This window comes from Bos taurus, chromosome X (genome assembly GCF_002263795.3).
Source record: "Bos taurus isolate L1 Dominette 01449 registration number 42190680 breed Hereford chromosome X, ARS-UCD2.0, whole genome shotgun sequence".
Classification (NCBI taxonomy): domain Eukaryota; kingdom Metazoa; phylum Chordata; class Mammalia; order Artiodactyla; family Bovidae; genus Bos; species Bos taurus.
In genome coordinates, this window is record NC_037357.1 from 75723933 (window position 1) to 75868111 (window position 144179).

General features: G+C 38.1%; 1 protein-coding gene across 4 annotated transcripts; it reads left to right on the forward strand.

Annotated features, from left to right (window-relative positions):
* Nucleotides 1–22376: 22376 nt before the first annotated feature.
* Nucleotides 22377–117827, forward strand: ZDHHC15 (zinc finger DHHC-type palmitoyltransferase 15). Of its 4 annotated transcripts, XR_003033440.2 has the most exons (13): nucleotides 22377–22528; nucleotides 44656–44682; nucleotides 64029–64123; nucleotides 70376–70496; nucleotides 75675–75744; nucleotides 77470–77502; nucleotides 78213–78333; nucleotides 83094–83226; nucleotides 85047–85173; nucleotides 87343–87446; nucleotides 94529–94607; nucleotides 99423–99473; nucleotides 113457–117827. XR_003033440.2 is itself a non-coding variant. In XM_015461638.3 (12 exons), exons 3-12 carry the CDS (start codon nucleotides 47287–47289, stop codon nucleotides 113507–113509), a joined length of 867 nt encoding a protein of 288 aa, XP_015317124.1. In that variant the 5' UTR covers nucleotides 22377–22528; nucleotides 44656–44682; nucleotides 47207–47286; the 3' UTR covers nucleotides 113510–117827. The 4 variants fall into 4 exon arrangements, 3 of the variants coding, with proteins under 3 accessions (XP_015317124.1, XP_003588200.1, XP_015317123.1); XM_015461638.3 differs by lacking the exons at nucleotides 94529–94607; nucleotides 99423–99473 and adding an exon at nucleotides 47207–47296; XM_003588152.6 differs by lacking the exon at nucleotides 99423–99473.
* Nucleotides 117828–144179: the final 26352 nt, after the last annotated feature.

Below are 144179 nucleotides of genomic sequence, written 5' to 3' on the forward strand. Positions count from 1 at the left end.
ACAGAAAGACAACTCACATAGTGGGGTTTTCATGTGTTTATTTCATGCCTTCTGTATGTCTTCTTTGGAGAAATGTATGTTTATATCTTCTTCCCATTTTCTGATTGAGCTGTGTTTTTCTGATATTCAGCTGCATGAGCTGCTTGTATATTTTGGAAAATAATCCTTTGTCAGTTGCTTCATATACAATTATATTCTCCCCATTCTGAGGGTTGTCTTTTCAATTTGTTTATAGTTTCCTTTGCTGTGCAAAAGTTTTTAAGTTTCATTAGGTCTCATTTGTTTCTTTTTGTTTTTATTTCCATTACTCTACTAGGTGGGTCGTAGAAGATCTTGCCCTGATTTATGTCAAGGTGTATACTGCCTGATTTATTTGGCCTTACATTTAAGTCTTTAATCCATTTAGAGTTTATCTTTGCATATGGTGTTAGGAAGTGTTCTAGTTTCATTCTCTTACATGTAGCTGTCCAGTTTTTCCAGCACCACTTGTTGAAGAGGCCGTCTAGGGTTGTTGTTTTTTCATATTGGTTGTGTGAGCTGTTTATTTATTTTGGATATTAACCACTTATCAGAAATATCATTTGAAAACATTTTCCCCCACTCAGTAAGGTGTCTTTTTGATTTGCTGATGGATATCCTTGCTATGCAAAAGCTTTTAAGTTTAGTTAGGTCACATTTGTTTACCTTTGCCTTTATTTCCCTTGCTTTAGGAGACAAATACAAAAATATTGCTATAATTTATGTCAAAGAGTATTCCATCTATGTTTTTTATTTAACATTTTTTTAATTATGAAAGTATGATAACAGATTTACAGGAGAATTGGAAAATACAGAACAAGGTTACATATAGTTCTACTATATGTTACAATTACTTTTTAAGTAGATAAATTAAGTTTAGTTGGAGTTTCAATATCAAACTCTCAAAAATTAACAGAATGAATATACAGAGAAGTAGAAGGAAGTAGAAGTAGCTTTTCAGTACACCTGAAAAGTTCTGTGAACCAATTCAACATAATGAAGATTTATACAATTTTCCCACAACAGCAGGATACAAATTCTATTCAAGTTTTCATAGACTATAAACTAGGAGACACAGGAACATATCCAGGGACATAAAACCAAAGTGCAAGAATATCATGGTCTAAATGTATTGAGATCATAGTCTGTTCTCTTATCACTGTGGAATTATGTCAGAAATCAATATCAAAAGATATTTGAAAATAACCTACATATTTTCAAGTGCAATATGCATTTACCAAGAGAGATCCTCAACTTAGGCATTTAAAGCCTCAATAATGTTAGTCTGAAAACAACACAGAGGGTGATTGCAAAGAAGAAAGCATTTACATGAGAAATTAGTATCAAAATGAGAATTTAATGTTAAATATACTTTAAACAAAACCCCATTTATTTGGAAAATAAATGTTCACTTAAAATTGATGAGTGTATCTAAGAAGCCATTACATTGAAAATTAGAAAATATTTGTAATGGAATAAAAATGAAAAGAGAATTTACTGGAATCTGTTGCATGCAGCAGAAACTCCTCAATGCAGTTGAATACAATATAGAAGCTTGAATAAGGTATGAAAACAAATAATGGACTCTAGCATAAAATTTTGTGAAATTAAAACAAAATCTGTAGTTAATAATACTGGATCACTTGTTAATTTCCTGTTGTTGTTTGTTTTTTTTCACAATATAGTATTTCTGAGATCCTGGATCACCTTCACTATCATTATTCTGAATTCTTTTCCTGGAAGGTTGCCTAACTTAGTCATTTTTGTGGGGTTTTATCTTGTCCCTTCACCTAGGGCATAACCCTCTGCTTTTTCATCCTGATTAACTTTCTATAATGTGGTTTTCCTGACTAACTTTCTATAATGTGGTTTTCATTCTAGCCACTGTGGGAGTCTGGTTCTTCTCGCTTCTTCTGTCTGAACACTGGTGGATGAGACTAAGAGGCTTGTGTAAGCTTCCTAATGGGAAGGACTGGTGGTTGGAAAAACTGGGTCTTGCTCTTGTGGACAGGGCCTTGGTCAGTAAAGATATAATACAATTATCTGCTGATGGGTGGGGTTTCCTGTTAGTTGTTTGGCCTGAGGCCACCCAGTCCTGGGGTCTATGGTAGGGTTAATGGAGACTCCAATAGGACTTATGCCAATGGGCCCCTTCCAGAACTGCTGCTGCCAGTGACCTATTCCCTGTGGTGAGGCACTGCTGACTTACGCCTCCACAGAATACCTTCCAACACTAGCAGGTAGGTCTGGTTCAGTCTCCTGTGGGGTTACTGCTCCTTTCTCCTGAGTATTGGTGCATGCAAGATTTTGTTTGTGCCCTCCAAAGGTGGAGTCTCTGTTATCCCCAGTCCTGTGAAAGTCCTGTAATCAAATCCCACTGGCCTTCAAAGTGGGAGTGGCCAAAATCCCCAAAGTGGCCCTTGGGATTCTCAGTCCCTTTGCCAGATTCCTAGGCTGGGAAGCCTGACATGAGGCTCAGAACTTTCACAACAGTGAGAGAACTTCTTTGGTATTATTATTCTCCAGTTTGTGGGTCACTTACCCAGTGGGTATGGAATTTGATTTCATCATGTTTGTGCCTCTTCTACCATCTTGTTGCATCTTCTCCTTTGTCTTTGTGGGCTATCTTTTTTGGTAGATACCACCATCCTCTCATGATGGTTGTTCAACAGCTAGTTGCAATTTTGGTGCTCTTGTAGACGATGAGTGCATGTCCTTGTACTCCACCATCTTGAACCAGAACTCCACCTAAACTAAATCCACAAAACCGAACTCCACCTAAACCTTGTGTGGTATGCTCATTTTAACAATATTAATCCTTCCAATTCAAGAACACAGTATTCTTTCCATCTCTTTTTGTCATCTTTAATTTTTTCATCAGTGTCTTATAATTTTCTGAGTATGGACCTTTTACCTCCTTAGGTTGGTTTATTCCTAGGTATCTTATTATTTTTTATGTGACTGTAAAAGTAGAACTACCATATAACCTGGAGATTCCACTACTTGGTACATATCTGAAAAAAAAACCAAAAACACTAATCTTGGATATGTCCATAGCAGCATTATTTATAATTACCAAGATATGTAAGCAACTTAAGTGTTCATCCACAGATGAACTGATAAAGAAGATGTGGTATATATACACAATGGAATATTATTCAGGCACAAAAAGACCAGAATAATGCCATTTGCAGAAACACGGATGGATATGGAGATTGTTATACTGAGTGAAGTTAAGTCAGATGTTGTTGTTTAGTCATTCAGTCATGTCCAACTCTTTGCAACCCCATGGACTGAAGCACACCAGGCTTCCCTGTCCTTCATCATCTCCCAGAGCTTGTTCAAACTCATGTCCATTGAGTCAGTGATGCCATTCAACCATTTCATCCTCTGTCATCCCCTTCTCCTCCTGCCTTTAATCTTTCCCAGCATCAGGGTCTTTTCCAATGAGTAAGCTCTTCGCATCAGATGGCCAAAGTATTGGAGCTTCAGCTTCATCATCTGTCCTTTCAATGAATATTCAGGACTGATTTACTTTAGGATTGACTGGTTTGATCTCCTTGCAGTCCAAGGGACTCTCAAGAGTCTTCTCCAGCATCACAGTTTGAAGGCATCAATTCTTTGTTGCTCAGCCTTTTATTTTATTGTCCAGCTCTAACATCCATACATGACTACTGGAAAAACCAGAGCTTTGACTATACGGACCTTTGTGGGCAAAGTGGTGGCTCAGATAGTAAAGACTCTGGCTGCAATGCACTAAACCTGGGTTCAATCCCTGAGGCAGGAAGATCACCTGAAGAAGGAGATGGCAGCCCACTCTAGTCTTCTTTCTGGGAGAATTCCAGGAACAGAGGCACTTCACAGGCTACAGTCCATGGGGTCACAAAGAGTCAGACATGACTGCACCACTAAATCAGAGAAAAACAAATATATGATATTGCTTATATGTGGAATATAAAAAGGGTAGAAATGAACTCATCTACAAATCAGATATAGATTTATAGATACAGAAAACAAACATATGGTTATCAGGGTATCAGTGGGGGAGGAATAAATTAGGAGATTGGAACTGACATACACACATTACTATTAATATATATAAAATAGATAACTAATGAGGATCTGCTCTACAGCACAGGGAACTCTACTCAGTACTCGGTATTGTCCTATATGGGAAAATATCTAAAAACAAGTAGATATATGTATATGTATAACTGATTCACTTTGCTGTATCCCTGAAACACAACATTATAAATCAACTGTACTCCAATAAAAATTTTTAAAAGAGAAATTGTGGTATGTGTGTGCACACAATGGAATTCTACTCAGCCATAAAAAGAACGAAATTTTGCCATTTGCAACAATATGGATAGACTTGGAGGGCAGAATGCTAAATGAATAAGTCCGACAGAGGCAAATACTATATGTTGTAACTTACATGTATAACCTTAAAAATAAGTGAATAAATATAACCAAAGAGAAACAGATTTACAGGTATAGAGAACAAACTAGTGGTTACCAGAGGGCAATGGAAGAAGTGTGGCGAGATATAGGTAGGGGGTTAAGAGGTACAAACTACTATGTATATGATAAATAAACTACAAGAATATATTGTATGGCACAGGGAATATAGTCGATATTTTATTTAAAAAAACAAATGAACCAAGCAGAAATCCTGAAGCTGAGTAATACAATGACAAAATCTGGAAAATTCAATACACAGCTTTAACAACAAACTCAGTTATGCAGAAGTAATAACCAGGGAGGGATTTCCAGGTGGCTCAGTGGTAATGGAACTGCCTGTATATATGTAATTTGGAAAGATAGTAACAATGATCCTATATGCAAAGCAGCAAAAGAGACACAGATGTAAAGAACAGACTATTGGACTATGTAGGAGAAGGCAAGGGTGGGATGATTTGAGAGAATAGCATTGAAACATGTATATTACCATATGTAAAATAGAAGACCAGGGTAAGTTCGATGCATGAAGCAGGGCACTCAAAGTCAGTGCTCTGAGACAACCCAGAGGGATGGGGTGGGGAAGGAAGTGGGAGGGGGTTCAGGATGGGGGACATATGTGCACCCATGGCTGATTCATGTCAATGTATGGCTAAAACCATCACAATATTATAAAGTAATTATCCTCCAATTAAAATAAACTAATTAACTAAAAATGTTACTGCCAATTTATATGCCATTTATGATTACATTATAGTCAGCATTAATACATATATTAAAAATGAGAAAGGTAGGCCTCATTTCTGCCCCAGTCTAGTGTCTGAAATGTAAGGCTACTTTCTAATTCTCAAATTTATACTATACTGTTGTGCAGAAAAGGAAATGTTCATCAATTATTTATGTAAAGGCCAGATGTGGAGCTTTCCTGCATGCTTTAGACACAACAGAAAACTCCTTTTAGAAAATAACTGAGAGTCAGTCTTGCTTGGCTTGAAAATCCTTGTTTTTAATGGTAAATCATAAATGGCATATAAACAAGCAGTGGTATTTTATTTTAAGCTAAATACAAAAGGCGATTTGACAGTCATTTAATACAAGACTTATTTGCTACTGTCTTTTTTTACTAAATTGCCATCTACACTACTTTTTCAATGCATTGTGTACAATTTTTAGTTTCAATTTTCTTTGTGAGCCATAGGAATGTAAAGCACTAGATATTACATCTTCAGCCACCCACATTCTGACTTTGGCCATAGCTCCATGGTTAATAGGAAAATGTTGTTGTTGTCTTTGTCATTCTTTATGAAACTACTTGCCTCATTCATCAGCTCCCAATTGAACACATTTTCTTTTTCATAAAAGCAATAAAAGTGAGCACTCAACGTGACACCTTATGGGATTCAAAGAAGAAGGAGAGAATGAGAAAGGGACAGATAACTCAGTCAAAGAAATAATGGCTGAATATTTCCAAAATCTTGGGATGGATATGTATATCCAGACTCATGTGATCAAATATTCCCAAGCAACATCCAACTAAAGATTTCCCAAAGGCACATGATAATCATAAAAATCTAAGACAAAGAGTATTTTGAAGCAGCAAGAGAAATACAGTGTGTGACATACAGAGCAACCCCATAAAACTATCAGTGGATTTCTCTGCAAAATTCTTGCAGGATAGGAAGAAGTCAAATGGTATTTTCAAAATACTAAAAGGAAAATATGCTAACTAGGAATACTATTCCATGAAAAGCTTTCATTTAAAAATGAAGTAAAGATAACTGCACTCCCATAAAAACTAAAGCTGAGGGAGACCATTACTATTAGATTTCACTCATGAGAAATGATAAAGGGAGTTCTTTAACTTGAAAGGAACCTAAGAAACAATATGCAAACATATGAAAATGCCAAACAGTAGTAAAGGTAAATATATAGTCAGTTCAGAACACTCTAATATAGTAATGGTGGTATATAAATCACTGAACTCTAGAGTAAAATTTAACAGGCAAAAGTAATAAAGATAACTGCAGCTATAATAATTTGTTAATGGATACATAATATAAGAAGAAGTGAAAGGTCATATCAGTAGCATAAAATATGGGAGAAGTATAAATATATCATATTTTTTCAAATGACTGACATTAAGTTCTTATTAGTTTAAAGCAGAAACTTCAACTATGTCTTTTGTAAGCTTCACAGTAAAAAAATAAAAACCTCTACTGCATGCACAAATGATAAAGAAACCAATGTATACATGGGAATAATTAATGAATAAAAATGGAAGATAATAAGTGAGGAAAAAAGAACAAACTAAAAAAAATTCATAAAATAATGAACAAATTGGCAATAATAAATACTTAATCTGTCAATAATTACTTTAAATGTAATGTATTAAGTTCTTCAATCAGAAGTCATAGAACGGCTGAATGGATTTTAAAAAACAAACAAACAAACAAACAAGATCTAACAACATCTGTTGGATCATTGAAAAAGCAAAAGAGTTCCAAAAAGACATCTACTTCTGCTTTATTGAGTACACCTAAGCCTTTGACTGTGTAGATCACAACAAACTGTGGAAAATTCTTCAAGAGATGGGAATACCAGACCACCTTACCTGCCTCCCTGGCAAACCGAATGCAGGTCAAGAAGCAACAGCTAGAACTGGACATGGAACAATAGACTGATTCCAAATCAGGAAAGGAGTACATCAAGGCTGTATATTCTCACCCTGCTTATTTAACTTACATGCAGAGTACATCCTGCAAAATGCCAGGCTGGATAAAGCACAAACTGGAGTCAAGATTCCCAGGAGAAATACCAATAACATCAGATAGGCAGATGATATCACCCTTATGGCAGAAAGTGAAGAGGAACTAAAGAGCCTCTTGATGAAAGTGAAAGAGGAGAGTGAAAAAGTTGGTTTAAAACTCAACATTCGGAAAACAAAGATCATGGATAGCCTCTGGTCCCATCACTTCATGGCAAATAGATGGGGAAATAATGGAAACAGTGACAGACTTTATTTTTGGGGGCTCCAAAATCACTGCTGCCATGATTTTGCTGCCATAATTTCATGGTGACTGCAGCCATGAAATTAAAAGACACTTTCTCCTTGGAAGAAAACCAATTAACAACCCAGACAACATATTAAAAAGCAGAAACATTACTTTGCCAACAAAGGTCCATCTAGTCAAAGCTATGGTTTTTCCAGTAGTCATGTATGGATGTGAGAGTTGGACTATAAAGAAAGCTGAGTACCAAAGAATTGATGCTTTTGAATTGTGGTGTTGGAGAAGACTCTTGAGAGTCCCTTGGACTACAAGGATATCAAACCAGTCAATCCTAAAGGAAATCAGTCCTGAATATTCATTGGAAGGACTGATGATGAAGCTGAAGCTCCAATACTTTGGCCACTTGATGTGAAGAACTGATTTACTGGAAAAGACCCTGATGCTGGGAAGATTGAAGGCAGGAGGAGAAGGAGATGACAGAAGATACGATGGTTGGATGGCATCACTGACTCGATGGACATGAGTTTGAGCAAGCTCTGGGAGTTGGTGATGGACAGGGAAGCCTGGCGTGCTGCAGTCCATCGAATCACAAAGAATTGAACACAATAGAGCGACTGAACTGAACTGAACTGAACTGAACAATATAGAGCCTATAAGAAATTCACATAAGATTTAAGGGCACCCACTGACTGCAAATGAAGGGATAGAAAAAGATATTATGTGTAAATAGTAACCAAAAGGAAGTAGTAGTGGGTATCCTTAAAAGAGAGAAAATAGACTTTCATTCAACATCTGTCACAATAGACAAAGAAGGTCACTATATAATGATAATGTAGTCCATTCATCAAGAGGATATAGCAATTATAAATATAAATACAGTCAACATTGGAGCACTTAATATATATAGGAATTATTAAGCAAACTGGATGAGAAATAGAAAACAATATAATAATGGCAAGGACTTCAATAATCCACCTCAGGAAATTTGAACAAACTAAGACCACAGTTAGCAAAAGGAAGAAATTAATGAAAATTAGAACAGAGGCATCCCTGATGGCTCAGTGGTAAAGAAATCTGCCTGCAATGCAGGAGACACAGAGGACGTGGGTTTGATCCCTGGGTGAGGAAGATCCCCTAGAGGAGGAAATGGCAATCCACTTCAGTATTCTTCCCTGAAAAACCCCACAAACAGAGGAGCCTGGTGGCCTACAGTCTAAAGAATTGCAAAGAGTTGGGCGTGACTGAGCTAGCCTGTAATGCCAATGCAGAACAGAAATAGAGACCTAGAACACAAAAATCACAATTAGCTGTTGAACAACCATGAGCAGAGGATGCTGGAACCTATCAAAAAAAAAAAAAAAAGGATAACCTATGTCCAAAGACAAAGAAGATGCTGCAATGAGATGGGAGGAGGGCCATTAACAATAAAATCAATAAAATCAAATTCCATACCCACTGGGTGGGCAACCCACAAATTGGAGAACAATAATATCAGAGGAGTTCTCCCACTATTGTGAAGGTTTTGAGCCCCATGTCAGGCTTCCCAGCCTGGGGATCTGCCAAAGGGACTGGGAATCCCCAGGGAATCTGACTTTGAAGGTCAGTGGGATTTAATAACATGACTTCCACAGGACTGGGGAAACAGAGACTACACCTTTGGAGGGCACAAACAAAATCTTATGTGTTCCAAGCCCAGGGGAAAGGAGCAGTGACCCCATAGAAGACTGAATGAGACCTACCTGCTAGTGTTGGAGGGTCTCCCATGGAGGTGTCGGTCAGTAGAGGCTTGTCATGGGGAAGGGGGCACTGGCAGTAGCAGTCCTGGAAGGGGCTCCTTGGCATAAGTCCTGTTAGAGTCACCATTAACCCTACCATAGAGCCCGTAGACCCCAGGACTGGGTAGCCTCAGGTCAAACAACTAACAGAGAGGGAGTGCAACCCCAACCATCAGCATATAATTAAATTATATCTTTACTTACCAAGACCCTGTCCATAAGAGCAAGACCCAGTTTTTCCCACCACCAGTACTTCCTATCAGGAAGCTTATACAAGCCTCTTAGTCTCATCCACCAGTGTGCAGACAGAAGCAGCAAGAAAAACCAGAATTCCACATTGGCTAAAAGAAAACCACATAAAAAGTTAATCAGGATGAAAAAGAGAGGATTATGTCCTAGATGAAGGGACAAGATAAAACTCCAGGAAAACAACTAAATGAAGTGGAGATATGCACCCTTCCAGAAAAAGAATTCAGAATAATTAGTGAAGATGATCCAGGATCTGGGAAACAGAATGAAGATGCAAGAGATGTTTACCAAAGATGTAGAAGAATTAAAGAATAAGCAGAGATGAACAGTACACTAGAAAGATTCAATAGCAGAATAACCGAGGAAGAACAGATAAGTGACCTGGAGGACAGAACAGTGGGAATCACTGCTGCAGAATAGAATATAGAAAGAAGAATGAAAAAAATGAAGACAGCCTAAGAGACTTCTGGGAAAACACACCAACATTCACATTACAGGGGTCCCAGAAGAAGAGAAAGAGAAAGGACCCAAGAAAATATTAGAAGAGATAATAGCTGAAACTTCCCTAGCATAGGAAAGGAAATAGTTAACCAGTTCAGGAAGTGCAGAGAATTCCTAGCAGGATAAACCCGAGGAACACACCGAGACACATAGTAATCAAAATGATGAAAATTAAAAACAAAGATTAAATATTAAAAGCAACAAGAAAAAAATGACAAATAACATACAAGGGAACTCCCATCAGGTTATCAACTGATTTCTCAAACAGAAGCTCTACAAGTCAGAAGGGAATTGAACCATATATTTAAAGTGATGAAAGGGAAGAAACTACAACCAGGAATACTCTACCCAGCAAGATTCTCTTTCAGATTTGATGGAGAAATCAAAAGCTTTCTAAACAAGCAAAAGTTAAGAGAATTCATCATCACCAAACCAGTTTTACAACAAATGCTAACGGAACTTCTCTAGGCAGGAAACAGAAGACAAGGAAAAGACCTACACAAAATAAACCCAAAACAATTAGAAAATGGTATTGCAGGCAGACGCTTTACCGTCTGAGCCACCAGGGAAGCCCAATAGGATCATACATATTGCTAAGTACCTTAAATGTAAATGAATTAAAAGCATCAACCAAAAGACATAGACTGGCTGGGCAGATGAAAACTTGTGCATGTATGCACTTCCAGTTACCATGTCACTCTATTTAACCCCCCAGAATGTATGCAATTCTTTTATATTGTTAGATTAATCATGCTTCCATTTACTTGTCTGGTTATTGATTGTGAAAACTGATAAACATATTTTATTACTGTGATTATGTAACTATTTCTCACTTAATACCATAGCATCATGATGGGTCAACAGAAAAATAATAGAATTCTGTACTGCCAAAACATTTAAGAGAAAAACCTATAATCATTTTTTATTTATTTTTTTGTATATGAGCTCATTTTATTTTTTTTACACCTCCTCCTCTTTTATTTTTTTTAATTTAATTTAATTTTATTTTTTAACTTTACAATATTGTATTGGTTTTGCCATATATCAAAATGAATCCGCCACAGGTACACATGTGTTCCCCACCCTGAACCCTCCTCCCACCTCCCTCCCCCTACCATCCCTCTGGGTCATCCCAGTGCACCAGCCCCAAGCATCCAGTATTGTGCATCGAACCTAGACTGGTGACTCGTTTCATATATGATATTATACATGTTTCAATGCCATTCTCCCAAATCATCCCACCCTCTCCCTCTCCCACAGAGTCCAAAAGACTGTTCTATATATCAGTGTCTCTTTTGCTGTCTCGTATACAGGGTTATTGTTACTATCTTTCTAAATTCCATATATATGCGTTAGTATACTATATTGGTGTTTTTCTTTCTGGCTTACTTCACTCTGTATAGTAGGCTCCAGTTTCATCCACCTCATTAGAACTGACTCAAATGCATTCTTTTTAATGGCTGAGTAATGCTCCATTGTATATATGTACCACAGCTTTCTTATCCATTCATCTGCTGATGGACATCTAGGTTGCTTCCATGTCCTGGCTATTATAAACAGTGCTGCAATGAACATTGGGGTACACGTGTCTCTTTCAATTCTGGTTTCCTCAGTGTGTATGCCCAGCAGTGGGATTGACAAATGGGACCTAATTAAACTTAAAAGCTCTGCACAACAAAGGAAACTATAAGCAAGGTGAAAAGACAGCTTTCAGAATGGGAGAAAATAATAGCAAATGAAGCAACTGACAAACAGCTAATCTCAAAAATATACAAGCAACTCCTGCAGCTCAATTCCAGAAAAAATAAATGACCCAATCAAAAAATGGGCCAAAGAACTAAATAGACATTTCTCCAAAGAAGACATACAGAGGGCTAACAAACACATGAAAAGATGCTCAACATCACTCATTATCAGAGAAATGCACGTCAAAACCACTATGAGGTACCATTTCACGCCAGTCAGAATGGCTGCAATCCAAAAGTCTACAAGCAATAAATGCTGGAGAGGGTGTAGAGAAAAGGGAACCCTCTTACACTGTTGGTGGGAATGCAAACTAGTACAGCCACTATGGAGAACAGTGTGGAGATTCCTTAAAAAACTGGGAATAGAACTGCCTTATGATCCAGTAATCATTTTTTATATCCAGATGCATATCAGAATTATCATTGAATATTTTGAAAAATATAAACACCTACGTATTGCTTTTTTTCCTCCAAAGCTCCAGATGTATTTATAATGAACAGTGATGTATAAAAACAACTGGACTATATGATGATCATTTATTTATATCTAGTTTATCTCACATTTACTGTTTCATATTCAGTTCTCCCATTTCATTTAATGTTTTCCAAGTTCTCTCTTTTTCTTCTGATATTCTTTCTCAAACTTTGATCAAGTGTCAGTCAGTTCAGTTCAGTCTCTCAGTTGTGTCCGACTCTTTGTGACGCCACAGACTGCAGCAGGTCAGGCCTCCCTGTCCATCACCAACTCCTGGAGTCCACCCAAACTCATGTCCATTGAGTCGGTGATGCCATCCAACCATCTCACCCTCTGTCGTCCCCTTCTCCTCCTGCCCTCAATCTTTCCCAGCATCAGGGTCTTTTCAAATGAGTGAGCTCTTTGCATCAGGTGGCCAAAGTATTAGAATTTCAGCTTCAACATCAGTCCTTCCAATGAACACCCAGGACTGATCTCCTTTAGGATGGACTGGTTGAATCTCCTTGCAGTCCAAGGGACTCTCAAGAGTCTTCTCCAACACCACAGTTCAAAAGCATCAATTCTTCGGTGCTCAGCTTTCTTTATAGTCCAACTCTCACATCCATACATGACTACTGGAAAAACTATAGCCTTGACTAGACGGACCTCTGCTGGCAAAGTAATGTCTCTGTTTTTTAATGTGCTGTCTAGGTTGGTCATAACTTTCCTTCCAAAGTGTAAGCATCTTTTAATTTCATGGCTGCAATCACCATCCACAGTGATTTTGGAGCCCAGAAAAATAAAGTCTGACACTGTTTCCACTGTTTCCCCATCTATTTGCCATGAAGTGATGGGACTGGAGGCCATGATCTTTGTTTTCTGAATGTTGAGCTTTAAGCCAACTTTTTCACTCTCCTCTTTCATCAAGAGGCTCTTTAGTTCGTCTGCACTTTCTGCCATAAGGGTGGCGTCATCTGCATATCTGAGGTTATTGATATTTCTCCCGGCAATCTTGATTGCAGTTTGTGCTTCCTCCAGCCCAGCATTTCTCATGATGTACTCTGCATATAAGTTAAATAAGCAGGGTGACAATATACAGTTTTGACTTACTCCTTTTCCTATTTGGAACCAGTCTGTTGTTCCATGTCCAGTTCTAACTGTTGCTTCCTGATCTGCATATAGGTTTCTCAAGAGGCAGGTCAGGTGGTCTGGTATTCCCATCTCTTTCAGAAGTTTCCACAGTGAAAACTTTTGTATATGTATATACAGTATGTATAAAATAACATACATTTTAGAAAACTTATGACTTCTTGCCCAGCTAAAAAGTATGACATTTTGAATCCATTTGTTTGACTTAGTATGAATAGAATGCTAGATTTCTAATTTATATTCACTCAAAATTTTGATACAGTTCCATGTATTTTGGCATCTAGTATTACTGTTGAGAGTCTAGAAAGTTTATTAAATTAGTGCTTTAAAAATTTTTGAATGAGACTTAAAAACTTCTAATCCAATTCTGAGACTTAAAAACCTCTAATCCAATTCTAATCCTATAAATACTATGCTTTAAAAAAAAACAGGAAATTAACATGTGATACAATATTATTAAAAATGACAGAATGATTTCAGTTGGTTTCCAAGGCAAGCCACACAACATCACAGTAATCCAAGTCTATGCCGCAACCAATGATGCCAAAGAAGCTAAAAATGACTGCTTCTTTGAAGACCTATAAGACGTTCTAGAACTAACACCAAAAACGTGTTTTTTATCAAAGAGGATTGGGATGCAAAAGTAGGAAGTCAAGAGATATTTGAAGTAACAAGTTTGGCCTTGGAGAAAAAAATGAAGCAGAGTAAAAGCTAACAGTTTTGTCAAGAGAACACACTGGTCATAGCAAACACCCTCTTCCAACAACCCAAGAGACAACTCTACATATGGATATCACCAGATTGTCAATACCAAAATCAGATTGATTATATTCTTTGCAGCCGCATATGGAGAAGCTCTACACAGTCAGCAAAAACAAGATATGGAGCTGACTGTGGCTCACATCATGAGCTCCTTATTTCAAAATTCTGACTTAAATGGAAGAAAGAAGGGAAAACAACTAAGTATGACCTAAATCAAATCCCTTATGATTATACAGTGGAGGTGATGAATGTTAAAAAATTCAAGGGATAGATCTGGTAGACAGAGAGCATGGAGAACTATGGGCGAAAGTTCATAACATTGTATAGGAGGCAGTGAACAAAATCATCCCAAAGAAAAAGAAATGCAAGAAGGCAATGTAGTTTTCTGAGGAGATTTTACAAACAGCTGAGGAAAGAAGAGAAGTGAAAAGCAAGGGAGAAAGGGAAAGATATATCCAACTGAATGCAGAGTTCCAGAGAATAGCAAGGAGAGATAAGAAGGCCTTGTTAAATGAACAATGCAAATAAACAGAGGAAAATAAAAAATGGGAAAGACAAGAGATCTCTTCAAGAAAACTGGAGATATCAAGGGAACATGTCATGCAAAGATGGGCATGATAAAGTACAAAAATAGTAAGGACCTAACAAAAGCAGAAAAGGTTAAGAAGAGGTGGCAAGAATACACAGAAGAACTACACAAAAAGGTCTTAATGACCTGAACAACCATGATGGTGTGATCACTCACCTAGAGCCAGACATCCTGGAGTGTGAAGTCAAGTGGGCCTTAGGAAGCATTACTATGAACAAAGCTAGTGAAAGTGATAGAATGCCAGCTGAGCTATTTCAAATCCTAAAAGATGCTGCTGCTAAAGTGCTGCACTCAGTATGTCAGAAAATTTGGAAAACTCAGCACTGGTCACAGGACTGGAAAAGGTCAGTTTTCATTCCAATCTCAAAGAAGGGCAATGCCAAAGAATGTTCAAACTACTATTAAATTGCACTCATTTCACATGCTATTTATAGTAAGGTTATGCTCTAAATTCTTCAAGCTAGGCTTCAGACAGTATATGAGGCTGTATACTGTCACCCTGTTTATTTAACTTATATGCAGAGTATATCATGTAAAATGCCAGACTGGATGAAGCACAAGCAGAATCAAAATTTCTAGAAGAAAAATCAACAACCTCAGATATGCAGATGATACCACTCTAATGGCACAAAGTGAAGAGGAATGAAAGAGCCTCTTGACGAAGGCAAAGAGGAAAGTGAAAAGGCTGATTTGAAACTCAACCTTCAAAAAACTAAGATCATGGCATCTGGTCCCATCAATTCATGGCAAACAGAATGAGAGAAAAGTAGAAGTGACAGATTTTATTTTCTTAGGCTCCAAAATCACTGCAGATGGTGACTGCAGTCCTGAAATTAAATGACACTTGCTCCTTGGAAGGAAAGCAATGACAAACCTAGACAGCATACTAAAAACCAGAGATATCACTTTACTGACAAAAGTCCGTATAGTCAAATCTATGGTTTTTCCAGTAGTCGTGTTCAGATGTGACAGTTGAACTATAAGGAAAGTTGAGCATTGAAGAATTGATGCTTTCAAATTGTGGTGCTGGAGAAGACTCTTGAGAGTCCCTTGGACTGCAAGGAGATCATACCAGTCATTCCTAAAGAAAATCAACCCCAAATATTCATTGGAAGGACTGATGCTGAAGCTGAAGCTCCAATACTTTGGCCACATGATGGGAAGAACCAACTCATTGGAAAAGACCCTGATGCTGGGGAAGATTGAAGGCAGGAGGAGAAGGGGATGACAGAGAATGAGATGGTTGGATGGCATCACCGACTCAATGGACATGAATTTGAAAACTCTGGGGGATGGTGAAGGACAGAGAAGCCTAGCATGCTGCAGTCCATGGGGTTGCAAAGAATTGGACATGACTTAGCAGCTGAACAACAACAGTATTATTAACTAAAATAGAGGTTTCATTCAAATTTCATAACATTTTATGATAGTGTCCACTATTTGTTTTCATACCTTATTCAAGACTCCACATTGTATTTAATTTAATTGCACTGAGCAGCTTTGGCTACATGCAAGAAATTCTGGTAAATTCTCTTTTCATTTTTCTTCTGTTACAAATATCTTCTAATGTTCCTTGTTGTGGCTTCTTTGATAAACCCATCATTTAAAAGTGGACATTTAATTTCCACATACATAGGATTTTTAAAGTAAAAAGAAAAGTCACAGCCCAAACCAGTGTTTTAAAGAAAAGAAATAGAGACTGGAAAGACGATAGAAAAGATCAAGGAAACTAAGTGTTGTGTTTTTGAAATGACAAAGAAAATTGAAAACTTTTGCTATGCTGACTATGAAAGAAAGACAAATAAAATTTTAAATAGAAGACATTTCAACTGATTTGTTGTTGTTCAGTCACTAAGTTGTGTCTGACTCTTTGCAATACCAAGAAATAAAAAGTTCATAAAAGACTTTAATAAACAATGAAATGCCAACAAATTGAATTATCTAGAAAAATAGATAAATTCCTAGAAATATATAACCTACTCAGACTAAACCATGAAGAAATAGACAATCTGACCTGACCAATAATGAGTTAGAATTTTGATTCAGTAATCAAAAATCTCCCAAAAATAAAAGTCCAGGGCCAGGTGGTTTCACTGGTGAATTCCAACAGACATTTTAAAAAGAATTATTTCTACTCCTTCTCAAACTCTTTCAAAAAATTGAACAGAAGGAAACACCTCCAAACCATTTTACAAAACCAACATTACCCTGAAACCATAGCCAAACAAGGACACTTAAATAAGGAAAACAATAGGACTACATCCCTGATGAACAAAAGTCCTTAACAGATTACTAGCAAACCAAATTCAATAGCACATGAAAAGGATCTTATACCATGATCAAATGAAATTTATCCCTGGGATGCAAGAATGGTTCAACATATGCAATTAATAAATGTGACACATCATATTAACAGAATGAAGAATAAAAATCGTATGGCCATCTCAATAGAAACAGAAAAAGTATTTGACAAAATTCACCATACTTTCATTATTAAAAACTCAACAAATTAGGTATAGAAAAATGTCCCTCAACTTAATAAAGGTCATTATATATGACAAGCCCACACCTAACATCATACTCAATGGTGAAAATCTGAAAGCATTTTCTTTAAGATAAGAAACAAGACAATCATGCCCACTCTCACCACTTCTACTCAACATAGACTGAAGTCCTATCTAGAGAGAGTAAAATAAATAAAGAATAAATGAATAAATAAAAGCATCCAAGCCAGAAAGTAAGAAGTAAAATTGTCTGTTGGCAGATGACGAGTTGATCTTATATTTAGAAAACCCTAAAGACTCCACCAAAAACCTGCAAGATCTAATAAATGATTTTGGTGAAACTTCAGGATGCAAACTTATAAAAAATCAGTTCTATCTTTATATTCTTACAGCAAACTACCTGAAAGAGAAACTAAGAAAACAATTCCTTTCACAGCAGCCTGAAAAAAAAAACCTAGGAATTAATTTAACTGAAGAGATGAAAAAAAGTTTGCATACAAAACTTTAGGACATTGGTGAAAGAAACTAAAGAAGATACAATTAAATAGAAAGATATCCTATGGTCATGGATTAGAAAAATTAATATTGTTAAAATGTGCATACTACCCAATGTGATCGGCAGAGTCAATGCAATCTCTGTCAAAATGAGTGATATTTTTCATAAAAATAGAAAAAACTATTGCAAAATATATGCTGGTGGTGGTGGTTTAGTCACATCCAACTCTTAGCAACCCCATGGGCTGTAGTTGCCAGGCTCCTCTGTTCATGCGATTTCCCAGGCAAGAATACTGGAGGGGATTGCCATTTCCTTCTCCAGGGGATCTTGCTGGCCCAGGGATTGAACCTGAGTCTCCTGATTGGTAGGCAGATTTTTAACCACTGAGTCACCTGGGAATCCCTGCAAAATGTATATGGAACCACAAAGGATTGAATAGCCAAAGCAATCCTGAGCAAGAAGAACAAAGCTGGAGGCATCATGTTTCTTGATTTTAAACTCTATTAAAAACTATTGCAGTCAAAACAGTGTGGTACTGGCATAAGAGGAGATATATAGTCCAATGGAACTGATGAGAGTCTAGAAATAAAGCCACATATAAGCCGTCTATTAATTTTTAACAAGAGTGAATATACAATGGGGAAATGATAGTCTCTTTAATCAATAGTTCTGGAAAATTTGGACATCTACATGCAAAAGAAACTGAACAATTATCTTACATCATACACAAAAATCAATTCAAAATGCATTGAAGACTTAAACCCAAAACTGTAAAACTCCTAGAAGAAAACAGAGGGAAAACACTCCTTGACATTAGTCTTTGCAATTATTTTCTGGATATGACACCAAAAGCAAATACAACAAAAGCAAAAACAAATATGTGGAATTATATCAGACTAAAAAGCTTTTGCACAGCACACAATCCACAAAATTAAACAGCAACCCACAGAATGGGGAAAATATTTGCAAATCAAATTTCTGATAAGAAGTTCTCCATAATATATAAGGAACTTATACAGTTAAATAGCATAAAATAAACAATTTGATTTGAAAATGGACAAAGTACTACCTAAATAGTCATTTTTCTGAGGATGACATACAGATGCCAAAAGGTATGTGAAAGGTGCTCAATATAACTAATTATTGGGGAAATGCAAGTCCAAACCACAACGACATATCACCTGTTAAATGATTATCATCAAAGAGACAAGAGGTAACCACTGTTTGTGCACTGTTGGTGGAACTGTAAACTGGCTCAGCCACTATGGAGAACCCTATGGAGGTTACTCAAAAAATTAAACATAGAACAACCACATGTTCCAGCAATCCCACTTCTGGGTATATACCCACAGGAAGTGAAAAAGGTTACTGAGAAAACATATATTTTCCCATGTTTATTTCAGCATTATTCACAATTGCTGCTGCTAAGTCACTTCAGTTGTGTCCGACTCTGTGCGACCCCATAGACGGCAGCCCACCAGGCTCCCCCGTCCCTGAGATTCTCCAGGCAAGAACACTGGAGTGGGTTGCCATTTCCTACTCCAATACATGAAAGTGAAAAAATAAAGTGAAGTCGCTCAGTCATGTCCGACTCCTAGCGACCCCATGGACTGCAGCCCACCTGGCCGCTCCGTCCATGGGATTTTCCAGGCAAGAGTACTGGAGTGGGTTGCCATTGCCTTCTCCATCAAAATTGCTAGTATACATATAAAATACTATTGAGTCATGAGAAAAAAGAAAATTCTGCCATTTTCAAAAATATGGATGCACTTTGAGGACATTATGCTAAATGAGATGTCATAAAGAGAAAGACATATACTGTATATTTCTTACATGTGAAATTAAAAAAAACATACTGTTACCAGGAGCTGTGGGGATTGGGGTGGGAAAATGAGGCAGAAGTTGTTTAAATGTACATATTTGCATTATGTGGTGTGGTACAGATGTTAGCTAAGGGTACAATAGCAATAGTACTGCCAATCAACATGATGTACACCTTAAATTACACAATGTTTATTGTATGTCAAATATACTCAATAAAAAATAACTGTCAAAAATGGTAACTGTGTGAGGTGATGGATGTGTTAATTAGCTTGATTATGGCAATCATTTCACAATGTATATGTATATCAAATCATCATATATATATATGTGTGTGTGTGTGTATGTGTGTGTGTGTGCAGTCAACATATGTGATCTTAGCTCCCCAACCAGGATCAAACCTGTAGTGGAAGCAGCATGTCTTAACCACTGGACCACCAGGGAAGTTCCTATACTTTTATCTGTCAGTTTTATCTCAAAAAGATGGAAAAATATTTGAAAATCTACGTCAGAACCTTAGGGCACAAGTCTTATCAGGCTATTAAAAAATAAATATTTTAATTGAAATGAGCTGCATTTCATTACATCATTTATTTAGTAGTATTAACTATGAATGTAACAATCTGAAAAGAAACAACAAAGTTCTTATCAGTTCAGGAAATTTGCTGCACATGTAACTATGAATAAGAACAGAGAGCAACATGAGTCTTAGCAAAATTATTAATTTCTTCATGTCACAGATCTTCATAAATCTTTGAACCTGCCTGGGTGCTCAGTTGTGTCTAACTCTTTGCGAGCTCATGGACTGCAGTCCACCAGGTTCCTCTGTTCATGGGATTTTTCAGGCAAGAAAACTGGATTGGGTTGCCATTTCTTCCTCTAGGGGATCTTCCCAACCCACGGATGGAACCCGGGTCTCCTACGTCTCCTGCATTGGCAGGTGGGTTCTATACCATTGAATTACTTGGGAATCTTTGAACAGCAGGTATTTATCAAATTTATCTTATCTATAAATGTACAAAAGCTTGCTATACTTCTTATTGTACTTATGTCATTGAACACCTATTGCTGTGATGAGAACATGAGCTTCTTGGAGACAGGCCCCCTTTTGTCATTCTTTTTATCACCCCACTCCAGTACTCTTGCCTGGAAAATCCCATGGATGGAGGAGGCTGGTGGGCTGCAGTCCATGGGGTCGTGAAGAGTCGGACATGACTGAGCGACTTGACTTTCACTTTTCACTTTCATGCATTGGAGAAGGAAATGGCAACCCACTCCAGTGCTCTTGCCTGGAGAATCCAAGGGATGGGGGGAGCCTGGTGGGCTGCCATCTATGGGGTCGCACAGAGTCGGACAGGACTGAAGTGACTTAGCAGTAGCAGCAACCTAACACAAAGCAACCACTCTGCAAACACTTGTTGAAATAATTGATGTGTATTTCCAGGCTGTTCCCCTCTACAAAATTCTGCCGGTTGTTTTACAAAAATACACTTTTGATAATGTCATTTTCATTGTCCCAAAACTTTTAATGATTATTCAATTCATTGTCCCCAAACCTTTAATGGTTGTTCATAACCTGCTTTACAGGATTATGTCCACATACCCTGGCAGGGTGTACTCTACTCACGACTTGTATTCCCAGTCTCATTCCTGACCTCTCCTCTTCACATACTCTCTCCTCAAGCTGTGCTGACTGTTTCTTGAACACGTTTGTATTTTCATTACTCTCCAGTGTCCAGTGTCTAGTGTTAATCGCTCAGTCCTGTTCAACTCTTTGTGACCCCATGGACTGTGGCCTCCCAGGCTCCTCTGTCCATGGAATTCTCCAGGCAAGAATACTTGATTAGGTTGCCATTTTCTTCTCCAGGTGATCTTCCTGACCCAGGGATCGAACACGTGTCTCCCCCACTGCAGGCAGAGGCTTTAAGATCTGAGCTACCAGGGAAGCCCGGGACTCTCTGCCTTTACAAATGCTGTTTCCTCTGTCTGAAAAGTCCTTCCCCTCCCTTTTGTTAGGCAAACTCTTATTTATTACTGAAGCCCAGCTTAAATATCACTACCTTGTAGTTTTCTCTCACCTCTCACAGAATTGACATCTCTCCCATTTTTTTTCTGTACCAATATGTTTATTTATTCTTAAAATAAATGAACTAAGTTGACTCGGGGGGGAGGGAACTAGAGAAAGAAGGAGGGAGCTTCCTGTTAATGGACTTACCCAAGCAGCAACTGCGGCGCTACGTGTTAAGCATATTGTTCAAGCAGCAGTGGGAGTATGGGGCTGGATGATCTTTAAGTCATTAGATGCTACCGTTCGTATATTTCACACTGCGTGTCTTTGTGCTCGAGTGTGTCAGACAATAGTGTGTGTGTGTGTGTGTGTGTGCGTGTGCGTGTGCGTGTGTGTGGCGTTGGGAGGGAGGGGACAAAGAAACAGAAAAAGATCAGAGCGGAGATGAGATGAGGGGAACGCAGTGCAGTAAGAGCAGATGGGCGGACCTAAATTTCTTCTGCTTAAGAGTTTTGCAGAGGTCTAGCCCTGCATCAAGTGCTGTGGCAAGGGGTGGGAGAGGGGGAAAGAGGAGGGACTGCACTCTCCACTCCCTCTGAGCGTGCCCAGCCTCGCCAGCCTGACGGATCATCTTCCGCTCCAACACCGCCTGTTCCTCCTCGCCGTGACTCATGCCTATTGTGTGTGGTGCACTCTGGCCTGCAGCCCCACAGGTGGTATCGACTAGGGGAGATTGTTCCCGCCAGGCTAGGCAGTGGAGCGCCGCACAGCGCGTCTTCCCGCCTCTCAGCCGCTGCCCAGCAATTCCGACCCAGCGCCAGCAGGCCTGCTCGGTCGATCTTCGAGCCTAAGATGCGGCGGGGCTGGAAGATGGCTCTGTCCGGGGGGCTACGGTGCTGCCGCCGTGTACTTTCCTGGGTGCCAGTGCTCGTTATCGTCCTCGTCGTGCTCTGGTCCTACTATGCCTACGTCTTTGAACTCTGCCTGGGTAAGTCGAGCTGGCACCTAAGGTGGGGAAATTATGCTTCAGCATAACCGTCTGCCCTACCCTTCACACTGGTGTCCCCTGTGTTCTTAGCCCTCACACTGCGGTTTTCCTTAAGCTCCCTGGAGATCTCTTGATCTCCAACCTATGGCTTCCCATAGTATTTCTTGCACCCTCCCACGAGTGTCCCACCATGTCGCTATCGTCTCCTAGCCAGGGTTTCTTACATTACTTCCTGGCCATACCCACAAGAATTTCCTCCCCACCCCCCCACTGGGGTCCCCTTTTCTCAAACAGGACAACCACTTGTGCCTTGTGCTCTGGTTCTAGGGGCTGTCATCCTACCGAGTTGAGTAAACAACGTACCCTGTATACTTAAACTGGCCACTTACACTATGAGTCCCTCCAATTCACCCAACTAAGAGCCCCATATTTTCCAATTTCTTCCTATTAGGAACCCCCAAATATTTCCTGTACTCCCTTACTAGCTCTCCCTTATCTAACACTGGGATTCCTCCTTTTCCAGTGATCCTCTCAAGCCAGCTGAAGTGCATTTTCTGCCACTTGGGACCCCACAGTACACCTTGTTCTATCCCACTGTAGTCTCCCCTTTTCACAAAGTAATGTGCCTTCCATTCCTCTTTCCCTGTGGGACTAAACTAAAAGTTCGATTAGTTTCCCTTCCATTCCCCATTTTCTGATCTTCTCTAATGGAATGGGAATCCTACAATACATCCCATCCTTTCTGCTCATACAAGAAGCCCTGATTTTGTCACACTGGAGCTCCCCTTAGTCTCCTGCCTGCCTGCTTTGAGGTACATTCACTCCTTCCCATTCATGGCCCCACATTATTTTCTGACACCTCATACTAGTCACCCTGCTTTTTATCACACTATGGTACTGCTTTGTCCACTCTCTTCTCACACTAGGGTATCCTGTTTACCCTCCTACAAGGGTTTCCCTGGTGGCTCAGACAGTAAAGAATATGCCTGCAATGCAGGAGGGTAGGGTTCGATCCCTGGGTGGGAAAGATCCCCTGGAGAAGGGAATAGCTACCCACTCCAATATATTTGCCTGGAGGATCCCATGTACAGAGAAGCCTGGTGGGCTACAGTCCATGGGGTTGCAAAAAGTCAGACACAACTGAGCGACTAACATTTTCAATTTCAAGGGTTCCCACAATATCCCCTATACACCTTCCAAAGGCCATTAGTTTTCTATATGATGATCTCCTCTTGCTATCTTTTCTGAAATATACCCCCCACCTCCTGCAGTCTTCTTCCACTGTTAGCCCCACATTTTGCCATCCTCTTCCTCTGGGGTTTCTTATTATTTTCACTTACTTTCTTCTAGGATTACACTTGTCCCTTGTCTTCTCAAACTAGGGAAACACCATACTTTCCTTCAGGGGTTTCTAATATTTCCTCTCCTAACAATGGGGGGCTCATTTCTTGTCCCCTCTCATTAGACCATACTTTTATAAATCTAGGGTCTCCTGTTACACCCAGTCCTATAACACCAGGGAACATTTCATCCCCTCCAGTCTATAAAACAGTTCCCACAGTATATCTCACGCTCTCAAACTCAGAATTCCACAGTATTTACAGATGCAAATCCCAAGACTCTATCCCACTTGGATTAACCCCAGTCCCCTATAGTGTTATCAATTCACAATGGAGTCTTCATAGTATATCCTCGCAAAAGAACCTCTGCTTTTCTCATGGTGAGATTTCTCTTTGCCTCTCACATTGAAGAATCCCCATCTCTTCTCAAAGGAAGTTCCACTAATCTTGTCACTTCAGTATAGAATCCCACTTCTAACATTCTTAAAATTGTGTCCTATAATGTTCCCTATTCATTCAATGTGAGGTCCCAGTATATTTCCGTTCCCTCACATTAGGACTCCTATTTGTCTCTTTGGACATCCCCTCACTTTCAAATCCTTCCAAGACTCCTATATTTCTTTATATCAGATTCTTCTCCTCTTAAAAATTATGGTTGAGGTCCTGCTTTTTCTAACCCTAGGACCTGACTCCACTTATAATTTCTGTTTCTTACATATTTGACAAAGCAATAGTCTACTCCAGGTAGACTGGGATTAACTAGGGAGACAGAAGATAGCTATATTTTCTAATATAGAAGTTTCTTATAGATTCTGTGCATCAGAGTTTGAATTTTCCTGGTCCATTTCTTAGATTTACTAAGGAAAATACAGAAAGGTTATTACAAATTCAATTAGTTGCCTTCATAAATACAAATTTAGGCTGTATTTCTTTTTTTAATCACATTCTGATATGCAGGTGTATTAAATGGGCTGTACAATGACTGGGAAGTTTTTCTATTCCCAGAGCTCACCACTTTCTTCTTTTGAATGATTGATTGAAGGGTTAAAAGTTCAGCTCTGTTATTGTTGCTCCTAGGATCAATGCCATATTGTAAATATATCAGACATATTTTGGAGTTTTTCAGTACTGACCTACATGAGCTTTGCCAAGCAATTATTTTAAAAATTAATAATGGCTAACACTTACATAGTGCTTGATCTGTGCCAGGCAATGTTCTAAGTACTGTAGATATATGAACATTTTAATATATTAACTTATTTAATACTAACACTAACCATACAAAGCAGATATCATTACTATCCCCATTGTGCAGATGTGCAAAATGATGTAAAGACCAAATTAATAATTAGCTTTCTACAAGTTCTTATTAAGTTATATAATAGTAAAAGCTGAAAAGAAGCTTATTTATTTTGTTTATTTAACATATTTGCAGGGCATTTACTACATTCTAGGCACTGTTTGCAATGGCACTCCACTCCAGTACTCTTGCCTGGAAAATCCCATGGGTGGAGGAGCCTGGTGGGCTGCAGTCCATGGGGTCGCTAAGAGTTGGACACGACTAAGCGACTTCACTTTCACTTTTCACTTTCATGTATTGGAGAAGGAAATGGCAACTCACTCCCGTGTTCTTGCCTGGAGAATCCCAGGGATGGGGGAGCCTGGTGGGCTGCTGTCTATGGGGTCACACAGAGTCGGACACGACTGAAGTGACTTAGCAGCAGCAGCAGGCACTGTTTTAAGTGACTACACACACACAAACATACACAGACACACAAACTTAATCCTTATAACAACCTTATGAGGCAAGCATTATCATTATATCCGTTTTGAAGATAAGAAAACTGAGGCACAGACACATTGTGAAACTTGTCTAAAGTCATGGACCTAGTAAATGTCCAAGCTTGGATGGCAACCCAGGCAGTATAGCTCCTCAGTCCATGCTTTAACCTCCACAGTATCTTATTTAACTCCATCTACTTTCAACCAATACAGAGGTCTAAACTTGTGACTCACAGGCCATATGTAGCCTACAGATGTGTTTCATTTGGCCTGCACAGTATTTTCTTAACATTTTGCGTCAGATACCATTATTTAAAAACTAGAAAGGTAAGATAGCTTTTATTTCCAATTCTGGCTCCACCAATCCATCCTGTCATTCCCCCCTCCCTTTAATAAGTCTTTTATTTTTTAATTTAATTTTTAATTGGAGGAAAATTGCTTTACAATGTTGTGATGGTTTCTGCTGTACAAAAATGCAAATCAGCCATAATTATACATATATCATCTCCCTCTTGAGTCTCCCTTCCTTACCCCATCCTACCCCTCTAGATCACTACAGAGCACCAGGCTGGGCTCCCTGTGTTATGTAGAAACTTCCCACTAGCTATCTGTTTTACACATTATAGTGTATGTATACCAGTGCTACTTTCTCCGTTCTTCCCACTTTCCTTCCCCCACTGTGTTCACAAGTTCTTTCTCTATGTCTGCGTCTCCATTCCTTCCCTGCAAGTAGGTTCATCAATACCATTTTTCTAGGTTCCATATATATGCTTGAATATATGATACTTATTTTTCTGTTTCAGACTTACACTCTGTATAACAGGCTCTAGATTCATCCACCTTACTAGGACTGACTCAAATTCATTCTTATTTATGGCTGAGTAATATTCCACATCCTCACCAAAACTTATTTTCCTTTTTAAATTATAGCCATCAGAGTGGCTATGAAGTAGTATCTTATGTGATTTTGGTTTGCATATCCCTGATGACTAATGAAATAGATTATCTTTTCATGTATTTGTTGGCCATCTGTACATCTTCTTTAAAGAAATATCTATTTAAGTCCTTTGCACATTTTTAACTGGGTTATTTATCTTTTTGTTTTTGAATTATAAGATTTCCTTATGTATTTTGAATATTCAACCCTTATCAGAAAATGATTTGCAGATACTTTCTCCCATTCAGTGTGTTATCTTTTCACTTTCTTGATAGTATAATTTGATATCTGCTCAGTTGCTCAGTCGTATCTGACTCTGCGACCTCATGGACTGTAGCCCACCAGGTTCCTCTGTCCATGGCATTGTCCCAGCAAGAAACCTGGAGTGGGTTGCCATTTCTTCCTCCAGGGGATCTTCCTGACCCAGGGATCAAACCCACGTCTCCAGCGTCTCCTACATTGGCAGGTGGATTCTTTACCACTGAGCTACCTGGGAAGCCTGTCATTTGATACATAAAATCTTTAATTTTGATAAAGTTCAACTTACCTATATTTTTACTTGTTGCCTGCTTTTTGGTATCATATCTAAGCACCCATTGATAAATGCAAGGCCATAAAGATTTACCAATGTATTTTCTTCTAAAAGATTTTTATAGTTTTTACTTTTTATTAAATATGATTAGATCTTTGGCCAATTTTGAGTTAATTTTTGTACATGGAGTGAGGGAGGAATCCAGATTCATTCTTTTTCATGTGGCTATGAAGGTGTCCCAGCATCATTTATAGAAGAGACTATTCTTACGCCATTGAATAGCCTTGACATGATTGTCAAAAACCAATTGATCATAGAGGTATGGATTTATTTCTGTACTCTTAATTCTGTCCCACTGATTTGTTTGTCGATTCCTCTGTCAGTACCACATTTGCTTGGATGACTGCATCTTTGTTTTAAATTTTGATGTCAAGAGTGTGAGTCCTCCAAATTTCTTTTTTTGGGCATTTTATTTTTTTAAATTTATTTATTTTAATTGGAGGCTAATTACTTTACAGTATTGTGGTGGTTTTGTCATACAATGACATGAATCAGCCATGAGTGTACATGTGTTCCCCATCCTGAACCCTCCTCCTACCTTCATCCCCATCACATCCCTCTGGGTCATCCCAGTGCACCAGCCCTGAGCACCCTGTCTCATGCATCAAACCTGGACTGTTTCATGATATGATATGTTTCACATATGATAATATACATGTTTCAGTGCTATTTTCTCAAATCATCCCACCCTCACCTTCTCTCACAGAGTCCAAAAGACTGTTCTATATACCTGTGTCCCTTTTGCTGGGTCGCATATAGGGTTATCATTACCATCTTTCTAAATTCCATGTATCAGTTCAGTTCAGTCACTCAGTCGTGTCTGACTCTTTGCGACCCCATGAATCACAGCATGCCAGGCCTCCCTGTCCATTACCAACTCCCGGAGTTCACTCAAATTCATGTCCATCGAGTCGGTGATGCCATCCAGCCATCTCATCCTCTGTCGTCTCCTTCTCCTCTGGCCCCCAGTCCTTCCCAGCATCAGGGTCTTTTCCAATGAGTCAATTCTTCCAATGAGGTGGCCAAAGTATTGGAGTTTCAGCATCAGCATCAGTCCTTCCAATGAACACCCGGGACTGATCTCCTTTAGGATGGACTGGTTGGATCTCCTTGCAGTCCTAGGGACTCTCAAGAGTCTTCTCCAACACCACAATTCAAAAGCATCAATTCTTTGGCACTCAGCTTTCTTCACAGTCCAACTCTCATATCCATACATGACCACTGGAAAAATCATAGCCTTGACTAGATGGACCTTTGTTGGCAAAGTAATATCTCTGCTTTTCAATATGCTATCTAGGTTGGTCATAACTTTCCTTCCAAGGAGTAAGCATCTTTTGATTTCATGGCTGCAATCACCATCTGCAGTGATTTTGGAGCCCCCCAAAATAAAGTCTGACACTGTTTCCACTGTTTCCCCATCTATTTCCCATGAAGTGATGGGACCGGAGGCCATGATCTTAGTTTTCTGAATGTTGAGCTGTAAGCCAACTTTTTTACTCTCCTCTTTCACTTTCATCGAGAGGCTTTTTAGTTCCTCTTCACTTTCTGCCATAAGGGTGGTGTCATCTGCATATCTGAGGTTATTGATGTTTCTCCCGGCAATATTGATTCCAGCTGGTGCTTCTTCCAGCCCAGTGTTTCTTATGATGTACTCCACATAGAAGTTAAAGAAGCAGGGTGACAATATACAGCCTTGATGTACTCCTTTTCCTATTTTGAACCAGTCTGTTGTTCCATGTCCAGTTCTAACTGTTGCTTCCTGTCCTGCATATAGGTTTCTCAAGAGGCAGGTCAGGTGGTCTGGTATTCCCATCTCTTTCAGAAATTTCCACAGGTTCTTGTGATCCACACAGTCAAAGGCTTTGGCATAGTCAATAAAACAGAAATAGATGTTTTTCTGGAACTCTCTTGCTTTTTCCATGATCCAGCAGATATTGGCAATTTGATCTCTGGTTCCTTTGCTGTTTTTCTTTCTGGCTTACTTCACTCTGTATAGTAGGCTCCAGTTTCATCCACCTCATTAGAACTGATTCAAATGTATTCTTTTTAATGGCTGAGTAATATTTCACTGTGTATATGTACCACAGCTTTCTTATCCATTCATCTGCTGATAGACATCTAGGTTGCTTCCATGTCCTGGATATTATAAACAGTGCTGCGATGAAGATTGGGGTACATGTGTCTCTTTCAATTCTGGTTTCCTCAGTGTGTATGCCCAGCAGTGGGATTGCTGGGTCATATGGCAGTTCTATTTTAATTCTTTTACACATAGGTGACCGATTTTCCCAAAACCACTAATTGAAGAGACTGTTCTCCATTGTATATTTTTACCTCCTTTGTCAAAGATAAGGTGCCCATAGGTGTGTGAATTTATTTTCAGGCTTTCTATCTTATTCCATTGGTCTATATTTCTTTTTTCTGCCAGTATCATACTGTCTTTTTTTATTTTAACTTTATTTTTTTAATTGAAGGATAATTGTTGTACAGAATTGTGTTGGTTTTTGCCAAACATCAACATGAATCAGCCATAGTTCAAGACCCCTCCGTCTTGAACTTGCCTCATATCTCCCTCCCCATCCCACCCCTAGGCTGTTGCAGAGCCCTGGTTTGAGTTTCCTGAGTCATACAGCAAATTCCCATTTGCTATCTATTTTACATATGTTAATGTAAGTTTCCATGTTACTCTCTCCATACATCCTACCCTCTCCTTCCACCCGCAACTCCCACCATGCCCATAAGTCTGTTGTCTATGTTGGGTTCTCCATTGATGCCCTGCAAATAATTTCATCAGTATTTTCTTTCTAGATTCCGTATATATGCATTACTATATGACATTTGTTTTTCTCTATCTGACATACTTCACTCTATGTAATAGGCTCTAGGTTCATCCACCTCAAGAACTGACTCAAATACTTTCCTTCTTATGGCTGAGTAATATTCCATTGTATATAAGTACCTGAACTTCTTTTCCATTCATCTGTTGATGGACTTCTAGGTTGCTTCCATGTTCAAGCTATTGTAAATAGTGCTGCAAAGGTACATGTGTCTTTTCCCATTTTGATTTCCTCAGGGTATATGCCTAGTAGTGGGACTGCTGGGTCTTATGGTGGTTTTATTCCTAGTTTTTTTTTTTTTAAGGAGTCTCCATACTGTCTTCCATAGTGGCTGTATCAATTTACATTCCCACCAACAGTGCAAGAGGGTTCCCTTTTCTCCACATCCTTTCCAACATTTATTGATTGTAGACTTTTTGATGATGGTCATTCTGAACAATGTGAGGTGATACCTCATTGTATTTTTCATTTGCATTTCTCTAATAATTAACAATGTTGAGTATCTTTTCATGTGTTTGTTAGTCACCTGTACTTCTTCTTTGCAGAAATGTCTATTTAGGTCTTTTCTCCACTTTGATTCGGTGGTTTGTTTTCCTTATATTGACTTGTATAGCTGCTTGTGTATTTTGGAAATTAATGCTTTGTCAGTTGTTTCATTTCCTATTATTTTCTCTGATTGTGAAGGTTGTCTTTTCATGTTTATAGTTTCTTTTCCTGTGCAAAAGCTTTTAAGTTTAATTAGGTCTTACTTGTTTATTTTTATTTTTATTTCTATTACTCTAGGGGGTGAATCATAGAGGATCTTGCTGTGGTTTATGTCTTATTTTGTTCTGTCTATGTTTTCCTCTAGAGTTTTATAGTTTCTGGTCTTACATTTAGGTCTTTAATCCATTTTGAGTTTATCATTGTGTGCGGTGTTAGGAAGTCTTCTAATTTCATTCTTTTACATGTAGCTGTCCAGTTTTGCCAGCACCACTTATTAAAGAGACTCTTTTTGCCCCATTGTATATTCTAACCTCCTTTGACAAAAATAAGGTACCCATAAGTACATGGGTTTATCTCTGGTTTCTCTATCTTGTTCCATTGGTCTATATTTCTGTTTTTTGTATTTGTACCATACTATCTTGATGACTGTAGATTTGTAGTATAGTCTGAAGTCAGGAAGGGTGATTCCTCCATTTCCATTCTTCTTTCTCAAGATTGCTTTCACTATTCAAATTTTTTTGTGTTTCCATGCAAATTTTGAAATTATTTATTTTAGATATGTGAAGAACACCATTGGTAGTTTGATAGGAAATGCATTGAATCTATAGATTGCTTTGAATAGTATAATCATTTTCATAATATTGATTCTTCCAATCAAAGAACATGCTATATCTCTCTATATGTTGGTGTTGTCCTTAATCTCTTTCATCAATATCTTATAGTTTTGTGCATACAGGTCTTTTGTCTATTTCGGTAAAATTATTCCTAAGTATTTTCTTGTTTTTGTTGCAATGGTGAATGGGATTGTTTCTTTAATTTCTCTTTCTGATTTTTCTTTTTTAGTGTATATGAATGCAAAGGATTTCTGTGTATTAATTTTATATCCTGTGACTTTACTATATTCATTGATTAGCACTAGTAATCTTCTGGTGGCATCTTTAGGGGTTTCTATGTAAAGAATCATGTAATCTTCAAATAGAGTTTTATTTCTTCTTTTGCAATATGGATTCCTTTTATTTCCTTTTCTGATTGTTGTGGCTAGGACTTCCAAAACTATGGTCAATAATAGTGGTGAGAGTGGGCTCCCTTATTTTGTTCCTGATTTTTAGAGGAAATGCTTTCTTTTTTTCACCATCGTGAATAATGTTTACTGTGGTTTTATTGTATATGGCCTTTATTATGTTGAGGTATGTTCCTTCTATGCTTACTTTCTGGAGAGTTTTTTTTTTTTTTTTTTTTTTTTATGTCGGAGAGTGTTTGCCTATGTTCTCCTCTAGGAGTTTTATAGTTTCTGGTCTTACGTTTAGATCTTTACAAGGGTGCCCACTTTCACCATCACTATTCAACACAGTTTTGGAAGTTCTGGCAACATGTTATTTTAGAAATTAATTTTGTTTCATGTTCCACATTGGATTGAGTTGGAATATTTACATGTTTACCTTATCATTTTCGACTGTAAAATTTTAACATCACAACAGTTGTTATATCCACATATGATTATTTACAGCTTATTATGTTCCACACAATCATTTAAGTGCTTTACACATGTTAACTCATATAATGTTTATCACATCATAATAATACAAGTTTTATTTTATAGATGAGGAAACTAAGGCACAGAAAGATTAAGCAACTCATGATTATATGGCTAGTAAATAGCAGAGTTGGAGAGTCAAACCTCACAGGCTAGATTGTCTGTGTTCATCATCACTAAGCTATATTGCTTCTTAACCTTGAAATGCAATTTAGCTCATTCAGCCAACCTTCCATAGTTATTCACTGATAGCTTACATGTTATTGACAAAGTATTAAATATTTTAGATGGAAAGATAAATATTGCAGTTTAGTCTTCAGGAAACTTTTATTCCTGATGGGCTAGTAGAAAAGTTAAAAATTAATGAAATGTCTATTATAATGATTATGGAAAATGCTTGATAAATAGAAGTGGCAGGGTCTAAGTTAACTCATTTTTTTTTATCATAAATGGGTGTTGAATTTTGTCAAAAGCTTCCTCTGCATCTATTGAGTTGATCATATCTTTCAATTTGTTAATATGGTATATCACATTGATTATTTGTGTATAATAAAGAATGTTTGCACCACTGGGATAAAGCCCATTTGATCATGATGTATGATCTTTTTAATGTGTTACTAGATTGTATTTGCTAAGATTTTGTTGAGGATTTTTACGTCTGTATTCATCAGTGATTGTTTTTGCTCAGTCATGTCTGACTCGTTGTGACCCCATGGACTGCAGCATGCCAGGCATCCCTGTCCTTCAGCGTCTCCCAGGGCTTGCTCAAACTCATGTCCATTGAGATGGTGATGCCATCCAACCATCACATCCTCTGTCGTCCCCTTCTTCTCCTGCCTTCAATCTCTCCCAGCATCTGGGTCTTTTCCAAGAATCAGATCTTTGCATCAGGTGGCCAGGTCCTGGAGCTTCAGCTTCAGCATCAGTCCTTGCAATGAATATTCAGGACTGATTTCCTTTAGGATTGACTGGTTTGATCTTGTAGTCCAAGGGACTCTCAAGAGTCTTCTCTAACACCACAGTTCAAAAGCATCAGTTCTTCAGCACTCAGCCTTCTTTATGGTCCAAATCTCAGATCCATACATGACTAATGAAAAAACCATATCTTTGAATATGTGGACCTTTGTTGACCAAGTAATGTCTCTTTTTATATATGCTATCTATGTTTGTCATAGCTTTTCCATGGAGCAAGCGTCTTTTAATTTCATGGCTGCTGTCAACATATGCACTGATTTTGGAACCCAAGAAAACAAAGTCTATAACTGTTTCCATTGTTTCCCCTCTATTTTCCATGAAGTAATGGGATCGGATGCCATGATCTTCATTTTTTGCATGTTGAGTTTTAAGCAAGCTTTTTTACTCTCCTCTTTCACTTTCATCAAGAGGCTCTTTAGTTCTTCTTCACTTTCTGCCATAAAGGCAGTGTCCTCCTTATATCTGAGGTTATTGATATTTCTCCTAGCAATCTTGATTCCAACTTGTGCTTCATCCAGCCTGGCATTTCACATGATGTACTCTGCATATAAGTTAAATAAGCAGGGTGACAATATACAGCCTTGATGTACTCATTTTCAAATTTGGAACTAATCCTTTGTTCTATGTTCGGTTCTGTTGCTTCTTGACTTGCATACAGGTTTTTCAGGTAGGTAAGATGCTCTGGTATTCCCATCTCTTTAAGAATTTTCCACAGTTTATTTTGATCTGCATGGTCAGAGTCTTTAGCGTTGTCAATGAAGCAGAAGTAGATGTTTTTCTGGAATTCTCTTGCTTTTTCTGTGATCCAACGAATATTGGCAATGTGATCTCTGGTTCCTCTGCCTTTTCTAAATCCAGCTTGAACATCTGGAAGTTCTTGGTTCCCATACTATTGAAGCCTAACTTTGAGAATTTTGAGCATTACTTTGCTAGCGTGTGAAATGAGTGCAACTGTGTGGTAGTTTGAACATTCTTTGGCATTGCTTTTCTTTGAGATTGGAACGAAACTGATCTTTTCCAGTTCTGGCCCACTGCTGAATTTTCCAATTTTGTTAGTATATTGACTGCAGCACTTTAACAGCATCATCTTTTAGAATTTGAAATAGCTCAGCTGGAATTCTGTCACCTCCACTAGCTTTCATCATAGTGATACTTCCTAAAGCCTACTTGACTTCGCACACTAGGATGTCTGGCTGTTGGTAAGTGATCACATCATCGTTTTTATATGGGTCATTAACATCTTTTTTGTATGGTTCTTTTTATTCTTTGAGGTTCCCTTGTGGGTCAGCCAGTAAAGAATCTGCCTGCAATGCTGGAGACCTGGGTTCGATCCCTGGGTTGGGAAAATACCCTGGAGAAGGGAAAGGCTACCCACTAGAGTTTCTGGCCTGGAGAATTCCATGGACTGTCTAGTCCATGGGATCGCAAAGAGTTCGACATGACTGAGCAACTTTCACTTTTTTCTTTGTATTCTTGCCACGTCTTCTTAATATCTTCTGCTTCTGTTAGGTCCATACCATTTGTGTCCTTTATTGTGCCCATCTTTGCATGAAATGTTCCCTTGGTATCTCTAATTTTCTTCAAGTGATCTCTAGTCTTTCCCATTCTATTGTTTTCCTCTATTTCTTTGCATTTTTTACTTAGGAAGGCCTTCTCATCTCTCCCTGCTGTTCTTTGGAACTCTCCATTCAGATGGGTATATCTTTCCTTATCTCCTTTGCCTTTCACTTCTTTTCTCAGCTATTTGTAAGGCCTCCTCAGACAACCATTTTGCCTTTTTGCATTTCTTTTTCTTGGAAATGGTCTGATCACTGTCTCCTGTACAGTGTTTTGAACCTCCATCCATATTTCTTCAGAAACTGTCTATCAGTTCTAGTCCCTTGAATCTAGCTGTCCCTTTATTGTATGTGTGTGTGTGTGTGTTAGTCACTTATTCGTGTCCTAGTCTTTGCAACGCTATGGACTGTAGGCCTCTAGCCTCCTCTGTCCATGGGATTCTCCAGGCAATAATACTGGAGTGGGTTGCCATTTCCTTCTCCAGGTAATCTTCCTGATCCAGGGATCAAACCTGGATCTCTTGAATTTCAGGCAGATTCTTTACCATCTGAGCTATAGGGAAGTCCCCTTTACTGTATATCATAAGGAATTTGATTTAGGTGATACCTGAATGGCCTAGTGGTTTTCCCTAGTTTTTTCAATTCAAGTCTGAATTTTGCAATAAGAAGTTCATGATCTGAGCCACAGTCAGTTCTCAATCTTGTTTTTGCTGACTGTATCGAACTACTCCATCTCGGGCTGCAAAGAATATAATCAGTCTGATTTTGGTATTGACCATCTGATGATGCCCATGTGTAGAGTCTTCTCTTGTGTTGTTGGAAGAGGGTGTTTGCTATGACCAGTGCATTCTTTTGGCAAAATGCTATTAGCCTTTTCCTTCCTTCATTTTGTACTCAAAGGCCAAAGCTGCCTGTTACTCCAGTTATCTCTTGACTTTGTACTTTTGCATTCCAGTCCCCTATGATGAAAATGACAGTCTTTTTGGGTGTTAATTCTAGAAGGTCTTGTAGGTCTTCATATAACCATTTAACTTCAGCTTCTTTGGCATTAGTGGTTGGGGCATAGACTTGGATTACTGTGATATTGAATGGTTTGCCTTGGAAACTAACTAAGATCATTCTGTTGTTTTTGATATTGCACCCAAGTTATGCATTTTGGACTCCTGTTTACTATGAGAGCTGCTCCATTTCTTCTAAAGCATTCTTTCCCCAAAGTAGTAGGTATAATGGTCATGAATTAAATTTGCTCATTCCAGTCCATTTTAGTTCACTGATTCCTAAAATGTCGATGTTCACTCTTGCCATCTCCTGTTTGACCACTTCCAACTTACTTTGATTCATGGACCTAACATTCCAGATTCCTATGCAGTATTGTTCTTACAGCATCAGATGTTACTTTCACCACCAGACACATCCACACCTGGACATTGTTACCACTTTGGCTCAGCCTCTTCATTCCTTCTGAAGCTATTTCTTCACTCTTCTCTAGTAGCATATTGGGTACCTACTGACCTGGGAGTTCATCTTTCAGTGTCATACTTTTTTGCATTTTCATACTGTTCATAGAGTTCTCAAGGGAAAAACACTGAAGTGGTTTGTCATAAAGATGTTAAGATGGTGGAGTAGAAGGACATGTGTTCAGCTTCTCCTGTGAAAACTCCAAAATTGAAACTAGCTGGTGAACAACCATCGATAGAAGAATGTTGGATCCCAGCTAAAAAGGATACCCCGCATCCAAGGGCAAAGGAGAAGCCACATCATCTATTATATTGACATGTAATTTTCTTTTTTGTGGTATCTTTGTCTGGTTTTTGTATCAGGGTAATGGTGGCCTCATATAATGAATTTGGGTGTTTTTCTTCCTCTGTAGTTTGCTGGAAGAATTTGAGTAAAGTAGATGTTAGCTTTCCTATAAGCTTTTGGTAGAATTCACCTGTGAAGCCATTTGGCACTGGGTTTTTATTTGTTCAGAGATGTTTTATTACAGTTTCACTTCTGTGTTTGTGATTGGTCTGGTTATATTTTCTGTTTCTTCCTGGTTCAGGTTTGGAAGGTTATAGTTTTCTAAGAAATTGTCCATTTATTCCAGGTTGTCCATTTTCAGATCAGATCAGATCTGATCAGTCGCTTAGTCGTATCCAACTCTTTGCAACCCCATGAATCGCAGCACACCAGGCCTCCCTGGCCATCACCAACTCCCGGAGTTCACCGAGACTCACGTCCATCGAGTCAGTGATGCCATCCAGCCATCTCATCCTCTGTCGTCCCCTTCTCCTGCTGCCCCCAGGCCCTCCCAGCATCAGAGTCTTTTCCAACAAGTCAACTCTTCGCATGAGGTGGCCAAAGTACTGGAGTTTCAGCTTTAGCATCATTCCTTCCCAAGAAATCCCAGGGCTGATCTCCTTCAGAATGGACTGGTTGGATCTCCTTGCAGTCCAAGGGACTCTCAAGACTCTTCTCCAACACCACAGTTCAAAAGCATCAATTCTTTGGCGCTCAGCCTTCTTCACAGTCCAACTCTCACATCCATACATGACCACTGGAAAAACCATAGCCTTGACTAGACGAACCTTTGTTGGCAAAGTAATGTCTCTGCTTTTGAATATGCTATCTAGGTTGGTCATAACTTTCCTTCCAAGGAGTAAGTGGCTTTTAATTTCATGGCTGCAGTCACCATCTGCAGTGATTTTGGAACCCAGAAAAATAAAGTCTGACACTGTTTCCCCATCTATTTCCCATGAAATGGTGGGACCGGATGCCATGATCTTCATTTTCTGAATGTTGAGCTTCAAGCCAACTTTTTCACTCTCCACTTTCACTTTCATCAAGAGGCTTTTGAGTTCCTTTTCACTTTCTGCCATAAGGGTGGTGTCATCTGCATATCTGAGGTTACTGATATTTCTCCTGGCAATCTTGATTCCAGTTTATGTTTCTTCCAGTCCAGTGTTTCTCATGATGTACTCTGCATATAAGTTAAATAAACAGGGTGACAATATACAGCCTTGATGTACTCCTTTTCCTATTTGGAACCAGTCTGTTGTTCCATGTCCAGTTCTAACTGTTTCTTCCTGACCTGCATACAAATTTCTCAAGAGGCAGATCAGATGGTCTGGTATTCCCATCTCTTTCAGAATTTTCCACAGTTTCTTGTGATCCACACAGTCAAAGGCTTTGGCATAGTCAAAAAAGCAGAAATAGATGTTTTTCTGGAACTCTCTTGCTTTTTCCATGATCCAGCGGATGTTGGCAGTTTGATCTCTGGTTCCTCTGCCTTTTCTAAAACCAGCTTGAACATCAGGAAGTTCACGGTTCACATATTGCTGAAGCCTTGCTTGGAGAATTTTGAGCATTACTTTACTAGCGTGTGAGATGAGTGCAGTTGTACGGTAGTTTGAGCATTCTTTGGCATTGCCTTTGTTAGGGATTGGAATGAAAACTGACCTTTTCCAGTCCTGTGGCCACTGCTGAGTTTTCCAAATTTGCTGGCATATTGAGTGCAGCACTTTCACAGCATCATCTTTCAGGATTTGCAATAGCTCAACTGGAATTCCATCATTTTATTTACTTATAATTGTTCATAGTGGTGTCTTATAATCCTTTGTGTATCTGTGTTGTCCATTGTAACTTCTCCTTTGGCATTTCTAATTTTATTGGTTTAAGTCTTCTCCCTTTTTTCTTGATGAGTCTTAGCTAATGGTTTGTCAGTTTTGTTTTAGTTTTATTAATCTTTGCTATTATCTCCTTTGATTCTTTTTCATTTATTTTTTTCTAAGATTTTTATAATCTCTTTTCACTTACTAACTTTGGGATGATTTTTTTTTTTTTCTTTTTGTAGTTGCTTTAGGTGTAAAGTTAGGTTGTTTTTTTTTTTTTTTTTTTAATGCCTCTCTTGTTTCTCGAGGTAGGCTTGCATTGCTATAAGCTTCCAACTTAGCATTGATTTACTACATTCCATTGGTCTTGAGTTGTCATTTGTTTCTAGGGATATTTTCTTCAGTGATCTGTTGGTTATTCAGAAGCTTGTTGTTTAGCCTCCATGTGTTTGTGTTTCTGTAGTCATTTTCTCAGTAGTTCATATCTAATCTTACAGTGCTGTGGCCAGAGAAGATACTTGAAGTAATTTCAATTTTTAAAAATTTAAAGTTTGGTTTTTGGCCCAAGATATAATCTATCCTGGAGAATATTCCATATGCACTGTTTTCAGATGAAATACCATGTAGGTATCAATTAGGTCCAACTGGTCCAATGTATCATTTAAAGCCTGTGTTTCCTTATTAATTTTTTGTCTGAATGATCTGTCCATTGGTGTGAGTGAGGTATTAAAGTCCTGCAATATTACTGTGTTACTGTCAGCATCCCCTTTAATAGTTATTAGTATTTGCCTTATGTATTGAGGTGCTCCTATTTTGGGTTTTTAATTCGGTCTCTCAGTTGTGTCCAACTCTTTGTGACACCATGGACTACAGCAAATTTGCCATGAAGTGATAGGACTGGATGCCATGATCTTAGTTGTCTGAATGTTGAGTTTTAAGCCAGCTTTTTTACTCTCCTCTTTCATCTTCATCAAGAGGCTCTTTAGTTCCTCTTCACTTTCTGCCATAAGGGTAGTGTCATTTGCATATCTGAGGTTATTGATATTTCTCCTGGCAATCTTGATTCCAGCTTATGCCTCATCCAGCCTGGCATTTCACATGATGTACCCTGCATATAAGTTAAATAAGCAGGGTGACAATATACAGCCTTGACGTACTCCTTTCCCAATTTGGAGCCAGTCTGTTGTTCCATGTCCAGTTCTGAATGTTGCTTCTTGACCTGCATACAGGTTTCACAGGAGGCAATACAAATATTTATAGTTGTTATATCTTCTTGAGCTGATCCCTTGATCATTATGCAGTGTCCTTCTTTGTGTCTTACAAATATCTTTTTTTAAAAGTCTATTTAATCTAAGATAAGTATTGCTACTCCCACTTTATTTTGATTTCTACTTGTAGCAGTTCCTTTTTCCAGGCTTTCATTTTCGGTCTGCATTTATTCCTAGGTCTGAGGTGGGTTTCTTGGAGACAGTATGTATAGGGGAGGGGTCTTCTTTTTGTATGCATTCATTCAATCTGTATCTTTTGGTTGGAGAATTTATCCCATTTACGTTTAAGGTAAATTTTGGTATATATGATCCTGTTACCATTTACTTTACTGTTTTGGGTTTGTTTTTGTAGGCCTTTCCTTTTTGTGTTTCCTGTCTATAGAAGTTCCTTCAGTATTTGTTGAGGAGCTCAATTTGTTGTGGTGCTGAATTCAGTTCACTTTTGCTTGTCTGTAAAACTTTTGATTTCATCTTCAAATCTGAATGAGATCCCTGCTGGATAGAGTAATCTTGGTTGTAGCTTTTTCCCTTTCATTACTTTAAGTATATCCTACCATTCCCTTCTGGAGAAGGCAATGGCAACCCACTCCAGTACTCTTGGCTGAAAATCCCATGGACAGAGGAGCCTGGTAGGCTGCAGTCCATGGGGTAGCGAAGAGTCGGACACAACTGAGTGACTTCACTTTCACTCTTGACTTTCATGCATTGGAGAAGGAAATGGCAACCCACTCCAGTGTTCTTGCCTGGAGAATCCCAGGGATGGCGGAGCCTGGCGGGCTGCCATCTGTGGGGTCGCACAGAGTCGGACATGACTGAAGCGACTTAGTAGTAGTAGTAATAGTAGTAGTAGTACCATTCCCTTCTGGCCTGTAGGGTTTCTGTTGAAAGATTTGCTATTTGCCTTCTAGGTATCTCCCTGTATGTTATTTGTTGCTTTTCCCTTTCTACTTTTAATATTTGTTCTTTCTGTTTGATTTTTGTTGGTTTGATTAATATCTGTTGTGTTTCTCTGTGTGTTTATCCTTTTTGGGAGGCTCTGGGCTTCCTGGACTTGGGTGGCTATTTCTTTTCCTATTTTAGGGAAATTTTCAACTATAATCTCCTCAAATATTTTCTCATGGACTTTATTTTGTCTTCTTCTAGGAACCCTATGATTTGAATGTTATATTTAATGTTGTCCCATAGGTCTCTGAGACTGTCCTCATTACTTTTTATTCTTTTTTCATCATTCAAATTTTCATATTCATGTTCTGTTTCAGTTATTTCAGTCATTCTCTCTTACAGCTTACTTATCCGTTTTTCTGCCTCAGTTACTCTACTGTTGGTTCCTTCTAGTGCACTTTTAATCTTAGTTATTGCACTGTTCATTGTTGATTGTATGTTCTTTAATTCTTCAGTGTCTTTGATGAACATTTCTTACGTCTTCTCGATCTGTGCCTATAGTCTATTTATCCATACCTCCATGTTGTTTTCAAGATTTTGAATCATCTTTATTATCATTACTCTGAATTCTTTTTCAGGTAGATTGCCTATTTCATCTTCATTTGTTCCATCTTATAAGTTTTTACCATGTTCTTTCTGCTGGATATTTCTCTGTCTTTTCCTTTTTTCTAAATTTACTGGGTTTGGAGTCTCCTTTCTTCAAGCTGGAAGGTTGTAGTTCCTCTTAATTGTGGATTCTGCCTCCCCTGGATGGGGATGGACCAGTGCCTTGTGACAGTTTCCTGGTTGGGGGGATTTGTGCCTGTGTTCTGCTGGATGGAGCCAGACCTTGTCTCTCTGAAGGGCAGTGCCAGGTCCAGTAGTGAGATTTGGGGTGCCTATGTGTTTGGTGATGGACAGGAAGGCCTGGCGTGCTGCAGTCCCTGGGGTTGCAAAGAGTCGGACACAACTGAGCAACTGAACTAAACTGAAGTGTTTGGTATGGCTTTGGTCAGACTATCTACTAATGTGCAGGTTGTGCACCTATGTAGCTGAAGGACTGGAATGTGGCATTTGGCACTGGATCTTGCTGGCTTTTTGGTGGGGCTCGCCCTTAGTGTTGAGATGGAGGCCTTTGAGAGGGCTCTCACCTATTAATCTTCCATGGAGTTAGTAGTTTCTGGTGGTCCACAGTTTTGAAGTTGAGTCTCCCACCTCTGGGATTCGGGCCTGAACAGGCCACACAGCACAGAAGACAAAAAATCCCTAGAATAATGGTGAAATAACTCTCAAAAGCCGAGATTCACACAGTTATATAGAGAAGGAAAGAAAGATAAAGGAGAAAGAAAAGTTAAAAAGAAGAGTCAAAAAAGAGAACAATCAAGCCAATAATCAAACCCCAAATGAAAATAGATATTAAAAATTATTAACAGACTTTCAAAGATACAAAATCAAAAACAAAAGATAAAAAAACTAAAAATCAAAAGCATGGGAAAAATTAGACTCAAAAAATACAATATGAAAAAGAAATATCTAAAACAAAAATTGAAAATTTGGAATTTGTTTTAAAAATAAGATATTTTAATAAAAATAAAAAGTAGGTAATAAGAAATAAAAATTAAAGGAGTAATAAAGAACCACATTAGGACAGTATGAGAGAAGAAAAAAAGAAAAAGGGGAAAAGAGGAGGGGAAATATATAGAGAGTGGTAGTCATGGCAAATAAAATGGGGGAGAGTGGAAACAATGAAAGGTTTTATTTTGTTGGCTCCAAAATCACTGCAGGTGATTATTGCAGCCATGAAATTAAGACTCTTGCTCCTTGGAAGAAAAGCTATACAAACCTGCACAGCATATTTAAAAAAGAAAGACATCACTTTGCCAACAAAGTTGCATCTAGTCAAAGCTATGGTTTTTCCAGTAGTTACGTACAGATGTGAGAGTTGGACCATAAAGAAGGCTGAGTGCCAAAGAATTGTGGTGCTGGAGTGTACTCTTGAGAATCCCTTGGACTATAAGATCAAACCATTCAATGCTAAAGGAAATCAGCCCTGAATATCCATTGGAAGGACTGATGCTGAAGCTGAAGCTCCAATACTTTGGCCACCTGATATGAGGAACCTTTTCAGCGGCAAAGACCCTGATGCTGGAAAAGATTGAAGGCAAAAGGAGAAGAGAGCAGCAGAGGATGAGATGATTAGATAGCATCAGTGACTCAATGGACATGAATTTGATCAAACTCCAGGAGACGATGAAGGACTGGGGAACCTGGTGTGCTGCAGTCCAGGGGGTTGTGGAGAATCAGACACGACTTAGCGACAGAATGACAACAAAAGTGAGAAGAATGTCCAAGTAGTTTCTCCATTTTCCGGCTCCAGGTGATTTGCCTACTCAGAGAGTTCTCCAGTATATCAAGAAAGTATCTCTCTGGACATGTTGTGGGCAGTGCAGGGTCTGCTCATACTCAGGTCTTATCTTGCTCCCATTTGTACTTACTCTCAAAGCAGACAATTGACCCTAAATTCCAGTCTCAGGCTAAATGCTGGAATTTAAACTGCTGCAGCTGTCACTTCTGAAATGCTTTTGGCTTCTTTCCTTTGCTCATGCAGCCCCTGGTGTTCTGCTTTGGTTTTGGTCCCACCTTTGTTTTTAAGTCTCTCTCCCATGTTTGTTCACTGCCCAGGTGTGAGGGTGTGAAAGTAGCCCCTTATTCGGGGTCACTTGCTCAGTTGTGCTGAGGAGAGGGCTGTGTGGGGAGTGCTCATTGTGGCTGGGCAATGTGGAGGGTTGAAATAGTCTAAGGTGGGCTATGCTTTTCCCCAGGGGAGTTAGTCCAGGTTTGTGGAACACTTGGCAGAGCTGAGTCGCTCAGGCTTCCAAGAAGACATGGGTGGCAACCTGCAGCTGCTCATTGCTTGGCAGTAGTTGTGATCTCTGGGACTGAGATTATAGTGGTCCCTTGCCTTCCACCACTGGCACCATGCCTGCCTCTCTGCCTCTGGGGCCACAGACCACAGCTGGATCACACCTCTTCAGAATTCGCTTGGATGGGGTCCCTTGTTCTGTGAGCGTGTGGAATCAGAGGGTGGTGTTAGAGTCTACCTGTGGGAATGATCCTTTTTTCCTCTGGCAGACCCAAAGTTTTTCTGGTCTACCTCTACTGTGTTGCCTCAACCCTCTCAGAGTATCTTCATGGCAGTCAGCTCTGGCCCTCTCTCTGAGGCCTCATCCCCAAAGCCTAGGCCTCTGCACCTAGCCCCGATTCACGGCAAGTGGACACAACTGTGTGAGCCACTTCTCAGTTGGGAAGTGCTGTTGGGCTTAATCTCTGTGGTGAATTTTCTCTGTTTTTGCCTCAGAGCACCTGTCTTCCTGTGATGCACTCTCCTCTGAGTTCTGAAGCTTCCCCTTGACCCCACATGTGAGGCGATTTCTTAGTGTGTGGAAACCTCCCCTCCTTTAGAACTCCCCCGGGGTGCAGGTCCCTGTCCCAAAATCCTCTGTCTCCCTTTTAGTCTCTATCTTTTGCCCTACCTCACTGCAGTGAGATTTGTTTGCCTTTCTGGATGTCTGGGATCCTCTGCCAGCATTCAGAAGGTGTTCTATGGGATTTGTTCTACATGCAAGTGATTTTTTTATATATTTGTGGGAGAGGGGTTCTCCCTGTCCTATTCCTCCACCATCTTGAAGGTCCCCTCTGTGACTGACTTTTTGCGACCCCATGGACTCTAGCCCACCATGCTCCTCTGTCCATGGGATTTTCCAGGCAAGCATACTGGAGTGGATTGCCATTTCCTTCTCCAGGGGATCTTCCTGACCCAAGGATTGAACCCGTGTCTCCTGCATTGGCAGGCAGATTCTTTACCACTGAGTCACCAGGGAAGCCCATAGAAATTCTCACTCAAGGTTTAAGATGAAGGAAGATAGCAAAGGATAGAATTTAATCACCCTTGCCTTCCTTTATGTTAGCAGGCTGATGGTTTCCTAAAGTATCATTGACTAAATTACTAAAATTGATGCTATGGAAAAACAGATAAGAAAAATAATGTTTCTAAATATCACTAATCTTGATCTTCTCTCTCTTTTCACAGTGACTGTTTTGAGCCCAGCAGAAAAAGGTAAGTGGGTATTATAAGTTGTTTTTGTCAGGACTATATCCCTCGTTCTGTCTAAAAGTGAATTACATTAAGCCTATAAATTGAGCAACTTTCCCAGGAATACACTGAAGTTAGTGGAAAGTTTAAGATGATGTCTTTTAGGAAGATTGCCCAGAGATAAAGCAGAACATATTTTCAGTAGCTCCTCTGGAAAAAATATATGGAGTTTGTTTAAATAAGGTTTTTTTTTTTTTTTAGAAAGGTAATAGTATACTATAAAAATAAAAGTTTATAAAGGACTAAATTTTTTTAATTTAAAAATAATAATAATAAAAATATGTCTAGGTATTTCTCTGGAGCTTTTGTGGGCAGTGTTGATGGGGTCAGTTCACTGTCAGATAGTCCTTTGTTCCAGCTTATACTTGCTCTCGAAGTCTACAGTTGCCCCTCAAATGCAGTCTCAGCTTAACTGCAGAGTTTTAATCTGTTGCAACTGTCACTTCTGGGGGAGTTCCCCCTTCTTTCCTTTGCTTCATTTGGTCTCCTCTGTTTGCAAGTCTCTTCAGTGTCTAATTTCCACCCTGACATGAGGAGGCGAAAGTGGCCACTTATTCGAGCTCACTTGCTCAGCTGTGCTTTGGAGAGGGAAAGACACTGAAAAAAAAAAAAAATACTGCTGGCATGTGTGGGGAGTGCTCACAGTGGATAGATCACACTGGGTTGCCACAGCCCAAGGTGGCATGTACTTCCCAGGTCCAAGCTTCTCAGGCTCTCAGGTGTGCCATGAGGACACAGTCCCAGATGAGCCATGCGTCTTGTGCACTTCCCAGATCCAAGCCTCTCAGGCTCCAGGTGCACCACAAGGGCACAGTCTCAGGTATGCCGTGTGTCTTGTGCACCTCCCAAGTCTAAGCTGCTCAGGCTCTCAGTTGTGCTGCGAACACACGGTCCCAGGTGGGCCATTCATCTCATCAGGGGAGCTGGTCCCAAGATCTAACACTCCTAGCCAATATAAACCATCCAGGATTCCAGGAAGATGTGATTAGTGACTGGCAGCCAGCTCACAGCTTGGCAGGAGATGCAGTCTCTGGGGCCCAGATTGCAGTGGCCCATTGCCTTCTACCTCTCTGCCTTCAAGGAGAGAGGGCATAAATGGCAGCCAACTTGCTCACTAGAGTGTGATCCTTTGCTCTGTGAGCATGCCAGGGGTCACAGTGCTGTGTTAGAGCCTTCCCATGGGAAAGGTCCTTTTTTTTTTTTTTTTCCTTTGTTTCTCTGACGTTCCCATGGTTTAGGTTGCTATGTCACATTAGTCTCCTCAGAGTGTCCTCAGGGCATTCACCCCAGTCTTTACCCTAAGGACTGACAATCTAGCTCATGCCTCTGCACCAGCCCCCACTGGCTTTGGCCAAAGGCAAGCATGTGAGCCACTTCTTGGCTAATAATTGCTGTTCATTGTGAAATCTGTGGTGATTTTCAGTTATGCTGCCCTCTGAGATTCCAAAGCTCCCCACTGACCCCACCTCTGAGAGGGTTTTCTATTGTGTGGAAACTTCTCCTCCTTCATGACTCCCTCCCCAGGATGGGTCTCCATCCCTAAATCTTTTGTCTCTCTTTTCATCTTTATCTTTTTTCCTACCTCATTTTGAAGAGATTGTCTTTCTGGGGTATCTGGGTTCAGAAGTTGTTTTGTGGAAGTTGCTCCATAGGCAGATGATCTTTTGATGTATTGGTGGGGGAGAGAGTGTTCTCCCCATCCTATTCCTCCACCATCTTGGGACTACCCGCGAATAGTTCTTAAGGTCAGATATTTTCTATATACATATATGAAATATTTATAAATAAATGTCATTTTCCACAATAGCCTTTCAAGAGAAGTGGGTGGGGGCTTAGTTGATGCTCCACCATAATAGTAATAATGACAGTAATATTGTTATTATAACTGGAAACTACAATTTATTGTGCAGGATACCTTGCTAAGTATTGTATGTGTGTATAGTCTTTCAATATTTACATCAACACAATGATATAGACATTCTTATGACATTTTATTGAGAAGAAAACTGAAGTTTAGAGAAGTTAAGTAACTTATCCCAGGTCATCTAGCTAGTAAGTGGTAAGATTCAAACCCAGAACTGCCTGACATTAAAGTCCATGCTATTAAGCAAATCTATACCTGTTCTTTTACTTCTCAATCTACAACTTTCTGATTTGCTTAGTTGACCTCCTTACTCAGAAACTTGATGCTCAAATGCTCATTTTTCTAGTGTCCAAAGTAGTATACTTTCATTTTTTGTATGTTATCAATGAACTCAGCTACACCCGTGTAGTCATTTGTAAGCCCAACTCAGTTCAAAACCTTTCTGGTATCATCAATCCAGTCGCCAGAATTTGAATTCTTTAGGAAACTGTTACCACAATTTATGATTGTTAATGTCCCTCTTACTCTAGAATTTTGTAATTCTCAAGCACTTCTCCACTGGTAGCTCTTATATTCATCAATACACCAAAGAATAAGATTAGATTTTGCTTCTTTATTCTGCAGTGGGGCATAATGGGACAAAGCACAGGATTTAGAGACAGAGGATCTGGGTTGAAGTTCCAGTTCTGTCATTTACTAGCTCTATGACTTTTGGTAAGTAACTCAACTTCTCTGACCGCAATTTCTTTAAAATAAGTCTAGTTTAATAACATCTTACAGATTTATTATTTTAAGCTAGCAAGAGCAAAAGTATACGGACATAAAATATGCAGTATTAAACTGCTTTGTAAATGTGAAGTATTAACAATTTGAGTTCTAACATTTTTTATATGTCAGGATTCTGAAGACAGTAGAACCCATAAACTAAAATTAGATTCAATTGTAACCAGAAGTTTGAAAATTAGACTTGAAGATAACTTTCTGAACATTAGGGCAGTTTAATAGGAGATGCCATAAAACGTATTCAGAAAGTATTAAACACCAAACTATCTGGCATGAATCAGTGAGCCTTCCCTAGAAGCAGACCAATAGGTCTAATAACTATCTGAGATTATTTCTAACCCTGTAACTCTGTGACTTGTTTAGTGCAAAGAAATGGAAACAATAGAGTGGGAAAGACTAGAGATCTCACCGAGAAAATTAGAGATACCAAGGGAAAATTTCATGGAAAGATGGGCACAATAAAGGACAGATATGGTATGGACCTAACAGAAGCAGAAGATTTTTTTTTTTTTTTCAGGTTTTTGAATGTTGAGTTGTTTTTTGTTTTTTTTTTTTTTTTTTTTAACTTTACAATATTGTATTAGTTTTGCCAGATATCAAAATGAATCCACCACAGGTATACCTGTGTTCCCCATCCTGAACCCTCCTCCCTCCTCCCTCCCCATACCCTCCCTCTGGGTCGTCCCAGTGCACCAGCCCCAAGCATCCAGCATCATGCATCAAACCTGGAATGGCGACTCGTTTCATACATGATATTATACATGTTTCAATGCCATTCTCCCAAATCTCCCCACCCTCTCCCTCTCCCACAGAGTCCAAAAGACTGATCTATACATCAGTGTCTCTTTTGCTGTCTCGTACACAGGGTTATTGTTACCATCTTTCTAAATTCCATATATATGCGTTAGTATACTATATTGGTGTTTTTCTTTCTGGCTTACTTCACTCTGTATAATAGGTTCCAGTTTCATCCATCTCATTAGAACTGATTCAAATGTATTCTTTTTAATGGCTGAGTAATACTCCATTGTGTATATGTACAACAGCTTTCTTATCCATTCATCTGCTGATGGGCATCTAGGTTGCTTCCATGTCCTGGCTATTATAAACAGTGCTGCGATGAACACTGGGGTACACGTGTCTCTTTCCCTTCTGGTTTCCTCAGTGTGTATGCCCAGCAGTGGGATTGCTGGATCATAAGGCAGTTCTATTTCCAGTTTTTTAAGGAATCTCCACACTGTTCTCCATAGTGGCTGTACTAGTTTGCATTCCCACCAACAGTGTAAGAGGGTTCCCTTTTCTCCACACCCTCTCCAGCATTTATTGCTTGTAGACTTTTGGATTGCAGCCATTCTGACTGGCATGAAATGGTACCTCACTGTGGTTTTGATTTGCATTTCTCTGATAATGAGTGATGTTGAGCATCTTTTCATGTGTTTGTTAGCCATCTGTATGTCTTCTTTGGAGAAATGTCTATTTAGTTCTTTGGGCCATTTTTTGATTGGGTCATTTATTTTTCTGGAGTTGAGCTGTAGGAGTTGCTTGTATATTTTTGAGATTAGTTGTTTGTCAGTTGCTTCATTTGCTATTATTTTCTCCCATTCTGAAGGCTGCCTTTTCACCTTGCTAATAGTTTCCTTTGTTGTGCAGAAGCTTTTAAGTTTAATTAGGTCCCATTTGTTTATTTTTGCTTTTATTTCCAATATTCTGGGAGGTGGGTCATAGAGGATCCTGCTGTGATGTATGTCAGAGAGTGTTTTGCCTATGTTCTCCTCTAGGAGTTTTATAGTTTCTGGTCTTACGTTGAGATCTTTAATCCATTTTGAGTTTATTTTTGTGTATGGTGTTAGAAAGTGTTCTTTGAAAGGATAAATAAAATTGACAAACCATTAGCCAGACTCATCAAGAAACAAAGGGAGAAAAATCAAATCAATAAAATTAGAAATGAAAATGGAGAGATCACAACAGACAACACAGAAATACAAAGGATCATAAGAGACTACTATCAACAATTACGACAACACAGAAATACAAAGGATCATAAGAGACTACTATCAACAATTATATGCCAATAAAATGGACAATGTGGAAGAAATGGACAAATTCTTAGAAAAGTAAAACTTTCCAAAACTGGACCAGGAAGAAATAGAAAATCTTAGCAGACCCATCACAAGCACGGAAATTGAAACTGTAATCAAAAATCTTCCAGAAAACAAAAGCCCAGGTCCAGATGGCTTCACAGCTGAATTCTACCAAAAATTTAGAGAAGAGCTGACACCTATCCTGCTCAAACTCTTCCAGAAAATTGCAGAGGAAGGTAAACTTCCAAACTCATTCTATGAGGCCACCATCACCCTAATACCAAAACCTGACAAAGATGCCACAAAAAAAGAAAACTACAGGCCAATATCACTGATGAACATAGATGCAAAAATCCTTAACAAAATTCTAGCAATCAGAATCCAACAACACATTAAAAAGATCATACACCATGACCAAGTGGGCTTTATCCCAGGGATGCAAGGACTCTTCAATATCTGCAAATCAATCAATGTTATACACCACATTAACAAATTGAAAAATAAAAACCATATGATTATCTCAATAGATGCAGAGAAAGCCTTTGACAAAATTCAACATCCATTTATGATAAGAACTCTCCAGAAAGCAGGAATAGAAGGAACATACCTCAACATAATAAAAGCTATATATGACAAACCCACAGCAAACATTATCCTCAATGGTGAAAAATTGAAAGCATTTCCTCTAAAGTCAGGAACAAGACAAGGGTGCCCACTTTCACCATTACTATTCAACATAGTTTTGGAAGTTTTGGCCACAACAATCAGAGAAGAAAAAGAAATAAAAGGAATCCAAATTGGAAAAGAAGAAGTAAAACTCTCGCTATTTGCAGATGACATGATCCTCTACATAGAAAATCCTAAAGACTCCACCAGAAAATTACTAGAACTAATCAATGATTATAGTAAAGTTTCAGGATATAAAATCAACACACAGAAATCCCTTGCATTCCTATACACTAATAATGAGAAAACAGAAAGAGAAATTAAGGAAACAATTCCATTCACCATTGCAACGGAAAGAATAAAATACTTAGGAATATATCTACCTAAAGAAACTAAAGGCCTATGTATAGAAAACTATAAAACACTGGTGAAAGAAATCAAAGAGGACACTAATAGATGGAGAAATATACCATGTTCATGGATTGGAAGAATCAATAGAGTGAAAATGAGTATACTACCCAAAGCAATTTATAGATTCAATGCAATCCCTATCAAGCTACACACGGTATTCTTCACAGAGCTAGAACAAATAATTTCACAATTTGTATGGAAATACAAAAAACCTCGAATAGCCAAAGCTATCTTGAGAAAGAAGAATGGAACTGGAGGAATCAACCTACCTGACTTCAGGCTCTATTACAAAGCCACAGTTATCAAGACAGTATGGTACTGGCACAAAGACAGAAATATTGATCAATGGAACAAAATAGAAAGCCCAGAGATAAATCCACGCACATATGGACACCTTATCTTTGACAAAGGAGGCAAGAATATACAATGGATTAAAGACAATCTCTTCAACAAGTGGTGCTGGGAAAACTGGTCAACCACTTGTAAAAGAATGAAACTAGAACACTTTCTAACACCATACAGAAGCAGAAGATATTAAGAAGAAGTGGGAAGAATACACAGAAGAACTATGCAAAAAAGATCTTCATGACCCAGATAATCACAATGGTGTAATCACTCACCTAGAGCCAGACATCCTGGAATGTGAAGTCAAGTGGGCCTTAGGAAGCATCACCACGAACAAAGCTAATGGAAGTGATGGAATTCCAGTTGAGCTATTTCAAATCCTGAAAGATGATGCTGTGAAAGTGCTGCACTCAATATGCCAGCAAATTTGGAAAACTCAGCATTGGCCACAGGACTGGAAAAGGTCAGTTTTCATTCCAATCCCAAAGAAAGACAATGACAAAGAATGCTCACACTACCACACAATTGCACTCATCTCACACGCTAGTAAAGTAATGCTCAAAATTCTCCAAGCCATGCTTCAGCAATACGTGAACCAGGAATTTCCAGATGTCAAGCTGGACTGAGAAAATAGAGGAACCAGAGATCAAATTGCCAATATCTGCTGGATCATCGAAAAAGCAAGAGAATTCCAGAAAACATCTATTTCTGCTTTATTGACTATGCCAAAGCCTTTGACTGTGTGGATCATAATAAACTGTGGAAAATTCTGAGAGATGGGAATACCAGACCACCTGACCTGCCTCTTGAGAAACCTATATGCAGGTCAGGAAGCAACAGTTAGAACTGGACACGGAACAACAGACTGGTTCCAAATAGGAAAAGGAGTACGTCAAGGCTGTATATTGTCACCCTGCTTATGTAACTTATATGCAGAGTACATCATGAGAAATGCCAGGCTGGAGGAAGCACAGCTGGAATCAAGATTGCTGGGAGAAATATCAATAACCTCAGATATGCAGATGACATCACCCTTGTGGCAGAAAGTGAAGAGGAACTAAAGAGCCTCTTGATGAAAGTGAAAGAGGAGAGTGAAAAAGTTGGCTTAAAGCTCAACATTCAGAAAACTAAGATCATGGCATCCAGTCCTATCGCTTCATGGCATATAGATGGGGAAACAGTAGAAACAATGTGAGACTTTATTTTGGGGGACTCCAAAATCACTGTGGATGGTGATTGTAGCCATGAAATTAAAAGGCACTTACTCCTTGGAAGGAAAGTTATGACCAACCTAAACAGCATGTTAAAAGCAGAGACATTACTTTGCTGACAAAGGTCCATCTGGTCAAGGCTATGGTTTTTCCAGTAGTCCTGTATGAATGTGAGAGTTGGACTATAAAGAAAGCTGAGCTCTGAAGAATTGATGCTTTTAAACTGTAGTGATGGAGGACTCTTGAGAGTCCCTTGGACTGCAAGGAGATCCAACCAGTCCATCTTAAAGGAGATCTGTCCTAGGTGTTCATTGGAAAGACTGATGCTGAAGCTGAAACTCCAATACATTGGCCACGTGATTGAAGAACTGACTCATTTGAAAAGACCCTGATGCTGGGACAGATTGAAGGTGGGAGGAGAAGGGGATGACAGAGGATGAGATGGTTGGATGACATCACCAACTCAATGGACATGAGTTTGAGTAGACTCCAGGAGTTGGTGATGGACAGGGAGGCCTGGCGTGCTGCATTCCATGAGTTCTCAAAGAGTCAGGCACGACTGAGCAACTCAACTGAACTGATTAAATTAGAATACAGAATAACATACAACTGCCAGTAGGAACATTATTTGGCATAAACAAAACATATATAAGCAGCAAAGATATGAAAGCCTCAAATCATGTAACCTTTTATTCATTATTCAGAACTTAAGAAAACCTAGTCAGACATAGTACAAGTTTTTCCATTTCTTATCTGCTTAATGGTGCCCCTACTGGGTGAAGAGTGTCCCTCCAGAATTCATGTCCACCCAAAGTCTGTGGATGTGAATTTATTTTAAAATAGTGTCTTTGCAGGTGAAATGAAGATGAGGTCACAGTGGTTTAGGGTGGACCCTATGGCTGGTGTCCTTATAAGAAGAGAAAATTTTGAATACACAGACACAGAAGGAAGATGACCATGTGAAAACAGAAGCAGAGATTAGAGTTGTGTCACCACAAAGGAACACCAAAGACTGCCAGGAGTGGCCAGAAGCTGGGAAGAGGCAAGGAAGGATCCTCCCCAGGAGCCTTCAGAGGGAACTAGACCTTAATGTCAGACTTCTTGTCTCCGGAACTATAAGAAAATAAATTTCTGTTGTTTCAAGTCACCCAGTTTGTGATAATTTGTTATGATAGCCCTAGGAAACTAATATAGTTTCTGATAAAATTTCAATCTCTAATGTACTATTAAGTAGCAAACTAGCAGACTTTGGTGTCAGATGTACCAGGGATCAAATCTTGACTTTGCCACTTACTATATATATGACCTTGGGGAACTTAACCTAAATTTCACTTTCTTCTTCCATAAAATGAGAATAACAATACCTACCTTTCATGGTTATTTGGAGCACCAAAGGAGATGTTGTATATAAGTCTCTTGGCATAGTGCATGGCATATGTTAAGTACAAAATAAGTAACAGTAGATACTATTGTTATTAACATTGGAAAAAACCTAAAAGATCTTTCTTCTGAGAAAAATAGTATATTTCAGTACTATTATTCCTACTACTGCCCTTATAAATATTTTATCAAATGATTCTAGTGCACAGAAAGGACTAAAGCTCAGATCATCTGAACCACAGTCCAGATACTATACATTATGTCATCCTTGATTATATAGAACTCCAAAATTCTTTTAAGACATGAGTCCATATGTTCTTTCATACACTGTACTAGAAAGAAGAATAATAATGTATTTTGCTTTCATAAGAGTATTTTGCATGGATAATCTCATTCAGCATCATGCTATCTATATTTTGAAAATCTAGAGTAGAAAGTCTTGCTCCTCTACCACTGAAGTGAGGCTATGGGATGAGCCTCAGGTTAAAAATTTGGTAGACTCCAAGGATTAGTGAGGCTAAGGGATGAATTTAGGAATGAGATTAGGCACAATCTATAAGGCAATCCATATGTAATCAAGAGTAATGTGTTGACCACAGTGGTGCATCTCCAAAAAGGGCCATCAATCAGTTTAAGCAAACATTTAACTCATTATGTGAGAATTAATTTGTATTTTGAATGTTTTGCATGCTAAATTCTCTAGTTTCTCATTTAAAGTTAAAAATGATTATAATTATCTACATTTTTAGAAATAGATGCAATTCTAAATAATAGAACTGTTATGGGCTTAATTGTGTTCCTTCAAAATTCATATGCTGAAATCCTAACCCCGAGTAACTTAGAATGTGACTGTATTTCAAGGTAGAATCTTTAAAGAAGTAATTAAGTAAAAATGAGGTAGCTAGGGTGGGCTTTAACCAATATGACTGCTGTCCTTATAAAAACAAAGGAGATTAGGAGAAAGACACACACAGTGGGAAGACCATGTGAAGAGACAGGAAGATCACCATTTACTAACCAGGAGAAGAGGCCTCAGAAGAAACCAACCTTGTTTCCTTTTTTTAAAAAAAATTACATTGTAGTTGGTTCATAATATTATATTAGTGTCAGGTACAATAGTGATTCAAAATTTTTATAGATTATACTCAATCTCTGTCTTGTACAATACATCCTTGTTGCTTATTTATTTCATACATAGTAGTTTGTACCTCTTTATCCCCTACCCCTCCTTGCTCCTCCCCACTTCTCTCTCCCACTGGTAATCACTAGACTGTTCTCTACACCTGTGAGTTTGTTTCTTTTTTTACTATAATCACTAGTTTGTTTTATTTCCTAGATTCTACATATAAGTGATAACATACAGTATTTGTCTTCCTCTGTCTGACTTACTTCACTAAGCATGATACCCTCCAAGCCCATCCCTGTTGTTGCAAAAGGCAAAATTTCATTCTTTTTATGGCTGAGTAGTATACCATTGTATGTATGTATATATATATATATATATATATATATATATATATATATGTGTGTGTGTGTGTGTGTATATATATATGTATATTGTGTGTGTGTGTGTGTGTATTTGTTCTTCTGTTGATGGATACTTAGGTTGTTCCCATATGAACATTGGAGTGCATGTATCTTTTCAAATTAGTGATTTTGTTTTCTGTCGATATATACCCAGGAAGTAAAATTGCTAGGTCATGTGATAGTTCTAGTTTTAGTTTCTTTGAGAAACCTCCATTCTGTTTTCCATAGTAGATGCACCAATTCACATTCCTACAAACAGTGTATGGAGGTTCCCTTTTTCCCACATCCTTGCCAACATTTATTATTTGTGTTCGTTTTGATGATAGCCATTCTGATAGTTGTGAGGTGACATCTCATTGTGGTTTTGATTTTCATTTCTCTAATGATTAGCAATGTTGAACAGCTTTTCATGTACCTGTTGACCACCTGTATGTCTTCTTTGGAAAAAATGAATATTTAAGTCTTCTGCCCATTTTTTTTTACTTGGCTGTTTTTTTTTTTTTAATGTTGAATTGTATTAGCTATTTACATATTTTGGATATTAACCCTTTATCATTTGCAAATATGTTCTCCCATTCGGTAGGTTGTCTTTTCATTTAGTTAGTGATTTCATTTGCTCTGCAGAAGCTTATAATTTAAATTAGTTCCCATTTGTTTGTTTTTGCTTTTGTTTTCTTTGCCTTAGGAGACAGATCCAAAAAATATTACTATGATTTATGTCAGAGTGTTCTGCCTACATTCTCTTCTAGGATTTTTATGGTTTCTAGTCTTACATTTAGGTCTTTAATCCATTTTGAGTTTATTTTTGTATATGATGTGAGAAAATGATCTAATTTCATTCTTTTAGATGTTTTTGCCTCCTTTGTTATAAATTAATTGATTGTAACTGCATGGGTATAACACACTGTTTTATATTTATTATTGTAAAATTACTTTATAAGGAGGATTTGGGGACCAGACAAAAGCTCTCTTTATGCACTAACCCACTTCTAAAAGAATATTATGTTGATTTTAATATTAATGTAATTATGATAATTACATATAATATAATAATATCAATATACTGACTTACATTAATATAATTTTGTTACAAAAATAATGTTTATTGAAAATTCAAGCTATAAAAAATATATAAGAAAAAGGTCTTCCTCACATTGACTCCACCCCATCAATGTCTATTCACAGTTAACTAGTATATTTGATTGGATTTATATCTTCTAGATCTTTCTCTGTGTATTTACATACAAACAAATGATTATGGATTTCTATAATTTATATAGGATTGGTTGATTTTTAATCTGGATGATACTGTGCATATTGTCCTATGATTTAGTTTTTTTCACTTAATAATATATCATAGGTGTCCTTCAATATTAGTATATAAAACATGTTTAATTTTTTAATGACCTCAAGGTATTCCATGGTGTTGATATGCTATAATTTATTTAATAATTTCTCAAGGATGAACTTAACAAAACTATATTTTCTCAATTATAAAAGTAATAGAATCTCATAAAATGAAAACAGTGTAGAAGGGAATAAAGAAGTGGAAGTCCTTTAGTCACTGCAGAGGTTAAGGATGAAACAAAATCTGATAATTTTTTTAAATTAACTTATTTTTTGTTAAAGGATAATTGCTTTATAGAATTCTGTTGTTTTCTGTCAAACATCAACATGAATCAGCCATAGGTATACATATATCCCCTCCCTTTTGAACCTCCCTCCTATCTCCCTCCCCACCCCACCCCTCCAGGCTGACACAGAGCCACTGTTTCAGTTCCTGAGCCATACAGCACATTCTCATTGGCTATCTATTTTACATATGGTAATTTAAGTTTCCACGTTACTCTTTCCATACATTTCACCCTCTCCTCCCCTCTCCCCGTGCCCATAAGTCTATTTTCTATGTCTATTTCTCCATTGTTTCCCTGTAAATAAATTCTTCAGTACCATTTTTATAGATTTCATATGTATGCATTAGAATATGATATTTATCTTTCTCTTTCTGACTCACATCACTCTGTATAATAGGTTCTAGGTTCATCCACCTCATTAGAACTGGCTCAACTGTGTTCCTTTTTATGGCTGAGTAATATTCCATTGTGTATATATGTACCACAACTTTATCCATTCATCTGTCGATGGACATCTAGGTTGCTTCCAGGTTCTAGCTATTGTAAATAGTGCTGCAGTGAACAATGGGATACATGTGTCTTTTTCAATTTTGGTTTCCTCAGGGTAAATGCCTAGGAGTGGGATTGCTGGGTCATATAGTACTTTTCTTCCTAGTTTTTAAAGAAATCTCCATACCATCTTCCATAGTGGCTGTATCAATTTACATTCCCACCAACAGTGCAAGAGTGTTCCCTTTTCTCCACACTCTCTCCAACATTTATTGTTTGTAGATTTTTTGATGATGGCCATTCTGACTGGTGTGAGGTATATCTCATTGTAGCTTTGATTTCCCTTTCTTGAATAATGAGCAATGTTGAGTATCTTTTCATGTGTTTGTTAGCCATATGTTTGTTTTCTTTGGACAAATGTCTGTTTAGGTCTTTTTCCCATGTTTTGATTAGGTTGTCTTTTTCTGGTATTGAGTTGTATGAGCTCCTTGTATATTTTGGAAATTAATCCTTTGTCAGTAGTTTCATTTGCTATTATTTTCTCCCATTCTGAGGGTTGTCTTTTCACCTTGCTTACAGTTTCCTTTGCTGTGCAAAAGCTTTTAAGTTTAATCAGGTCTTACTTGTTTACTTTTGTTTTTATTTCCATTACTCTAGGAGGTGGGTCATAGAGGATCTTGCTTTGATTTATGTCATCGAGTGTTCTGCCTATGTTTTCCTCTAAGAGTTTTATAGTTTCTGGTCTTACATTTAGGTCTTTAATCCATTTTGAGTTTATCTTTATGTAAAGTGTTAGGAAGTCTTCTAATTTCATTCTCTTACATGTAGCTGTCCAGTTTTCCCAGCACCATTTATTGAAGAGGCTGTCTTTGCCCCATTGTATATTCTTGCCTTCTTTGTCAAAACTAAGGTACCCATAGGTGCACAGGTTTATTTCTGGGCTTTCTATCTTGTTCCATTGGTCTATATTTCTGTTGGTGTGCCCATACCATACTGTCTTGATGGCCGTAGCTTTGTAGTATAATCTTAAGTCAGGAAGGTTTGTTCCTCCAGCTCCATTCTTTATCAAGACTGCTTTGGCTATTTGGAGTCTTCTGTGTTTCCATATGAATTGTGAATTTTTTTTCTAGTTCTGTGAAAAATGCCATTGGTAATTTGATAGGGATTGCATTGAATCTGTAGATTGCATTTGGTAGTATAGTCATTTTCACAATATTGATTCTTCCTATCCAGGAACATGGAATATCTCTCCCATCTGTTTATGACATCCTTGATTTCTTTCATTAGTGTCTTGTAATTTTCTGTGTACAGTTCTTCTGTCTCCTTAGGTAGGACCCTTGTCTTTTTCCTCATCTTAGGAGGAATGCTTTCAGTTTTTCACCACAGAGAATAATGTTTGCTGTAGGCTTATCATATATGGCATTTACTATGTTGAGGTAGATTCCTTTCATGCACATTTTCTCAAGAGTTTTCATTGTGAATATGTGCTGAATTTTGTCAAAGGATTTTTTCAGCATCTATTGAGATTATCATATGGTATTTATCTTTCAATTTGTTCATGCAGTGTATCACATTGATTGATTTTCATATATGGAAGAATCCTTGCATCCCTGGAATAAACCCAACTTGATCATGGTTTTATGAGCTTTTTGATGTGTTGCTGGCTTCTGTTTGCTAAAATTTTGTTAAGGATTTTTGCATCTATGTTCATCAGTGATATTGACCTGTAGATTTCTTTTTTTGTTTTGTCTTTGTCTGGTTTTGGTATCAGGGTGATGGTGGCCTCGTAGAATGAGTTTGGAAGTGTTCCTTCCTCTGCAAGTTTTTGAAAGAGTTTTAGAAGGATAGGCATTAGCTCTTCTCTAAATGCTTAATAGAATTCTCCCGTGAAGCCACCTAGTCTTGGGCTTGTTTTTCGGAAGATTTTTTTTTTTTTTATATCACAGCTTCAATTTCAGTGCTTGTAATTGGGTCATTCATAATTTCTATTTCTTCCTGTTTCAGTCTTGGAAGATTGAACTTTGCTAAGAATTTGTCCATTTCTTCCAGGTGAATCTGGAAGAAATTGAACTTTTCTAAGAATCTGTCCATTTTATTGCCATATAGGTGTTCATAATAGTCTCTTATAATCCTTTGTATTTCTGCATTGTATGTTGTAACTTCTCCTTTATCATTTATAATTTTGTTGATTTGATTTTTCTCTCTTTTTCTTGATGAGTCTGGCTAAAGGTTTATCAATTTTGTTTATCTTCTCAAAGAACCAGCTTTTAGTTTTATTAATCTTTACTATTGTTTCTTTCTTTTTCATTTATTTCTGCTTGGATCTTTATGATTTCTTTCATTCTACTAATTTTTCTGGGTTTTTTGGTTCTTCTTTTTCCAGTTGTTTTAGGAGTAAAGTTAGGTTGTCTATTTGATGTTTTTCTTGTTTCTTGAGGTAGGATTGTATTGCTATAAACTTCCCTCTTAGAACTGCTTTCACTGCATCCCATAGGTTTTGAGTTGTTGGGTTTTCATTGTCATTTGTGTCTAGAAATTTTTTGATTTCCATTTTGATTTCTTTAGTAGCCTGTTGGTTATTTAGAAATGTGTTGTATAATCTCCATATGTTTGTGTTTCTTACAGTTTTTTTCTTGCAATTGATATCTAGTCTTATAGCATTGTGGTCGGAGAAGATGCTTAATACGATTTCAATTTTCTTAAATTTACTGAGGTTTGATTTGTGACCCAGGATGTGGTCTATCCTGGAGAATGTTCCATGTGCACTTGAGAAGAAGGTGTATTCTTCTGCATTTGGATGGAATGTCCTGAAGATATCAATGAGATCCATCTCATCTAATGTACCATTTAATACTTGTGTTTCCTTATTAATGTTCTGTTTTGATGATTTGTCCTTTGGTGTGAGTGGGGCGTTAAAGTCTCCTACTATTATTGTGTTACTGTCAGTTTCTTCTTTTATGTCTGTTAGTGTTTGTCTTATGTATTGAGGTGCTCCTATGTTGGGTGCATAGGTATTTACAATTGTTATGTCTTCCTCTTGGATTGATCTGTTGATCGTTATGTAGTAGCCTTCCTTATCTCTTGTAATCTTCTTTATTTTAAGCTCTATTTTGTCTGATATGAGGATTGCTATTCCAGCTTTCTCTTGCTTCCCATTTGCATGGAATATATTTTTCCATCCTCTCACTTTCAGTCTATATGTGTCCTGAGGTCTGAAGTGGGTTTCTTGTAAACAGGATATTTATGGGTCTTATTTTTGTATCCCTTCAGCTAGTCTGTGTCTTTTGGTTGGAGCATTTAATCCATTTCTATTTAAAGTAATTATTGATATATGTGTTCCTATTGTCATTTTCTTAATTGTTTGGGGTTGATTTTGTAGATCTTTTTTCTTCCTTTGTATTTCTGGGCTATATAAGTCCCTTTAACATTTGTTGTAAAGCTGGTTTTGTGGTACTGAATCCTCTTAACTTTTGCTTGTCTGAAAAGCTGTTTATTTCTCCATCAATGTTGAATGAAATCCTTGCCAGGTACAGTAACCTTGGTTGTAGATTTTTCCCTTTCAGTACTTTAAATATACCCTGCCATTCCTCTGTGGCCTGCAGAGTTTCTGCTGAAAGATCAGCTGTTAAACGTATGGGGTTTCCCTTATATGTCACTTGTTTCTCCCTTGCTGCTTTTAATATTCTTTCTTTGTGTTTAGTCTTCATAGTTTGATTAGTATGTGTCTTGGCATTGTTTCTCCTTGGATTTATCCTGTATGGGACTCTTTGTGCCTCTTGGACTTGATTATTTCCTTTTCCATGTTGGGGAAATTATCAACTATAGTATCTTCAAAAATTTTCTCATACCCTTTCTTTTTCTCTTCTTTTTCTGGGACCCCTGTTATTCAAATGTTGATGCATTTGATATTGTCCCAGAGGTCTCTGAGACCGTCCTCAGTTCTTTTCATTCTTTTTACTCTATTCTGCTCTTCAGTAGTTATTTCCACCATTTTATCTTCCAGCTCACTGATTCATTCTTTTGCTTTAGGTATTCTGCTGTTGATTCCTTCTAGAGTATTTTTAATTTCAGTGATTGTGTTGTTTGTTTCTGTATGTTTATTCTTTAATTCTTCTAGGTCTTTGTTAATTGATTCTTGCATTTTCTCCATTTTGTTTTCAGGATTTTTGATCATCTTTACTGTCATTATTTCTGAATTATTTTTCAGGGAGTTTGCCTATTTCCTCTTCATTTATTTGGACTTCTATGTTTCTAGTTTGTTCCTTCATTTGTGTAGTTTCTCTGACTTTAAATTTTTTTTTCTTTTTTTTTTTTTTTTTAGCATAGTGTGTTTGAGGTCTCCTTTTCCCAGGTTTCAAGGTTGAATTCTTTCTTCCTTTTGGTTTCTGCCCTCCTAAGTTTGGTCCAGTGGTTTGTGTAAGCTTCAATTAGGGTGATATTTGTGCTGAGCTTTTGTTTGTTTTTCCTCTCATGGGCAAACTGAGTGAGGTGGTTATCCTGTCTGCTGATGATTACGTTTGTATTTTTGTTTTGTTTGTTGTTTAGATGAGGCGTCCTGCACAGGGTGCTACTGGTGGTTGGGTGATGCCAGATCTTGTATTCAGTGGTTTCCTTTGTGTGAGTTCTCACTATTTGACATTCCTCTGCAATGGCAACCCACTCCAGTACTCTTGCCTGGAAAATCCCATGGACGGAGGAGCCTGGTAGGCTGCAGTCCATGGGGTCGTGAAGAGTCGGATACGACTGAGCGACTTCACTTTCACTTTTCACTTTCATGCATTGGAGAAGGAAATGGCAACCCACTCCAGTGTTCTTGCCTGGAGAATCCCAGGGACGGGGGAGCCTGGTGGGCTGCCATCTATGGGGTCGCACAGAGTCGGACACAACTGAAGCAACTTAGCAGCAGCAGCAGCAGCAGCAGGGTTAGTTCTCTGGTTGTCTAGTGTCTAGGAGTCAGTGCTCCCTCTCCAGAGACTCAGGGCTTGATCTCTCTCCAAAGACCAGCCTAGGTTGAATCTACCAAGAGGAATTTCACCAGAAATGAAAGGGCCTTAACTTGAGTTCCAAATTTCAGTGCACAAGAACACAATGGAGGTCTCTGACTCAGTGGAAACTGTTTCTTGAGGGATTCCCTCCTTTTCTGTATGGAGGCTTTTTTTGCGAAGAGGTGTCTTTCAGGAAAGTTCTGTTAAATCTTAATCCATGTCACTTTTTAAAAGGAAAATAAGGAAGCTCACTCTCTCAAGTTGTACTAAGTGGAATGCTCTCCAACTCATAGCAAGTGAAATAGAAGTAGAATGCAAAACAGTGCTATTTGTTTTAAAAAGCCCATAGTTTTGGTGCCTTTATGTTCATAAAACCTGATAGGATGAAGAATAAAGTCATGACAGTATGACATTTGTTGCTTCCAGGGAGGGAATCTGGATGGCTAAAGGACAAGGATAGAAGGGAGACTTTTCACTGTGTACTATTTTCAACCTTTTGAATGTATTACCTTTCAAAATACAATGAAAAAATTTTATTATAACAAAAATTACATATGTGTATTGTATTTGTACATTGATATATATATAGACATGAAAATAGAGGATCTGGAAAGATACACATCAAACACAAAATAAGTATTTTGCTTTAGGAGGGAGAGGGAGGAGGTTATATATGTGTGTGTGGTGGACATTTGCTTTCTATTGCTTGAATTTGAAATGATATTTCATAATTACACAAAACAAGCCATTAAAAAGATCCTACCACAGGGCTGAGAGCACTGTGCCAGCTTTTTTCCATTCTATTATAAATATGTGAGAGAATCGGCCCTATTAACTTGGTCTCGAGTCACATCATTCCCTTGAGTCTTCCTCATAGATTGAAGTAATAAAACTTTATCATACAAGGATTCACAATGAAACAGTAAAATGACATTTAGTCTCAAAATGGCTCTGGAGAATACTGAATGTTCCTGTATCAGAAAAGCTATCTAGGAGACAAAGAGTATAAAAAGAGATGGGGAGCCACAGATGTCTCAAAACTACATCTCACATTTCAAAAGTGTGTAGTCGCTGGGGCAACTGAAGAGAAAAACTTGTGATTTAGAGTCAGAAGCCCTGTGTTTAAGACCTGGCTACTCTGTATAGTGGAGGCCTCCCAGGTGGCACTCCTGGTAAGAACCCACCTGCCAATGCAAGAGACATAAGAGACGCTGGTTCGATCCTTGGATCTGGAAGATCCCCTGGAGGAGGGCATGGGAACCCACTCCAGTATTATCGCCTGGAGAATCCCATGAACTGAGGAGCCTAGAGGGCTACAGTCCATAGGGTCGCAAAGAGTCAGACATGACTGAAATGACTTAGCACACATGCACATTGTATAGTAGCTGTGTGACTTTGGATAATCGACTACCCTGATAGTTGATCAACTGTCCTTATTGCTTATCTACTTATTACTTATCTCATTGCTTATCTACTTATTACTTATCTCATTGCTTATCTACTTATTACTTATCTCACAAATGTGTTGAAAAAATAAAATTAGATAACATTATGAAAGCACATTGTAAACTCTATAGCACTGTGTGAATACTATCATTATTATCTTTTAGTATGCATAGTGGCAGAGAGAATGACAATCGGCAACAGTAGCTCCCCCTCACATTATCATAAGGGACATTTCCCCTTTATTCCCAGGATCATGTGGCAACTTTTAAAATATGCAACTCCCAGAAAGTCTCTGATTCCAAATTTGGCATTATAAATTGTTTCTGTCACTGTGTGGGGAAAAGGTAAAAATTAACCTTTCATAATAATACTAGAAAATACTTGGTAATAGGAAAACAGAGATTTTTTGTTGAGCTTTACATCTTTCTGAACTCAGAAATGGGTGAAAATATAACATAAATGCTGATTTTTTTTCCCTTAAATTTCAGTTATCTACCTCATATTCTACCATGCTATCTTTGTGTTCTTTACCTGGACCTACTGGAAGTCTATTTTTACACTCCCACAACAGCCAAACCAAAAGGTAAGAATACTGGTTACTTCATAAAAACTGAAGACAAAGGAAAGTAGAAATGCCAATAAGGCAAGAAGAGGGCAAAAAGAGGAGCAAATAACCTTCCATTACAAAAGAAAGATTCAAGGTAATCTTTAAAAAGGACTTGGAGTGATAAATGTAAGTTAAAATTAACATAGTCTATTGAAGGAGGAAACTACTACCTGCATTGTTGAGATAATGAGCGAAACAAGGAATCACTTGGATTCTGAGGACTCATCTAGTTGAATTCTATGAAACTGTAATAATTTAGAACTCAGTGAGACAATGAGAAAAATTACAATAGTTAAATTGATCATTTTCAAACTGTGTTCCCTTGAATGAAAGTGTTTCATGCAATATTTGGGAGGGTACATGAAAAATTACTAATCATATCAGGTACTTATAACATGTGATTACTGTAACATGGATTAATTTCCAAAGTAGGAAATCAAACAACGGAAGAAATTTCAACAGCCTCCTAACATTAGGAAAAGTACTGATTTTAGTTTTCCCACTTAAAATTGTACACATACAAAATAAAATTAAACACAGAGAAAGACAAATATCATATGATATCTCGTATGTGGAATCTTAAGTTTTTTAAATGATACCAAAGAACTTATTTATAAAACAGAAACAAACTTACAGATATCAAAAACAAACTTATGGTTGCCAAAGGGGAAACATTGTGGAGATGGATAAATCAGGAGCTTGGGATGAACATACACACGTGACTACACACAAGATAGATAACCAGCAAGGACCTACTGTATAGCACAGGGAACTATACTCAATATTCTATGATAACCTGTTCGCCTGTATGAGAAAAGAATCCAAAAAAATGTAAATATATATATATATATATGTGTGTGTGTGTGTGTGTGTATATATATATATATATATGCATAACCAAGCCTTCCCTGATGGCTCAGATGGTAAAGCATCTGCCTGCAATGTGGGAGACCTGGGTTCAATCCCTGGGTCGGGAAGATCCCCTGGAGAAGGAAATGGCAACCCAATCCAGTATTCTTGCCTGGAAAATCCCATGGATGGAGAAGCCTGGTAGGCCACAGTCCATGGGGTCGCCAAGAGTCAGACACGACTGAGCAACTTCACATGCATAACCAAATCACGTTGCTGTATGCCAGAAATTAATACAACATTGTAAATGAATTCTGTTCCAATAAATTTTTATAAAACACAAAGTAAGGTAGTAATGCAAGAATTGAGGAACATGAGACATTACACATATAGAAAGTAGAAAATGGCAAAAGTTTTTTATGAGTAATGATTTGAAATATGTTTACTTAAATATAAATATTTCATTAAAAGGCAGATATTTGCATAATAGATAAATATTATTATCTATCTGGATTTCTTTGGAAGGAATGATGCTAAAGGTGAAACTCCAGTACTTTGGCCACCTCATGCGAAGAGTTGACTCATTGGAAAAGACTCTGATGCTGGGAGGGATTGGGGGCAGGAGGAGAAGGGGACGGCAGAGGATGAGATGGCTGGATGGCATCACTGACTCTATGGACGTGAGTCTGGGTGAACTCCAGGAGTTGGTGATGGACAGGGAGGCCTGGCATGCTGCAATTCATGGGGTCGTAAAGAGTTGGACAGGACTGAGCGACTGAACTGAACTGAACTGAACTGATGCTGTCTATAAGTGGCTCACTTTAGAACCAAAGACGTAAATAGGTTGAAAATGAAAGGAAGAAAAAAGAAGAAAAAGATTTGACTGAGTGATGTCAGAAAGATGGCAGAGTAGAAGATACCAGCCTCTATCCACTCCCCACAAAAAAACAACTGACAGCTATACATAAATGAAAATATCCCTTGGAGGGCTCAAGTGTCTAATTTTAGAACCTGAAGCAACACAGTGGAACAAAAAAATGGAGAATAACCACACATAAAAGATTGCTGGGGAAATCAGCATGGATGATGATAATCAGCATGGATTTAGCTAATCACTGCAAATGTCTAACATTTAAGGCCACATGTTCATCATTTTTCGGAGAAGGCAAAAAGAAGACCCCCCCCCCCAATACATAACCCCTGGAGAAGGAAATGGTAACCCACTCAATACTCTTGCCTGGAAAATCCCATGGATGGAGGAGCCTGGTAGGCTGCAGTCCATGGGGTCGCTAAGAGTCGGTTACAACTGAGCGACTTCACTTTCACTTTTCACTTTCATGCACTGGAGAAGGAAATAGCAACCCACTCCAGTGTTCTTGCCTGGAGAATCTCAGGGACAGGGGAGCCTGGTGGGCTGCCGTCTATGGGGTCACACAGAGTCGGACATAACTGAAATGACTTAGCAGTAACAGTTCATCATTTTTAATTGGAAAAAATAAAAAGTGAATATTTTGGCATATGTTTTGCTTAGGTCAGTCAGTTCAGTCGCTCATCGTGTCTGACTCTTTGCGACCCCATGAATTGCAGCACGCCAGGCCTCCCTGTCCATGACCATCTCCTGGAGTTCACTCAAACTCACGTCCATCGAGTCAGTGATGCCATCCAGCCATCTCATCCTCTGTCGTCCCCTTCTCCTCCTGCCCCCAATTCCTCCCAGCATCAGAGTCTTTTCCAATGAGTCAACTCTTCGCATGAGGTAGCCAAAGTACTGGAGTTTCAGCTTTAGCATCATTCCTTCCAAAGAACATCCAGGACTGATCTCCTTTAGAATGGACTGGCTGGATCTCCTTGCAGTCTAAGGGACTCTCAAGAGTCTTCTCCAACACCACAGAGATAATGCCAAAGTTTCCCAAAGTGGTTGCATAATCTACACTCCCATATAAAAAAGGTGAATCATTTGGGCCTATTTGATAGCCATAATATTAATTTCTCTAATACCAAATACAGAGGATGAGATGTCTGGATAGCATCACCAACTCGATGGACATGAGTTTGGGTGAACTCCGGAAGTTGGTGATGGACAGGGAGGCCTGGCGTGCTACAATTCATGGGGTTGCAAAGAGTCGGACGTGACTGAGAGACTGAACTGAACTGAATACCAAATACATCCTGATTTATCACCAGTTGTCCTACTTAAAACACATTTGCTGGCTCATTGCATTCTAATCATTAAAAACATTTGCTTAGTGCCAGAAATAGGACATCCAGGCATGACATCTTATTCTAAACCAAAGCCTACTTGTTGTACAACCACAAGGTTTCATCACATACAAGCTGTAACAATATTGTCTCTGCTTTTCAAGCTGGAACAGTATAAGACGACAAAGTTACAGTCCCAAGAACATCCCTCAAGGTGTTACTTTTAATTATCCACATTAGCAAGAATTGTTTAAAACTTTATACTTTTAAATCAGCTATACTTCAATAAAAAGATAAAAATAAATTAAAAAATAAAACTTTACACTTTCCAATTAATATAATTTTTTCTTATAAGAAAACAAAATTGCCATTTGTTTTTATATTAAATTTGCGTTATTTAGTTAACATTTTATAATATTGATCTACAGACTTCTGGCTGCAAAATGTCTTAATGTGTGTGTCTGTAAGGTTCATCGCAGAATCCTTGGCTACCTGGGCCTCCACCTGTTAAATGCCTGTAGTGCACTATGTTTATTGTGATAGCCAAAAATTCCCCTACGCATTTCCACATACTCACAGGCAGTCAGTCTACTTTAGAATAACATGATACCATAAAAATGTACCACAGGTATGGTTCTTAAAATAGTGTTTGACTTTATACCTTTGTAGTTTTTAAAGTTAGATACATTAAGTTATCTTAAATATTTTATTAATTTATTTGTTTTACTATTTTATTGATGTATAAATACATACTCTTTCCAAGAACTAAGCTGTAAAATGTATGGTTTCATAAATTTTACCTACATTTACACCCATATAATCACTATCCATGTTAAGATTTTGAATGTTTCTAACACCTCAGAAATCTCCTTCATATCCTTTCCAAATCAATTTCCTCTCAGAGATAACCACCATGGATTAATTTTGCCTATTCTTGAACCTCACACAAAAAAAGAATCATAGTATATACTGTTGTGTGTAAGCCTTTCACTCAGGGTAATGTTTTCCAGATTCATTCATACTGATGCATGTTTCAGTTGTTCATTCCCTTTTACTGTTATTAGTTATTCTCTTTTATCACAATTTATTTATCAATTCACCAATTAAGGGACACTTGTTTCCATTTTTTCTGTTATGAATAAAGCTGCTATGAATGATCTTATACCTGTCTTTTGGAATACACACAAACATAAACACGCACACACACTCATTTCTCTTAGGTATATAACTGGGAATGGAATTCCTGAGTCATAGAGCTGGCATATATTTAGCCTACATAGATAATGTTAAACAGTTTTCCAAAGTGGTTGCATAACTCTACATTCCCACCAGGATTTTCTGATCCTCAAAATGCACCATAAAGGAAGTAAAGGGGAAAGCCACAGAATTTTACAAAACGTTCAACAAAGGACTAGTATCCAAAATATATAAATTACTCAAATCATTACAATACAAATCAATAATTTAAAAAGACATGTAACCCAATTACTTCTAATGGACAAAAGGTTTGAATAGGCATTTCACAGGTAGATACCCAAATGGGCAATAAACTCAAAACGGTGCTGAATGTCATTAGTAGTCAAAGGAGTACAAATTAAGATCACAGTAACATTACTACATGCTGTCTAGGATAGTTAAAAGTTTAAAGATTGGCAATATCAAATATTTGAATGATTTAAGAAATTTTACTTGTAAAAGAGACATTTAGTTACTGGTTATTTATTACCCAGCAATCTTACACCAATCTTGTGAAGTAAGTATTATTTCATGTATCTTACAGATGAAGAAACTTAGGTTGAAACTGTCTGATTTTCCAAAGTGATTTTTGAACTATTAAATGGCAGAGATGAAGTTAAAACCCAGAAAATCTGATCACAGGTCTTTTTCTTTTTCACCTCTGCTATAGTTTGGCCCAAACAGAAGAAAACTTACAGGTCTGTATTACTTTGGAAAATCATTGCCCTTTTTTTTTGGCAAGATTAGCAAAGTGTGGGACAAACATGGCAACAAGCTCCATACCAGACTAAAAACTTCTGAAATAGTGAAAATATCCAATTATCTATTCATTTGCAAAATTAGAATACACAACGTTGCAAGTAGTCTCATCCAACTTCTCCAAGAGGACACCTATGAAGAATACTCACAACTTAATAAAAAGCATAGTTTATCATCAACAGGATCCTGGCAGCAAGGTTCAGTTTGGTTCAGTTCAGTCGCTCAGTCATGTCTGACTCTGTGACCCCATGAATCGCAGCATGCCAGGCCTCCCTGTCCATCACCAACTCCCGAAGTTCACTCAAACTCACGTCCATCGAGTTGGTGATGCCATCCAGCCATCGTCGTCCCCTTTTCCTCCTGCCCCCAATCCCTCCCAGCATCAGGGTCTTTTCCAAAGAGTTAACCCTTCGCATGAGGTGGCCAAAGTACTGGAGTTTCAGCTTTAGCATCATTCCTTCCAAAGAACACCCAGGGCTGATCTTCTTTAGAATGGACTGGTTGAATCTCCTTGCAGTCCAAGGGACTCTCAAGAGTCTTCTCCAACACCACAGTTCAAAAGCATCAATTCTTCGGCGCTCAGCCTTCTTCACAGTCCAACTCTCACATCCATACATGACCACTGGAAAAACCATAGCCTTGACTAGACGGACCTTTGTTGACAAAGTAATGTCTCTGCTTTTGAACATGCTCTCTAGGTTGGTCATAACTTTCCTTCCAAGGAGTAAGCGTCTTTTAATTTCATGGCTGCAGTCACCATCTGCAGTAATTTTGGAGCCCAAAAAATAAAGTCTGACACTGTTGGCAGCAAGGTATCACTTATTAACATGCAACATCATATTATGGTATAGTGGAGTGGAAATGGCATAAGTCTTGGTGAATTGGTTTGGGTCTTAGTTTTGCTGCTTTTACTAGTTGAGTTGAGTATGACCATAGACAAGATACTTAGATTTTATTTTCTTAGGTTATAAAACAGTATTACCTATCACATAGAGTTATGAATATTGAGATAAAAGCCAGATAAGATAAATGAGATAATTATCCAGAGAAAGTTATAAGCCAAATTGGTACCTGAATATCAAAGGGTAGGTAACAAATATTTTCATCTAAATAGATGTTGTTGTTGTCTTTAATCTTTTCTGTGAACCTTGGAAAGTAAGTCTTGCCTCTCACTTTTCCTTGCAGTTCCACTTGTCCTATACAGACAAGGAGCGCTATGAAAATGAAGAGAGACCTGAGGTCCAGAAGCAGATGCTTGTTGATATGGCCAAGAAGCTACCAGTTTACACAAGAACTGGGAGTGGAGGTCAGTGCATCCAAAGTCATTTAGGGAGGCAGATCTACAAGGATCTCAGAAAGAGATCCTCAGTCTAGCCCACTTTTCCCTTCTTTCTTCTGAGAAACACCATGGAGTTTTTTTTCTCAACACAGTATAAAAAATGTCAAATATTTATGGAATAATTATCTTATAAACATCTGTATACCCACCACTGGAGTCTACCACTAACATTTAACTATATCGCTTTATTGTGTATCTGTCTACAAATCCATTCCTCTATCCATCATCCATCAGGCTATCTTTGTAAAAAAAATTTTATTGAAGTATAGTTGATTTACAATTTTGTGTTAGTTTCTGATGTATAGCAAAGTGATTCAGTTAAACATATACAAATGTATATATTTTCTTTTTCATATTCTTTTCCATTACAGTTTATTACAGGACACTAAATACAGTTATCTATGCTATACAGTAGGTCCTTATTGTTTATTTTATATATAGTAGTTTGTATCTGCTAATCCCAAACCTCTAATTTATCTATTCCCCACAACGTTTCCCTTTGGTAATCATAAATTTGTTTTCTATGACTGTGAGTCTGTTTCTGTTTGTAAACAAATTATTTGTATTTTATTTCAGATTCCACACGTGTGATATCATATGGTATTTGTCTTTGTCTGACTTCATTTAGTATGATCATCTCTAGGGCCATCCATGTTGCTGCAAATGGCATTATTTCATTCCTTTTTATGTCTGAGTAGTATTACATTGTGTGCCACAACTTCTTTGATCGTTTGTCTATTGATGGACATTTAGGGTGCTTCCATGTCTTGGCTATTGTAAATAGTATTGCAATGAACATTGGGGTATATGTATCTTTTTGAGGTATGGTTTTCTCCAGATATGTGCCCAGGAGTGGGATTGCTGGGTCATACGGTAGTTCTATTTTTAGTTTCTTAAGGAACCTCCAACTGCTCTCCATAGTGGCCATATGAATTTACATTCCCACAGACAGAGTAGGAGGGCTCCCTTTTCTCCATATGCATCCTCTCCAGCATTTGTTATTTGTAGACTTTTAAATGATGGCAAGCCATCTTATTTTTTAAATATTTATTTATGGCTATTCTGGGTCTTCATTCCTGAATGCAGGCTTTCTCTAGTTGCAGGGAGTGGGGGCCACTCTTCCTGGTATTGCATGGGCTGCTTATTGCAGTGCCTTCTCTTGTTGAGGAGTGCAAGCTTCAGTAGTAGTGACGCATGGGCTTAGTTGCTCTTCAGCATGTGGGATCTTCCTGGACTAGGGATCAAATCCATGTCGCCTACATTGGCAGGTGTATTCTTAACCACTGGACCACAACAGAAATCCCATCTTATTTTTTGATGCATTCCAAAGTACCCAGTTCAGTTCAGTGGCTCAGTCGTGTCCGACTCTTTGTGACCCCATGAGTCGCAGCACGCCAGGCCTCCCTGTCCATCACCATCTCCTGGAGTTCACTCAAACTCACATCCATTGAGTCGGTGATGCCATCCAGCCATCTCATCCTCTGTCGTCCCCTTCTCCTCCTGCCCCCAATCCCTCCCAGCATCAGAGTCTTTTCCAATGAGTCAACTCTTCCCATGAGGTGGCCAAAGTACTGGAGTTTCAGCTTTAGCATCATTCCTTCCAAAGAATACCCAGGGCTGATCTTTAGAATGGACAGGTTGGATCTCTTTGCAGTCCAAGGGACTCTCAAGAGTCTTCTCCAACACCACAGTTGAAAAGCAAAAGCATCAATTCTTTGGTGCACAGCTTTCTTCACAGTCCAACTCTCACATCCATATACGTGACCACTGGAAAAACCATAGCCTTGACTACACGGACCTTTGTTGACAAGGTAATGTCTCTGCTTTTGACTATGTTACCTAGGTTCGTCACAACTTCCTTCCAAGGAGTAAGCGTCTTTTAATTTCATGGCTGCAGTCACCATCTGCAGTGACTTTGGAGCCCAAACAAAGTCTGACACTGTTTCCACTGTTTCCCCATCTATTTCCCATGAAGTGATGGGACCAGATGCCATGATCTTCATCTTCTGAATGTTGAGCTTTAAGCCAACTTTTTCACTCTCCTCTTTCACTTTCATCAAGAGGCTTTTTAGTTCCTCTTCACTTTCTGCCATAAGGGTGGTGTCATCTGCATATCTGAGGTTATTGATACAAGCACCCAGCTTATGCTTCTTCCAGCCCAGTGTCTCTCATGATGTACTCTGCATATAAGTTAAATAAGCAGGGTGACAATATACAGCCTTGACGTACTCCTTTTCCTATTTGGGACCAGTCTGTTGTTTCATGTCCAGTTCTAACTGTTGCTTCCTGACATGCATATAGGTTTCTCGAGAGGCAGGTCAGGTGGTCTGGTATTCCCATCTCTTGAAGAATTTTCCACAGTTTTTTGTGATTCACACAGTCAAAGGCTTTGGCAAAGTCAAAGCAGAAATAGATATTTTTCTGGAATTCTCTTGCTTTTCCGATGATCCATCGGATGTTGGCAATTTGATCTCTGCTTCCTCTGCCTTTTCTAAAACCAGCTTGAACATCTGGAAGTTCACGATTCACGTATTGCTAAAGCCTGGCTTGGAGAATTTTGAGCATTACCAGCGTGTGAGATGAGTGCAATTGTGCGGTAGTTTGAGCATTCTTTGGCGTTGCCTTTCTTTGGGATTGGAATGAAAACTGACCTTTTCCAGTCCTGTGGCCACTGCTGAGTTTTCCAAATTTGCTGGCATATTGAGTGCAGCACTTTCACAGCATCATCTTTCAGGATTTGAAATAGTTCAACTGGAATTCCATCACCTCCACTAGCTTTGTTCATAGTGATGATTTCTAAAGCCCACTTGACTTCACATTCCAGGATGTCTGGCTCTAGGTGAGTGATCATACCATCATGATTTTCTTGGTCATGAAGATCTTTTTTGTACAGTTCTTCTGTGTATTCTTGCCACCTCTTCTTAATATCTTCTGCTTCTGTTAGGTCCATACCATTTGTGTCCTTTATCAAGCCCATCTTTGCATGAAATGTTCCCTTGGCATCTCTAATTTTCTTGAAAAGATCTCTAGTCTTTCCCATTCTGTTGTTTTCCTCTATTTCTTTGCATTGACCACTGAGGAAGGCTTTCTTATCTCTTCTTGGTATTCTTTGGAACTCTACATTCGGATGCTTATATCTTTCCTTTTCTCCCTTGCTTTTCACTTCTCTTCACAGCTATTTGTAAGGCCTCCCTAGACAGCCATTTTGCTTTTTTGCATTTCTTTTCCATGGGGATGGTCTTGATCCCTGTCTCCTATACAGTGTAACGAACCTTCATCCATAGTTCATCAGGCACTCTGTCTATCAGGTCTAGGCCCTTAAATCTATTTCTCACTTCCACTGTATTTAAATATTTATTGTTTATTTTGTTAGAGGATTAGTGCATGCTGGTTTTTAAAAAGTCTTCATGCATACTGAAATATGGTGAAAAGGAAATAGTCAGGAAATTATCTATATAATTCCAAACAGTAGTAAGCAGAATGGTGTGGCAGAGAATAGATTACAAACTAGAGTTATATGGGATGAATTGGACCCAGAGATGTATTCTTTCTGATCTCTTATATGTCTTTTAAAACTGCATTTTTTACTGATTTTTAACAATTCAAATATTTCTTCATGAAAATCCACATTTCTGACTTCTTTTGAAAACTCAGACACTGGCAACATTTGATCTGTATTTCCCAATGGCAAAAATTAGCTAGAGCCAAGTGGGTAGTGCCTCTTTAAACAAGGCATGAATCCTGAGGTTCTTCACTAATCACTGTTCCCTCAAATGTTGAAGCATTTGTTCACATCCTTGATACACAGTTATAGAGAGGGCTTCTCTGAGGCAATGTCATATGATCTGGGACTCAAATAAGAAAAAATTACTTGTAAAAATTCCCTGGTGGTCCAGTGGTTAGGACTCAGCGCTTTCAATTGCTGGGGCCAGGTGCAGTCCCTGGTTGGGGAACTAAGATCCTGCAAGCCACGCAGCTTGGACAAAAAATGAGGACTTGCCATGCTAAGAGTGTTGGAAATCCATTGAAGGTTTTTAGTGGAGAGTGATAAGATCTCATTTAGATTTTGACAAATCATTTGGCTATTCTGTAAAGAATGTATTGTGAAGGGGCAAGAATGAAAGCAAAGTGAATAATTAGGAATTATTGCAGTCTTCTAAATTAGAAGTGAGAGTGGCTTAAACTTGATAGTGGCATTTGACCATATTTTTAAAAACATGCTGAAGGACCTAAACATGCATGTCCCTTGTAGAATGAACACAGAAACTCTGCTGAACTAATAGTTCATTATGTTGAATCAGTTATGTGTGCTTAAGGTACACTTTAGATGGAATTTTTATATTAGCTCAAATTATTCATAATTTTGTTAAACTTAATAATCACATTAAATAGGCATACTCTATCAATGAACACAGAGAAAATTAGAAGGAAAGGAAACTGTCTTTTATCTAAGGAAATAAAGAAAAGAAGGAAGAAGGTAGAGAGGGAAGGAGAAATATTATTTATATCATATTTACAAAGTGAAGAGAATCCTGAACTAAAGAGTCATGAAAACTCTACAAGTCACAGCCCTGCCACTGTCACTTGCTTACTATGTGACTTTGTTTAAGTCACTTGATATGGCTCAGGTCTTTATTTTCTTTATCTGCAGAATGGTCAATTGAACTAATTGTTCTAGAATGTCTCTTCTATTATTCAAATTCTTATTCTAAGAACCACCCTCTTTACCATACCTTAGGAGTTTTATCCTCCTGATACAGCCCAACCTCTGGAGACAGGAGATAGATGATGAATTCTGTTTTCAGATAGGAAATTTGGATTAAACAGAGGGTAAATGATTTCCCCAAAATAACTCAAGTAATTGACAGTATAGTTTGTTTCATAATACAGAATTTTATGATCAAATATCCAGATATGAAAACTTTTCCCCTTACACTCATCCTCCAAAAGGTGCTTTTAAGATTTATCCAACAGGGAAAAAATACATACCACAATTGTCTTATGTGATCTTTTGCTTGTTTACTTGAACTGAGGTGAGTTTGGGTATCTGTAATCAGTGTATAACAAGTCATCTAGATAGGCTAGTAAGATATTTGGTGTCTTATTGATCCCTAACCAATGCTAACTACCTTATTTTTCCTGTAGCTGTAAGATTCTGTGACCGGTGCCATTTGATAAAGCCAGATCGCTGCCACCACTGTTCTGTCTGTGCCATGTAAGTGACAGCAATAATTCCCCTGGGCTGAGCTTGGCCACTGATGATTGCCTTGACAATCAAGTGACTTATCCTAATATGTTGATCCCAAAGAGCATTTCCTTTCAGTCATGTTGAGTACATGCCAAATACCCTAATAGAGATGATGATGGTTCAAATTATTCTAAAGATAAGAGAAATCAAACCACATTTTTAAAAATAAACATTTTATTTGAGAACAGTTTTAGCTTTATAGAATTATTGTAAACATAGTTTTCATATGTCCTGCACCATTTCCCCTATTATTATCTTGTGTTAATATGGTGCATTTGTGAAAATTAATGAACCAACATTAATTTTTTAAAAATTTTTAACCAAAGTCCATACACTATTTAGATTTCCTCAGTTTTTCTCTAACACCCGTCTTCTGTTCCAGGTTACCATTTAGTTGTCATGTCTTCATAGGCTTCTCTTAGCTGTGACAGTTTCTCAGACTTTCCTTATTTTTGATAACCTTGACAGTTTTTAGAATTGTCAGATATTTTGTAGAATACTCTCAGGATTTGTCTGATATTTTTCTCATGATTAGATTTGGGTAATGTCTTTTGGGAGAGGAAGACTAGAGAGGTTAAGAGTCATAATCATTGAGTCATATCAAGGGTAAGTACTATAGACATAACTTATCACTGCAGTGCTAATCATCTGACTGAGGAGTGTTTGTGGATTTCTTCACTGTAAAGCTACTCTTCCTCCACCCTATCTTCCATAATGTACTCTGTAGAAGGAAGTTTCGGTGTGCTGCCAACACTAAAGGAATGTTATCCTCCCCCCACCCCACCCTGAAGGCACAATATCTACAAAAATTATGTGGAATTCCTCTACATGGGAGATTTGTCTCTTCTCCCTCATTTATTTATTCAATCATTTACTTATATCAATATGTGAAAGTTCCTGAGTCATGTTCGACTCTTTGTGACCCCATGGACTGTACAATCCATGGAATTTTCCAGGGCAGAATACTGGAGTGGGTAGCCTTTCCCTTCTCCAGGGGATCTTCCCAACCCAGGGATCGAACTCAGGTCTCCCTCATTGCAGGCAGATTCTTTACCAGCTGAGCCACAAGGGAAGCCAAGAATATTGGAGTGGGTAGCCTATCCCTTCTCCAGCAGATCTTCCCAACCCAGAAATTGAACCGGGGTCTCCTGCATTACAGGCGGATTCTTTACCAACTGAGCCATCAGGGAAGCACATGTGGGCATGGATAATAATTTTATCTTGTGGGGTTCTAAGTCAATGCTACTTAATTTTATTACTCAAATTCCTCCAGCTTTGTAAAATCCCAGTTTTATGCTAATAAATATAATCTTCATGTCCTTCTTAAGTGCTTGTTTCATCCATGTTTCTCTTAACCTTGATTCAAGCACAGGCTGTAGTCATGTTTTATTTTTTACTTTTATTCAACTAAGTAAGTAAAGTGAGGGGAGATATCTTGCACCTATTCTCTGTGTCAATATCCTATAGTTCCCAATGGCTTTTAAAGTTTGAATTTTAGGCATGTAACTTGCTGCCAACAAGATCCTAAAGTTTAGTGATTGGCTTATCCTAGGAACAACTGAGGACACAATAGTTTTGGAGAAGCTATAGTGGAAATCTAGAAATGAGTGTACTGGTACCATGTAAAAGTACTGCTGGACACCTTGAATTCAATTCTGAAATTTATCACACTGTATTTTGTTCCTTTTGTAGGTGTGTTTTAAAAATGGACCATCATTGCCCATGGTATGTCCTTTTCATTCATTTCTCTCATCTAATAGGGTCAAAGTTACTCAATATGCCTACTTTCCTAAGCATAGTTGTAAAATGCCTGTTTCTGCTACCATAATTCTTTGAACTTTGTATTTGTGTAGGTAACAGGGAAGGCATAACATTTTAAAGGAAGAATAAATATACGACCAATGGTGTGACAATGAATTCCTGGTGTCACAGAATTAATGGTGTCTTGTCCATTAGCTATAATAATGAAAGAGAGCACAGATAGTTCTCTTTGACATTACACAGTTCAGTTCTGTTTTTAGCATTTTGATGTTTGAAATACTCTAGATTGTTAATTTAAGCAATTCTTTTCCAAATTTTGTATGTCTGACCCCGAGAACCAGTATGAAACCACGATAAAGAGAATATACCATACTATAGTAAGTATAGTTGCTGAGATTCTAGTAGGTTTTCAGAATCCAAGATCCAGGTTTGCTTGGGTGTGTCAGGAACCTATTATATAGGTCAGGTGTTTCTGTGTCTATAAATAAAAGGAAAAACAAGTGAGACATGAACTTATTTTTCCAATCTGTTCCTATTAAGGGACTTCAATTTCTGTTTTCTGTACAGCAGAAAATGAAGCAGCAGGGGTAACATATTTCACTGTCTCTCAGTGTGTTCTAAATCAATGGATCCTGATTTCAAATGTTTTTCTTTTTTTTTTTTCCCTTTTTTAGGGTTAATAACTGCATTGGATTTTCCAACTATAAATTCTTCCTTCAGTTCTTAGCTTATTCTGTTCTCTATTGCCTGTACATTGCTACAACGGTCTTCAGCTATTTCATCAAATACTGGAGAGTAAGTTAAATAATCCCAAAGGGTCTCCCCTTCTGGTCCCCACCCCCAGAATAAATACACCTGCTCCAATCTGTCACCTTGTTCAAATTACTTTTTTTTTTTTTTAACATTTTTTAGTAGTTAGTACTGAATTAATCAGAAAGGAAGAAACAGTAAACGAGTCTCCCATGTTAAATATTCTGAGATTTAGGAGACTATTATTTAGATGTCAGTTAAACAATTTACTATTACATATGAGAACCTTGTTGGGCCTCCAGGAACCTAATCTCTTTACTCTTACTGATTCTTTACAATGTATTTATCTAATCAAGTTTTAAAAATCTACTTCTTACCAATTTTAGGTTTGAAAAATGTTGAAACTAATTCTAAGTCCCTAGTTTCCTGAGACAAAGGCTGACAAAGTACTCCTTCATTCCCAGAAAATACTTTCTAATTCCCTGTTCAAAGGAGATTTAATTCCTATTGGATTCCTATTCCTATAGGAAAGGAAAAGGAAAGGAAAGGAAAGTCGCTCAGTTGTGTCCGACTCTTTGTGACCCTATGGACTGTAGCCTACCAGGCTCTTCCCTCCATGAGATTCTCCAGGCAAGAGTACTGGAGTGGGTTGCCATTTCCTTCTCCAGGGGATCTTCCCAACCCAGGGATCGAACCTGGGTCCCCCACATTCCAGGCAGATGCTTTAACATCTGAGCCACCAGGGAAGCCCTATTCCTTTTGGAAAGATTCATTAACTCATCTTCACAAAAGACCAAATGAAAAGGAAGAAATAAGTGAGACATGAACTTATTTTTCCAGTTTCTCCCTATTAAGGAACTTATTTGAACTTTGACAAACTCTGGGTTGGCTTTTAGGATAACTGAGTTCTCATACTGGCTCTGCTACCTGCTTCACTGGCTCTTTGTCAAGATCAAATGAAACAGATGTTGAAAGTACTTTACCTTTCAAAACATTATTCCAATAATTATAATGAAATATTTTTAAAAAAAATCCTTTCACCTTTCTTCTGCTTGAAGATATCAGTTATATTGCATCTATTCCCAAAAGAATTGAAGGCAAATTTTCAGTTCATATATGTTTACAGGATCTGGCAGCAGTATAGTAAAATATATATTTTTTTAATTTCATGCCAAAGAACCCCAGAATATATGTATTTCCCACAACTACAATTATTAAGAAATAACCTTACATGATGAGGGCTTTCCAGAATGAACTGGTATAGCAAAAAAAGTTGTGGGCAGAGCTACTAGTTATTACTTTAGGAGTTGAACAAGAGCCTGTATAACAGGAATATCTCACCTCAAGCAGAACCTCAAGCAGAGAGGTAAAGCAAGTGACTAGAATCTAGGTTATTAAAAACTGGAGAAAAAAGGAGAAAGACAAGGCAGTAAGAACCTAAATAGCTGAGAATATATAAATTATTAATTAGTACTTTCATCTGTACTAGTGTAGAAAATTACAGAGGTATGGACTTTCCATTCTCCCCTCAGCTTGCTTAATCAATTCCCATATCTAATAACTTTAAGAATCAATAATTATATAATGCATATCAAAATCTTCAACTCAGGGATACAAAAGTATAAGCAGAAGTGAAGTTTTCTCACAAATTTTCCCAAAATACAAAATGCTTCATCATCCTTGTGTCTCTTTGGCTACTTTCCACATCACAGGATCTCTTATCTATTGCCCAGGTTTCCATTGCCTGTTTGGCATTCTCTTCACATACTGAACTACTACCTTGACCATAAAGAAAATCTCCTGCATCCAATTCAGCAGGGAAAGTATCAGCCTTGGTCTTCACTACAGACTTTACTTGGTCCTTGATACAGTAAGCTACTGTTAAAGAACTAGTTGTATTTCATACATTTGCCTTGGGCCCTCCTACCTAGCCAGTAATCAAATACCATAATGCTAGCCCAGTGCAGTATGCTTCTTTTACTCTTAAAAGATAATATCTGGATATGAATTAATCTTCAGAAATGTACCAGTATTCACAAGCACTATCAGAGGTAAACATAGCCTTCTCCTTTTCCTATTCCTTCATTTTCTCTCTCTGCAATAGACTAGTTCATACTGACAGATGAGAGGCAAGGAAACATGCCCTGGCTTGCCTTCATCATGTAAAGGGCATTGACAGTTCAGAGAAATGCTTCTTTGCAGCCTCTCTAGCCAGAGAGCACTTTGGTGTGGTTTAAAGATGGCTTTCTCAGTTTAAATTGAGTCTTCCCCTAAAATGAAAAGTAAATGGTGCCATGTATTTTAAAAACCATGTATCAAGGAGATTAGCTGTGTTCCTAAGAACAGCAACCTCCATTTGTATGGTACTTTACCATTTTCAAAGCACTTTCATATCTATTATCTCATCTTATCCTCACCACAACCTTGTGAAGTAGGTAGAAGGAAGTATTAGTCTCATTTAAATATTATAAACTGAGGGTCATAGTAGCTAAGTGACTTGTTCAGGATCACCCAGCTTCTAAGTTTCAAAGTGAGAACTTGAACTGACTCTCAGCCCAGTAATCTTAAACACTGTACCATGTCTTATTGCCCATTGCGGTCCTGCTATAAAGAAGTTCTACCTCCTTTGGAATACATAATTCAGAAAACCATCAGATTGTGGTTCTCCTCTCAATGATAACTTAAAGAGTAGCTACTTTGATAGGAAATTGATATTTGCTTTATGAAAAAGTAATAATATACACCTCTCACATGGGGCCAAGAATCTCCTCATAGAGACTAAGAATTCTTTTAGAACTGAGATGATACTATTATTCTACCTGTATTCCCCTGAACTGCTTCTAGTGGTTACTGCTTTGAGTAATTTAGCTTGGTTATCTCCTGAGAAGGTAATTTTGAATATAGGGTCACTTTCTTCTAACAAAAAAACTAAATATCTAAGGAGTTTATCAAAGGACAACACAGTAGATATGCTTTGGCGGACAGAAGAGATTTCTGTAGGAGCAATTCAGGGAGGAAAGACTTTCAGCTCAGCTACTCAGAGTGTAAACTGACTTTATATCAGTCCCTGCTACCCAGCCATTTGCTATTGTCCATTTAAACATGAAAGATAAGTAAAATAAATGTGAGCTTTAAAATATAAAAAAGTAGACATTTTGAAAACAAAAGTCCAGCCAGTCAAAAACCACTGCAGATTCTTTCCTATAAATTTGAAATGAATGAAAGAAAAATCGATTGAACTCAATTTGAGTGGTTAAGCCAAATTTTTTAGAGGGATCATTTCAAAAGGGAGCTTCACATAAAAGTTCCTGAAGGTCAAAGTCCTTGGTGTTGCTATATCCTGGAGTACTCTTCCCCCAGGCAAATTTCACCTAGACCACCCCTCAGCTGAAAGCATCTGACTAGTTTACTTCCTCTTATCTTCATCCTTCAAACACATAATCTCTAGAAGACTCCTAATATTTCCTTACACCAAAATAAATATATGTATGTGTATATATATATATCTTCATATCTTCAAAAAGAGGAAAAAAACTGTAATATCTGAATTTGCCAACTGTTTCTAAGCCTTAATTTTCTCTTTCCAAACTGTAGTAGAACTAGATCCTAATATCAACATCGACTTTAACCAAGAATCACCTTTATTACTCAAGAGCATTTGGAAGTATTTCAAAGCAATTCATCATACCAAAACAATGATCAGCACAGGAAAGGGGGAAATAATGAAAAGTCATTCTCCCAATTGCTTACTCCAAAATTGAAAATGTTTTCTAAGGTTCTCTTTAGAAGACAAAATGTTACATTCTGTGCATGCTATAGAACTTTAGAACATTCATTCTAGTACGCTGCTGCTGCTAAGTCACTTCAGTTGTGTCTGACTCTGTGAGACCCCACCCAGGCTCCCCCATCCCTGGGATTCTCCAGGCAAGAGAATCCACGGAGAACCCAATCCACGGAGTGGGTTGCCATTTCCTTCTCCAATGCATGAAAGTGAAAAGTGAAAATGAAGTCTCTCAGTCGTGTCCAACAACCCTCAGCGACCCCATGGACTAAAGCCTTCCAGGCAAGAGGGGCTACATTAAAAAAAAAAACAAAACTGTTGCCATATGGAAAATAAGATGTCTCAACTAACTATGAAAATCTTTAGCTACCTACTTCTACAATTGCCTGTCAAATCTTGCTTGATTTTACTGTCTAAACAGCTGTTTCATAGGATGTAACATACCAGCACATTCAGCTATTAAGAAAACACATAAAATTTGCAGTAGTTTTAACATCAGGTCATGACTTACAGGTAGAACATTTAAAAATACTACCTATGTATTTTAACTTCATACATATATCACTATGACATTTTCAACATACATACATCCAAAGAAACATGACATATAAAGTATTCCAGAGTAAGCCACCTTGAGGCAAGAGGATGAACCATATGATATAACCTCAAGATCACCTCTAGCCAATCACTCATAATTTACAAAATAAATGGAGTACAAGCTTTAAGAAACTGCATACTAATTATGTCCTGAGCATACTCTTTTATAACATTACTCTTTTCTAACTGACACATTATATACTCTATTTTACACTGAACTGCACTTAAGCAAAGATCCATTTAGGCTGTATAGGCCAAAAGCATATCCATAATGTGGAATGGTCATCCACAGAAAGAACTGTTTTGTAAAAATTATACAAAATATATTTTTAATTATATATATATGGAAAAGTACTAACCAATACAGGAAAACTACTGAAACCTTACAACTTTAATCTTTTGTTTCTGTTTACTATTTCTTTTCTAGGGGGAATTGCCTGGTGTTCGCTCTAAGTTCCATGTCCTTTTTCTCCTCTTTGTGGCCTGCATGTTTTTTGTCAGCCTTGTGATTCTCTTTGGTTACCATTGTTGGCTTGTCAGCAGAAACAAAACCACCTTAGGTAAGATTGGATATTAAGACTAGAAAAAAAAAATGAATATATATCCCTGTGACCAGTGGATTGTTCCCAAGAAAGAGAAAAACTTTGAATGAAGCATTTCAGCTGCAATGACATTTCTTTGCCTCCAAACAGAGACAGATGTAAACACAGAAAGCCGTAGTAAATGAAACTTACAGACTAAAGAGAGCATTAGTGAATAAAACCTCACATAAAAAGTGACCATTGATTTTTATAGTTCATACTGGGTAATAGCTGGAGAAGGAAATGGCAACCTACTCCAGTATTCTTGCCTTGAGAATCCTATGAACAGAGAAGCCTGGCAGGCTACAATCCATGGGGTCACAAAGAGTCAGACACGACTGAGCGACTAACACACACACACTGGCTAATAAAGTGTAGTCGCTCAGTACTGTCGGATCTTTGCGACCCTATGGACTGTAGCCTATCAGGCTCCTCCGTCCATGGGATTTTCCAGGCCAAGAGTACTGGAGTGAGTTGCCATTTCCTTCCCCAGGTAGCTCCCTAGATTTGCAGCATAAAAATTTCTGAAAGGTGTTCACATAAGGGAGTGCAGGAAAGAATCAGCACAGAAGGGAACATCAGAAGGCAGAGGTCAAAGTCAACAAAGATAGAAAAATCTTATTGAGCACTTCTAAAAATGTTCTCCTGAGATAGAATCCAAACCAACAAATCATTGAATATCTACAGTTATCAAGGACCTGTGTAGGGACTGTGGGAATGAGATAAACACATTGAACAAGTAAGTCTATAGAAAATGAGCACAAGAAATGAAAAATTTTCCATTACACTATACTCTGGGCTGTTATTTGTAGAACTGTATTTCTGATGGATCCAGTACAACAGTTGTTTTCATGGTGAAACAAATATTTATACTGTATACAAATCAGTGCATGAGAGTTAAGGAGAAATTGTCTATATGTTGAATGTTTAGCCAAGGTAAATTTGAGGAAAATATAGTGTGAAAGCCACTATGTTTTTGGAATTTATTTGCTAATAATTATGACAGCTAAGAAGTATTTGCACTTATTTTCTAAACCAAATATATATGAAGCACTTAGTTGCTAGGGTGGTAGATTAGCACATTTGGTTTAAAGATTAGGCACAATATAGAAAAGTACTAAAAGCTTCATGATAACAGAATCTGAAAAAAGAACAAAAAGGAAATGGCTAGATGCAGCCAGAATCCAACAGTGAAAATGTTTGCTTAATGGGATAAATGTGTATCTAAAAATAATGTGGACTAACATGGTCCAATTTCTATAGTCATTGAGGTGATTATAGTTCACTCATTGATTTTTTTTCTGGAGTAAAACTCAGTTTCTTACATTGCACGCTTCAGTGTGAACATCTTCATTTCTGAAATGTTTCAAAACCAAATCAATGTCATTACTGTCTCTTTATGTGTCATTATTTTGGCACCAGCTCTAAATATAGAGACCATTTGGCTGTTATTACAATTTAGATTCAAATAAAGCACTCAGATTTGGTCTTTCACTCCTTACATGCAGTACAAAATACATACTATTTCCATTACCGTTCATTGATTTCTATCATCCTGTTTCTTCTGCCTTAAAAAAAAAAAGAGTGCCAATTCTTTGCATTTAATAAAAACTTGCTTTGTAGTAAAGCAATTATGCTAGTTTTTACTAAATTATTTAGCAATAACTAAGAATGAGGGGCCTATGGTACCACAGTAGAAAGACACCATAGAAACAAGTCACGTTCATGGAGAGCTGTAAAATTATAATAGTCCTGATTATTGCTCTCTTCTTTTCTTCAATTTCTCTGCCCTTCCATAGAGGCCTTCTGTACTCCAGTGTTTATGAGCGGCCCAGAGAAAAATGGGTTCAACCTTGGCTTCGTCAAAAATATCCAGCAAGTGTTTGGAGATAATAAGAAGTTCTGGTTGATACCTATTGGGTCTAGGTAGGTAATTATTACCAGTGAAAGAAGTTGATGTGGGACCATGACTTGAAGTGGCAATCTAATTTTGACTGTATTATGCAGCAGATATCTGTTCAATTATGCAGCAGATATCTGTTCAATGTAAAACTCTATTTCCCGAGTTTTTTATTACTAGGTTAGTGAAAGTGAAAGTCGCTCAGTCATGTCTGACTCTTTGCAAGAGTCAATCCATGGAATTCTCCAGGCCAGAATACTGGAGTGGGTAGCCATTCCCTTCTCCAGGGGATCTTCCCAACCCAGAAATCGAACCCAGGTCTCCCACATTGCAGGTGGATTCTTTACCAGCTGAGCCACCGGGGAAGATAAATCAGGAGGTGAGGGTGTGATAAAATAAGCATTCTTATGCTTTGTTTGTGGCAGTGTAAGCTGGTACAAGTCATTTATAAGTGAATTTTGTAAACAACCGATTTTTTCTATATATATTTGTATGTATTTTTAATCACAGTATACATACTATTTTGAATTTTACATTTTTCACTTAAAATACAGTGAACATTTCCCCTTATTGTGACATAGTCTTTATAACCATTACCTTTGACTATATCATATTCCATCCAGTGGGAAAAATATATATGTGTATATAAATATATATAGATATATATAGATATATATCCCATGGACAGAGGAGCCTGGTGGGGTACAGTCAATGGGATCGCAAAGAGTTGGACATAACTGAGTGACTAAAGACAGCAAACTATATACATATTTCCCATATTGTTAGATGTTTAGGTTGTTACCTAATTATTGGCTGGAAATAATAGCATAATGGACATTTTTGTGTCTAGTTTATCTCTAGCTTTAGCAAAATTCCCAGAAATGGAATTAGTAGAACAATAGACATGGAATTCTTATGTTTTTTTATATATACAAATATAAAGAGAAAAGAAACAACAGAGGGAAAATATACCCCCAAATGCTTTTAGTGCTATGTGTAATATAGTCTTAGAAATTATTTCTCTTGTCTTCACTTTTCATAGTTTTGGATTAAAATTTTTAATTTAAGTAAGAACAAACAAAGATTGATTTAGAGACTGTAGGTAATTCTTATAATTTCAGCAAGAATGAAGGGAAACCAATAAAGGAGAGATGAGCTTGTGTCCTCTGAGTGACTTCATGTACCAGATTAAACTACCATCAACAAACTAGCTCTGGTGCAAAGCTTATAGCCTTCTTTCAGTCCCCTTTTAGATCCATTCTTCAGACATCCATTTGTTAATTTATTTGAGGAAACTTTGCTGGCAAATGAGAAAAAATTCTCATGAAGAGAATTGCCCTAATAGTTCCTCTATACCAGTTAATATTTTACAGGTTCATTTATTTAAGAGCTGTGGTATATCCTACTGCCCTGGCTATAATCACAAGATAAAACTGTGTTACTGCATTATGTTGATTAATAACTATTACCAGCAATTATTTACACCCCACTCACACATATACATACACAAACACACACACAATCACTCCACCAAAGGGAAGTTTCAATGAGTCTCCTTTGAAATAAAGAACAAGAGCAAAAATCAAAGCCCACTCACCTATAATCAGTGTAGTTACATCCTCTGTAGGGAACTATCAGTTCTGAGGTAGGATAATAGGCCCCCAGAATCTGCACTCTAAGAAATGCCTCACTCTGGTGCTTTCTCCCCAGCCCTTAATAACTTTTCTGTCATACAAGCGAAATAACAGAGCATTCAGACATCATTATTATTTATCACCAATTAACAGCAGCTTATCTCCAGTGAATTCAGTGACTCTGAATCTGCTAATTTTTCTTGAAAATTTAGAGCCAAAGCAATAATATAATGGGGTATAAATTGGAATCATCATTAAATTATATTTATGAAACTTGCTATATGTGCATTTTGCTATACTGGGCATTGTGAGAAGCAAGTTAAAAAGCTGCTTAAAAACAAAAACAGTCAACATGATTCAGACAAACAAATGAGATATAGAAATTGAGAGCAATAGAGTAACTAAATGATGCTATTATAAGAGCCTATTCCAGTTTGACTTTAGCCAATAAGCTAAAGGGTTTAAATATTTCTAAGAACCTCCCTCCTACTTCTAATAGGGATATTACCTTCATAAAATAGTCTAGGCTGCAAGATCTCACTGCCTTCATTTTCCCACCAGCCCTGGTGATGGACACTCCTTCCCTATGAGGTCTATGAATGAATCGCAGAACCCATTGCTAGCAAATGAAGAGCCCTGGGAAGAAAATGAGGATGACAACCGAGGTAAGTAGGTTGAGAAGGAAGTCTTTTCTCCACTCAGCAGACTAATAAAGGCTATGTTAACACAACTAATGTAGTGTAGTGGGAATATAGTGTACAGAAAGATTATGCAAGCATGTCAACCTCATAAGTGCCGTTTGGATGGAGAAAGGCAAGTATAGCCAGATTTGTTTAGCAAATATAGGTGGCTTAGGTAAGATTAGATGAAAGCTTGAAAGGTTTCTTGCCAGTTTGTGATATTATAACTTATAACCAATCAGATAGATCAGGAAACATAATAAGCATGTTTGTGAACAATTCTGCCAGTATAACTTGTAGTGCTTTTCTTGAATTGATGCAATCATTGGGCAAAAACTCTACCCTGGTTCATGCACATTGGTTAAATTTTCTTTAAAATCTCATTCCCATTCTGCTTTAGAATTTTCTAATGCATGAAAAAATAAATGATAGTATATATGAGCAAGGCTACACATCCATGTAGTATACTTTTCTAAAAGGCAGCCCTTAAAGGAAAAATAAACAGAACTTTGCCCTCCACATTTCTCCCATCAGATTGCTGAGTCATCTTGAGATTTTTTGAAGAGCTAAAAGTTAAGTTCTCATGTCATGTATTCCATTGCCACCTGTTCTTTGTCTCCATGTGATATTATGCTTACTTCTGTGCCTCCAACATTTCTTTATATTGTTAGTACCAGGCTGGTCCCAATAATGTAGTAACTGACAGAAATTTTGAGTGGGAACTTGCAGTAGTTATCACAGACTGTACCTGGAATGAATACAGCTGAATAAGGACCTGAAAAGGCTTGAGGTGGGGAGAAGAGGTGGGAAACAAGCCTATCTAAATGTTTCCCCAGTTAGATATCTAGTTATTTCTCTACCAGAAGTCCAGTTTTAGAATAAGGCATTGTCACTAAGACTAAGTAAGACAAAATGGTGCCAAATCTATAGATAGAAAAGGAAGGAGCTCGTACCCAGTCCAAAGAACTTATTAACACAAGCAACTCCTTTTACCTCCCCCTGCTGACTCTGATTCTTTTCCCTTGTAGGTTATTACAAAATACTGAGTATAGTACCCTGTGCTGTACAGTAGGTAGATGCCAGCCTTATTTTGGAGATGGCAATGGCACCCCACTCCAGTACTCTTGCCTGGAAAATCCCATGGATGGAGGAGCCTGGTAGGCTGCAGTCCATGGGGTTGCTAAGAGTTGGACACGACTGAGCAACTTCACTTTCACTTTTCACTTTCATGCATTGGAGAAGGACATGGCAACCCACTCCAGTGTTCTTGCCTGGAGAATCCCAGGGACCAGGGATCCTGGTGGGCTGCCATCTATGGGGTCGCACAGACTTGGACACAACTGAAGCGACTTAGCAGCAGCAGCAGCAGCCTTATTTTAGTACAGCAACATATGAGGTAAAGAAACACCTTTATGAAGTCAAGAGATTAAAGAGATTTCTCTGATGAGATTAATGTATCTACATGCATAGAAAAAAATCTGCAAATGAAAAGTGACAGATCAATGTATTGTTCTGAGAAGATTTTCTGTGGTTCTTATGACTTTTTATTAATTTTAACAATATAAATAATTCATAAACATATGAATGATTGAAGTAATAAAACATATATAGAATAAAATCCCATTTGACTACCACAGCAAATTCTGACCATTTCATCACTTATTACCTTAATTTTTCATCTTTTGTAATTTAATTTTTATTTTATATTGGAGTATAGCTAATTTATGACTTCCCTCATAGCTCAGTCAGTAAAGAATCTGCCTGCAATGCAGGAGACCCAGGATCGATTCCTGGGTCAGGAAGATCCCCTGGAGAAGGAAATGGCAACCCACTCCAGTATTCTTGCCTGGAATATCCCATGGACAGAGGAGCCTGGTGGGCTACAGTCCATGGGGTCACAAGAGTCAGACATGACTTAGCAACTAAACCACCACCACCATAGCTAATTTACAGTGTTGTGTTACTTTCAGGTATACAGCAAAGTGATTCAGTTATACAAATAGCATACATCAATTCTTTTTCAGATTCTTTTCCCATATGGGTTATTACAGAATATTGAATAGAGTTCCCTGTGCTATATAGTAGTTCCTCACTACTAATCTATTTTTTTTAACTGGTATGCTTATTTTATTTTTATTATTTTTTAATATAAATTTATTTATTTTAATTGGAGGTTAATTACTTTACAATATTGTATTGGTTTTGCCATACATCAACATGAATCCGCCACAGGTATACACGTGTTCCCAATCCTGAACCCCCCTCCCTCCTCCCTCTCCATACCATCCCTCTGGGTTGTCCCAGTGCACCAGCCCCAAGCATCCTGTATCATGCATCAAACCTGGACTGGCGATTCGTTTCATATATGATATTATACATGTTTCAGTGCCATTCTGGAATTCCATTGCCTCCACTAGCTTTGTTCTTAGTGATACTTCCTAAGGCCCACTACTTCACATTCCAGGATATCTGGCTCTAGGTGAGTGGTCACACCATCATGGTTATCTGGGTCATGAAAATCTTTTTAATGTAGTTCTTCTGTGTATTTTTACTTCTTCTTAATATCTTCTGCTTCTGTTAGGTCCATACCATTTCTGTACCTTTTTGTGCACATCTTTGCGTGAAATGTTCCCTTGGTATCTCTAATTTTCTAGAAGAGATCTCTAGTCTTTCCCATTCTATTGTTTTCCTCTATTTCTTTGCATTGATCACTTAGGAAGGCTTTCTTATCTCTCCTTGCTATTCTTTGGAATTCTGCATTCAAATGGGTATATCTTTCCTTTCCTGCTTTGCCTTTCACTTCTCTTCTTTTCTCAGCTATTTGTAAGGCCTTCTCAGACAACCATTTTGCCTTTTATCGTTTCTTTTTATTGGGGATGGTCTTGATCACTGCCTCCTGTACAATGTCATGAACCTCTGTCCAAAGTTCTTCAGGCACTCTGTCTATCAAATCAAATCCCTTGAATCTATTTGTCACTTCCACTGTATAATCATAAGGGATTTTATTTAGGTCATAACTGAATGGTCTAGTGGTTTTTCCTACTTTCTTCAATTTAAGTCTGAATTTTTCAATAAGGACTTCATGATCTGAGCCACAGTCAGCTCCCAGTCTTGTTTTTGCTGACTGTATAGAACTTCTCCATCTTTGGCTGCAAAGAATAAAATCAATCTGATTTTGCTATTGACCATCTGATGATGCCCATGTGTAGAGTCTTCTCTTGTGTTGTTGGAAGAGGGTGTTTGCTATGACCAGTGCATTCTCTTGGCAAAACTCTGTTAGCTTTTGCCCTCCTTCATTTTGTACTCTAAGGCCAAACTTGCCTGTTACTCCAGGTATCTCTTGACTTCCTACTTTTGCATTCCAGTCCCCTATGATGAAAAGGACATCTTTGGTGTTAATTTTAGAAGGTCTTGTAGGTCTTCATAGAACTGTTCAACTTCAGCTTTTTCAGCATTAGTGGTTGGGGCATAGACTTGGATTACCATGATATCGAATGGTTTGCCTTGGAAATGAACACAGATCATTCAGTTGTTTTTGAGACTGCATCCAAGTATTGCATTTCAGACTCTTTTATTGACTATGAGGATTACTCCATTTCTTCTAACGGATTCTTGCCCACAGTAGTAGATATAATGGTCATCTGAATTAAACTCACTCATTCCAGTACACTTTAGTTCATTGATTCCTAAAATGTCGATGTCACTCTTGCCATCTGCTATTTGACCACTTCCAATTTGCCTTGATTCATGGATCTAACATTCCAGGTTCCTATGCAATATTGCTCTTTATAGCATCAGACTTTACTTCCATCACCAGTCACATCCGCAACTGGGCATTGTTTTCGCTTTGGTTCTGTCTCTTCATTATTTCTGGAGTTATTTCTCCACTCTTCTCCAGTAGCGTATTGGGTGTCTACCGACCTGGGGAGTTCATCTTTCAGTGTCATATCTTTTTGCCTTTTCATACTGTTCATGGGGTTCTCAAGACAAGAATACTGAAGTGGCTTGCCATTCCCTTCTCCAGTGGACCACGTTTTGTCAGAACTCTCCACTATGACCCATCCATCTTGAGTGGCCCTACATGACATGGCTCATAGTTTCATTGAGTTAGACAAGGCTGTGGTCCATGTGATCAGTTTGATTAGTTTTCTTTGATTGTGATTTTTATCCTGTCTTCCCTCTGATAAGGATAAGAGTTTTATGGAAGCTTCCTGATGGGAGAGATTGACAGTGGAAGAAACTGGGGCTTTTTCATGGGTGGGTCCATTCTCAGTAAATCTTTAATCAAATTTTCTGTTGAAGGGTGGGACTGTCTTCCCTCCCTGTTGTTTGACCTGAGACCAAACTATTAGGGGTAATGAAGATAATGGTGACCTCCTTTAAAAGGTCCTGTTCATGCACTGTTTTATTCAGTGCCCCTGACCCTGCAGCAGCACACTTTTGACCCACACGTCTACCGGAGACTCCTGGACACTCATAGGCAAGTCTGGGCCAGTCTCTTGTGGGGGTCACTGCTCCTTTCTCCTGGGTCCTGGTATGCACAAGGTTTTGTTTGTGCCCTCCAAGAGTCTGTTTCCCCAGTCCTGTGTAAGTTCTGTAATCAAATCCCACTGGCCTACAAGGTCAAATTCCTGGGGGTTCTCATTCCCTTTGCCAGATCCCCAGGTTGGGAAATCTCTTGTGGATCCTAGAACTTTCTTAACAATACAAGAATTTCTTTGGTATCATTGTTCTGCAGTTTGTGGGTTGTCTGCTCAGTGGCTCTATGGTGGGGTTAATGGCGAACTCCTCCAAGATGGCTTATGCCACAGGCTGTGTGACTCAGGTCTACTGCACCCAGAGCCCTTGCCCCTGCAGCAGGCCACTGCTGACCCACGCCTCCACAGTAGACAGTCAAACACTCAAAGGCAGGTCTGGCTCAGTCTCTGTGGGGTCTCTGAGTCCTGGTGCACAAAAGGTTTTGTTTGAGCCTACTGAGCATCTCTGGAAGGTATTGAGTTTGATTCTAAACATGATTTCGCCCCTCCTACAGTCTTGCTTGGGTTTCTCCTTTGCCCTTGGATGTGGGGTTTCAGTTTTTGATGAGATCCAACATTCTCCTGTCAATGGTTGTTCAGCAGCGAGTTGCAACTTTGGAGTTCTCACAGGAGAAGATGAGTGCATGTCCTTCTATTCCACCATCTTGCTCCATAAGTTGGCTCCAGAGATCAAATTGCCAACATCAGTTGGATCATAGAAAAAGCAAGAGAATTCCAGAAAAACATCTACTTCTGCTTTATTGACTATGCCAAAGCCTTTGACTGTGTGGATCACAATGAACTGTGTAAAATTCTTAAAGAGATGGTGATACCAGACCACCTTACCTGCCTCCTGAGACATCTGTATGCAGGTCAAGAAGCAACAGTTAAAACTGGACAGGGAACAACAGACTGGTTCCAAATTGAGAAAGGAGTACTTCAGGGTTGTATATTGTCACCCTGCTTATTTAACTTATAAGCAGAGTACATCATGCGAAATTCTGGGCTGGATGAAGCACAAGTTGGAATCAAGATTGCCAGGAGAAATATCAATAACCTCAGATATGCAGATGATACCACCTGTATGGCAGAAAGCAAAGAGGAACTAAAGAGATCTTGATGAAAATGAAAGAGGAGAGTGGAAAAGTTGGCTTAAAACTCAACATTCAGAAAACCAAGATCATGGCATCTGGTCTCATCACTTCACGTCAAATAGATGGGGAAACAATGGAAACAGTGACAGACTTTATTTTCTTAGGCTCAAAAATCACTGCAGATGGTGACTGCAGCCATGAAATTTAAAGATGCTTGCTCCTCTGAAGTAAAGTTATGACCAACCTAGGCAGCATATTAAAAAGCAGAGACATTACTTTGCTGACAAAGGTCTGTTTATCAAAGTTATAGTTCTTCCAGTAGTCATGTATGGATGTGAGAGTTGGACTACAAAGAAAGCTGAGTGCTGAAGAATTGCTGCTTTTGAACAGTGGTGTTGGAGAAGACTCTTGAGAGTCCCTTGGACTGCAAGGAAATCCAACCGGTCAATCCTAAAGGAAATCAGTCCTGAATATTCATTGGATGCTGAAGCAAAGCTCCAATACTCTGGCCACCTGACACGAAGAACTGACTCATTGGAAAAGACCCTGATGCTGGGAAAGATTGAGGGTAGGAGGAGAAGGGGACGACAGAGGATGAAATGGTTGGATGGCATCACCAACTCGATGAACATGAGTTTGAGCAAGCTCTGGGAGTTGGTGATGGACAGGGAAGCCTGGCGTGCTGCAGTCCATGGGGTGGCGAAGAGTCAGACAGAACTGAGTGACTGAACTGAACTTGCTCCTCAATAGGCTGGGGATTGGAAACAAGAAATCTCTACTGTAAATAATGTTGCTTGTTGATTCCAAAGCTTCTTATTTTCGAGATATATCATTCCTTTTTAAAAACACACCAACACCTAAAGTGCTATAACAGCTATCTCAATTATGTCCAGTGGAATAACAAAACAGAGTAATGTTGTTAGTGAAAGTAAAGTGAAAGTGAAGTTGCTCAGTCGTGTCCGACTCTGTGCGAACTCCTGGACCATAGCCTACCAGGCTCCGCGGTCCATGGGATTTTCCAGGCAAGAATACTGGAGTGGGCTGCCATTTCCTTCTCCAGGGGATCTTCACAACCCAGGGATTGAACCCAGGTCTCCTGCATTGCAGACAGATGCTTTACCATCTGAGCCACCAGGGAAGCCTAAATATTCCATTAAAGCCAAATGATGTTAAGCTGTCATCACAGCTAGTTAAGTCAAATACTAGCCACTATTATAGATCAGATAATGCTGACAAATAAAATAATCTTAGTGCATAGTACAGCAGGCTGACTACTCTTTAAATGTGAATGCTTGGACTGGTTGCAAGTGCTTCAGTAGATAACACACCAGTCTTTAGATATTTGTAGATGTCTGCTGCCTCCAGGGATTGCCTGAGAAGGAAGTATGCCAATGAATGAATACCCAGCCATACAAGAGAAAGGACATTTGTTTACCTTCACTTTTCAACCTTACAGATTATCCAGAAGGATCATCATCTCTTGCCGTGGAAACAGAAACATAGCAGCTTTTACATCTCCTGCATCTCTCAAACAGGTCAGTGTTCTGAGAAAAGCACATAGAGAAATAACTGGACTGCTAAGAAGCAGTCTGGGGAGCTGAACTAGAAAAGGAGTAAATTCTCACCAGGCAAACAAGATGTTAAATTATTCTATCTTTTATTATTAACATAAGCAGAAGTTCTATACATAAGTTCCCTGTGTAGTGTACTGAAAAAGATGCCCTTACTCCCTGCAAACTCACACTATTAACTTTGCCTAAAAGACCCCAGGGTATTCAGAAACAGTCAAACATCTCGTTTAGGTTTTTGCCTTCTTGTCCTGCTGCATTTCAGGTCTCTGAAATGAAAAAGATTACACATAGGTGTTTTTTTTTTTTTGCCTGACTCCATTATGTCAGTTAAAAACCTACTCTTACCCATAAACAAGCAAAAAGCACAATCCCTACGCTCCCACTCTCCCAAAATGCTATTAATTTGTTCATCAGTGGTAGGCAGCCTTACACATGGGATTCTCTTTGACCTAATGAAAAGCTAAACAGCCTTCCCTTTGCAACATTCACAGGTAAGTAAACTCAATGTAATTTAGTATCAAAGGAAAATTTTTAGTAAAAAAAAAATACCGTGGAGCTTGAAACTGATCTGATAAGCCTCCAGTTCCATTCCCATGAAAAATCTGGCAATTATTCAGAGGCCGTCAATCTGTTGGCTCTCAGGTCTTCACTTCTTTACCTTACAGAACCCTACTATGAACCAGTATAGACGCTATATAAGATTTTCTATATGCCAGTCACTTTACTGTGTACTTGACATATGTTATCTCACTTAATGCTCACATCAACTCTTCGAGGTGAATGTTACTATCCCCATTTTAATGAGAAACCTGAAGTCCAAAGAAGTTAAACCACCTATCTAGCTACTATGTAAATAACCTAACACTGCAACTGAGGTCTGTCTGACTTCAGATTATGCCCTTTCTACTATAGTACTACATTTAAAAACCTGATTTGCTATATTTACTGTGCACCTTCACTTATAATTAAAGGTTTAAAAGAGGAAAGAATTAAATCTGTCTTCTTATCCAAAGTCCTAATGAAATGTTTGACACTTTTGTGGTACTCGTACTTAGATTTAAGTTATCCATGGTGTTTATCTTCCTAATTTTCTTATTTTAGCATTTTACTATGGGTATTCTTTGACATATTAGTAGATGTTAACAGGGAAAAGTTATTTGGTGAAATAAATTTAGGAAACCCTTCATCCATATTATAGAGTTATCTTTACCATAGGAACTATGCAAATAAGTTTTGTCACTCTCCAAGAGGGGATTGTAGTAGCCCCCTGAAGTTACATGACTGAAGTTATTTTCTTATATGCAGATCATGGAACTTTGTCTTTAGTGCAGTACTTGTCAAGACTGATAATATGCTAAGCAGTTTTGTGAATCCCCAAAAGTGGAATAAGTTTTTTCAAAATTTATTTGACCATGCCCTTTTTTCATAATATCTTGGGTAAATATGAAGCCATAAAATACATTTTTATATGATTCTGTAGGTAAGCAAAATTGCCTTTAAGCAATGCTTTTCCCATTGTACCCTGTTCAAATAAATTAACTAATCAATTTTGTGGGAACAACATAGTCATGTTCTAATAATAGAAAAGTGGGAACATGAGAAGGCAGAATAGTACAATCATTTCAAAGTTTATCAACATATTAAGAATTATACATAATCACTACAGTGATGTTTGTGAAAGCTCCAAATGGAAAACAACTTGAATGTCTATCAATAGGAGAATGGTTGAATAAGTTATGTATTTCTAAATTATTAGATATTTTATACATGTTTTTCTTTTTTTCTTTTGAAAAGTTTAAAAATTAAAATATAAAGGATAAAGTGAATACCTCTCTATTTACAACTTATGATTAACAAAGGCTAGCATATTTTTTCATTTTTTCTCAAATTTTTATGTATAAAAAAAATTATTGCCATAATTTTTTACACACAAAAACACTGATTCTCAATGATATTTTCTTTGAAATGAAAAGTCAAATTTGTAGAAACATTTGCAAAATATGTAACACAAAAATTTTTTTGTAACACACAATTTAGCATCCTCAATTTACAAAGATCTTACAAATCAGTAAAAGAAGGAACAACACAACAGTTGGAAATTCTACAAAGGTTGGGAATAATCAACAAAATAAAAGTTAAAAAAAACATGAAAATTACTCAACTTCAGTAGAAAGAAATGCAAATTAAAATAACCCTAGATATTAATTTTTGTCTACTAAAGAAGCCAATTTTTGTAATGTTGGCAAGAACAGGTGCTGATGATGTAAGGTTAAATTCACAGATAATTTTTTGAGGGCAAAATATATAACATATATAAAAACCTTAAATATTTCATGTAATTTTATCTGATAACTACATTTTAGAAATGTATTTTAATTTTAATGAAGTCATCAGAGATCTGCATGACTATTCATCATCAATTTATTATAATACCAGAAAATTGAAAACAAAATTAAATATCTAACAATATAGGAATGGTGAAATAAATTACCAAATCATTATGGTGAACTATTATGTACTGTTAAAAGTAATTATTTTGAAGAATAATTCATAAGATTATGTGGAAAAGCTGTATGAGTGCAGTTTAATTCTGAAAAGTTTATTGAGATATAGTTCACATACCATGTAATTTGACCACAACAGTGTACAATTCAGTGGTTTTTTGGATATTCACAGTCATATAACCATTACCACAATCAATTTTAGAACATTTTCATTGCCTACAAAAGAAACCCCATACTCATTACTAGTTACTCCCCATGCCTCCACTCCCACCTATAGGAAACCACTAATCTACTTTCTATCTCTATAGATTTGCCTACTCTGGACATTCCATATAATCCATGATTCCATGGAATCATACAATATGTGATCTTTTGGAAGAAAACATGTGTAAATCAAATATTTGATAGGAGATTTGTATGTAGAATACATCAATATAAAGAGCTCTTACAATTCTATGGTAAAAAGATGATACATATTTTAATGAGCAAGGGATTTGAATAGATATTTCTCCACATACAAGTGACCAATAAGCACATGAAAAGATGCTTAACATCATTACCTATTAAGGAATGCAAGTCAAAATAACAAGATACCATTTAATAACCACTAGAATGGCTATTGTCATTGTTGTTCAGTCACTAAGTCATATCTGACTCTTTTGCAACTCCATGGACCATGCCCCACCAGGTTCCTTCATCCATGGGATTTCCTGGTGGCTCAGTGGTAAAAAATCCACTTGCCAATGCAGGAGATACAGGTTCAATTTCTGGGTCAGGAAGCCCCCTGGAGAAGGAAGTGGCAACCTAGTCCAGTATTCTTGCCTGGGAAATCCCATGGACAGAGAAGCCTGGTGGGCCACAGTCCATGGGGTTGCTAAAGATTTAGTGACTAAACAACAACAGATGATGGCTATAATCCAGAAGACAGATAATAACAAGTGTTGGTGAGGATTCAGAGAAATTAGAACCTTCATACACTTCTGGTGGCAGTACAGAATGGAGCAGTCACTTTGGAAAACAGCTTGGAAGCCCTTTAGTATGTTAAACATAAAATTACCATTATTGTCATTCAGTTGCCAAGTCCTGTCCAACTCTTTGTGACCCCATGGACCACAGCATGCCAGGCCTCTCTGTCCCTCACCATCTCCCAGAGTTTGCCCAAGTTCATGTCCATTGTTCATGTCTAAAATTACCATACGCCCCAGCAATTCCACTTCTTTGTATATAACCAAGAAAAATGAAAATCATATGCCCAAAAACTCCTGCATGAATGCTCACAGCAGCACTATTCATAATACCCAAAAAACAGAAACACTAATATCCATCTACTGATGAATAGATAAACAAAATGCAGTATATCTGTACAATGGAATGCCATTTGGCAACCAAAGAAATGCATGCTACAACATGGGATGGACCTTGAAAACATTATAGAATAGTATTTTTAATTTTAATATAAAAGTTTTAAGTATTAAAATATATCTATGTATGTAGGGAAACACTGAAAGGAATTATATCAAAATATAAGTAAAAACAAACTTTTTACATGGATTACTTCCTTCTCTGTCAAGCCTTAACACTTCAACCTCTCTCTCTCGGCAATATTCTTTTCTCCCTAACTTCATTGCTTTAGCCAGCAAAAATCCAAACTCCAGATCAAATCCAGCCATCTGCCTTCTCCATTTCTATACTCAGGCTGCTGAGAACTACTACAAAAATAATACAACTGGTTATAAATACTCACTGCAACTGATTAGAAATAACACAGCTGAGACTACACATTTGTGACCTTCAACTTAAACTGATCTGATAAGTTTTCACTGTTTACCAGTAGTTCTTTCCTTTGTTAACCACAACTTCATATAGTCTCTCTTATCACTGTCATTCCATATCATAGGAAAGTCCTAACATATGCTGCTGCTGCTGCTGCTGCTAAGTCGCTTCTGTCATGTCCGACTCTGTGCGACCCCATAGATGGCAGCCCACTAGGCTCCTCTGTCCCTGGGATTCTCCAGGCAAGAATACTGGAGTAGGTTGACATTTCCTTCTCCAATGCATGAAAGTGAAAAGTAAAAGTGAAGTCGCTCAGTCGTGCCCAACTCTTAGCGACCCCATGGACTGCAGCCTACAAGGCTCTTCCATCCATGGGATTTTCCAGGCAAGAATACTGGAGTGGGTTGCCATTGCCTTCTCCACCTAACACATGAAATAGGGCTAAGAAAGGAAATAAAAGTCACTATAATTGGAAAAGAAGTAAAATTATCTCTCTTTGCAGATGTCATGATTGTCTACATTAAGAATCTACAAAAACTCCTAGAACTAATGAGTAAGTTATCAAGTTCACAGCACACAAGATCAATGGACAAACATCTATTTATATTCCTATATACTAGCATTGCACAATTGGGAAACCAAAATCAAAAATACAATACCATTCACAATAACTTCAAAAAAAGTAAATAACTAGATATATATTTAACAAATCACACATAATATCTATATGCTGAAACTTATAAAACATTGATGAAAAAGGCATGGAAGACCTAAATAAACAGACATATATACTATGCTTATGGGTCAGAAGATTCCATATAATTAAGATGTCAATACTCCCAAAATTTATAGACATTTAATATAATCCTAATTCAGATTTTAATTTTAGTTAAAGTTTTTTGTATAGATAGACAAGCTGACACTAAAATTTATATGTAAACGTAAGGAAACTAGAATAGTCAAAACAATTCTGAAAAAAAAATACAAAATTGAAGGACTCAAACTTCCAATTTTAAGACATACTATAATGCTATAGTAGTCAAGACAGTGTGATATTAACCAAAGGAACAGACCTATGAACCAATGGAACAGAATAAAAAATAAACTACATAGACACATAAAGATGTTCAGCTGATTTTTACACAAAGATACAAGGGTAATTCAGTGGAGAACATACAGTCTTCAACAAACAGTGATAGAATAATTGGACATACCTACACCTACAGCTCACAACATGTACAAAATTTAATTCAAAATGATCATACACCTAAATGCAAAACTGTAAAAATCTCAGAAGAAAATTTAGGAGAAAATCTTTATTACTTTGAGTTAAGCAAATAGTTCTTAGATATGACATCAAAAGTACTATACATGAAAGAAAAAAATTACAAGTTGAGATATGATATCAAAAGTACTATACATGAAAGAAAAAAATTAGAAGTTGGACTTCAACAAAATTAAAAATGTATTCTCTGAGAAAATCATTGTTAAGAAAATAAAGACAGGCCACTGACTGAGGGAAAATATTTGCAAAACACATGTCTGATAAAGGACTTGTATCTAGATTATGTTAAATGCTCTAAAATCTCAAAAGTAAGAAAGCAAACAATAAAATAATGAGCAAAAGGTTTGAATGGATATTTCACCAAAAGTGGAAATAAGCATAAGAAAAAATGCTTAATGGGGTGGCCAAAATGACAGAGTAGGAACACCCTGATCTCATCTCCTCTGATGGACACAGGAAAATTACAACTACTACAATTCTCTGAGAATGACCTGAAGACTAGCAGAAAATTTTCCCACAACTAAAGACATAAAGAAGGAACCACAATAAGACAGGTGGGAGGGGCAGAGGCAGTACAGCCAGGACCTACACCTTCAGGTGAGTGACCCACAAATGGGAGAAATATAACAATCATAGAAATTCTCCCCAAGGAGCAAGGGATCTGATTCCCAAATCAGTCTCCCCAGCCTGGGGATCCTACACTGGCAAGATGAGCTCACAGAACATCTAATATTGAAAACTACCAGGACTTAGGGTGAAAGAGCTGGAAAGCTATAGGAAACAGACTTTGCTCTTAAAAGGCACACAAAAAGTCCCACATACCCAATGTCCCAGGATAGAAGCAGTAGTTTGAAAGGAGCCTGGGTCAGACCCACTTGTTGATCTTGGAGAGACTCCTAGAGAGACAGAGGGCAACTGCTACTTACCCTGGGGAATGGAGACAGTGGTGGCAGCCATTTAGAGTACCTCATTCTGATAAAACCAGCACTGGGAAGCATCATTTTGGAATCCTCCTACCAGCCTGTTTGTACTGGGGACTCAGCCTCACCCAATAACAGGTTGGCACCAGCACCAAGTCCCCTCAAGCCACGCAAACAATCACAGGGATTTCTAACTCCACCTACCAGTAGGCTGGCAGCAACTCCAACCCCCCCTGGGCCACAGAGCCAACTGTGTGGGAAGCCTATCCCACATTTCAGTAGGCCCACAGCCACTGCAAAAGGCATGGCCTCATAGCTAACTATACTGGGATCAAGACCTACCCACGCACACACCCACAGTATTTAGCCCTACCACAAGAGAAGGGCACATGCAGCCCACATAGGAGGCACCCCTAGAACATATAGCACTGGTGATCTGAGGGAAGCACGCTGCTGGGCTCCATAGGACGTCTCCTATATAAGGTCACTTCAAGATTAAGAAACATAACCAACCTACCAAATACATAGAAATAAAAATAGCAAATTAGGCAAAATGAACTGACAGAAGGATTTGTTCCAAACAAAGGAACAAGATGAAACCCCAGAAGAAGAGCTAAATGAAATGAAGATAAGCAAACTACCTGATAAAGAGTTCAAAGTAATCATCATAAAGATGTTCAACAAACTCGTGAGATGAATGGGTTAACACAGTGAAAATTTCAACAAAGGGTTAGAAAATACAAAGAAGAAACAAATACATTTGAAGAATATAATAACTTAAATAAAAAAACACTAGAAGGAGTCAACAATATATTAGATGACACAGCAGAATGGATCAGCAATCTGGATGACACATAGTAGAAATCACACAAGCTGAAGAGGAAAAAGAAAAAAGAGCTTTAAAAAAGGGGGAAAATTGTTTAAGAGACCTCTGAGACAACATCAGCATACTACATTTTCATTATATGGGTCACAGAAAGAAGAGATAAAGGGTTAGAGAACTTATTTGAAGAAATAATACTTGAAAACTTCCCTAACCTGGGAAAGGAAACAGACAACCAGATCCAGAAAGCACAGAGCATCCCAAATGAGATGAATGCAAAGAGGTACACACCAAGACACATTATATTTAAAGGGAAAAATTAAAACAAGAATCTTAAAAGCAGCAAGGGAAAGCAATGTGCTATATACAAGGGAACTCACATAAAGCGATCTGACTTTTCAGAAGATACTCTGCAGGCCAAAAGGGATTGGCACAATATATTCAAAATGATGAAAGGAAAAAAGTTACAACCAATACTGCTCTACCGTCCAGAGTTCTCATTCAGATTTAAACAAGTGATAAATAATTTTTCAGACAAGCAGAAGTAGAAAGAGTTCAGCACCACTAAACCAGGTTAAGAAGAAATGTTAAAGGCACTCCTCTAAGCAAAAAAAGGAGTGAGGGGACACACACATGCCTATAACCGATTCGTGTTGATGTATGGCAAAAACGATCACAATATTCTGCAATATGTAAGGCAAATGCTAACAAGTATGAAAGGGGAAATTAACAGTAACACAATAATAGTGGGAGACTTTAATACCCCCACTCACACCTATGGATAGATCAACTAAACAGAAAATTAGCAAGGAAACACAAACTTTAAATGATACAATGGACCAGTTAGACCTAATTGATATCTATAAGACTTTCACCCAAAAAAAAATGTATTTCACCTTTTTCTCAAGAGCACATGGAAGCTTCTCCAGGATAGAGCACATCCTGGGCCATAAGTCTCGCCTTGGTAAATTAAAAAAAAAAAAAATGGAATCATTCCAAGCATCTTTTCTGATCACAATGTGGTAAGATTAGATGTCAACTACAGGGAAAAAAAAACTATTAAACATATGGAGGCTAAACAACACTCTTCTGAATAACCAACAATCCACAGAAGAAATCAAAAAAGAAATCAAAATATACATAGAAACAAATGAAAATGAAAACACAATAACCCAAAACCTGTGGGATTCAGTAAAAGCAGTGCTAAGGGGAAGGTTCATAGCAATACAGACTTACCTCAAGAAACAAGAGAAAATCAAATAAATAACCTAACTCTACACCTAAAGCAACTAGAAAAAGAAGAAATGAAGTACCCCAGGGTTAGTAGAAGGAAAAAAATCATAAAAATTAGGGCAGAAATAAATGCAAAAGAAACAAAGGAGACCATAGCAAAAATCAACAAACCTAGAGGCTGGTTCTTTGAGAAGATAAATAAAATAGACAAACCATTAGCCAGACTCACAAGAAAACAAGGGAGAAGAATCAAATCCACAAAATTAGAAATGAAAATGGAGAAATCACAACAGACAACACAGAAATACAAAGGATCATAAGAGACTACTATCAGCAACTATATGCCAATAAAATGGACAACTTGGAAGAAATAGACAAATTCCTGGAAAAGTATAACTTTCCAAAACTGAACCAGGAAGAAATAGAAAATCTTAACAGACCCATCACAAGCACAGAAATCGAAACTGTAATCAGAAATCTTCCAACAACAACAACAACAACAAAACCCAGGACCAGAAGGCTTCACAGCTGAATTTTACCAAAAATTTAGAGAAGAGCTAACACCTATCCTATTCAAACTCTTCCAGAAAATAGCAGAGGAAGGTAAACTTCCAAACTCATTCTATGAGGCCACCATCGCCATAATACCAAAACCAGACAAAGATGCCACAAAAAAAGAAAACCACAGGCCAGTATCACTGATGAACATAGATGCAAAAATCCTTAACAAAATTCTAGCAAACAGAATCCAACCACATATTAAAAAGATCATACATCATGACCAAGAGGGCTTTATCCCAGGGATGCAAGAATTCTTCAATATTCACAAATCAATCAATGTGATATGCCACATTAACAAATTGAAAGATAAAAACCATATGATTATCTCAATGCTGCTGCTGCTGCTGCTAAGTCGCTTCAGTCGTTTCCAACTCATGTGCGACCCCATAGACGGCAGCCCACACAGGCTCCTCTGCCCCTGGGATTCTCCAGGCAAGAACACTGGAGTGGATTGCCATTTCCTTCTCCAATGCATGCATGCATGCTAAATTGCTTCAGTTGTGTCCAACTCTGTGTGACCTTATGGACAGCAGTCCACCAGGCTCCTCTGTCCACGGGACTTGCCAGGAAAGAATAGGGGAGTTGGTTGTCATTTCCTTCTCCAGATTATCTCAACAGATGCAGAGAAAGCCTTTGACAAAATTCAACATCCACTTATGATAAAACCCCTCCAGAATGCAGGAATAGAAGGAACATACCTCAACATAATAAAAGCCATATATGATAAACCCACAGCAAACACTATCCTCAGTGGTGAAAAAAATGAAAGCATTTCCCCTAAAGTCAGGAACAAGACAAAGGTGCCCACTCTCACCACTACTATTCAACATAGTTTTGGACGATTTAGCCACAGCAATCAGAGAAGAAAAATAAATAAAAGGAATCCAGGTTGGAAAAGAAGAAGTAAAACTCTCACTGTTTGCAGATGACATGATCCTCTACATAGAAAACCCTAAAGATTCCACCAGAAAATTAACTAGAACTAATCAGTGAATATAGTAAAGTTGCAGGATATGAAATCAACACACAGAAATCCCTTGCATTCCTATACACTAACAATGAGAGAACAGAAAGTGAAATTAAGGAAACAATTCCATTCACCATTGCAACAAAAAGAATAAAATACTTAGGAATAAACTGACCTAAAGAAACAAAAGACCTATATATGGAAAACTATAAAACACTGATGAAAGAAATCAAGGATGACAGAAATAGATGGAGAAATATACCATGTTCATGGATAGGAAGAATCAATATAATGAAAATGAGTATACTACCCAAAGCCATCTATAGATTCAATGCAATCCCTATCAAGCTACCAACGGTATTTTTCACAGAACTAGAGCAAATAATTTCACAATCTGTATGGAAATACAAAAAACCTTGAATAGCCAAAGCGATCTTGAGAAAGAAGAATGGAACTGGAGGAATCAACCTGCCTGAATTCAGACTATACTACTAAGCTACAGTCATCAAGATAGTATGGTACTGGCACACAGACAGAAATATAGATCAGTGGAACAAAATAGAAAGCCCAGAGATAAATCCAAGCACCTATGGACACCTTAACTTTGACAAAGGGGGCAAGAATATACAATGGAGAAAAGACAAACTCTTTAAACAAGTGGTGCTGGGAAAACTGGTCAACCACTGGTAAAAGAATGAAACTAGAATACTTTCTAAAACCATACATAAAAATAAACTCAAAATGGATTAACGATCTAAACATAAGACCAGAAACTACATAAAACTCCTAGAGGAAAACATAGGCAAAACACTCTCCGACCAATATCACAGCAGGATCCTCTATGACCCACCTCTCAGATTATTGGAAATAAAAGCAAAAATAAACAAATGGGATCTAATTAAACTTAAAAGCTTCTTCACAACAAAGGAAACTATAAGCACGGTGAAAAGACAGCCTTCAGAATGGGAGAAAATAATAGCAAATGAAGCAACTGACAAAGAATTAATCTCAAAAATATACAAGCAACTCCTATAGCTCAATTCCAGAAAAATAAACAACCCAATCAAAATATGGGCCAAAGAACTAAACAGATATTTCTCCAAAGAAGACATACAGATGGCTAACAAACAACAGAAAAAATGCTCAACATCACTCATTATCAGAGAAATGCAAATCAAAACCACAATGAGGTACCATCTCATGCCTGTCAGAATGGTTGCTATCAAAAAGTCTGCAAACAATAAATGCTGGAGAGGGTATGGAACAAAGGGAACCCTCTTACACTGTTGGTGGGAATGCAAACTAGTACAGCCACTATGGAGAACAGTGTGGAGATTCCTTAAAAAACTGGAAATAGAACTGGCATATGACCCAGGAATCCTACTGCTGGGCATACACACCGAGGAAACCAGAACTGAAAGAGACACGTGTACCCCAGTGTTCATCACAGCACTGTTTACAATAGTCAGGACATGGAAGCAACCTAGATGTCTATCGGCAGATGAATGAATAAGAAAGCTGTGGTACATATACACAATGGAATATTACTCAGCCATTAAAAAGAATGCCTTTGAATCAGTTCTAATAAGGTGGATGAAACTGGAGCCTATTATACAGAATGAAGTAAGCCAGAAAGAAAAACAGCAATACAGTATACTAACGCATATATATGGAATTTAGAAAGATGGTAATGATGACCCTATATGTGAGACAGCAAGAGACACAGATGTAAAGAACAGACTTTTGGAGTCTGTGAGAGAAGGTGAGGGTGGGATAATTTGAGAGAATAGCACTGAAACGTGTATATTATCATATGTGAAACAGACCATCAGCCCAGTTTCGATGCATGATACAGGGTGTTCAGGGCTGGTGCACTGGGATGACCCTGAGGGATGGGATGGGGAGGAAGGTGGGAGGGGGGTATAAGATGGGGAACACATGTACACCAATGGCTGATTCATGTCAATGTATGGCAAAACCAATATAATATTTTAAAGTAATTAGCCTCCAATTAAAATAAATAAACTTTTAAGAAACTATCATAATACTGTAAGGTAATTACCCTCCAATTATATAAATAAATAGATTTTTTAAGGCCACAACTAGAAATATGAAAGAAAAATATCTTGTTGGTAAAGGCAAAGGTGCAGTAAAGATAGCAGAATAACCAGTTGTAAAGCTAGTAGGAAGGTTAAAAGACAAAAGTAATAAAATCATCCATATCCACAAAATGTAGTTGTGGAATACACAAAACAAAAAAGATGTAAAATATGATGCCATAAACATTAACAATGGGGTAGGGAGGAATAAAAATATATGATGGTTATAATGTATTTTAACTTAAAAGGTTGTCAACTTAATCATATATATATATAGAGAGAGAGAGAGAGAGAGAGAGAGAGAGGAGACAGAGAGAGAGTGTGTTATCTATGAACCTCATGGTAATTACAAACCAAAACCATATAATAGATACATACACAAAAAAGAGAAACATTAAAGATAGCTGTTAAATCATAGGGAATACAACAAAAGAAGAAGGAAACAACAAGAACAACAAAAGAACTACAAAACAACCCCAAAAACAGTTAACAAAATGGCATTATGTATGTACCTATCAATAGTGACTTTAAATGTAGATGGATTAAATGCTATACTCTAAAGACATACAGTGGCTGAATGGATTAAAAAAAAAAACAAGACCCATATATATGCTGCCTAAAGGAGATTCAACTTCAGACTGAAATTAAGGAGATGAAAAAATGTATTCCATGCATATAGAAACTTAAAGCTGGGGTAGCAGTACTTACATCAGACAAAACAGACTTTTAAAACAACGTGTGTAACAAGAGACAAAGGAGGACATCACATAATGATAAATGGATCGATCCAACAATGAGATATACCAATCATAAATATATATGTACTCAACATAGTAGCATCTAAATACATAAAGCAAATATTAACAAACATAAAGGAGCAGTAACACAAAAATTTTAGGGAAGTTTACCACCCCACTTACACCAACAGGTAGACCATCCACACACAAAATCAATAAAGAAACACTGGCCATAAATATGAATATTTTAATAATATTGTAATAACTTTGTAGGGCAATAGATGGTTACTAGACTTATCATACTGATAGTTTCATAATATATGCAAATATCAAATCACCAGGTAGTACATTGAAGCTAACATAATATTGTACATCAATAATATTTTAATTAAATTAAAATTGACTGTGAATATTCTAAGAAATTAATGCCAAAAGTCTTTCTTAAAATATAAATAGTCATTCACATTTGAAAATTGGTAATATGGCAATGGAGTTACTTTTAAAAGACAGCTATTCATTAGGGGCAGGGGGCAGAAAAATTGCTCAGTATCACTAGCCATTAGGAAAATTCAAATTAAAACCACAAGGAGATTCCTTTATACCCATACTCGAATGGGCTTTTTTTTTTTTTTTTTAATGTAGTGATAATTCCAAGTGCTGTCAAAGATGCAGAAGAATTGGAATTATCCTACTAGTGGGAATTCTCATTTCTAGTGGGAATGCAAAACAGCACAGGCACTCTGCAAAATAGTTTGTCAGGTCTTTATAAAATTTCTTACAATGTTAAACACACACATACCATATGACCCTGTAATGCTACTCCTGAATATTTCCCCTAGAAAATGAAAACCTGTGTTCACCCAATAATGTATATATGGATGGTTATAGCAGCTTTATTGATACCAAACCAAACCCATAAAACAACACAAATGTCCTTCAATGGATAAAAGAGTAAACAAAGTATACTTCTCAGAAATCAAATGTAATGAACAATTGATACTTACAGCAACATAGTGAACAATGCAAAGAAATAGAAGAAAACAATACAATGGGAAAGACTAGAAAACTCTTCAAGAAAATGTAAGCTATCAAGGGAATATTTTATGCAAGGATGGTCATAATAAAGGACAGAAACAGTAAGGACCTAACAGAAGCAAAGAGATTAAGAAGAGATGGCAAGAATACACAGAAGAACTACACCAAAAAAGGTCTTAATGATACCGATGACCACGATGGTATGATCACTCACCTACAGCCAGACATCCCAGAGTGTGAAGTCAAGTGGACCTAAGGAAGCACTCCTATGAACAAAGCTAGTGGAGGTGATGGAATTCCAACTGAGCTATTTCAAATCCTATAAGATGATGCTGTTACAGTGCTGCACTCAATATGCAAGCAAATTTGGAAAACTCAGCAGTGGCCACAAAATTGGAAAAGGTCAGTTTTCATTCTAATCCCAAAGAGCAATGCCAAAGAATGTTCAAACTACTGCACAATTTCATTTCACATGCTTGCAAGGTAATGCTCAAAATCCTTCAAGCTAAGCTTCAGCAGAACATGAACTGAGAACTTCCAGATATGTATAAGCTGGGTTTAGAAAAGTCAAAGGAACCACAGATCAAATTGCCAACTTCTGTTGGATCATAGAGAAGCAAGAGAGTTACAGAAAAATATCTACTTCTGCTTCATTAACTATGCTAATACGTTTGACTGTGTGGATCACAACAAACTATGGAAAATTCTTAAAGAGATGGGAATACCAGACCACCTTACCTGTTTCCTGAGAAACCTGTATGCAGGTCGAGAAGCAATAGTTAGAACCGGACATGGAACAATGGACTGGTTCAAAATTGGGAAAAGAGTACGACAAGGCTGTATATTGTTACCTTGCTTGTTTAACATATGCAGAATGTATCATCCAAATACCAGGCTGGATGAATCACAATCTGGAATTAAGTTTGCTGGGAGAAATAACAACCTCAGATATGCAGATGATACCACTCTAATGGCAGAAAGTGAAGAGGAACTAAAGAGCCTCTTGATGAGGATGAAAGAGGAGAGTGAAAAGGCTGGCTTAAAACTCAACATTCAAAAAACTAAGATCATGGTGTCTGGTCCCATCATTTAATGGCAAATAGATGGGGGAAAAGTGGAAACAGTGACAGATTGTATTTTCTTGGGCTCCAGGATCACTACAGATGGTGACTGCAGTGGTTAAAATAAAAGATGCTTGCTCCTTGGAAGAAAAGCTATTACAAACTTGGACAGCATATTAAAAAGCAGAGACATCAATTTGCCAACAAAGGTCCTGATAGCCAAAGCTATGGTTTTCCCAGTAGTTACGTACAGATGAGAGAGTTGAACCATAAAGAAGGTTGAGCGCTGAAGAATTGATGCTTTTGAATTGTGGTGCTGGAGAAGACTCTTGAGAGTCCCTTGGACTGCAAGGAGATCCAACCAGTCCATCTTAAAGGAAATCAGTCCTGAATATTCATTGGAAGGACTGATGCTGAAGCTGAAACTTCATTACTTTGGCCACCTTATGTGAAGAGTTGACTCACTGGAAAGACCCTGATGCTGGGAAAGATTGATAGCAAAAGGAGAAGGTGGCAGAGGATGAGATGGTTAGATAGCATCACTGAATCGATGGACATGAATATGGGCAAACTCCAGGAGATAATGAAGGACAGGGAAGCCTGGTATGCTGCAGTCCATGGATTTGCAGAGGGTCGGACAGGACTTAGCAACTGAACAACAACAACAGAAATAATGCTGTTACTCTTTAGTTGCTAAGTCGTGTCCAACTCTTTGTGACCCAATGGATTGTTGCCCGCCAGGCCCCTCTGTTCATGGGATTTTCCAAGCAAGAATACTGGAGTGGGTTGCCATTTCCTTCTCCAGGAGATCTTCCGACCTAGGGACCAAACCTGTGTCTCCTGCTTGGCAGGCAGATTCTTTACCTATCGAACTCATGTCTCCTGCTTAGTAGGAGGATTCTTTACCTCTGAGCCACCATTTGTGAACCTAAAACTTCATTATTCTAAGTGAAAAAACCCAGTTCCTAGCACAAGGAATGTAGTCAATAATATTGCAGTATCCTTTGTATCATGTATAATCTATAAAGATTTCAAATTGCTATGTTGTATACCTGAAACTAAGAAGTCAACTATACTGCAATTTAAAAACAAAAATATTTCTGAAGTCTTTGTGCTGTATGATTCCATTTGTATGAAATTTTGGAAAAGGCAAAAATACATAGAGAGAAAATAGATTAGTGGTTGCCAGGTTTAGGGATCAGAGGAAGTTCTGCATTCTATCTGAGACTGTTTACAAGATTCTATGCATGTATAAAATTTCACAGAACTGTAAACCCACAAAAGTTAATTTGACTCTATTTAAATTTAAAAGTTAAAAACAATCCTTCTCTCATGCTTCTCTACAGCTTTCTACACCCTTCTTCCCCCCATCCCTACCATCAGACATCTGAAGATGGTGTCTTCCCAAACTTTGCTAGGTTATCTCCCGTGCATCACATAAATCTACTCATTCCTTAGGGAATCTGTCCATTTCTTAGCTAAAGGGCATATATATGGTGATAACTACTGAATATGTATCTCCAGCCCAGAACTCTTTCCTGAGTTCCAGACATGAATAACCAAGTGCCTTTCAACTTCACCTACCCCAAAACTCATTTCCTGTTTTGTTCCTTCTTCATCTGCCATTCACATCTAATTATCCACTGAAGTATATTAATTTTACTTCTTAAAGTAAAGCTCTGGAAGCTTTACTTTACTCTGGAAGCTATGTACTTTTTCTAGTTAGATTACCATGACTCCAGAGCATGTGTTTGTAACCTGTATTACTGCAATAGCTTTTTAACTGATTTTCCTGCTTCCAGTTTTGCCCCTTCCAGTCCATTCTCCACATTGCAACTAGAATGATGAAAAATTTAAGTCTGTATAATGGCTGTTTTATTGGCTTCAACAGAGTCTGAATTCCTTAACATGGTTTACAAGCCCTTTTATGATCCGGCCCCTGCTCATCTCTCCAGATTCTCAACTCTGAAGCTTCCTCTCCACTAGTTTTATCCCCATACTCTGCACTTGAACCACATCTCAACTTCCTTCAGCCCCTCAAACATCCCCCTACTGCCTCTCATGATTGGGATGCTTCTTCAGCAACCTCCATCTCCTCCATTCCAGTCTACCTCAGCTGGATATATAGTACTTATTCTCTAGATTTCAGCTTCCACATCATTTACATGGGTTTATCATTGACTTATGTCCCTTTTGGGAGAATTCTGTGGACAGAGGAGCCTGACAGGCTTCAGTCCGTGGGGTCACAAAGAGTTGGACGTGACTGAGCAACTAAAGAGAGAGAGAGAATGACTTTATGAGAGCCCTTTTATCCCATTCTATAATAGCCTACTTACTTGTCTCTAAAACTAAATTATAAGTTCCTTGAGGGCAGTCACTATGTCTTGTGCACATTTTAGTGCCAGCCTCTAGCATAATGCCTGGAACATGGTAAGTATTCAATAAATATATGTCAAATAAATGAAGGAGAAGGAGAGGGTGTAGAAGACAGTTTCTGAAATTACAGGTCATTTTTTCTTTATGCCTTTCTACATTTTCCAGTTATTCTATGATGAGCATAGATTGTTTTTATAATATGAACAATATATTAAGGGATTCCCTGGCATTTCAGTGGTTAGGAGTAGGTGCTTTCACTGCAGTTGGCCCAGGTTCAATCCTTAGTAGGGAAACTAAGATCCTGGAAGCCATATGGTACAGCAAAAAAAAAAAAAAATATATATATATATATATATACACACATATATATGTGTGTGTGAGAGAGAGAGAAATAGTTTTGAAAGTATATTAAACATAACAGAAAGGAGAGAAAACTATTAAGAAAGTTTAAATCACATATAATCCCACCACCTAAAGATAACTATGTTGACATTTTGTTGTATGCCATCCAATATTTTCTATGAATATATTTTTTAAACATTGAGACCATGTTGTGTTCAGTTTTGAATTCTGCTTTTTTCACTAATGCTGCAAGTAATTTTCCATTATATTAAGGTACTTTTGTTTATTTAACCAATTCTCTGCCGTACAACCTTAAGATTTTATTCCAATTTTCACTATTATGAGTAAGGTTGCCAATAATATCTTTAAACATAAATCTTTTCCTTCATTTATAATCATTTTCTTTTTGTGTGTTGATTATACATTTTTATATTTTAAATTAATTTATTAATTTTAACTGGAGGCTAACTACTTTACAATATTGTGGTGGTATGATAGGATCCTAGAAGCAAAATTACTGGTGTGAACTTTTTAAAAGACTGTTAATATATGTGGCTAAATTGTTTTCCAGAGGGCTTATACTAATAATAGCTGCTTGAGTACCTTCTATATGCCAGACGTTGTTTTTGGTAGATTTTGTTATGCTTGTTTTACAGATGAAGAAATTAATTTGTCCAGAATTATAGAGATAGTAAATGGCAAAGTTAGAATTCAAATTTCAGATTGTGCAATTTCAAAGCTTATGTTATTTCTTGAGAATTTCAAAAATAAATATTTTTACATTATCAAATTATGTATATGTACTAGAGAAAATGTGGGAAATATTAGAGAAAATGAACATAAATTACTCATGAATTCACCACTTTCAACAGCTTAGTGTATTTCATCTGTCTTTTGTTCCAGATAAAAATTCTGGGTTAAAATAACATTGTATATATAATTTTACACCCTGCTTTTTTCACTTAACATTTTTCAATGCTGACTCATACTCTTCAACAACATAATTTTAACAGTTGCATATTATTGTCAGTGAATGTTACCATGTGAATATTTACACTAGTTCAAGCTCACTTGTGCATTTTTTTTTTCATCCCCAGGACCCTCCATCTCCAATGAAGTTTACAGAGTTCAGTGTTGGAAACCATTCTGATCTTCAAAATAAGTCACCACGGCAGATTGAAACTTTTCAATTTGAAAGCATCCCATCAAATACTTGCTGTGCAGATAGATGTTTCAGAACTTATAAGTTATCTAATTTACTAGCTGAACTCATCAATCTGGTAGCAATTAATTCAAGCCAGTCTTCCTCTACTTCTTTCTTCAATTCCTCTCCTCCCCTCAGTGAAAGCCTAAAAGTACATATTTATCTTTCCAGAGGCTCTTTTTATTCCTCTTGTCAGGTAAAGGGGAACTCAAAAGACTCCCTTGGAGTCTTTAACTCCCCTAGAAAGACCGTTAATCATATCTATAGGTCTTTGTTTTGTTGAGGGGAATCAGACAAGTTTGCTGCTTGTGCACATGTGCATTTATAAGCATACATATGTGCAACATATTTACACAAAATTCTGCTGCTGTGTTGTGAAAATTGAGGTTTAAAAAAACTGAAGTTTTTTATTCAATCATATCTTTTTCCTAAATAGCAATCTAAATATTTGCTGAGCTGTGAACACCTTTTCCTATATCAGGTACCTAAAATTTAAGAGGGAGATTCAACACTGTGATCAAGGTCTGTGAATTGGGAATTGAACAATGTAAAACCTGTTCTCTGTCATAGATGTGTGGTGTTCCTGAAAGCACCACAGCTAATAGAGACCAGATCAGATTTCCATTTTATTTAACATAACGATTAGAGTTTTCAAGACTTTTAATGCCAGAGTGTGGGAAAATTCTCCAATAACTTTTATTCTTTTCTCTGCTACCTAGCTTTATTTAAACCTTCACAAATTACTCTTACGATGAAAGAAAAACTATAAGCTCAAGTTATGGACCATTGGTTTTGTTAAGGGGTTTAAGGATGATTTTCTGGTTTAATTACAATACTGTTAACAAGGACAAAATTTCATATTTGAAATTAGCTTAAGGATTAGCACTAAAGATTTTCTTTCACAACAGGAATTAGTGTACAAATAGTGAAAAATCCAATAGTAATATATCAATTCTTTCTCTTTTTTTCTTTCCTTCTTTTTTTTGTTTAGTTTCAATAGTAGTGCAGCCATTAAGATAGTTTACAACCATTTCCCAGCTTATTTATAATAAGCCTTTCTTTTAGTTCTAGTTCCTGAATCAGTAAGTATGGACAGTAATGCTGCTTCTCTATGATAATAATAATATCTAAGAGTATTGATGGTTTCCATTTCTCAGTCAGTGCCATAGTGCACAGCTGCTAACAATAGAAGTTCCAACTCTTACAGAGATCAGTGAGTTAGAGGCACCTTACTGATATCAAGTTGTTGAAATCCTAGAGGGGTTAGGTTTCCTAAAGTATTCTCTGAAACCTTTTTGAGTAAAAAAGAGTTGCCTGCCACAAACAATTCAGTGTTCAGGCTCCAGTGGAGCTGTGAATGTGCATAGTCCAGCTACTTAAAGCAATGAAAAACCCGTTCATTTGAATTCTCTAGGTAATTCTGGTCAAGAGAAGACTTTCAGCATAAATTAAATGGATTGTGGCCATCATTTCACCTGAGAGAATACTATACATGACTAAATCTATTAGTGCCAGGGGCTGTTTTTCAAACTCCAATGGCAAGAACCAGCCTAGAAGACTCTACACACTGGGTTTCATGATAAAATCATATATGTTCAGATGAGAAGATTTTTCCCCTTTCTCTTCCCCTTCAAAACACTCTCTTGTTTGGGTTTATCTTGAAAACGTATTGATCATCCACATGGCATTGTGTTTGACAAGCCTTGCCTTATATTCATATAGAAATGCACCTTTCCTAAAAGTAGGACTGTTGCTTACTCCAAAGCCAGTAGGCCTCAAAGCAATCTATCTAGTCCATCATCTTCTGCCAAGAGCTTAGGCAGAACAGCTGCTATCTATGATTCAAATCCAGGAAGGAATCAATAACTTATTTAATGAATAGAGTGTATCAGCACTCATAGAAATCAGGTCATAAAAGACAATGTCAGGGAACTACAAAAAAGCACTGGAGGGTAAAGCTCAGGAAAGCTGTAATGCAAAGATTATTGTTTAATGTCTTACGGACACACTGTCTTCAAAAGGCCAAATAAAGCAGGGTTTTACCTGGGGACTTAGGGAAATAAAGAAACCCTATTCCTATCTCTGAACCTTTATTCCATTAGTTTATAGACTCTGATACTGTCCTCATTATAGGTCATTGTGTATTGATTTCTGTACCTAAACAACGCCCCCCCCCCAGTTGGTTGATTATTTATAAAGAAAGCAAAGAGGTTTGTTTGATAATTAGCATACCCTGATCTGGCTCCTTTGCTTGCTTTTCCTTGGGGCCATTTCCAATAACTTCTGTGGGATCTCATCCTCCAGTCTTTAGTAGCCATCTTCCCCATTTGCAAAACAAAGATGCTCATTGTTAGGCATACAGGTGAAAGGTGCTATGTAATTCTCCAGTGCTCTTATATATCCTTCATTGCAGGGGTAGAATTAAAAGTTTAACCAGAACAGTATTTCTAAACAAATCAGTGTGCTCGATTCTTTCTTCCTTGCTCTCGTTGATGATTTGTTCTTGCAGAGCTTACTATTCATTCTAACAATGTCCTTGGAAAGAGGCAGAATAGAAATTATTTTCCCCATGGTACAAACCTGAAAAATTAAGGGCAAAAGAAATGAAGCACCCTCCAAAAGCACATAGCTGTCTGGGACAGAACTCACAGTTGCCGCGTCCAGTGCACTGTTAAAGTGACTTGGCTTCCCAGTACTGGAATAAACATGGAGTAGCTTAGAACATTGAGAGCAACTAAAGCAGGACCATTTCTGAAGAGTCTTTCAAAAATCTGAAAGTATGCAGTTTATACAATTCTTATTTTCTATATGATATAAATGTATTTTGTGCCTCTTTCCCCTTCTGGCCCCATATGACACATTTATTTCACACTACGTGGCATCAGCCCAGGTCATTTTGCCCTCTGGCACTCATAGAGCCCATTTTCAGGCCTGTCTTTTCCAGAGAAAAGAAAGTGCTATGTGCTTCCTCATGTTTATGCCAAATTACACAAAGTGTAGATATTGAGATTAATGAAGATTTAAGCACAATCCAAGTAAGTATAAGAATATTGACTATACATTATTTAAATGTGCATCTGAAATTTAATGTGGCCCAAATTCATAAGAATAACAGTCATGCAAAGCCTATCCCTTTCACATATCATCACATACATATATATCTATACATATTTGCACACTCACAGTGCCCCCAAAGCAGGCTGCCTGGTCATTAGGAGCAGATACTTTAAAGGAATGAGTCTCTGTCCTCTTTCTTTACAAAAAAGTCCAACAGTCACTGCAAGTGAAGAATATTCCATTCATACATTCTAGAACTTCTGCTCCTGGAGTAATTAAGGTACTCAGTTGGCACCAAAGACCTGTTCTGTGCCTCTATCAATCACCAAAGGCACATGACAAGATTGTTAGACCTTTCCACAAGTCTCATGTTCTTAGAAAATTCATGAATTCCATCCAATCAGTAGAAAATTGTTTATGAGTTATAGTACATCTGCATTTTTTTAACCAGAGCTGTAATGTACCATATTAAATTGTAGTCTTTTGCATGCAGGTATTATGTAATATAATAATGAATGGATGGCTCCTAATAGCATGCAACCCATGACTGTTTACTTCCCTAAAAGGGCTAGGGCTGTGTCCCACACAGTGTCCAAAACTATTAAATGCATTCTATGTAACAGCCTGATATATGGGCCATCAGCAGATTGAGTTAGACATGTAATGTATTAGGAAATAGACTCTTAGTAGGGTATGGTGTTAAAGGGGAAAAAAAAAAAACAGTAAGATAAGATGCATTTAAGAAATAATGACTGTCATCCTGCTGGCTAAATCAACAAAGGGATACAACAGGAAAGCTGGTCCTGGGTCTTGGTAATATATGAAATGGATTGGAGAGCCAGAAAAAGAAAAGCACTGGGGACTTCAGCAGTTAAGCTCAAGTTGCCAATTTGCTACAAATCCTTTTTTCCACCAATCTGCTCAAGGTAATTATATATAATATTCTTTAAACTATGTGTCTTGCTACAGAAATACCCAGAAATACTGACCAGCTTTATCTTCCTAAGTCCTTTATTAAAAGCATATACATAAAATTATCACTTCTTTTGTATATTATGGTGTTGTTAAAGTGGTGGCAAAACTGAAAATTTCAAACCACTTTGATGGAAGTTTCTGTACTTCTCATTTCATGGATGTAATAGATTTTATTCACTCCCAAGTTGATTGGTATGTGTGTGTCGACTTTAAAAAAAAATGCACAATGTGAGAGTCATGAGTTAAGTTTTATTTGGGGGTAAAATGAGGATTGCATCCCGGGAGACAGTACTTCAGTACTACAGTACTGCCCCAGAGGCAGCAGGGAGGTCAGTATGTGTGTGATTTTGGTAATGGGGGAATATATGCAATCAAGCACATATTTTTCCAAAAGGTTTCTGCTAGTCTGGTGAAGTTTTCTACTAGTCACGAGAAACAGTCATCATCATGCAGGATTTTAGTGCTTTGAAGAAATAAAAGAAATGGGCTCATAAAATTGGCTCCTGAAAATATCTATCTGAAGACCTGTCCTGCCAGTTTTCCCCAAGCACAGAGTGGCTCATTTCTGTGGTCCACCATGTACTCCTTTTAGGGTGTGTTGAACGTCAGCAGCTGCAACAACACATGATTTAATCCTTGTAGAGAAAGTGCCCATGGCAAGTACCAATTTGAAGTTGACAGGGCCCCCTCATGGTAATAAATTTGATACTTTGGGAGGCATTTCATGACCATTTCAACCCCATTGTACTAGGCAGTCTCATTCTAGGTGTGGTGAAGATTTCGCTGATAGGCCAGTAAATGTGCTGTTATTGGACTAGGTCTATCAACAGTAATCAAAGGGCTCCTGACCAGCTGTCTAACTCAATCTATTATGGTCCAGAAAAACTTCCCTCTTGTATCTTCCCATAGCTAGATTTACACTATTACAATCATTGATTGCATGCAGGACTATATATGTGATCAACTGCTTCAAGTCGTCTAGTCATCATTATTTTCATCGGAGGTTCAGTCACACATTTGGTAATGCAAGAAACAATAATCTTGTAAAATAGGCAAAGTCCAAATAACATAGCTAGCAATATTATCAAAGTCATGAATAAGAATTAACCCAAGAAATTCCATTAGGTGTAGCCCTATATATTCTCAGGTCACCTGAGAGTCTGCCCTGTAAGAATATTTATCTTTCTGGGAAATTATATATTGCCAATTTATCCATGCAAAAATGGGCACAATAATGAACAGAAAAGGTATGGGCCTAACAGAAGCAGAAGATACTAAGAAGAGGTGGCAGGATTACACAAAAGAACTATACAAAAGAGATTTTAATGTCCCAGATAACCACAGTGGTGTGATCACTCACCTGCAGTGAGACATCCTGGAGTACAAAGTGGGCCTTAGGAAGCACTATGACAAACAAAGCTAGTGGAGGTGATGGAATTCCAGCTGAGCTATTTCAAATCCTAAAAGATGATGCTGTTACAGTGCTGCACTCAATATACCAGCAAATTTGAAAAACTCAGCAGTGGCCACAGGACTGGAAAAGGTCAGTTTTCATTCCAATCCCAAAGAAGGGCAATGCCAAAGAATGTTCAAATTACTGCACAATTGCACTCTTCACATGCTAGCAAGGTAATGCTCAAAATCCTACAAGCTAGGCTTCAACAGTACATGAGCCAAGAAATTCCAGATGTACAAGCTGGATTTAGAAAAGGCAGAGGAATCAGAGATCAAATTGTCAACATCCACTGGATCATAGAAAATGCAAGAGAATTTAAGAAAAACATCTACTTCTGCTTCATTGACTATACTAAAGCCTTTGACTGTGTGGATCACAACAAACTGTGGAAAACTCTTAAGGAGATGGGAATACCAGGCCACCTTACCTGTTTCCTGAGAAATCTGTATGAAAATCAAGAAGAAATGTTAGAACCAGACATGTAACAATGGATTTCAAACCAGACATGGAACAATGGTTCCAAATTGGGAAAGGAGTATGTCAAGGCTGTACATTGTCACCCTGCTTATGTAACTTATATGCAAGTACACCATGTGAAATATTGGGCTGGATGAAGCACAAGCTGGAATCAAGATTACCCAGAGAAACATCAGTAACCTCAGATATGTAGATGACACTACCCTTATGGCAGAAAGTTAAGAGGAACTAAAGAACCTCTTCATGAAGGTGAAAGACGAGAGTGAAAAAGCTGGCTTAAAACTCAACATTCAAAAAATGGAGATCATGGTATCTGATCCCATCACTTTATGGCAAATAGATGGGGAAACAATGTAAACAATGACAGACTTTATTTCCTAGGGCTCCAAAATCACTGTGGATAGTGACTGCGGCCATGAAATTAAAGACGCTTGCTCCTTGGAAGAAAAGCTATGACAAACCTAGACAGTGTATTAAAAAAGCAGAGACATTACTTGGCCGACAAAGTTCTGTCTAGTCAAAGCTATGATTTTTCCAGTAGTCATGTACGAATGTGACAGTTGGACCATAAAGAAGGCTGTGTGCCAAAAATTGATGCTTTTGAACTGTGGTGTTGGAGAAGACTCTTTTTTTTTTTTTTAAACTTTACAATATTGTATTGGTTTTGCCAAACATAGAAATGAATCCGCCACAGGTATAGACTCTTAAGAGTCCCTTGGACAGCTAGGAGATCCAACCAGTCAATCCTAAAGGAAATCAGTCCTGAATATTCATTGGAAGGACTGATGCTGAAACTGAAGCTCCAGTACTTTGGCCACCATTTGTGAAGAGCCGACTCATTGGAAAAGACCCTGATGATGGAAAAGATTGAAGGCAGGAGAAGGGGACAATAGAGGCTGAGATGGTTGGATGGCATCACCAACTCAGTAACATGAGTTTGAGCAAGCCTTGGGAGATGGTGAAGGACAGGGAAGCCTGGTGTGCTGCAATCCATAGGGTTGCAAAGAGTAGGACACGACTGACTGAACAACAACTGTCCATATGGCTCTCAGTCCAACTTCTTAGGGTTACTACACTGGCTATCCTTAGTATGATTTCATTGGTCCCAAGATAAAACAGGGGCTTAAAACTTAAATGACCATAGCCTAGTGTTAAGCATGTAAATCCATCCCATAACTGGGAAGTTTTATTCCTTGGCTGAGTTTTTGTGTGCTTCTCTGTCTTAGCTTTGAGTAACTTTAAAGGAAAATTCATATTTATGGCCAGGGTCAGATCAGGCATTATCAATTGGCCAGGTGTGATGATCCTACCTGCTAATATCAAGAGTAGCTTGACCAAGACTGAATTTTTTTCTTTTAAAATAAATTTTCTACAGGTCATCCAATTAGAGCCTTGTAGTGGAGAAATTCACCAAGGTAATCTAGAAGTATGAGACACCTAGCATAGGATCATGTCCATGAAAGAAAACATTTGATTTATATTCAAAAATCCAATAATTCAAGAAAACATTATAAATGAGCATGCAAATCAGGTCCAATATCATGGGTAAGTTGTCTATTTCTCATCCTTGTCTCGTCTTCTTCTCATCTCGTCCTTGTCTAAGTGTAGTTTTCCCTATTGCAGTGTCATTTTAAGGTGAGTTTGAGGTCAGCAGTCCTCTCTATAGACCAATCTGGGGCCTTTGGAAGTTGAAATTAATCCAAGAGTCAATTTTCCTTCAGTTTCACTGTACGTGAGCTAGTTAAGAATACCTGATAAAGGTTCTTCCATCTAGGTTGGACAGAGTCCTTTAAATTATGTCTTTTCCAGTATACATAATCCGCTGGTTGCAGGTCATGGGGCATCTGATCTTCATCTAAAGATTACTGAGATAAGCTTCAGAAACAAAACTTAAAATATGTTTTAATAATTCAATAAACTTTACATTAATATAGCGTAACAGCAAGGAACTCTCTGGGAAGTGAGTCAGTATATTCCAAATTCCATTAACAAAACTGAAATTTAACACTCATTGATAAATAATATTTTTCCCTCTAAAATTACCCTCATTTCTACTAAATATATCCAAGTGGACTAATTTGTTTTCAAAATAAGTCTGATCTCAAAGAACTTGAGATCCTAAGTAATCATGGCAAAGAAACAGGAAAATGATAGAATGGAAAAAAACTAGAGAGCTCTTCAAGAAAATTACAGATACCAAAGGAACATTTCATGCAAAGATGGGCACAATAAAGGATAGAAAATGGTATGGACCTAACAGAAGCAGAAGATATTAAGAAGAGGTGATGAGAATGCACAGAAGAACTATACAATGACCCAGATAATCACGATGGTGTGATCACTCACCTAGAGACAGACATCCTGGAATGCTAAGTCAAGTAGGCCTTAAGAAGCATCACTACGAACAAAGCTAGTGCAGGTGATGGAATTCCAGCGGAACTATTTCAAATCCTAAAAGATGATGCTGTGAAAGTGCTACAATCAATATGCCAGCAAATTTGGAAAACTCAGCAGTGGCCACTGGACTGGAAAAGGTCAGTTTTCATTCCAATCCCAAAGAAAGACAATGCCAAAGAATGCTCAAACTACCACACAATTGCACTCATCTCACACGCTAGCAAAGTAATGCTCAAAATTCTCTAAGCCAGGCTTCAACAGTACATGAACCGTAAACTTCCAGATGTTCAAGCTGGATTTAGAAAAGGCAAAGGAACCAGAGATCAAATTGCCAACATCCATTGGATCACTGAAAAAGCAAGAGAGTTCCAGAAAAGCATCTACTTCCGCTTTATTGACTATGCCAAAGCCTTTGACTGTGTGGATCACAACAAACTACGGAACATTCTGAAAGAGATGGGAATACCAGACCACCTGACCTGCCTCCTGAGAAATCTGTATGCAGGTCAAGAAGCATCAGTTAGAACTGGACATGGAATGAGAGACTGGTTCCAAATTGGGAAAGGATTTGGATATTGTCAAGTTTGTATATTGTCACCCTGCTTATTTAGCAAATATGCAGATTACATCATGAGAAATGCTGGGCTGGATGAAGCACAAGCTGGAATCAAGATTTCCAGGAGAAATATCAATAACCTCAGATATGCAGATGACACCACCCTTATGGCAGAAAGTGAGGAGGAACTAAAGAGCCTCTTGATGAAAGTGAAAGAGGAGAGTGAATAAGTTGCCTTAAAACCCAACCTTCAGAACGCTGAGATCATGGCATCTGGTCCCATCACTTCATGGCAAATAGATGGGGAAATAATGGGAACAGTGAGAGACTTTATTTTTTTCGTCTCCAAAATCACTGCAGATGGTGACAGCAGCCATGAAATTAAAAGATGCTTGCTCCTTGGCAGAAAAGTTATGACCAACCTAGACAGCATATTAAAAAGCAGAGACATTGCTTTGCAATCCACTCCAGTACTATTGCCTGGAAAATCCCATGGACAGAGGAGCCTGGTAGGCTACAGTCCGTGGGGTCGCAAAGAGTCAGACACGACTGAGCGACTTCACTTACTTTGCCAACAAAGTTCGGTCTAGTCAAAGCTATGATTTTTCCAGTAGTCATTTATGGACGTTAGACTTGGACTGTAAAGAAAGCTGAGCATCGAAGAATTGATACTTTTGAACTGTGGTGTTGGAGAAGACTCTTGAGAGTCCCTTGGACAGCTAGGAGGTCAAAGCTGTCAGTCCTAAAGGAAATCAGTCCTGAATATTCATTGGAAGGACTGATGCTGAAGCTGAAACTCCAATACTTTGGCCACCTGATGATGCGAAGAGCTGATTCATTGGGAAAGACCCTGATGCTGGGAAAGATTGAAAGCTGGAGGAGAAGGGGATGACAGAGGATAAGATGACTGGATGGCATCACTGACTCAATGGACATGAGTTTGAGTAAACTCCAGGAGTTGGTAATGGACAGGGAGCCTGGCGTGCTGCAGTCCATGGGGTCACAAAGAGTCAGACACGACTGAACAACTGGACTGAACTAAAGAACACCATCAGTGAACTCAAGCCTGGCTTCCCTGGCTTGGGTCGTTCTCTGTTGCTCAGCATGTCAAGTGCCATGTCAAGCGCCATGTCAAGGGCCAACCTCTCTGGAGTCTTTCTGTGTTTTTCAGCTGCTGGTGTTGGCATGTGGGGAAAAAGCGGTTACACTGATAACTCAGCAGTATCCCCTTTCTTTCATGGCTGCCTGGTTTTTCTCCACAAGCATTTCCCACCATGATTTCCTCCCTCAAATTCCCTCAGGCTGTATCCCCACAGTCAACAGTAGACTTTGCCCTCGAGTTGATCTCAAATCCCTACGCCTCACCTCCCAGCCGCTGCACTTTCTAGGGGATTTGTGTCCCTGTCTGGAGTGCTTAGGGCTGAGGCAAGGATTGTCTCTGTGATTCTCATTCCATTCAGACTGTCACACATCAGCTGTTTCACTCCCCAACAGCCTCAAGTGCTTCTCCGTCCCAAACAATTGCCCTGTTGTGGGGATCTGATCCCTGCTTCAGTTTCCCCACCCCCTGGATACAGGTCCAGTCCTCCTCACTCTCCTCTTTATTCCACTCCTTTCTCATCCTACTGAGTTTTGCATGGATCTATATGTTCTTTTCCAGTGGTCATGTATTCCTGCCCACTGTTAACTGGTGTTCTGCAAGACCTTCTGTGTCTGAAGGTGTATTTCTGATATATCTGTGGAGAGAAATGTACTCCATGTCTACTTACTCCTCTACCATCTTCAGCCCGAAAAATTGGTTTATTTTTGAATATTAAAATATTCATTTCACACAGTAGCATAATTTTTAAGAAGGAAGGGTTCCTTTTCTTTTTTTAAATTTTATTTTTATTTGGAGGATAATTGCTTTACATGTTGTGTTGGTTTCTGCCATACAACAACATGAATCAGCCATAAGTATAGATATATCCTCTCCATCTTAAGCCTCCCTAGAACAATGGTTTAATGTTTAGACTTCCAAATCTACAGGGGTAGAAAATTTATGATAGTAAAAAGTACATTTTAAACAAACTTTTTTTTTTTTTTTTTTTTTTGCTATACTGGGTCTTTGCTGTTGTGTACGGACTTTCTCTAGTTGCAGTGAATGGGGATATTCTTCATTGTGGTGTGTGGGTGTCTCATTGTGGTGGCTTCTCTTGTTGCAGAGCATGGGTTCTAGAGTATATGGGCTTCAATAGCTGCAGCATGTGGGCTCAAGTGTCCTAGAGCACAGGCTCAGTAGCTGCCTAGTTGCCACATGGCATATGGAATTTTCCCCAACCTGGGATTGAATTTGTGTCCCCTGTATTGGAAGGAGGATTCGAACCACTCGACCCCAGGGAATTCTGTAATCAAACTTTTATTAAATGTATATGAATATGTTAATGGTTTTAAAAGAAATTTTCCTCATAAAACTTAATTGAAATATTTGTATCAATTTTTCAAATTAGCACAATATTAGACCCACATCCACATCCTGACAGTGCTGGTGTTGAGCAAAAAAATAAAAGCACAATGTGAGAGTGATTAGTTCAGTTTTATTGGGGGTTATGGACTGTAGCCCCTCATGGGTCACAGCCTTGTTGTGACGAAGAGGCTTCTGTAACTCAGTAAAACTATGAGCCATGCTGTGCAAGGCCATTCAAGATGGATGGGCTATAGAGTTCTGACGAAGCATGGTCCTCTGGACGAGGGAATGGCTAACCACTCTAGTATTGTTGCTGCAAGAACTCCATGGACAGTATGAAAAGACAAAAAGATATGACATTGAAAGACAAGCCCCTGTAGGTTGAAAGGTTTCCAATATGCTACTGGGGAAGAGTGGAGGGCAATTACTAATAGATCCAAAAGAATAAAATGGCTTGGCCAAAGTAGAAATGATGCTCAGTTGTTGATATGTGTGGTGGTGAAAGTAAAGTCTGATGCTGCAAAGAACAATATTGCATAGCAATCTGGAATGTTAAGTCAACTAATCACAGTAAATTGGATGTGGTCAAGCAGGAGACAACAAGAGTAAACATTGACATCTTAGGAATCAGTGAACTAAAATGGATGGGAATGGGCAAATTTAAGACCATTATATCTACTTCCTTAGAAGAAATGGAATAGCCCTCATAGTCAACAACAGAGTCTAAAATGAAGTACCTAGGTACAATCTTAAAAACAACAAAATGATCTTGGTTCATTTCTAAGGCAAACCATTCAACACCACAAAGATCAAGACAATGCTCCAACCACTGATGCCAAAGAAGCTGAAGTTGACCCTTTCTATGAAGACATACAGCACCTACTATAACTAACACCAAAGAAGATGTCCTTTTCATCATAGAGTGCAAAAGTTGGAAGTCAAAGATACTGGAGTAACAGTAAAGTTTGGCCTTGGAGTACAAAATGAAGTAGGGCAAAGTCTGAGCTTTTTCAAAAGAACACATTGGTCATACCAAACAGCTTTTTCCAACAACACAAGAGATTATTTTACATATCAGTTCAGTTCAGTCACTCAGTCGTGTCCGACTCTTTGCGACCCCATGAATCTCAGCACGCCAGGCCTCCCTGTCCATCACCAACTCCCGGAGTTCACTCAAACTCACGTCCATCGAGTCGGTGACACCACCCAGCTATCTCATCCTCTGTCGTCCCCTTTTCCTCCTGCCCCCAATCCCTCCTAGCATCAGAGTCTTTTCCAATGAGTCAACTCTTCGCAAGAGGTGGCCAAAGTACTGGAGCTTCAGCTTTAGTATCATTCCCTGAACATCACCAAATGGTCAATACTGAAATCAGATTGATTATATTCTTTGCAGCTGAAGATGGAGAAGCTCTTATCAGTCACCAAAATTAAGACCAGGAGCTGACTGTGGCTTAGACCACAAACTCCTTATTAAAAAATTCAGAGGAACACAAATTAAAAAGTAGGGAAAACCACTAGGCCATTCTGGTATGACCTAAATCAAATCCCTTCTGACTATACAGTAGAGGCGAATAGATTTACGGGATTACATATGGTAGACAGAGTGACTGAAGAACTATGGACCAGGGTTTATAACACTGTACAGGAGACAGTGACCAAAACCATCTGCAAGAAAAAGAAATTCAAGAAGGCAAAGTGGCAAAGTTGTCTGAGGAGCCTTTACATGTAGCTGAGAAAAGAAGAGTAGCAAAAAGCAAGGGAGAAAGGGAAAGATATATCCAACTGAGTGCAGAGTTCCAGAGAACAGCAAGGATAAGAAGGCCCTCTGCAATGAACAAAGCAAAGAAATAAAGGAGAACAATAGAATGGGAGACTAGAGAGCTCTTCAAGGAAATTGGAGAGAGCAAGGGAATATTTCATGCATGGATGGGCACGATAAAGGACAAAAATAATAAAGACCTAACAAAGGCAGAAGAGATTAAAAAGGGGTGGGAAAAATAGAAAGAAGAACTATACAAAAGAGGTCTTACTGATCAGGATAACCAAGATGGTTTGATTACTCACCTAGAGCCACACATCCTGGAGTGTGAAGTCAAGTGGGCCTTAGAAAGCATTATTACAAACAAAGCTGGTAGAGATGATGGAATGCCTGCTGAGCCATTTCAAATCCTAAAAGATGATGCTGTTAAAGTGCTGCACTCAATATGTCAGCAAATTTGGAAAACTCAGCAGTGGCCACAGGACAAGAAAATACCGGTTTTTATTCCAAACCCAAAAAGGGCAGTGTCAAAGAATGTTCAGACTACTGTATAATTGCTTTCATTTTTCATGCTGGTAAAGTTATGCCCAAAATCCTTCAAGCTAGGCTTCAATAATACATGAACCAAAAACTTCCAGATAGATGTACAAGCTGGATTTAGAAAAGGCAGAAGAGCCAGAAATCAAATTGCTGACATTCGTTGGATCATAGAGAAAGCAAGTGAAGTACAGAAAAACATCTACTTCTGCTTCATTGATTATGTGAAAGCTTTTGACTGTGTAGATCACAACAAATGTGGGAAATCCTTTTTTTAATTTATTTTTTATTAAAGGATAATTGCTTTACAGATTTTTGCTGTTTTCTGTCAAACCTCAACATGAATAAGCCATAGGTAAACATATATCCCCTCCCTTTTGAACCTCCCTCCCATCTCCCTCCTCATCCCACCCCTCCAGGCTGACACAGAGCCACTGTTTCAGTTTCCTGGGGCATACAGCAAATTTCCGTTGGCTATCTATTTTACGTATGGTAGTGTAAGTTTCCTTGTTACTCTTTCCATACATCTCACCCTCTCCTCCCCTCTCCCCATGTCCATAAGTCTATTCTCTATGTCTGTTTCTCTACTGTTGCCCTATAAATAAATTCCTCAGTACCATTTTTCTAGATTCTGTATATATTTATTAGAATAAGGTATTTATCTATCTCTTTCTGACTCACTTCACTCTATAATAGGTTCTAGGTTCATCCACCTCATTAGAACTGACTCAAATGCATTCCTTTTCATGGCTGAGTAATATTCCATTGTGTAGATGCACCACAACTTATCCATCCATTCATCTCTCGATGGACATCTAGGCTGCTTCCATGTTCTAGCTATTGTAAACAGTACTGCAACGAACAATGGAATACATGTGTCTCTTTCAATTTTGGTTTCCTCAGGGTATATGCCTAGGAGTGGGATTGCTGGGTCATATGGTGGTCCTATTCCTAGTTTTTAAAGGAATCTCCATAACATCCTCCATAGTGGCTGTATCAATTTACATTCCCACCAACAGTGCAAGAACGTTCCCCTCTCTCCACACCCCCTCCAGCATTCAACGTCTGTAGACCCTTTGATGAGGGCCACTCTGACCAGTGTGAGGTGATATCTCACCATAGTTTTGATTTGCATTTCTCCAATAATGAGTGATGTCAAGCATCCTTTCATGTGCTGGTTAGCCATCTGCATGTCTTCTCTGGAGAAATGTCCATCTAGATTTTTTTCTCACTTCTTGATTGGGTTGCCCATTTTTCTGGTATTGAGTTGTATGAGCTGCTTGTATATTTTGGAAATTAATCCTTTGTCAGTTGTTTCATTTGCTATTATTTTCTCCCATTCTGAGGGTTGTCTTTTCACCTTGCTTATAGTTTCCTTTGCTGTGCAGAAGCTTTTAAGTTTAATCAGGTCCCACTTGTTTACTTTTGTTTTTATTTCCATTACTCTAGGACGTTGGTCATAGAGGATCTTGCTTTGATTTATGTCATCAAGTGTTCTGACTATGCTTTCCTCTAAGAGTTTTATAGCTTCTGGTCTTACATTTAGGTCGTCAATCCATTTTGAGTTTATCTTTGTGTGTGGTGTTAGGAAGTCTTCTAATTTTATTCTTTTACATGTAGCGGCCCAGTTTTCCCAGCACCGTTTACTGAAGAGGCTGTCTTTGCCCCGTTGTATATTCTTGCCTCCTTTGTCAAAAATAAGGTACCCATAGGTGCATGGGTTTATTTCTGGGCTTTCTATTTTGTTCCATTGGTCTGTATTTCTGTTTTTGTGCCAGTACCATACTGTCTTGATGACTGTATCTTTGTAGTATAATCTGAAGTCAGGAAGCTTGATTCCTGTAGCTCCATTCTTCTTTCTCAAGACTGCTTAAGCTACTCGGGGTCTTTTGTGTTTCCATATGAATTGTGAATTTTTTCATTCTAGTTCTGTGAAAAATGCCATTGGTAGTTTGATGGGGCTCACATTAAATCTGTAGATTGCATTTGGTAGTATAGTCATTTTCACAATATTGATTCTTCCTACCCAGGAACATGAAATATTTTTCCATCTGTTTATGTCCTCTTTGATTTCTTTCATTAATGTCTTATAATTTCTATGAACAGTCCTTTTGTCTCCTTAGGTGAGTTTATTCCTAGATATTTAATTCTTTTTGTTGCATTGGTGAACGTGATTGATTCCTTAATTTCTCTTTCTGATTTTTCATTGTTAGTATATAGAAATGCAAGTGATTTCTGTGTATTGATTTTGTATCCTGCAACTTTGCTAAATTCACTGATTTGTTCTAGTAATTTTCTGATACTATCTCTAGGGTTTTCTATGTACAGTAGCATGTCATCTGCAAACATTGAGAGCTTAACTTCCTTTCCAATCTGGATTCCTTTTAGTTCTTTTTCTTCTCTGATTGCTGTAACTAGGACTTCCAGAACTATGTTGAATAGTAGTGGCAAAAGTGGATACCCTTGTTTTGTTCCTGTTCTTAGGGGGAATACTTTCAGTTTTTTTCACCATTGAGAATAAAGTTTGCTGTAGGCTTATCATTTATGGCCTTTACTATGTTGAGGTAAGTTCCTTCTATGCCCATTTTTTATAGAGTTTTAATCATAAATGGGTGCTGGATTTTGTCAAAGGCTTTTTCTGCATCTATTGAGATGACCATATGGTTTTTATCTTTAAATTTGTTAATATGGTATATCACATTGATTGCTTTCCATATATTAAAGAATCCTTGCATCCCTGGAATGAGCCAAGGGATGATGGTTTGATCATGGTGTATGAGCTTTTTGATGTGTTGCTGAATTCTGTTTGATAAAATTTTCTTGAGGATTTTGCATCTATGTTCATCAGTGATATTGGCCTATAGTTTTCTTTTTTGTGTGTTGTCTTTGTCTTGTTTTGGTATCAGCATGATGGTGGCCTCGTAGAATGAATTTGGAAGTGTTCCTTCCTCTGCAATTTTTTGAAAGAGTTTTAGAAGGATAGGCATTAGCTCTTCTATAAATGTTTGGTAGAATTCTCCTGTGAAGCCATCTGGTCCTGGGCTTTTGTTTTTGGGGAGATTTTTGATAACAGCTTCAATTTCAGTGCTTATAATTGGGTTGTTCATAATTTCCATTTCTTCCTGGTTCAGTTTTGGAAGATTGAACTTTTCTAAGAATCTGTCCATTTCTTCCAGGTTATCCATTTTATTGCCATAAGGTTGTTCATAATGGTCTCTTATAATCTATGTTTCTGCATTGTCTGTTTTAACCTCTATTTTTTAATTTCTAATTTTGGTGATTTGATTCTTCTCTCTTTTTTTCTTAATGAGTCTGGCTAGAGGCTTATCAATTTTGTTTATCTTCTCAAAGAACCAGCTTTTAGTTTTATTAATCTTTACTATTGTTTCTTTCATTTCTTTTTCATTTATTTCTGCTTGGATCTTTATGATTTCCTTCCTTCTATGAATTTTGGGGGTTTTTTATTCTTCTTTTTTTTCAGTTGTTTTAGGTATAATGTTAGGCTGTCTATTCGAAGTTTTTCTTGTTTCTTGAGGTAGGATTCTATTGCTATAAACTTTCTTCTTAGGACTACTTTTGCTGCATCCCATAGGTTTTGAGTTTTTGCATTTTAATTGTCATGTGTTTCTATAAACTTTTTGATTTCTCTTTTGATTTCTTCAATAACCTGTTGGTTATTTAGAAATGTGTGGTTTAATCTCCATGTGTTTGTATTTCTTACAGTTCTTTTTTTTCTTTTAATTTATATCTAGTCTCATAGCATGGTTGGATAAGATGGTTGATATGATTTAAATTTTCTTAAATTTACTGAGGTTTGATTTGTGACTCAAGATGTGGTCTATCCTGGAGAATGTTCCATGTGCACTTGAGAAGAAGGTGTATTCTTCTGCATTTGGATGGAATGTCCTGAAGATATCAATGAGATCCATCTCATCTAATGTACCATTTAAGACTTGTGTTTCCTTATTAATTTTCTGTTTTGATGATCTGCCCTTTGGCGTGAGTGGGGTGTTAAAGTCTCCTACTATTATTGTGTTACTGTCAATTTCTCCTTTTAAGTCTGTTAGTGTTTGTCTTATGTATTGAGGTGCTCCTATATTGGGTGCATAGATATTTACAATTGTTATGTCTTCCTCTTGGATTGATCTCTTGATCATTATGTAGTGTCCTTCCTTATCACTTGTCATCTTTATTTGAAGGTATATTTTGTCTGACATGAGGATTGCTACTCCAACTTTCTTTTGCTTCTCATTTGCATGGAATATATTTTTCCGTCCTCTCATTTTCAGTCTATATGTGTCTTGAGGTCTAAGGTGGGTTTCTTATAGACACTATATATATGGGTCTTGTTTTTGTATCCATTCAGCCAGTCTGTGTCTTTTGGTTGGAACATTTAATCCATTTCCATTTAAAGTAATTATTGATATATATGTTCCTATTGCCATTTTCTAATTGTTTGGGTTTGATTTTGTAGATCTTTTATTCTTCTGTTGTATTTCTTGACTACAGAAGTCTGTTTAACATTTATTGTGAAGCTTGTTTGGTGGTACTGAATTGTCTTAACTTTTGCTTGTATGAAGAGCTTTTAATTTCTCCATCAATTTTGAATGAGATTCTTGCTGGGTACAGTAATCTTGGCTGTAGATTTTTCCCTTTCCATACTTTAAATATATCTTGCCATTCCCTTCTGCCCTGCAGAGTTTCTGCTGAAAGATAAGCTGTTAAGTGCATGGAGTTTCCCTTATATGTTACTTGTTGCTTCTCCCTTGATTCTTTTAATATTCTTTCTTTGTGTTTAGTTTTGGTAGTTTGATTAGTATGTGTTTTGGTGTGTTTCTCCTTGGGTTTATCCTATATGGGACTCTTTGTGCCTCTTGGACCTGATTGGCTGTTTCCTTTTCCATGTTGGGAAAATTTTCAACTATAATCTCTTCAAAAATGTTCTCATACACTTTCTTTTTCTCTTCTTCTGCTGCTACTGCTGCTAAGTCACTTCAGTCATGTCTGACTCTGTGCGACCCCAGAAATGGCAGCCCACCAGGCTCCTCTGTCCCTGGGATTCTCCAGGCAAGAACACTGGAGTGGGTTGCCATTTCCTTCTCCAATGTATGAGAGTGAAAAGTGAAAGTGAAGTCGCTCAGTCGTGTCTGACTCTTCGCGACCCCATGGACTGCAGCCTACCAGGCGCCTCCATCCATGGGACTTTCCAGGCAAGAGTACTGGAGTGGATTGCCATTTCCTTCTCCAGCTTCTTCTTCTGAGACCCCTATAATTCGAATGTTGGTGCATTTGACATGGTCCCAGAGGTCTCTGAGACTGTCCTCAGCTCATTCTTTTTACTTTATTCTGCTCTTCAGAAGTTATTTCCACCCTTTTATCTCCCAGCTCATTGATTTGTTCTTCTGCTTTGGATATTCTGCTATTGATTCCTTCTAGAGTATTTTTACTTTCAGTAATTGTGTTGTTTGTCTCTGTATGTTTATTCTTAATTCTTCTAGGTCTTTGTTAACTGATTCTTGCCTTTTCTCCATTTTGTTTTCAAGGATTTTGATCATATTTACTATCATTATTCTGAATTCTTTTTCAGGTAATTTTCCCATTTCCTCTTTTTATTTGGATTTCTATGTTTCTAGTTTGTTCCTTCATTTGTGCAGTATTTCTCTGCCTTTTCTTTTTTTTTTTTTTAAGTTATTGTGTTTGAGGTCTCCTTTTCCCAGGCTTCAAGGAAACTTGAATTCTATCCTTGGAGAAGATTTAACTCTTTCTTCCTTTTAGTTTCTGCCCTCCTAAGATTGGTCCAGTGGTTTGTGTGAGCTTCATATAGAGTGAGATTTGTGCTGAGTTTTTGTTTTTTTCCTCTGATGGGCAAGGCTGAGTGAGGTAGTAATTCTGTCTTCTGATGACTGGGTTTGTATTTTTGTTTTGTTTGTTGTTTAGATGAGGCATCCTGCACAGGGTGCTACTGGTGGTTGGGTGATACTGGGTCTTGTATTCCAGTGGTTTCCTTTGTATGAGTTCTCACTATTTGATATTCACTAGGGTTAGTTCTCTGGTAACCAAGGTTCTTAGAGTCAGTGCTCCCACTCCAAAGGCTCAGTGCTTGATCTCTGGTCAGGAACAAAGACTCCACCAGTGGTTTTTTTAATGGCATTAAATGAGATTTAAACCAATATCCAAAAACGAGTAAACAAAGATAAACCCCAGACCAATGGCAGTTACAAAATCAGGCAAATAATAATTAAAATAATGGAATATACACATATACATATACACCCATGAACAAAGTGAAAACAGTCCAGCAAAAATAAAGTACAATAGATTGATCTGGTGAACGAAGGAAATTAAAAAGTATATTTACCAATTAAGAACAAAACTAACTTAAGCATAAATTGGAAGACAAAACTAAAGCAAGGTGCCAAGTAGGGAATAAAGCAATGAAAACAAAACTAAAAAATACGTTGAGAGGAAAGGAAAGAAAGGAAGAATAGATATGCAAAGTTAAATAGAGGTAGATGAAGAAGGTTTATATACATTAAAAATTAACTGCAAGGGGAAAAGAACAGTAGGAAAAGCAAATAAAGGAATAAATGTAGAAAAATATAGGTTTAAAAAATTAAAAATGTAAGAAAGAGAAAAGAGAAAAAAACAGAAAAAGAAAAAAAAAAGGGGGGGGGGGGAGGAAAACTCCACAGAGTTGCAAAAGCCTAATGTAGAGGCAGAGGTTTAAAACAATAGAAAATGTGACTGAATATACAGATATACATATACAACCATAAGCAAAATCAAAACAGTTCAACAAAAATAAAGTACAATAGATTGACCCAGTGAACAAAGGAAATCAAAAATTATTATCTACCAGAACAAAACTAATTAAAGCACAAACTGGAAAACAAAACTAAAGCAAGGTGCCAATTGGGGAATAATGCAATGAAAATAAAACTAACAAATATGTTCAGAGGAAAGGAAAGAAAGAAAGAATAGACATGCAAAGTTAAATAGAGGCAGATAAAGAAGATTTATATACATTAAAGATTAACCGCAAAGGGAAAAGAACAGTAGGGAAAGCAAACAAAGGAATAAATGTAGAAAAATAATAAGTTTAAAAAATTAAAATTAAAAAAAGAGGAAAACTTCACAGAACTGCAAAGGACCAGTGTAGAGGCAGAGGTTTATGACAGCAATAAAAAATGTGACTGAGGGAAAAAAAAGCTCAAAAGCTTAATTGGGTTTCTTAGTACCAATAAAATCGACAACTACAACAGAGGGTGGGGAAGGGGGAAAAAAATCCAAAAGAATCTACAGAACGAGTCAAAACATAAAAATAATAAATGTTTTTCTTGAGTCACAGCTGTCAGAGTCCTTTCCTATGCTGGAAATCCCCCTACCTCCCTAGGATGTCCTCCAACACTGTGCTGATCTCTGGACCGGCTGTGGGGACTGCTCAGATTCTAATCTGGCCCTACTCCTGTGTGTTCTTGCCTCCAGTGTCCACAGCTATCAGAGCTAGTGCATTTTATTTTGTGGGCACTCTCAATGCCTTTTATATATTCCATAGACATAGAGTCTGCTTAGTTGATCGTGTGGATTTAATCTACATCTTGTACAGCTGGTGGCAAGATTTTGGATCTTCTTCCTTAGCCACACTGCCCCTGGGTTTCAATTGTGGCTTTATTTCCATCTCTACATATGGGTCGACCACTGGGGTTTAGCTCCTGAGGCTGCCCTGGAGGGCTTGGTTTTGCCCCTGTGAGGGCCAGATGTGGAGGTGGTGCAGCTGCTTGGGTCACAGGGGTTCTGGCAGCACCAGGTACTCAGGAGGGTTGGCAGCTAGGATAGTTGGAAGTATAGTGCTCTAGAAGGGTATGGCAACCAGTCTTGGCCAATACGCTCCAATATTCTGGCTTGGAGAAGCCCTTCTCTGACAAAGAAGCCTGGCAGGCCACAGGGTTGCAGAGTCAGACATGACCGAAGTGACTCTGCATGCATAAATGCAAGACTTTTTTTGCCTGTGGCAGCTCTGCCCCAGTGAGTGTTGAGTGTGAAGGTGGTGCAGCTGCTTGGCTTGCAGGGACCCTGGCAGTGCCAACTGTGCCGGGACATAGACTGCCTCTGCCACAGGCCCTATCAGAGTCTTTTTTCAAGATTCTTATAGCTGGTGATCAAAAGGCCTCTTTGGCCAGTCTTTCTCCGTAGCTCCACCCATTCCTAACCTGTGGAAAATTCTTAAAGAGATGGAAATACCAAGACCACCTTACCTGTCTCCTGAGAAACCTGTATGCAGCTCAAAAAGCAACAGTCAGAATTGGACAAGGAACACTGGACTGGTTCAAAATTGGGAAGGGAGTACATCAAGGCTGTATATTGTCACTCTTTATTTAACTTATATGCAGACTACATCACATGAAATGCCAGGCTGGATGAATCACAAGCTGGAATCAAGATTGCCAGGAGAAATATCAATAACCTCAGATATGCAGATGACACCACCCTTATGGCAGAAAATGAAGAGGAACTAAAGAGCCTCTTGATGAAGGTGAAAGAGGAGAGTGAAAAAGCTGGCCTAAAACTCAACGTTCAAAAAACTAAGATCATGGCATCCCAGTCCCATCACTTCATGGCAAATACAAGGGGAAAAAGTGGGAGCAGTGATAAATTTTATTTTCTTGGTGTCCAAAGTCACTGCAGACAGTGAATGCAGTCATGAAATTAAAAGATGTTTGCTCCTTGGAAGGAAAGCTATGACAAACTTTGATAGCACATTAAAAAGCAGAGACATCACTCTACTGATAAAGCTCCGTATATTCAAAGGTATGGTTTTTCCAGTAGTCATGTATGAATGTGAGAGTTGGACCATCAAGAATGTTGAGCACCAAATAATTGAATATTTCAAATTGTGGTGCTGGAGAAGACGCTTAAGAGTCCTTTGGACTGCAAAGAGATCAAACCAGTCAATTCTAAAGGAAATCAACCCTGAATATTCATTGGAAGGACAGATGAAGCTCCAATACTATGGCCACCTGATGGGAAGAGCAAACTCACTGGAAAAGACCCTGAGGGCTGGGAAAGATTGAAGGCTAAAGAAGAAGGGGGGCAACAGAGGATGAGATGGTTGGATGGCATCATTGACTCACTGGACATGAATTTGAGCAATCTCTGGAAGATAGTGAAGGACAGGGATAGCTGGCATGCTGCAGTCCATGTGGTTGCAAAGAATCCAACATGACTTAGCAACTGCACAACAATAAGCACTATAGCCCATGAGATTGCCTCTCAGATAGCTCAGAGGAACTGCTCTACAGAGGTGATGGGGAGGTCAGAATATATGTGATTTTGGTGAGGGAAGTATGTGCAATTAAGCATACATCTCAGTGCAAGTTTATTGCTGATCATGAGGAGCATATGTCTCTATTATTGATTTTAGTGCCTTTCTAGGTATGATAAGATGCATGAATTGGGGTTCATAAAACTTTCTACTGAAGATATCTATCTGAGGGTCTGTTCTGCCAGCTTTTCCCAGAGCACAGAGTGCCTCATTCCTGATCTCCACTCTGAACTCCTTTCTGGGTGTGTTAAAGGTCAGTGACTGCAGTTTCCAGTGACTTAATCCTTGTGGATTTGGATAGCATCAACATTCTCCAGTTGGAAAGGAATCTGGCTGTAAAGCATATAAGCATTTCAAGAAAAATAAAATGCAATTCATTGTACAAAGAAAGCAAAAGTTTTGCTATTGGAACATTAAAGAATGCAGGCTACCAATTAGTTAAAAATTGATTTTAAGTTATATTTACCAATCTGTTTTCATACTATACATAAATTGCCCTGGACAGTTAGAAAGCTCTTATTATAGTAATATGGATCAGAGGGAACCAATACAAATGCAAATCTGAAGTGGATTCTGAATTGTAAGTGTGTGTGTGGCAGGGCTACTGAGAGTTAAGTATTCTATGAGATGTAAAAAATTAGGAAGAATACTGGGAGAAATAAGCCAAGATGAGGAAATATTAACATTTTAACCCATTTTCCACTTGGTTATCATTTCCCCTAAACTTTGAAGCCTTCTATCTTCTACCTACATATTTTCAATCTCTTAAAATTGTAATTTTGTTGCAGGTAAAATTTACCTACCTCTCCTATGTCTATCCTATTAGCTGACTGATCCAGAGAACTTCAGATCTGCATTTCCATCGCTGCCTCTGTCTGATTATTGTAAAAGACCAGATCTTGGGTGGCCTTGGCTTGCAACAGCTGTTCCCAATCAGAGACTGAGGCCAGGTCACGGTGGTGAGAGCACCAGATCCTAGCTACTAGCCCAGGGGTTAGTGACAAGGGCCCTGGCCTTTTGGCTTTGCAGAAAAGAGTTCCTACAAAGACAGAAAGTAGTGAAACAAATAAAGTATTTGTGAAGAGGGGGACAAAAGTACAGTATGTGTGGATAAACACACAGGTGGATTTGGAAAGAGTCGCTGAGCCACGCCCTCATGGCAGTTTGAATTACTTTTTTTTTTTAATTTAATTTTATTTTTAAACTCTACATAATTGTATTAGTTTTGCCAAATATCAAAATGAATCTGCCACAGGTATACATGTGTTCCCCATCCTGAACCCTCCTCCCTCCTCCCTCCCCATACCATCCCTCTGGGTCGTCCCAGTGCACTAGCCCCAAGCATCCAGTATCGTGTATCGAACCTGGACTGGCAACTCGTTTCTTACATGATATTTTACATGTTTTAATGTCATTCTCCCAAATCTTCCCACCCTCTCCCTCTCTCACAGAGTCTGTAAGACTGTTCTATACATCAGTGTCTCTTTTGCTGTCTCGTACACCGGGTTATTGTTACCATCTTTCTAAATTCCATATATATGCGTTAGTATACTGTATTTATGTTTTTCCTTCTGGCTTACTTCACTCTGTATAATAGGCTCCAGTTTCATCCACCTCATTAGAACTGATTCAAATGTATTCTTTTTAATGGCTGAGAATTACTTTTATGGGGCATTTCTTTTGACCAATCCTTTTGGCATCCTTGTACAATGAATTACATTTATTTTTCTTGAAATTTTTATATGATACAACCAGATTTACTTTAGAGTTTGCCAATGGCAGCTAAAGAATGTTGCTTGCCATCCATGTTTCCTTTGGTTAATCATTTTGATTTGCCTGGTTCACAGTCCATAGTTGGTATATCTCAGGATCCTCCCATATGTGTGCACGCATCTCTTAGCCAAGATGAATTTTACTGAAAAGACACGTGTAGCCTGGCATTAATTAGCATCACTGCCCTTTGGTCTCCAAGGAGCTTTTCTGGACATGTGTGATCAGGGAGGTCTCCTGACTTCAAGAAGGAGAAATATGTGGTTTGGGAAAGGCCTAGCCTCCTCCCTTAATTGTCCTAGTCTCATCTTGGAGTTTCAGTCCATAGGGATGAATCTCCAGTCAATATACCACTGGGGGGCATCTATCTCCTGCCCCAGAAACACCTAGAGTATATAATTATAAACATTATTTTTTTTCCTAATTTTATTTTTTTTAAACTTTACATAATTGTATTAGTTTTGCCAAATATCAAAATGAATCCGCCACAGGTATACATGTGTTCCCCATCCTGAACCCTCCTTTTTAAATGCTTTCATTGATCCTGAACTTAGGAAGTTATGGGAGACATAGGTTTGATCCCTGGGTTGGGAAGATCCCCTGAAGAAGGGAATAGCTACCCATTCCAGTATTCTTGGGGCTTCCCTGGTAGCTCAGGTGGTAAAGAATCTGCCTGCAGTGCAGGAGACCTGGGTTCAGTCCCTGGGTCAGAAAGATTCCCTGAAGAAAAGAATGGCTACCCACTTCAATATTCTTGCCTGGAGAATTCCATGGACAGAGGACCCTTGCAGGCTAGTCCATGGGATCACAAAGAGTCAGACACAACTGAGAGACTAACATTTTCACTTTACCCTTAGGAAGTTTTCTACTTTTCATGCACCTGAAAGTTTTAGACAAATTCAAATCAACCATAGTAATCAGAAACAATTTTGCCTTATATGACTGTTTTCAAAGGGTATAGACACTAAAATCCTAGCTGACAAATAAAACAGTGTACTTTTTAATGCAGTCTTTCCAGTGCTATCAAATCTAGCTCTAAATCTGCTTCTTTATAACAATTCTCACTGTTGTGAGCTACTAACTTTGTGAACATTATTGTCAAGAAAGAAAAGATGGGTAGTAGAAAGAGAAGGAGAGAGAAATTGAACTCTTTTGAGGTTGCGTTAAACTCCTAAACCTTATTTTAGTCATGCACTACTTTGAGAATCTAAAGAAAGCTATGGACACTCTCCACATAAAAGTCCATGCACACACACAGAGAATTTTATAATTTCAGAGGGCTTCCAGGGTCTCTGAAATGTGTTCATATATGCTAGTTATGAACTACCACACAATTGCACTCATCTCACACACTAGCAAAGTAATGCTCAAAATTCTCCAAGACAGGCTTCAACAGTACTTGAACCGTAACTTCCAGATGTTCAAGCTGGATTTAGAAAGGGCAGAGGAACCAGAGATCAAACTGTCAACATCCATTGATCATCAAAAAAGCAAGAGAGTTCCAGAAAAACATCTACTTCTGCATTATTGACTACAACAAAGCCTTTGACTGGGTGGATCACAATAAACTGTGGAAAATTCTTAAACAGATGGGAATACCAGACCACCTGACCTGCCTCCTGAGAAATCTGTATGCAGGTCAAGAAGCAACAGTTAGAACTGGACGTGGAACAATGGACTGGTGCCAAATTGGGAAAGCAGTACATCAAGGCTATATATTGTTAGCCTGTTTATTTAACTTATATACAGAGTACATCATGTGAAATGCCAGACTGGATGAAACACAAGACGAAATCAAGATCTCTGGGAGAAATATCAGTAACCTCAGATATGCAGATGACACCACCCTTATGGCAGAAACTGAAGAAGAACTAAAGAGCCTCTTGAGGAAAGTGAAAGAGGAGAGTAAAAAAGTTGGCTTAAAACTCAACTTTCAAAAAATGAAGATCATAGCATCCGGTTCCATCACTTCATGAAAAATAGATGGGGAAACAATAGAAACATTGACAGATTTTATTTTGGGGGGCTCCAAAATCACTATGGATAGTGAATGCAGCCATGAAATTAAAAGACGCTTGCTCCTTGGAAGAAAAGCTATGACAAACCTAGACAGCATATTAAAAAGCAGTGACATTACTTTGCCAACAAAGTTCCGTCTAGTCAAGGCTATGGTTTCTCCAATAGTCATGTACGGATGTTAGAGTTGGACTGTAAAGAAAGCTGAACACTGAAGAATTGATACTTTTGAACTGTGGTGTTGGAGAAGACTCTTGAGAGTCCCTTGGACTGCAAGGAGATCCAACCAGTCTGTCCTAAAGAAAATCAGTCCTGAATATTCATTGGAAGGACTGATGCTGAAGCTGAAATTCCAATACTTTGGCCACCTGATGTGAAGAACTGACTCATTGGAAAAGATCCTGATGATGGGAAGGATTGAAGGCAGGAGGAGAAGGGGACAACAGAGGATGCGATGGTTGGATGGCATCACTGACTTGACGGGCTTGAGATTGTGCAAGCTCCAGGAGTTGGAGATGGACAGGGAAGCCTGGTGTTTTGCAGTCCATGGTGTCACAAAGAGTCAGACATGACTGAGTGACTGAACTGAACGCTAGTTAAGAATTCCTACCTTAAATTGGGTCGCATCTTCAAAAAAATCATCAAATCAAATAAGTGAACCTGTATGTGGTACTGTGTTATATTATCAAATGGAGCTACAGGTTACCAATTAAGGCAAAGTCTATGACTGAATTTATTCTATTTTCAGAATTTGCTATTTCTACAATCCCCCATCCCATTACCCAAAACTTTGGAGCAGTGGGATGAGCAGCAGAATGACTGTTGCTAAGGATATCAGAGAGATGGGCTGTGTACACAGCAGGTACTATATAAAGTCTTCTCTTCAAACAACAGGGAACCAAATGTTTCTCTTCATATTCAAGGAGCTTTAATTAAGATGACAGCTGTTGGAATATTTAGCTCATGTCAGTGTTATTTTTAGTGAGACACTGGTTTTTAAATGTCAGAAATGGACTTTTAAGGAGACTTTTCTACTATAAGCTTTATGCCTTTTTTTTTTTTTTTTACTGTCAATCCCCCTGTCATTTATTGGATCTTGCAAATTTCATACCTAAAGTTTAAATAACTCTTTTAATGCTATGTGAGTTTATACTACATGGCCATGGTTCTCAAAATGGAGACCCTCAAGAACTATCCAAAAAGAACATGGGATACAGTCTCTGGATCTCTGGGCCAGAAACAGCTCATTTTGCCTTCAGCCAGAGTGGAAGAAACTGGTAACTCGTGGACCAAGAGCTCTAGTGCTCATAAGGGTATAATGTAGTGAGTAATAGGGAAAAATATGCCTTGACTAAAGGGTGCTCTGGACTGACTGAGAAAAGCTTAAAAACAAGTGCTATGAAGATTGAATTGTTCATAAGTAACTTCACTGTGTCCCAGAACAAGACTCAAGAATATTAATGGTAATTAAACTATCTAGCACCCAACATGATGAAATTCACAGTATTTGGCATTCAATACATAATTACCAGGCATTCAATGAGAAGTATAATAAAACGAATAAAGGAAAGAAAAATTCATGGTAAAAACAGACCAAGGAGTGACTGAAATAATAGAATTAGTAGAAAACAAATTCTAAAAGTTACTATATTCCATATGCTCAAAAAGTAGAAGAAAACATAAGCATGTTAAGAAGAATCATGAAGAATATGAAAATTGAACTTTTATAATTAAAAGAATGACAGATGAAAACGTGCTATATGGTGTTAACAGATAATTAGAAACCAAAGAAAAATGACTAGTGAATTTGATTATGTAGCAAATTGTTTAGAAACTATCTAAAGTTAAATAGAAGAAAAAAGACTAAAACAAAAAGAACAATCATTGGGATGTGAGACAACTCCAAGCTGCTGAATACCTGTGGTGGATTCATTTTGATATTTGGCAAAACTAATACAATTATGTAAAGTTTAAAAATAAAATAAAATTAATTAAAAAAATTAAAAAAATGTAATTGTCCTAAGAGGAGGAGGCAGAAAAACCCTTTTAAGAAATCATGACCAAAGGAGATAAATTTCACAACAGTGGTATGAAAAGGGCTTCGCTGATGGTTTAGATGGTAAAGAATCCACCTGCAATGCAGGAGACCTGGGTTCAATCTTTGGGTTTGGAAAATTCCCTGGATAAGGGAACGGCTATCCACTCCAGTATTCTTGTCTGGAAAATTCCATGGATAGAGGAGGCTGGCTGGTTACAGTCCGTGGGATTGCAAAGAGTTGGACATGACTGAATGACTTTCGGAAAACGAAGATCATGGCATCCGGTCCCATTAATTCATGGGAAATAGATGGGGAAACAGTGGAAACAGTGTCAGACTTTACTTTTTGGGGCTCCAAAATCACTGCAGATGGTGACTGCAGCCATGAAATTAAAAGACGCTTACTCCTTGGAAGGAAAGTTATGACCAACCTAGATAGCATATTGAAAAGCAGAGATATTACTTTGCCAACAAAGGTTCATCTAGTCAAGGCTATGGTTTTTCCTGTGGTCATGTATGGATATGAGAGTTGGACTGTGAAGAAGGCTGAGCACCGAAGAATTGATGCTTTTGAGCTGTGGTGTTGGAGAAGACTCTTGAGAGTCCCTTGGACTGCAAGGAGATCCAACCAGTCCATTCTGAAGGAGATCAGCCCTGGGATTTCTTTGGAAGGAATGGTGATAAAGCTGAAACTCTAGTACTTTGGCCACCTCATGCAAAGAGTTGACTCATTGGAAAAGACTCTGATGCTGGGAGGGATTGGGGGCAGGAGGAGAAGGGGACGACAGAGGATGAGATGGCTGGATGGCATCACTGACTCGATGGATGTGAGTCTGGGTGAACTCTGGGTGTTGGTGATGGACAGGGAGGCCTGGCGTGCTGCGATTCATGGGGTCGCAAAGAGTCAGACATGACTGAGCGACTGATCTGAATGACTTTCAACTCCACAGACACTTTTCCCATTAAAAATTATTCTTAAAACAGGCATTTTAAGTCTCTGGGAATCCTTCTAAGAGCATATAGCAAATGAAGAAATAATTATGTAAAAAAATCTACTAAAAGTCAGTACTAACGGCAAGTTTATAGCATTTGAAATACAACCTACTCCCTGCATTTGCACCCCTCACCGGCTCAGCATATTTTAAGCTCTACCCCAACTAGATGCAGCCCAACTCTCCCCACAATTTACCAGTGAAATCTATGGCATTTGCTCTGTAGTGGCAGACCACCCTCATCCCACCCTCCAGTTCGATGTGGCAGAAGCTCTCTCCTAGGCAAGAGTGATTTAGAACTTTAGGACTCTTCATCCACAATTGTGGGACAGACTATCCCCCTCAGGAAAGGCAGGCTGAGAATTTCAGTGGCTGATCATCAGTACACAGGCTTGCTCAGGCAGCAATGAGAGGCTGCCAAGGAGAGAGCTCCAGGAAAGGTAAGCCAAGAAGACCAGAGGTTACTACCCTCAATTAGCACCTTGCTCATAAATCAGAAGTTTTAGTCTGAAAGAATTAGGCCACTTTTCCTGCCAGCTGTTCTGGGGCAGTGGTGTGGAGATTTTGCTCAAGGATGAGAGGCAGGAAATAAGAACAGATAGGTTAATGCTTTCCCTCAAGTAAACAATTTATTTAGAATACAATGTAGGGTAATTTAAGCCTAAGGGTGCTCTTAAAAGCAATGGAGATTTTCGTAGTAAGCAACGAAGGGGATACTATATAGCTCAGCAGTCCCCAATCTTCTTGGCACCATGGATCAGTTTCATGGAAGACAATTTTTCCACGGAGAGAGGTGAGGGTGGGATGAGGATTGGGGT

What these genes read in the sequence shown, in the direction of transcription:
- ZDHHC15 (XM_015461637.3), top strand. Translation starts at nt 22,393, where the DNA reads ATGCGGCGGGGCTGGAAGATGGCTCTGTCCGGGGGGCTACGGTGCTGC. An exon ending in TTTGAGCCCAGCAGAAAAAG is followed by an intron (nt 44,683 to 64,028) that starts GTAAGTGGGTAT and finishes CTTAAATTTCAG; the next exon opens with TTATCTACCTCATATTCTAC. An exon ending in TTGATACCTATTGGGTCTAG is followed by an intron (nt 85,174 to 87,342) that starts GTAGGTAATTAT and finishes TTTTCCCACCAG; the next exon opens with CCCTGGTGATGGACACTCCT.